The sequence below is a fragment of the Lampris incognitus genome, chromosome 10 (genome assembly GCF_029633865.1).
Source record: "Lampris incognitus isolate fLamInc1 chromosome 10, fLamInc1.hap2, whole genome shotgun sequence".
Lineage (NCBI taxonomy): Eukaryota > Metazoa > Chordata > Actinopteri > Lampriformes > Lampridae > Lampris > Lampris incognitus.
In genome coordinates this window covers 59,917,190-60,061,368 of record NC_079220.1, presented here as the reverse complement: position 1 = coordinate 60,061,368, position 144,179 = coordinate 59,917,190, and the positions used below count along the sequence as shown (strand labels likewise).

The window sequence follows — 144,179 nt, the reverse complement described above, 5'->3', positions numbered from 1 at the left end:
GCTTCTCGGAGTGAAAGTCTTGGATAGAATTAATGGACGGCTCTTTTTATATGTTTCGCTTAGTGTAAGGGTTTTATCAGCTCAGGCAGACAATCGCACAGAGAATACCACAGCAACAGAGACTAACTCTTCGCAGTAGCCAAGCTAACCACGGCAATTCTGATGGAAAGTACCAAGCTTCTCGGAGTGAAAGTCTTGGATAAAATTAATGGACGTTTCTTTCTATAGGTTTCGCTTAGTGTAACGGTTTTATCAGCTCAGGCAGACAATCGCACAGAGAATATCACAGCAACAGAGACGAACTCTTCGCAGTAGCTAAGCTAACCACAGCAATGGCATTTCTGATGGAAAGTACCAAGCTTCTCGGAGTGAAATTCTTGGATAAAATTAATGGACGGCTCTTTCGATATGTTTCGCTTAGTGTAAGGGTTTTATCAGCTCAGGCAGACAATCGCACACAGAATACCACAGCAATAGAGTCAAACTCTTCACAGCAGCCAAGCTAACCACGGCAATGGCTTTTCTGATGGATAATATTGAGCTTCTCGGAGTGAAAGTTAAGGGTTGAATGCCCGGGCCAGCGCGTGTCACCAGAGTGCCTCCGCTAGTGCTGGCTTAGAGATATCCCCAGAATTAGGGTTATGGATGTGGATAGAGTTTGATGGATTAAGGATACGGTAAATTTGGATGTTTCTTCTTTACAATTCACCTCCCATCTTGATTAGTTTACCCTGCTTTAAGCTTGGAAAGTTATTGGTGGGGTTTAGAGTAATATAGGCTTCTCTTTTTTTTTTGAAGAAGTCTGCTATTGCTATTTAATGTTTTTAGGGTAAGGACTAAGGTTTAGGTCTGGATAAAACTGGTGGATTTCTCAAATGTTCCCCCTTTTTAACCCCTCAGAATGCGCTCCTTCCTCGAAGCTCCCATAAAGGAGAAAAAAAAACAATGTAGAATGAGCTATCCGTTAATTTTATCCAGTCCTTTCACACCGAGAAGCTCTGTACTTTCCATCAGAAACGCCACTGCAGTGGTTAGCTTGGCAACCGCCAAGACAGTCTCTGTTACTATGGTATTCTTTGTGGGATTAATTCTTAGCAGGAGTCAAGCTAACCACAGCAATGGCATTTCTGATGGGAAATACTGAGCGTCTTCGAGCTTTAGGTTTGTATACAATTAACAGATGGCTCTTTCTACATTTTAAAGGGTTGGGATAGATTTAGTATAAGGGTTTTATCTGCACAGGCAGACAGTCTCTGTTGCTGACCATGACCCTACACCAACCCTGACTGAAAAATATAGAACAAGATGGCTCTTTCTACATGTTTTGCTTAGGGTATGGGTTTTATCAGCTGAGGCAGACAATCGCACAGAGAATACCACAGCAAAAGAGACCAACTCTTCGCAGTAGCCAAGCTAACCACGGCAATGGCATTTCTGATGGAAAGTACCAAGCTTCTCAGAGTGAAAGTCTTGGATAGAATTAATGGACGGCTCTTTCTATATGTTTCGCTTAGAGTAAGGGTTTTATCAGCTCAGGCAGACAATCGCACAAAGAATACCACAGCAACAGAGACTAACTCTTCGCAGTAGCCAAGCTAACCACAGCAATGGCATTTCTGATGGAAGGACCAAGCTTCTTGAAGCGAAAGTTTTAGATAAAATTACTGGACGGCTCTTTCTATGTTTCGCTTAGGGTAAGGGTTTTATCAGCTGAGGCAGACAATCGCACAGAGAATACCACAGCAACAGAGACGAACTCTTCGCAGTAGCCAAGCTAACCACGGCAATTCCGATGGAAAGTACCAAGCTTCTCGGAGTGAAAGTCTTGGATAAAATTAATGGACGGCTCTTTCTATATGTTTCGCTTAGTGTAAGGGTTTTATCAGCTCAGGCAGACAATCGCACAGCAACAGAGACTAACTCTTCGCAGTAGCCAAGCTAACCACGGCAATGGCATTTCTGATGGAAAGTAACAAGCTTCTCAGAATGAAAGTCTTGGATAAAATTAAGGGACGGCCCTTTCTATGTTTCGCTTAGTGTAAGGGTTTTATCAGCTCAGGCAGACAATCGCACAGAGAATACCACAGCAACAGAGACGAACTCTCCGCAGTAGCCAAGCTAACCACGGCAATGGCATTTCTGATGGAAAGTACCAAGCTTCTCGGAGTGAAAGTCTTGGATAGAATTAATGGACGGCTCTTTCTATATGTTTCGCTTAGTGTAAGGGTTTTATCAGCTCAGGCAGACAATCACACAGAGAATACCACAGCAACAGAGACGAACTCTTTGCAGTAGCCAAGCTAACCACGGCAATGGCAATTCTGATGGAACGATCCAAGCTTCTCGGAGTGAAAGTCTTGGATAAAATTAATGGACGGCTCTTTTTATATGTTTCGCTTAGTGTAAGGGTTTTATCAGCTCAGGCAGACAATCGCACAGCAACAGAGACTAACTCTTCGCAGTAGCCAAGCTAACCACGGCAATGTCATTTCTGATGGAAAGTACCAAGCTTCTCAGAGTGAAAGTCTTGGATAAAATTAAGGGACGGCTCTTTCTATGTTTCGCTTAGTGTGAGGGTTTTATCAGCTCAGGCAGACAATCGCACAGAGAATAACTCTTTGCAGTAGCCAAGCTAACGACGGCAATGGCATTTCTGATGGAAAGTACCAAGCTTCTCGGAGTGAAAGTCTTGGATAAAATTAAAGGCCGGCTCTTTCTATGTTTCGCTTAGTTTAAGGGTTTTATCAGCTCAGGCAGACAATCGCACAGAGAGTACCACAGCAACAGAGACTAACTCTTTGCAGTAGCCAAGCTCACCATGGCAATGGCATTTCTGATGGAAAGTACCAAGCTTCTCGGAGTGAAAGTCTTGGATAAAATTAATGGATGTTTCTTTCTATATGTTTCGCTTAGTTTAAGGGTTTTATCAGCTCAGGCAGACAATCGCACAGAGAATACCACAGCAACAGAGACGAACTCTTCGCAGTAGCCAAGCTAACCACGGCAATTCTGATGGAAAGTACCAAGCTTCTCGGAGTGAAAGTCTTGGATAAAATTAATGGACGTTTCTTTCTATAGGTTTCGCTTAGTGTAACGGTTTTATCAGCTCAGGCAGACAATCGCACAGAGAATACCACAGCAACAGAGACGAACTCTCCGCAGTAGCCAAGCTAACCACGGCAATGGCATTTCTGATGGAAAGTACCAAGCTTCTCGGAGTGAAAGTCTTGGATAGAATTAATGGACGGCTCTTTCTATATGTTTCGCTTAGTGTAAGGGTTTTATCAGCTCAGGCAGACAATCACACAGAGAATACCACAGCAACAGAGACGAACTCTTTGCAGTAGCCAAGCTAACCACGGCAATGGCAATTCTGATGGAACGTTCCAAGCTTCTCGGAGTGAAAGTCTTGGATAAAATTAATGGACGGCTCTTTTTATATGTTTCGCTTAGTGTAAGGGTTTTATCAGCTCAGGCAGACAATCGCACAGCAACAGAGACTAACTCTTCGCAGTAGCCAAGCTAACCACGGCAATGTCATTTCTGATGGAAAGTACCAAGCTTCTCAGAGTGAAAGTCTTGGATAAAATTAAGGGACGGCTCTTTCTATGTTTCGCTTAGTGTGAGGGTTTTATCAGCTCAGGCAGACAATCGCACAGAGAATAACTCTTTGCAGTAGCCAAGCTAACGACGGCAATGGCATTTCTGATGGAAAGTACCAAGCTTCTCGGAGTGAAAGTCTTGGATAAAATTAAAGGCCGGCTCTTTCTATGTTTCGCTTAGTTTAAGGGTTTTATCAGCTCAGGCAGACAATCGCACAGAGAGTACCACAGCAACAGAGACTAACTCTTTGCAGTAGCCAAGCTCACCATGGCAATGGCATTTCTGATGGAAAGTACCAAGCTTCTCGGAGTGAAAGTCTTGGATAAAATTAATGGATGTTTCTTTCTATATGTTTCGCTTAGTTTAAGGGTTTTATCAGCTCAGGCAGACAATCGCACAGAGAATACCACAGCAACAGAGACGAACTCTTCGCAGTAGCCAAGCTAACCACGGCAATTCTGATGGAAAGTACCAAGCTTCTCGGAGTGAAAGTCTTGGATAAAATTAATGGACGTTTCTTTCTATAGGTTTCGCTTAGTGTAACGGTTTTATCAGCTCAGGCAGACAATCGCACAGAGAATACCACAGCAACAGAGACGAACTCTCCGCAGTAGCCAAGCTAACCACGGCAATGGCATTTCTGATGGAAAGTACCAAGCTTCTCGGAGTGAAAGTCTTGGATAGAATTAATGGACGGCTCTTTCTATATGTTTCGCTTAGTGTAAGGGTTTTATCAGCTCAGGCAGACAATCACACAGAGAATACCACAGCAACAGAGACGAACTCTTTGCAGTAGCCAAGCTAACCACGGCAATGGCAATTCTGATGGAAAGTTCCAAGCTTCTCGGAGTGAAAGTCTTGGATAAAATTAATGGACGGCTCTTTTTATATGTTTCGCTTAGTGTAAGGGTTTTATCAGCTCAGGCAGACAATCGCACAGCAACAAAGACTAACTCTTCGCAGTAGCCAAGCTAACCACGGCAATGTCATTTCTGATGGAAAGTACCACGCTTCTCAGAGTGAAAGTCTTGGATAAAATTAAGGGACGGCTCTTTCTATGTTTCGCTTAGTGTGAGGGTTTTATCAGCTCAGGCAGACATTCGCACAGACAATAACTCTTTGCAGTAGCCAAGCTAACGACGGCAATGGCATTTCTGATGCAAAGTACCAAGCTTCTCGGAGTGAAAGTCTTGGATAAAATTAAAGGCCGGCTCTTTCTATGTTTCGCTTAGTTTAAGGGTTTTATCAGCTCAGGCAGACAATCACACAGAGAATACCACAGCAACAGAGACGAACTCTTTGCAGTAGCCAAGCTAACCACGGCAATGGCAATTCTGATGGAAAGTTCCAAGCTTCTCGGAGTGAAAGTCTTGGATAAAATTAATGGATGTTTCTTTCTATAGGTTTCGCTTAGTGCAACGGTTTTATCAGCTCAGGCAGACAATCGCACAGAGAATATCACAGCAACAGAGACGAACTCTTCGCAGTAGCTAAGCTAACCACAGCAATGGCATTTCTGATGGAAAGTACCAAGCTTCTCGGAGTGAAATTCTTGGATAAAATTAATGGACGGCTCTTTCGATATACTTCGCTTAGTGTAAGGGTTTTATCAGCTCAGGCAGACAATCGCACACAGAATACCACAGCAATAGAGTCAAACTCTTCACAGCAGCCAAGCTAACCACGGCAATGGCATTTCTGATGGATAATATTGAGCTTCTCGGAGTGAAAGTTAAGGGTTGAATGCCCGGGCCAGCGCGTGTCACCATTGTGCCTCTGCTAGTGCTGGCTTAGAGATATTCCCAGAATTAGGGTTATGGATGTGGATAGAGTTTGATGGATTAAGGATACGGTAAATTTGGATGTTTCTTCTTTACACTTCACCTCCCATCTTGATTAGTTTACCCTGCTTTAAGCTTGGAAAGTTATTGGTGGGGTTTAGAGTAATATAGGCTTCTCTTTTTTTTTTGAAGAAGTCTGCTATTGCTATTTAATGTTTTTAGGGTAAGGACTAAGGTTTAGGTCTGGATAAAACTGGTGGATTTCTCAAATGTTCCCCCTTTTTAACCCCTCAGAATGCGCTCCTTCCTCGAAGCTCCCATAAAGGAGAAAAAAAAACAATGTAGAATGAGCTATCCGTTAATTTTATCCAGTCCTTTCACACCGAGAAGCTCTGTACTTTCCATCAGAAACGCCACTGCAGTGGTTAGCTTGGCAACCGCCAAGACAGTCTCTGTTACTATGGTATTCTTTGTGGGATTAATTCTTAGCAGGAGTCAAGCTAACCACAGCAATGGCATTTCTGATGGGAAATACTGAGCGTCTTCGAGCTTTAGGTTTGTATACAATTAACAGATGGCTCTTTCTACATTTTAAAGGGTTGGGATAGATTTAGTATAAGGGTTTTATCTGCACAGGCAGACAGTCTCTGTTGCTGACCATGACCCTACACCAACCCTGACTGAAAAATATAGAACAAGATGGCTCTTTCTACATGTTTTGCTTAGGGTATGGGTTTTATCAGCTGAGGCAGACAATCGCACAGAGAATACCACAGCAAAAGAGACCAACTCTTCGCAGTAGCCAAGCTAACCACGGCAATGGCATTTCTGATGGAAAGTACCAAGCTTCTCGGAGTGAAAGTCTTGGATAAAATTAATGGACGGCTCTTTCTATATGTTTCGCTTAGTGTAAGGGTTTTATCAGCTCAGGCAGACAATCGCACAGCAACAGAGACTAACTCTTCGCAGTAGCCAAGCTAACCACGGCAATGGCATTTCTGATGGAAAGTAACAAGCTTCTCAGAGTGAAAGTATTGGATAAAATTAAGGGACGGCCCTTTCTATGTTTCGCTTAGTGTAAGGGTTTTATCAGCTCAGGCAGACAATCGCACAGAGAATACCACAGCAACAGAGACGAACTCTCCGCAGTAGCCAAGCTAACCACGGCAATGGCATTTCTGATGGAAAGTACCAAGCTTCTCGGAGTGAAAGTCTTGGATAGAATTAATGGACGGCTCTTTCTATATGTTTCGCTTAGTGTAAGGGTTTTATCAGCTCAGGCAGACAATCGCACAGCAACAAAGACTAACTCTTCGCAGTAGCCAAGCTAACCACGGCAATGTCATTTCTGATGGAAAGTACCACGCTTCTCAGAGTGAAAGTCTTGGATAAAATTAAGGGACGGCTCTTTCTATGTTTCGCTTAGTGTGAGGGTTTTATCAGCTCAGGCAGACAATCGCACAGAGAATAACTCTTTGCAGTAGCCAAGCTAACGACGGCAATGGCATTTCTGATGGAAAGTACCAAGCTTCTCGGAGTGAAAGTCTTGGATAAAATTAAAGGCCGGCTCTTTCTATGTTTCGCTTAGTTTAAGGGTTTTATCAGCTCAGGCAGGCAATCGCACAGAGAATACCACAGCAACAGAGACTAACTCTTTGCAGTAGCCAAGCTCACCACGGCAATGGCATTTCTGATGGAAAGTACCAAGCTTCTCGGAGTGAAAGTCTTGGATAAAATTAATGGATGTTTCTTTCTATATGTTTCGCTTAGTGTAAGGGTTTTATCAGCTCAGGCAGACAATCGCACAGAGAATACCACAGCAACAGAGACTAAGTCTTCGCAGTAGCCAAGCTAACCACAGCAATGGCATTTCTGATGGAAGGACCAAGCTTCTCGAAGCGAAAGTTTTAGATAAAATTACTGGACGGCTCTTTATGTTTCGCTTAGTGTAAGGGTTTTATCAGCTCAGGCAGACAATCGCACAGAGAATACCACAGCAACAGAGACGAACTCTTCGCAGTAGCCAATCTAACCACAGCAATGGCATTTCTGATGGAAAGTACCAAGCTTCTCGGAGTGAAAGTCTTGGATAAAATTAAGGGACGGCCCTTTCTATGTTTCGCTTAGTATAAGGGTTTTATCAGCTCAGGCAGACAATCGCACAGAGAATACCACAGCAACAGAGACGAACTCTTCGCAGTAGCCAAGTTAACCACGGCAATGGCATTTCTGATGGAAAGTACCAAGGTTCTCGGAGTGAAAGTCTTGGATAAAATTAATGGACGGCTCTTTCCATGTTTCGCTTAGTGTAAGGGTTTTATCAGCTCAGGCAGACAATCGCACAGAGAATACCACAGCAACAGAGACGAACTCTTCGCAGTAGCCAAGCTAACCACGGCAATGGCATTTCTGATGGATAATATTGAGCTTCTCGGAGTGAAGGTTGAATGCCCGGGCCAGCGCGTGTCACCAGAATGCCTCCGCCAGTGCTGGTTTAGAGATATCCCCAGAATTAGGGATGTGGATAGAGTTTGATGGATTAAGGATACGGTAAATTTGGATGTTTCTTCTTTACAATTCACCTCCCATCTTGATTAGTTTACCCTGCTTTAAGCTTGAAAAGTTATTGGTGGGGTTTAGAGTAATATAAACTTCTTCTCTTTTTTTTGAAGTAGTCTGCTATTGCAATTTAATGTTTTTAGGGTAAGGGTTAGGACTAAGGTTTAGGTCTGGTTAAAACTGGTGGATTTCTGAATGTTCCCCCTTTTTAACCCCCCAGAATGCGCTCCTTCCTCGAAGCTCCCATAAAGGATAAAAAAAACAAAAAAACTATGTAGAATGAGCTATCCGTTAATTTTATCCAGTCCTTTCACACCGAGAAGCTCTGTACTTTCCATCAGAAACGCCACTGCAGTGATTAGCTTGGCAACCGCCAAGACAGTCTCTGTTACTATGGTATTCTTTGTGGGATTAATTCTTAGCAGGAGTCAAGCTAACCACAGCAATGGCATTTCTGATGGGAAATACTGAGCATCTTCGAGCTTTAGGTTTGTATACAATTAACAGATGGCTCTTTCTACATTTTAAAGGGTTGGGATAGATTTAGTATAAGGGTTTTATCTGCACAGGCAGACAGTCTCTGTTGCTGACCATGACCCTACACCAACCCTGACTGAAAAATATAGAACAAGATGGCTCTTTCTACATGTTTCGCTTAGGGTAAGGGTTTTATCAGCTGAGGCAGACAATCGCACAGAGAATACCACAGCAAAAGAGACCAACTCTTCGCAGTAGCCAAGCTAACCACGGCAATGGCATTTCTGATGGGAAATACTGAGCGTCTCAGAGTGAAAGTCTTCGATAGAATTAATGGACGGCTCTTTCTATATGTTTCGCTTAGTGTAAGGGTTTTATCAGCTCAGGCAGACAATCGCACAGAGAATACCACAGCAACAGAGACTAACTCTTCGCAGTAGACAAGCTAACCACAGCAATGGCATTTCTGATGGAAGGACCAAGCTTCTCGAAGCGAAAGTTTTAGATAAAATTACTGGACGGCTCTTTCTATGTTTCGCTTAGGGTAAGGGTTTTATCAGCTGAGGCAGACAATCGCACAGAGAATACCACAGCAACAGAGACTAACTCTTCGCAGTAGCATTTCTGAACATGGAGTGATAGTTTCAGATGAAATTAACGGACTGGTCTTTCTAGACGTTTCGGTTGGGATACTGTTAGGGTTTTACCTGCTAAGGCAGAAAATCTTAGAGAATACCACTGCAACAGAGAATAACTTCGATAGACAAGCTAACCACAGTAATGGCATTTCAGATGGAATGTACCGAGCTGCTCGGAATAAAATTAAGGGTTGGGTCGTTCCACATCTTTTGGTTAGAGTAGAGTTACGGTAAGGGTTTTACCTGCTCAGGCAGACAATCCCACAGCGACAGAGACCAACTCTTCGTAGAAGCCAAGCTAACTACAGCAATGGCATTCCTGATGGGAAGTATCAAGATTCTCGGAGTGAAAGTTTTGGATAACATTAATGGACAGCTCTTTCTACATATTTCGCTTAGTGTAAGGGTTGTATAAGCTCAGACAGACAATCGCACAGAGAATACCACAGCAACAGAGACTAACTCTTCGTAGTAGCCAAGCTAACTATGGCAATGGCATTCCTGATGGAAAGTATCAAGTTTCTTGCAGTGAAATTAATGAACGGCTATTCTACATATTTTACTTATAGTAAGGGTTTTATCTGTTCAGTCGGACAATCCCACAGAAATACAACAGCAACAGAGACTAACTCTTCGTGGAACCGAAGCAAACCAAGGCAATGTCATTACTGAGGGAAAGTATAAAGATTCTCTGAGTGAAAGTTTTGGATAAAATTACTGGACAGCTCTTTCCACATATTTCGCCTAGTGTAAGGGTTTTATCAGCTTAGGCAGACAATCGCACAGAGAACACCACAGCAACAGAGACTAACTCTTCGTAGTAGCCAAGCTAAACACAGCAATGGCATTACTGATGCCAAGTACCAAGCTTCTCGGAGTGAAAGTTTTGGATGAAATTAATGGACGGCCCTTTCTACATGTTTCGCTTAGCGTTAGGGTTTTATCAGCTCAGGCAGTCAATCGCACAGAGGATACCACAGCAACAGAGACCAACTCTTCGCAGTAGCCAAGCTAACTGCAGCAATGGCATTCCTGATGGAAAGTACCAAGCTTCTCGGAGTGAAAGTTTTGTATAACAGTAATGGACGGCTCTTTCTGCATGTTTCGCTTAGTGTAAGGGTTTTATCAGCTCAGGCAGTCAATCGCACAGAGAACACCACAGCAACAGAGACTAACTCTTCGTAGTAACCAAGCTAACTACGGCAATGGCATTCCTGATGGAAAGTACCAAGCTTCTCGGTGTGAAAGTTTTGGATAACATTACTGGATGCCTCTTGCTACAAATTTCGCTTAAGATAAGGATTTTATCTGTTCAGTCAGACAATCCGCAGAAATACAACAACAGAGAATAATAACTCTTCGTGGTAGCCAAGCTAATCACATCAATGGCATTTCTGATGGAAAGTACAGAGCTTCTTGGAGGGAAAGATTTGGGTAAAATTAATGCACGGCTTTTCTACATATTTCGCTTTGTGTAAGGGTTTAATCCATTGACACGGACAATCCCTCAGAAACAGAGACCAACTCTTCATGGTAGCCAAGCTAACCACGGCAATGGAATTTCTGAAGCAAAGAACAGAGCTTCTTTGAGTGAATATTTTGGATAAAATTAACAGACGGCTCTTCCTACATGTTTTGGTTGGGTTAGGTTAAGTGTGTTACCTGTTTAAGCAGACAATCGCAGAAATACAACAGCAACAGAGACCAACTCTTCATCGTAGCCAAGCCAACTACGAAAATGGAATTTCTGATGGAAAGTACCAAGCTACTCATAATAAAAGTTTGATAAAATTACTGGACGGCTTTTTCTATATATTTCGCTTAGTTGTAAGGGCATTATCTGCTCAGGCAGACAATCAAACAGAGAATACCACAGCAACAGAGACTAACTCTTCACAGTAGCCAAGCTAACCACGGCAATGGCATTTCTGGTGGAAAGTACCAAGCTTCTCGGAGTGAAAGTTTTGGATAACATTACCGGAGTGCTTCTACATGTTTCACTTAGGGTAAGGGTTTTATCCGTTTAATTGAACAATCCCTCAGAAATCCCACAGCAACAGAGACCAACTCTTCATCGTAGCCAAGCTAATTATGGCAATGGCACTGCGGCTTGAACGTACTGAGCTTCTCGGCGCGATAGTTTTTGATAAAATAAACAGATGGCTCTTTCTACATGTTTCGGTTGGGTTAGGGCAAGTGTTTTACCTGCCCAGGCAGACAATGCCACAGAGAATACCACAGCAACAGAGACTAACTCTTTGTGGTAGCAAAGCTCACCATGACCATGGCATTTCTGATGTAAAGTACAGAGCTTGTCAGTAAGAGTTTTGGATCCAGTTAAAGGAAGGCTCCTTCTACATTTCGGTTGGGGTAAAGTTCTATCTGCTCGGGCAGATAATCCCACAGAAAGTGACTAACTCTTCGCGGTCGCCAAACTAACCACAGCAATGTCATTTCTGAAGGAGAGTACCAAGCTTCTCGTAGTCAAAGTTTTGGATCAAATGAACGGATGGTTCTTTCTACATGTTTCGGTTTAGATAAGGTTTGGGGAAAGTTTTATCTGCTCAGGTGGACAGTGCCTAAGCGCCAGCATGGAGAAACCCTCAGGATTAGAGTTAAGGAGAGAGTTTGATGGGTTAATGGTAGGTTCAATTTGGATGTTTTTTCTTCTTTACAATTGATCTCTTGATTGGTTTACCCCGTTTAAACTTGAAAAATTGATGGTGGGGGTTGGAGCATTATAAATGATTTTTTTGTGAAGTTCACTGCTACAGCAGTTTGTTTTTAGGGTCATGTTTAAATAAAATTAATTGATGGCTCTCTGCATTTTACCACTCAGAGCATGCTTCTTTCCACAAAAGCACAGAACCTGTGATTAAACCACTTCTCTGTACCTGCTTTATGCTCAGGAAGAAGCATCGCAGCTCATCGTGGGTATCAGGACTCACTTTAGAAACACATTTCTCAACAACAGCACAGCAACAGAGACTAACTCTTTGCAGTAGGCAAGCGAACCACGGCAATGGCATTTCTGATGGATAATACCAACCTTCTCGGAGTGTAAGTTTAGGGTTGAATGCCCGGGTCAGCGCGTGTCACCAGAGTGCCTCCGCCAGTGCTGACTTGGAGATACCCCCAGAATTGGGGTTAGGGATGTGGATAGAGTTTGACGGATTAAGGATACGGTAAAGTTGGATGTTTCTTTTTACAATTCACCTCCCATCTTGATTGGTTTACCCTGCTTTAAGCTTGAAAAGTTATTGGTGGGGTTTAGAATAATATAAGCTTCTTTTTTTTTAAGTAGTCTGCTATTGCAATTTAATGTTTTTAGGGTAAGGACTAAGGTTTAGGTCTGGATAAAACTGGTGGATTTCTGAAATTTTACCCCTTTTTAACCCCTCAGAATGCGCTCCTTCCTCGAAGCTCCCATAAAGGAGCCAAAAAAAAAAAACAACAAATGTAGAATGAGCTATCCGTTAATTTTATCCAAACCTTTCACACTGAGAAGCTCTGTACTTTCCTTCAGAAACGCCACTGCAGTGGTTAGCTTGGCAACTGCCAAGACAGTCTCTCTTACTATGGTATTCTTTGTGGGATTAATTCTTAGCAGGAATCAAGCTAACCACAGCAATGGCATTTCTGATGGGAAATACTGAGCGTATTGGAGCTTTAGGTGTGTATACAATTAACGGATGGCTCTTTCTACATTTTAAAGGGTTGGGATAGGTTTAGTGTAAGGGTTTTATCTGCACAGGCAGACGGTCTCTGTTGCTGACCATAACCCTACACCAACCCTGACTGAAAAATGTAGAACAAGATGGCTCTTTCTACATGTTTCGCTTAGGGTAAGGGTTTTATCAGCTCAGGCAGACAATCGCACAGAGAATACCACAGCAACAGAGACTACCTCTTCGCAGTAGCCAAGCTAACCACTGCAATGGCATTTCTGGTGGAAAGTACCAAGCTTCTCGGAGTGAAAGTTTTGGATAAAATTACCGGAGTCCTTTCTACATGTTTCACTTAGGGTAAGGGTTTTATCCGTTTAGTTGAACAATCCCTCAGAAATCCCACAGCAACAGAGACCAACTCTTCATCGTAGCCAAGCTAATTATGCCAATGGCACTGTGGCTGGAACGTACTGAGCTTCTCGGCGCGATAGCTTTGGATAAAATAAACAGATGGCTCTTTCTACATGTTTCGGTTCGGGCAAGTGTTTTACCTGCTCAGGCAGACAACCCCACAGCGACAGAGACTACCACTTCGCGGTAGCCAAGCTAAACACAGAAATGACAATTTTGAAATAAAGTACCGAATTTCTCGTAGACAATTTTGGATCAAATTAACTGATGACTTTAATGTTTTGGTTGAGGTAGGGTTTGCGTAAGGGTTTTATCTGCTCAGGCAAACAGAGACTAACTCTTCAGAATAGCAAAGCTCACGATGGCATTTCTGATGGAAAGTACTAGGCTTCTCGGAGTGACAGTTTTGGATCTTATTAAAATATGCTCTTACAACAACGTTTTGATTTGGTTAGCGTAAGGGTTTTACCTGCTCAGGCAGACAATCCCACAGCAACAGAGGCTAACTTTGCCGTAGCCAAGCTAAACACAGCAATGGCACTGCTCTTCTCAAGTACCGAGCTTCTGAGTGATAGTTTCGGGAAAAAATTCACGGAGGCGGTTTCTACACGTTTCAATTAGGGTAAGGGTTTTCTCAGCTCAGGCAGACAATCGCACAGAGAATACAACAGCAACAGAGACTAACTCTCCGTAGTAGCCAAGCTAACCACGGCAATGGCATTTCTGATGGAAAGTACCAAGCTTCTCGGGAGTGAAGGTTTTGGATAAAATTACTGGACAGCTCTTTCTACACATTTCGCTAAGCGTAAGGATTTATCTGCTCAGTCAAACAATCCCACAAAAAAATACCACACCAGAGTGTAACTCTTAGCAGTAGCCAAGCTATCCATGACAGTCATTTCTGACGGAAAGTACTGAGCTTTTCCAACTGAAAGGTTTGGATAAAATTAACAGATTGCTCTTTCTACATCTTTCGGTTAGGGATGAGTTTGGCTAAAAGTTTTATCTGCTCAGGCAAACATTACCACAGCAACAGCGACTACCCCTTCGCAGTAGCATTTCTGAACATAGATAGTTTCAGATAAAACTAACGGAGTGCTCTTTCTACATGTTTCGGTTGGGATAGGGTAAGGGTTTTACCTGCTCAGGCAGACAATCCCACACAGAATAGCACAACAACAGAGACTAACACTTCGCAGTAGGTAAGCTAAACAGCAATGACAATTCTGAAATAAAGTACCTAGTTTCTCGTAGTCACCATTTTGCATCAAATTAACTGATGACTTTCTTCATGTTTTGGTTGAGGTAGGGTTTGGGATTGGGTAAGGGTTTCATCTGCTCAGGCAAAAAATCACAGCAACAGAGACAATCTTCTCAGTAGCAAAGCTCACCATGGGAATGGGAGTGACAATTTTGGATCTTATTAACGTATGCGCTTTTTACAATGTTTCGGTTTGGTTAGCGTAAGGGTTTTATCAGCTCAGGCAGACAGTCTCTCTTGCTGACCATAACCCTACACCAACCCGGACTGAAAAATGTAGAACGAGATGGCTCTTTCTACATGTTTTGCTTAGGGTATGGGTTTTATCAGCTCAGGCAGACAATTGCACAGAGAATACCACAGCAACAGAATCTAACTCTTCGCAGTAGCCAAGCTAACCACGGCAATGGCATTTCTGATGGAAAGTACCAAGCTTCTCAGAGTGAAAGTTTTGGATAAAATTAATGGACGGCTCTTTCTACATATTTCGATTAGTGTAAGAGTTTTACCAGCTCGGGAAGTCAATTGCACAGAGAATACCACAGCAACAGAGGCTAACTCTTCGCGGTAGCCAAGCTAACCACGGCAATGGCATTTCTGATGGAAAGTACCAAACTTCTTGAAGTGAAAGTTTTGGGTAAAATTAATGGATGGCTCTTTCTACATGTTTCGCTTAGGGTAAGGGTTTTATCAGCTCAGGTAGACAATCGCAAAGAGAATACCACAGCAATAGAGTCAAACTCTTCACAGCAGCCAAGCTAACCACGGCAATGGCATTTCTGATGGATAATATTGAGCTTCTCGGAGTGAAAATTAAGGGTTGAATGTCCGGGCCAGCGTGTGTAACCAGAGTGCCTCCGCCAGTGCTGGCTTAGAGATATCCCCAGAATTAGGGTTAGGGATGTGGATAGAGTTTGATGGATTAAGGATACGGTAAATTTGGATGTTTCTTCTTTACAATTTAGCTCCCATCTTGAATTAGTTTACCCTGCTTTAAGCCTGAAAAGTTATTGGTGGGGTTTAGAGTAATATAAGCTTCTCTTTTTTTTGAAGTTGTCTGCTATTGCAATTTAATGTTTTTAGGGTAAGGTCTGGATAAAACTGGTGGATTTCTGAATTTTTCCCCTTTTAACCCCTCAGAATGCGCTCCTTCCTCGAAGCTCCCATAAAGGAGCACTAAACGGTCATAAAAGCAGAGTTTGTCATTAAACAACTTCTCTGTACCCGCTTTGCGCTCAGGAAGATTCACGACAGCCCATAATCGTGGCTGGCGGGAATCACTTTAGAAACATATTTCAAGTTAATAACGGCAGAAATGATCGCTGAAAATACAGTCTTTTGCTGCTTTTGGTTAGCGTTAGGTTTGGATAAACTTAACGGATGGATCTTACGGTTAGGGCTGGGGTTTCATCTGCTAGGGCAGACAATCCCACAGCAGAGACTGGCTGCCTGAGCAAACAAAAAAAAAGACATCTTACCCTAGTTCTACCCCAAAGTCTAACAAAAAAAAATGTAGAATGAGCTATCCGTTAATTAATTTGTCCACTACTTTCTGAATGTATAAGCACGTAATTCTTTCATCGAACCATATCCTTAAAAACTCAAAGGGTTCCGCTTTTCCAATTTTTGATTACATAATTTGTTTCATTTCATTATCAGTTCTTTTCCTTTTAAAGAACATTGTTTTTGTCTTAACTGAAAATTTAAAACCCCATATATGACAACTCTACTTTCATAATAGCCCCCTGCAGTTTCTGAAGGCAACAATCATCGTCAGTTTACTTGCCAGTGGGAGGGCTGCCCTGCTCATTACCGATTGGCTCTCTGGTGTGTCTCCAGGTAGATTTGGAGTTTGGATGTTTTTTTTAAAAAAAAAAAATTCTGTAACTAAACATTATCTCTCTCCTACAGACTATGCGATTTGGGCCGTCTCAGATGACTGAACGTGGCGATGTTTGGTCGGGGTCCTAAAAGTGGTCTTACGTTGCACTGTGAGACAGGTTCAAAGACGGCCATTATTCCAGTCTTACGACCGAAGATAACCTGGGACAAAAGTCTGACAGTGTCACAAAGTTAGGATGACCATCTCACAATGTGACTGTTAGTACGAGCTACGTCTACTAACCAACCAACAGAAATTATGCACTGATCAACGCGACGCAAAATCTGAAGAGGTGGCACATTGGCTCTCTGCATGATGAAGACTCCTCTCATTAAGCTAGCTGGCTAGCTAGTATAGGTAATGTTAAAAGCCATGTTACTTCACGTTATGAGCTGTAACATTTTCTGTTTTGAAATACATTTTCTCTTGATCAATCAATTATTAATGACATTGGACATATTCACAACCATCCTGTTCACATACCATATGTGCCCTAACTTTACAATGTTAAACCAGAGCCTGTCTGCCATTTGGAAATTCTTTGCTTAAACGTCGCATTGTTGTCATGGTGACATGTATGGCTGGAGATAGTGTTGCTGCCAAATACAAAAGTTTGGAGAACACCGGAGCATTTGATAACTTTAATTTGTGAAAGATTTCTACAACTTGTGTCTATGCGTGCATGCCCAATGTGGGTTGCATTCAAATTAATTGGAACAAGTTGTGGGTTTGTTGGATCTTGTAATGCTACCATGGATGGCTTTCTTCAAAGGAAGCAGACTTGTACACCCCAGCAAGCAACTGCCCTCACTGAACTAGTCCTAGTTAACCATTCATTAAAAAAAATACATTTTTGAATAAAGGTCTTATCTTTATCGTTACCGCATGCCTAAAACAACCTAAAGCTACATTTGAAAGCAGATAGATAAATAAGACCCATTGAGTAACTGTGCGAGTCATAATCTGAATAATCGATTATTTGTATCAATAATCGATAAGTCACTCGACTGTCAAAATAGTTAGTTGCAGCCCTAAATGAGACAACTGTTAAGTTTGTTAAGTTAACTTTTGTTGGTGCCTATAATACAGTAGCCTGTTTTGTTAGTCACTTCTACTGCAGTCTTTACGGTAACCCTCCTGTTAGGAGGAAGGCGCGCTGCTAGTGAAAGGCACTTGTTGAAGTGTTCGGTAGGCTGTGGCCACTTGATGTTGAGAGCGCAAATGAAGTTCAGTTAAAGAAGTACAGTTGTCTTATTTGAAACTAACGTGTGAGACAGTCACTAACGTTGGTGTCTGACAGGAAAAAGAAAACTTACCAGGGTCACACGGCGATGTAGCGTCCGATTCATACACCACTTCTAGCATTGCGGTCGCTGGTCCTAGCTCGCAGAGCACTACGAACCGGGCTGAGTCTGCGGAGTCCATATTGTGGCCAGTTCGCAGGCTCACAATGACGAAGGACGCACAAAGCAGACTGACACAGGCAGCAAAAGCTCCAAAAAGGTTTAAACGGGCAAAAAGGTCGGTGCGCGGCAACCAGTCAGCTCAGGCAGAGGCGTCAGACTCTTCACCGGGGGGTAAAGACGAACTGGCAGCATGAGGGAGAAACGCATGGCTTAAATACACACATGGGGGAGATGATGACACACAGGTGCAACACATTAGGGCGGGGCCGGTAATCACACAGGAGGGAAACTTGACAGGAACAGGCATCTGAAAACGAGACACACGTGAATACCACAATAAAACAGGAAACACTGGGGAATATGAAAAACTCATAAAACATGAGCTAGGATGTGGAGCGGAGCGGGTCATGACAGTCTTAAATGTTGCTTTGGATGTGTTGTGACAGTTGCAGACCAAAATCATCACGTACTGCTTGATAACTTTGGATTTGTAATGCGGTGCTTTAAAACGGGTAATGTACCAGTGGCGTGAGATCAAATGCGCTTGTTACGTCTCCACTTCCGCTAACTCCTGTGCCGCGTTATGTTGATGTGTTATCTTCCGCCAACTCCTGCGCCGCGTGCGTGATTTTTTTTCGTACCCGTTTTCCGGGAACTCTGCCTCTGATTGGCTAGTACTCGTTGCCGTCGTTGGTTAAGGTTAGGGTGGGGTTAGGGATAGGGTTAGCCAATCAGAGATAGAGTAGGGGCGGGTGTTCCCGGAATCCAGGTGACCAATCAGAGGCAGAGTTCCCGGAAAACGGGTACGAAAAAAAATCACGCACTCGGCGTTATGTTAATGCGTTAACTTCCGCTAACTCCTGTGCCGCGTTGTTAATGTGTTATGTTAACTTCCGCTGACCCCTGCGCGGCGTGCCAATTTCCGAAATGCAGGTTGGCAGGGGCAGGCTCATTAATATTCATAAAAGCGCTACCTGATTGGCCGGTGAAACGTCACCGCTCTGACGTTCGCGTTGCTCCTCTCAAAGCACGTGATTCCTTCCTTGCTCTGACAATGCTTGGCTACTTGGCTAGTGAGCTACGTTAGCTAGCATAAGTTATCTTCGCCATTACATCAATATATTGTAACGTACACGAGTAAGTAGACACGTTAGCCGACTGGTTAACACTGTCTCCCGCGGGTTCGCGTCCCGGCTGTGGCGGATTGTTCGCGGAGTTCCGCTATACTCCGCGAGATTGGTGTGGAAGTGGGATCCGTTTACAGCCGGAACGCGAACCCGTATCTCCCGCACCGCGGGCGACAACCTTAACCAGTCGACTAAAGGGTCCGACCCGTTAGCTAACGTGTCTTACTCCTGAATGTTACACTATTATACATATGTATCAAAACAACTACTTATCCTTTCTCTATATATTAATGTAATCCTATCACCACCACAGATATACTGAAAACATATTTTCATTATTTTCGCCATTATTTTCATAGGCGCAATAATGTACAGCAGACTAGTACTGGTTAGAAAGATGATACATCATCAGCTTCAGTAACGTTATTCTGAGGGGGGGGGGAGAATGGAAGTAGCAGCATTTTGAGGATCTCACCCTTAAGAGGGTTCTACCTACCACTACTACTACTACTACTACTATTACTACTTTCGGCTGCTCCCGTTAGGGGTCGCCACAGCGCATCATCCGTTTCCATTTCTTCCTGTCTTCTGCATCTTCCTCTGTCCTACAATAATTGTGAAATATGTGTAACACAAACATTATAATACATTCCCTTACAAAAAGTGCCTTCTGGCAAACACTTGTGTCAAACCTCTAGCAAAGTAGCAAAGTTATTGCAAGTTTAAAATAATTATATATGCTAACACATAATTTATGTAACTAATATTTATTTAACCGGGGGGACCTGTGTGTGTGTTTTGTTGTTTGAATCAATATTTACATGACCTGTCAATTCATTTTTTCAGAACTGAGATATATATAGTATAATAATGTACACGAATAAGTAGACACGTTAGCCCTTGGCTAATGGGTTGGACCCTTTAGTCGACTGGTTAACGTTGTCGCCTGCGGTGCGGGAGATACAGGTTAGACACGTTAGCCCTTGTACGTTAATATATATATATATATATATATATATATATATATATATATATATATATATATATATATATATATGTATATATATATGTGTATATATATATATATTTATTTATTTATTTATTATAGGCATAGTCTGATTTGTTTCAGAATACTTAGGCCTACACAAACATGCTGTTTTTTTTTTAATAAAATAGTTTATTTGCTGCTATGTTTGCCACCCAGGGACACACGATCAGTCACACACTGAGAAAGTGAGTGTGGTTCCGATCTTTTGGGCAGTTCGCTGTCCCCCTCTTTAACTATGCCACAGTTATGATCTCTCCGGGCTCTTTTACGTCATCCAATGATCAATGCCCATCTGCCTCCAAGTGGTACCTTCCGTCAAACCACAGCTGTAGGTTGCACACCATTTGCTGTGCTCATTTGCAGGCATTTCCTTACCCGTATTTTTAGTAGTTTGGCTGAAGTGGCCGCACTACTTGATTTTCCAAACGTGGACAACGGTGAAATCAATTCAATTCAATTCAGTTCAATTCAATTTATTGTCATTAAAAACAATGTGCAGGCACATGTTAAAAATGAAATGAGGGCTGTGGCTTCACCAAATAGTGCAAGACAGAAACAGACAAACACAGCAAACTCAATATAAGATATACACACATGAAGACCAAAGCTAAAAATAAGTTTAAAAAAATCAGCACACTCTAAGGCATAACCTTCTCATAAGAGGAGACAAGAGATTTTATGGGTGCCTGGAATGTTTCATCCTGTCTCAGTTTCGTCAACAGCCCCTCAAACATACTTTTGAGGCGATCCTCAAGATGCTCTTTTGACTGGCTGATCCCTCCCCAGGTGTTGAGCCACTTTGTTCTTGGGTGCCTATTTGGCAAGGGCACAGAGTCTTAATCTCAGATTGTATTTGTGTGTGTTACATGAAACACTGCATATTACTCATAAACACTGCACAGGTCTTGACATTAAGGCAAATTTGTCTCTGGCAATTTTTGTCTTTTACTGTTTTGGATTGGTATATTCCCTGCCTGCCTACTGGCCCTGCGGGCCACTGAACAGTTTAATCAGCTGGCCCGATGTAGCCCAGAGTGTTGAACATGGTAATGTCAAGCCCTGTTGCACAATACTCACTTGCAGTTGATGGCGTTTCCTCAAAGATTTCCTCCCTCTCAAACTCCAAACCCATAAACCAGTTGTCTGGTACGTTGAGCTTTCCTTTTTGGACAGACATGGCGAGAGCAGAGGTGGAAAACCCGGCTTCGGAAAGTAGAAATATGTAACAAACAGGTTTCTCATCCCTTTACTTAAGGTAAACCAGCCTACTTGTATGACAGGACCAACACTGACTGGGCACCAACACAAAATATGGGCCATAGCAAGCTGATGGTCTTCTCACCATCACAGATTTCCAGAGGGGTACGCTCAAAGAAATGCTCAATCAGACAGTTCCTCAGTACAAATGAACCAAGCACACTCAGGGGGGCTGAAACGCAGGGAAGAAATTGGCTGGACACGAATGAACCTTGGATATGGAAAATGTTTCATCTCACAAAGGTACTATGAAGCTCTTTCATTATTAAAATGTAATCTAAATTTTCCTATCCTAAAATTAAACAGTGTGTTACTGTATGATTTTCTCCCCGACTCTGACTAACATCCAGGTGAGTTATTTATTAATTATTTACACTGGATGTGTTTTGATTTCAGATGCTGAACCCATGCAACTGAAAAGTGTGGCTCCTCACAACGCTCTGTGCCAGGGCTCTAAACCGAGGGCCAGTGGTGTTGAAGCTGACCACAATACACCGAAGCTGGATGAAGTACAAAAGGAGAATATAGAAGAAGGTATCATGCTTTTCCTCCCTTAAAATTAAAGCAGAATGTGTTACTGTGTGATTGGCTCTCCAGCAATAATATGGAGGGAACTGTATATTCCTTAATGTTTTGTGTTTTCAGATGCTGAACATGTCATTGCCACTTAAGATGAGCCTGAACCGGCAGTTGGATGTCAGACTGACCTCTCAGGAGAGCATTTGCTTCACATGGAGGAATGCATAAAGTCAATGATGAATGAACTGGATAGTCTAATGGGTAGGGTCATGGAATGCGATTTTTCAGAGGATGGCTACTTGACAACAAAATGTATCATTTCATAATATGATGATGTACATTTGTAGCTTGTGTCTTGTTTTTTTTAGATTACAGGTGTGGTATGAAATTGCAATTTTCTTAATCATATTCAGACTGTCATCATAAGAAATCAAATGAATAAAGGCAAAATGTAAAAGACTGTGCTTTGCTGTCATTACTGACACAATAAGAATTACTTTTTTTACTTAAATATCGCCCCAATTGTAAACAAAATAACAGTGCAAAACCAGTGAGGTGGGACCTACAATCATGTGCACATGTTAAGTGGATCCTTTTCATCAAACTCAGTTTTCTTCAAAATGTAGGGGTCAAATCTAACAATTTCCACTTTTTGTTCATGATGTTTTTTAGCTTCTATTGGCAGTTTTGTATAATATTCAGAGTACATTAGGCTAGCTACTCGGCATCTCTACCCTATCCCACCAAAAGTAAACAAACCTCTACCAAGTACCAAGATAGCGGAAAACTCTAGTTTAAATATTTGTGATGTATATATATGCAACCCTCCTGTAATATTCATTCCCTTGCAACTCGGACTTTAACTTTAATGTTCTGTTTTATATTATTTTATCAACTCAAAGCTTACATGTAGTAATGTAGTTACAAATGTGCACGTTTTCCACTGATGCAAACACTTCATCAGGGCCAGGACTATCTCAGAATAAGAAAGTTGCTGACATTGCCGGACAAGCAACCTAAGTACTATATCTGTGGCAATCTCATAAAACAACTTCCTTGCAGTGGGTGAGGTGACTGGAAAGAAGGCGCTGCCTTGCAGCTTGAAGGCCTGCATCACTGCATGCTGGTGCTTGCAGGGAGCACCATTGTTGCCATCTGGACAGGTGCATGTGCCCACAGACACATTCACCAGGTACATGGCATCTGATGAGACACTGGGAATGGTATAGTTTGACTCATCTTCCTACAATATGAAAAAAGAGAAGAATGTTGACGGTGATATTATGAACATTGTTTATTGTGAACTCTACAATATGAGTCTATATGCACTGAGAATACACAATTTGGCAATTTCTTCTTTCTTTGTCACCTCTACTCCTTGCATCCTCACCATTCCGCTGTCCTCCCTCTCATTCACGCATAGGTATTCCATCTTGCTCCTACTGACTTTCATTCCTCTTCTCTCCAGTGCATACCTCCACCTCTCCAGGCTCTCCTCCACCTGCACCCTACTCTTGCTACAGATCACAATGTCATCCGCAAACATCATAGTCCACAGAGACTTCTGCCTGATCTTGTCCATCAACCTGTCCATCACCATTGCATACAAGAAAGGGCTAAGAGCCGATCCTTGAGGTAATCCCACCTCCACCTTGAACCCATCTGTCATTCCAACCGCACACCTCACCATTGTCACACTTCCCTCATACATATCCTGCACCACTCCTACATACTTCTCTGCAACTCCCGACTTCCTCATACAATACCACAACTCCTCTCTCGGCACCCTGTCGTATGCTTTCTCTAAATCTACAAAGACACAATGCAACTCCCTCTGGCCTTCTCTATACTTCTCCATCAACACTCTCAAAGCAAACATCACATCTGTGGTGCTCTTTCCTGGCATGAAACCATACTGCTGCTGGCTGATCATCACCTCTCCTCTTAACCTAGCTTCTATTACTCTTTCCCATATCTTCATGCTGTGGCTAATCAACTTTCTACCTCTGTAGTTGCTGCAGTTCTGCACATCGCCCTTATTCTTGAAAATCAGTACCAGTATGCCTCTTCCCCACTCCTCAGGCATCCTCTCACTTTCCAAGATTGTGTTAAACAATCTAGTTAAAAACTCCACTGCCATATCTCCTAAACATCTCCATGCCTCCACAGATATGTCATCTGGACCAACTGCCTTTCCACTCTTCATCCTCTTCATAGCTGCCTTCACTTCCTCCTTGCTAATCCACTGCACTTCCTGATTCACTATCCCCACATCATCCAACCTTCTCTCTCATTTTCTTCATTCATCCGCTCCTCAAAGTACTCTTTCCACCTTCTCATCACACTCTCCTTGCTTGTCAGCACATTTCCATCTCTATCCTTGATCACCCTAACCTGCTGCACATCCTTCCCAGCTCAGTCCCTCTGTTAAGCCAATCAGTACAAGTCCTGTTCTCCTTCCTTAGTGTCTAACCTGTCATACAACTCACCATACGCCTTTCCCTTTGCCTTTGCCATCTCTCTCTTCGCTTTACGCTGCATCTCCTTGTACTCCTGTCTAATTTCTTCATCTCTCAGACTACCCCACTTCTTCTTTGCCAACTTCTCCCTTTGTATACTTTGCTGAACTTCCTCATTCCACCACCAAGTCTCATTGTCTTCCTTCCTCTTTCCTGATGACACACCAAGTACTTTCCTAGCTGTCTCCCTCACTATTTCTGCAGTGCCTGCCCAGCCATCCGGCAACTCTTCACTACCACTCAGTGCCTGTGTTAACTCCTCCCTGAACTCCACACAACAGTCTTCCTTATTCAACTTCCATCATTTGATCTTCAGCTCTACCTTCACTCGCTTCCTCTTCTTGGTCTCCAAAGTCATCCTACAGACCACCATCCGATGCTGCCTAGCTACGTTCTCCCCTGTCACCACCTTAAAGTCTCCAATCCCTTTTAGATCGTGCCTTCTACATAAGATACAGTCCACCTGTGTGCACTTTCCTCCACTCTTGTATGTCACCCTGTGTTCCTCCCTCTTCTTGAGATATGTATTCACCACAGCCATTTCCATCCTTTTCGCAAATTCCACCACCATCTGTCCTTCCACATTTCTCTCCTTTACACCATACCTATCCATCACCTCCTCATCACCTCTGTTCCCCTCACCAACATGCCAATTGAAGTCCGCTCCAATCACCACTCTCTCCTCCTTGGGTACCCTCTCCACCACACCATCCAACTCACTCTAGAATTCTTCTTTCTCTTCCATCTCACACCCAACTTGCGGGGCATATGCGCTGATAACATTCAGCAACACACTGTCGATTTTCAGCTTCATACTCATCACTCTGCCTGACACTCTCTTCACCTCCAACCCACTCTGGACATACTCTTCCTTCAGAATTACCCCTACCCCATTTCTCCTCCCATTCTCATCACGGTAAAAGAGTTTGAATCCGCCTCCGATGTTCCTGGCCTTACTCCCATTCCACCTGGTCTCTTGCACACACAGCATGCCTACCTTTCTTCTTTCCATCATATCAGCCAGCTCTCTCCCTTTACTACACATAGTGCCAACATTCAAAGTTCTGACACTCACCTCCATACTCCTACCCTTCCTCCTCTTCTGCTGCCTCTGGACATACCTCCCCCCTCTCCTTCTCCTTCGCTCAACAGTAGCATAGTTTCCATCGGCACCCTGCTGGTTAACAGTACTGGTGATGGTCGTTGGTAACCCGGGCCTTGACTGATCCAGTATGGAAATATTATTTATGACCCACATATTTGATTTGGCAAGGATTTTACTCCGGATGTCCTTCCTGATGCAACCCTCCCCATTTTTTTCGGGCTTGGGACCGGCGCTAAGAACGCACTGGCTTGTGCATCCTCAGTGGCTGGGTGTACGGTACTGGTACACCATTAGTACACCGTAACTATGGAGTATGTGCGCTATACATTGCGGGCTGTAATCTAACGTGATACCTTTATTTTTGTAGATTACATTTTAAATAGATCTGCCATTCATTATGGATTAGCCTACACACATTTTTAATAGGTGGGGTGATTCTCTTCAACTTCTGTCAAGTGTTTTTACTCAGGTGGCCGATGGTTATCTCATATTCCCCATCACTGTTATTTGGCCTGCCAATGATCTGCTCTGTTCTGACATGCTTTTATTTGTTTGTTGTTTTTTGTTTTGTGCTGTGGTTGATGGCAGAGCTGCATCATTACAAAAAAAAGACACCTAAAAAAGCTTATTGTTAGTGAACATTTATGATTTAAAATGCTTTTTTCCCCACTGAAAACAGTCATTAAATGGTAGTTTAAAACCACATTTTGAAAAGTTTTCTCTAGGGTAGCATGTCCCCAGACCCCTTTATAAGATCTTGCCCCCCCCCCATTATAGAAATCTAGAAAATATTAGGAACAGCTCCTTCCTATCTCCAGGCCATGGTCAAACCCTACACCTCCGCCCAACCACTTCGCTCTGCTGCCTCGGGACACATGGTTGCCCCATCGCTCAGAGGCCCCTGCTGTCGATAGACCCGGTCACGGCTCTTTTCTGTCCTGGCCCCACAGCGGTGGAATGAACTCCCCGCTGATGTCAGGACAGTGGAGTCGCTGCCCATCTTTCGACGCAAGTTGAAAACTCACCTCTTCAAGAACTACTACCCTGTTACTTGCTCTTAGCACTTATTGTATTCACTCATTTTTAAAAAAAAATCTCTTTCTTGCGCTTTTACTTTAGCACTGGTTTTGCTCTTAGATGCTTGTTTAGATGCACTTATGACCTCTGATGACTAGTAGTTCTCCTGATTTCCTACGTTAAATGCACTTATTGTAAGTCGCTTTGGAAAAAAGCATCGGCTAAATGACCGTAATGTAATGTACTTATAGAGGGCGTCCAGGTAGTGTAGCGATCTACTTCATTGCCTACTAACACGGGATCGCCGGTTCGATTCCCCGTGTTACCTCCAGCTTGGTCGGGCGTCCCTACAGACACAATTGGCCGTGTCTGTGGGAGGGACGCCGGATATGGGTATGTGTCATGGTCGCTGCACTAGCGCCTCCTCTGGTTGGTCAGGGCACCTGTTCAGGGGGGAGGGGGAACTGGGGGGAATAGCGTGATCCTCCCACGTGCTACATCCCCCTGGTGAAACTCCTGACTGTCAGGTGAAAAGAAGCAGCTGGTGACTCCACTTGTATCATAGGAGGCATGTGGTAGTCTGCAGCCCTCCCCAGATCAGCAGAGGGGGTGGAGCAGAGACCGGGGCAGCTTGGAAGAGTGGGGTATTTGGCCAAATGCAATTGGGGGAAAAAGGGGGGGAAATTTAAGAAAAAGAAAGTACTTCTGCACCCATGGTGGTTGGTAATCTCACTGGCAGTAGGTGCAGTAGCCTAGGAGTGCAACACACAGCAATTCACAAAAACAGTGGAAAAGAGTCAAAAAGAAGCAAACCATTAAGAAAACTATTGATAAAAATTGTTACAAATCTTTTATTAAGATATTCATTTTTTAAATTCATGTCGACATTCTCTCTGTTTTTTATCTTTATTTTTTACAGTAGTTAATGTGCAAGTACATTTGATAATACCGGGTCACAGTTACAGGGCTTTCACAAAGTTATTGGCACTTGGCACACAGAAAGAACAGGAGTAGCAGTATAGGAGGAGCACTGGTGCAACTGGATTAAAGAGGTATCAGAGCAGGGGCAAAGGCATGGGCAGACCACTACTGCAGGGTTTTTAAAAAGTGCTGTTTTAGCATAAAAAGATTCCTCATGCTGCAAGCGCACAGCAAACATTCTCACCTTTGTGTGCCTTTTACAGTATCTATCTATCTATCTATCTATCTATCTATCTATCTATTTATCTATCCTGCTAGACAGACAGACAGACAGACAGACAGATAGATAAATAGATAGATAGATAGATAGATAGATAGATAGATAGACTTAGCACAAGTTAGGAAATGTGTGTTTGGCAGATAATTTCTTTGTTGTAACAATGCTTCAATAAATCTTATACCGTTGGAGAGCCTGTTTATTTCTCTTTTAAATGGGGCCACATGTGTAAGGAACATGCATTTGTAGGATGAGCAGCAGAGCTGAGTATGTGGGTTGCGCCCATGAAAAATTTGCCAAATCTTCTCTGCCAATGCCAAACAGCTTATTTTGCTGCTGCTATTGACTCTTGTTTTGAGCTTCTGGTACCCCAGGTGCTGACAATCAGGTGCCTGATATAAGATTTACTGCCAAGAAGCATTGTTACAACAAAGACATAATCTACCAAACATACACTTCCTTACTTTTTGTGCCAAGTTTAGACAGCCAGCCAGCCAGCCAGCCAGCCAGATAGATAGATAGATAGATAGATAGATAGATAGATAGATAGATAGATAGATAGACAGACAGATAGATAAAGTCCTGTTCATATGCACTGTATAGTGACAAAGGTATGCCATGCTATGCCACACCTTATCCATCCAAGTGTGTGTGTGTGTGTGTGTGTGTGTGTGTGTGTGTGTGTGTGTAAATGTAATGCACTAATGCAGACATTGATAGAAATAAGAATTATGGAAAAAAAACTGGAAAGAAAACTGCATAAAATATCTCTGTCGTCCTAGAAATATGCATGCAATCACCTTTTTTTTTTTTTTTGGAAGAGGGGATTTTGAGACAGGTAAATTGACATTTATCATTTGCAACAAGGTGAATCTGGCCTTGAATTCTCACTATGAATCAGCTTCCTGACCCCAATCCTAACCTTAGTAATACTGTTACACTGACTACAAATCTTTTAGACCAGTTTTTCTCAGCCAGGGGGCGATTCAGAGGACTATCATAGGGCTTCTAGGACCGGGTCGTGGACATGTTGCAACATGGCCCTTTCCACTTCTGCTTGGCTGTGCTAACATTTTGTCTTCATGGTTAATAAACCATTTAATAGATTTTTTTTACATGCCTGATTGAGTTTTAAAGGTGTTCATGTACAATAACGGTTCCTTTTCACATACCTCCCTCACAAAATTGGGATAGCTGTAGTAACCACCGATGGAGAGTTCCCGTTATCGTGCAAATATTTAACTACAGAAATATTTCTACCAGTTTTCCCTCTTGCTAAATCACATGAAAAAAACCCAAACAGTAGAACTGAAACATGACACCATCTGCATGAAGCCCAAGACAGCAAGCAAAGCCACAAATAGTCTTTCAATGTGTGTCTGTTAATCATTGTTCTACGTGAGGCTTCACCGATCAGGTGCAAGCTCACTGAGGTTTGTTGGCATTACTGTGGGTGAAAAAGCACAGGCAATGTTGTTCAGTCTGAAGTCCTCAAACTCTCTAGGCAGACCTTCCTCATCATTTCACGCAGTAGTGAGCTGGGGCTTGTCAACAGAACTCCATCAATGTGATATGTTAAAGACAACTTGCAAATTGACTCAAATGCTTACAGTCAGATGCAATATATATTTTTCCTGGTCTTGAATATTTATTTTTTTATTTTTCTTTCTTGACTTGTTAGCAAAAACAGCGAGAAAATCTAAAACAAAAACATCTTATGAAATCCTTTGAAATGAAATACACTTACAAACAGAAAAGCAGAGATGCTGAGTATGGCCTTCACAAATCTATCTGCAGACAACACTTAATGCGTCTCACTTACCCTAATTCAACAGGACAGTACTCAGATCAGACCTTAACTATTTTTAATCATCCTAAGGCTTAAGTATCTGGTCCTTTTCCTCAGAACTACAATCCACTGTACATGCAGAATGCTCACAGACACTCATAAAGACATTTAAAGTTGACATCACTAATGTTTCGGCATGAAAAAAAATTAGGTACAAAATGCAGGTAGGTTTCCCCCACACTTATAAAAACAAGAATAAAAAAAAGTCAAGAACACTTGGGATTTAGCTCAACAGTCTTGATAAATGTTTACATTTTAAACTTTTGTGCAATTACTTTTCACAAATAAACTTAAAAAAAACACACACACGTTGAGCAGATGTTAAAAACATTTTTATACCCAAAGGGGTTTATTCCCTTTACAACGCCTCGTGCCTTTTTATAAAAGGTGCATGAACCTCTGGTTCATCTCATTAAGGTGCAGAAACCTCCTATCCCCAAAGGTGCAAAATCACGTGGAGCTCCAAACCAAAACTGTCAGCCATTTTTGATTTCCTTCTATTGTGTGGCGGTATCACTTATAATGGGGAGATACATTAGATACAAGAACACCCATACACTCAAACAGACATCTAAATCATATGCTAAAGTCTCTTATTGAAAGTGGAAGTAGACAACTCTTTTGCTCCAACTTATCATTATGAAGTAAATGTTGCTTGCACGGTGTAACGACACCACTGGCGTTTAGATCGGTTTTCTAGAAGCCTCGCTCTCACTGTGCAATTCTGCCTGCCACTGGGCACGATTTTTCCCAGCAAATCGATTTACGGCCCAGGAAGTGCGTCAACCACCCAATAGTGGGCTAGGCAATGGCGGACGGTGACCGAAGTAAGTGTGAAAACTATACCCGGCAAAAGAAAAAGAACCCAGTTGATGGAGGAGGCAAAGAAGGTGAAGAGGGAGAGTGACTGAAGACAAGATAAAACAAGAGTGAACCTCAGACGGGCATTCACTCGATAGAGAGAGCTCCGGGACTTGACAGGTTTCCAAACCGACTTTAATTTGGCATTATTTCTACTTGACCGGTAAGTAACACAACCCACCCACCTACTTATTAATATTACCGGATATTTTACTCTGCCTTTATCATAGCACTGAGATCAGGGTTTCTAGTTCAAATCAGGATTCTTGTTGTTTCTTGCTGTGGACAGTAGCCAGGCAATGATCCGTTTGTCTTTGCGACAGCGGCGCAAGCAATAGGAGGGTTTCTGTGCAATGTCATCACAGAGATGCGTGCACAACTAGGGGGCAGAAAGCAACTACAGCGCAGAGATTTTAACCAAGATACAGCTCAGATACAGCAGAGATGACGCGCAGTTGTTGTGCAATAAACTGCACAAACCGCCAAAAAGGATGAGTGGAAAATGTTGAACATTTCATTGTTGAACCGCTTTGGTAGCTCTCAAAAGATTATGCATCTCATAATCTTTTGAGAGCTACCAAAGCGGTTTTGCCCCCTGGCTGCGCACGCACCCAGTAATGTTTGTAAACAGGAAACCCGTCTATAACAACACTGGGAAATGCAAGAGAGGGGGGGGGGTTGAAGAGTGGTTTAATTCCACTTTAAACTCAAATCCAAAGCCATAACATCCACACAGCCTCAGATGAAAGATGATAGGCTTTCATCTGAGACTATCGGCTCCAATCAGTCCTGCCTCCTCCCCGTCATTACCTTACCCACCAGGCAAGTGCAAGGCACATTCCAGTACTCAGCAACCTTTACCCATTACTTGCATTTGCACAAAATGTCAGTAGTTTTTTTTTTGTCATCAATTTACCACAAAGAGAAGGCCAGCCAAGTAGTCAAATGCAGGTCAGTAAAAGTTTTATTCCTTCTGAAGATGCAGTTTAGCTGGGGTAGCAAATGGAATTAGGCTGCACCGTTGCATGCTGCTGAGAAATAGTCCCCTCAGAAAACAGTCTAGTCATCTCACTCAGTGTTTATGTATTATTTTTGGGCAAACAAAGGGAAAAAATTAAATATTTTGCTTCAAATATAAAAGTTCTCCACTAGGGTTGGGCATCATTTTGATTTTAACGATTCTGCTTTTTAATTCCGGTTCTTAACGGTTCTCGATTCCGGTTCTTTGAGAGGCGGGGTCAAAACAGGTCACATGCTTATTTCACAGAGGAAACATTTATTTAAAAAAAAACTTTATACAAGCCATTCCGTTTTAAGAAAGGATCATTCATGTGAATGTGTCATTCTTATATTTACATTTACAACAACTGTCTTCATACATGAAGCTGAAGCTATAAAGACACAGTCACACCCTGGCCCGGACTACCAGGTATTAAACTCCTTAAATTAGAAGCAGTTCTTTATGTCTTCATCATCACACATGAAGATGAAGACATAAAGACACAGTCACACTCTGGCCCGGACGACCAGGCATTAAACTCCCTAAATTAGAAGCAGTTCTTTATGTCTTCATCATCACACATGACATGAAGATGAAGACATAAAGACACAGTCACACTCTGGCCCGGACAACCAGGTATTAAACTCCTTAAATTAGAAGCAGTTCTTTATGTCTTCATCATCACACATGAAGAAGAAGACATAAAGACACAGTCACGCTCTGGCCCGGACGACCAGGCATTAAACTCCCTAAATTAGAATCAGTTCTTTATGTCTTCATCATCACACATGAAGATGAAGACATAAAGACAAAGTCACACTCTGGCTCGGACGACCAGGTATTAAACTCCTTAAATTAGAAGCAGTTCTTTATGTCTTCATCATCACACATGAAGATGAAGACATAAAGACACTGTCACACTCTGGCCCGGACGACCAGGCATTAAACTCCCTAAATTAGAAAAAGGAGCATATCTGCCTTCTCAGGCTGTACGCGCGACCGTTCAGTGTTATGTCCTGTCATGGTTTACCTTGTACCGCCGCTAGGAGGCACTGCTGGATAATGAAACGTGTGTTCTACGTTAATACAGTAAGAAGCTAATATAAGATGGCGGCTGCGCACGTAACGTAGCGTCGCATGCTCACCGGTCTCAGTAACCCTTTTCTTAACGTTACCTGCGGTCGTTACTGAAATCTGCTACGACACCACAAACTGGCGTCGAGGCTCCCCAGCGTGTTACTGCCGACTGGCAGACAAAACGTCACATTTCGGTATTTGCATGCAGCTTGTAGCAGTTCGCTCACGTATAAGTTATTTGCTGTCTCCCTGTTCCGAAGAAGGCAAAGGTTATCAGTTTCCACCTACCCAGTTGCGACGAGGTGCTGCTTGCTGTGTGCTCAGGGTTGCTGAGAGGACGCCGAGGCAAGAGGTGGAGACCGCGCGGCGCCGCGTGTCACACGCGCTGCACTGGTTAACTACGCCGTGTAGGCGGAGGTGTTTGGCCTTATTTGCTGTGCATCCTCCCTTGCACAAAGTAATTTTACCACAGCGCCAACCCTTCCTTTTTCAAGGCAAAACCGCCGCTCGCTGTGGTCCATGATGGCGCACATTTAACTTGCGGAGGCGGAAACTACGGAAGCTGCACGCCGCCACCACGGAAACCGACACTAACTTTAGCGCGAGGGAAATGTATTTAGGGACAGATAGGCAGAATCGAAATGTGAATTCTTAACGATTCCTTTGGAATCGGAATTTTGGAACCGGTTCCAAATTCTCGATGCCCAACCCTGTTCTCCACTTTGTTTATCACACTGGGCACTGTCAAACTATAGATAAAAATAAACGACTAACAGTCTTATGTTAGGAGCACAATGACTACAATTGTATGACATTTATATGCAAAAATAGTACTTTTCCTCATTCAGCAAGACCTGTCTTTGCAACACTGCTATTTTAAATACAATACACGGATTGAGATTTTTTTAAACAATCTCTTGCTCTCTCAGCACATACACTGTGTAGGTATGTGTACTTGTATAAATATATCTCCTTCCAAAAAAATATGACCTTTTTTCTGGTCCCCCTTACATTTTCAGTTTATTCATCACAGTAAATACCCTTTCCCACTGCTTTCTGGGTGGTGGTCAGGTTATACTAAGCAGAGAGCTGTGCTGAAATGACAGAGAAGGGGCGAGTAAATCCTGGCACAATGGTAAACACCTGGGTGTGATCCATTTGTTTTGATGACGAGGGTGGTGGGTGGGATAGAGGTGAATGTTTTTACGGCAGTGGGTAGATCTGCAGGGAAGAGAAGGGGAAAGAATTGTGGTTGTCATTTCATATGCCATTGTTTGTCCTCACTTTTGCTTCCTTTTTCAAGGCTGGAATGCACTTTCTCAAACTGACGGAGAGATACCACCAAAACTTGCGTTCAATATCCTCAACCCCCTTTACTCTAAATGTGTCTGTCCATCCTTCCATTCAACAAACTGTCCATCCACCTATACATCCTTCCTATGTGGGGAATGACTGCTTCCTTCCCCACATGTATGTATTATGCTGGGTTGTATGCAAATACAGTCCTTAAAATACAAGGGGAAGCAAAGAGTGAATGGAAGACAACAAAGCACCCTCTCGCTCTCTTCTTTAAAAAAAAAAAAAAAACATTTCATCATGCAGTCATAAATTGAAGATTATCATTTCCACTTCTGGTTACAGTAGAGAACAACCACTGTTTACCATACAGTGTGGTAATAACAGTTAAGCATAAAAGAATAGTGTGGGGCAAATGAGAGGGAATGGGGCACTGGTATAAATGTTATCGCTGTTCTTCAACCTTCCCTGAACAGGACCCTCAAAATAATACTCCACCATCCCCGCGTGTGCCTTGTAGCGATTCAGCTGAGGAACCACCCGACTCTGCACCCGCGCTGCTGGTGGCCTCCAAGGCAGCAGGGTCAAATGCTCGATCTGTTCCCAGCGTTTCATCCTCCATTTTGACAGCATCCGGGAGGAAAGCAGAGTAGGCGTCACTTTCGGCCATCAGCAGCTTCAGCTTGGGGATCCAGCTTTTGCGGACTACACGTCGAGCATTTGTGCACATGTCGGCCGCAATGGCATTCATTTCACTCTCTTTGAAGCTGGTGGCAAAGTTCTGGCAGTAATCTGGCAACAAATGGAACAAACAGAATCAGGACAAAAGCACAATATCAATTTAAGGGAAATTTTGCCTATGGTTTTGTGTACATGCAATTGTTACTGATGAGTAATCTAGTGGATTGAAGCAATAAAGTCTTCACTGTGTACTATACTGATGGAGAATTTAATGTTGTCCTGCTCACAGTCTTTCCCACAGCGCCTACATGTACCAGAATGTACGCAAGCCTCCATATCGTGTGGGACCTCATTTACACCAAAAGAAACATTGCTTAGTCAAGAGAACGAGGATATGTTTTTTTTTTCCAACAGCGGGTTTAGACTAGATTAGAAACCCTGCTAGGTTGAAGCCTCTCCTCTCTCCTACAATGGCAGAAGGATCTCGATTTTCCCGGTTTTCACTCCAGCGGTGGCCAAGAAACAGGCCGCCTCTGCCAAAGTGAAGAAGGAGCTCCACTCTTGCCCAAACATCAAGTCTGGTCTTCTCTACCCGGCAACGCTTCGCATTACCTTACCCAGCGGACAAACTCAGGTTTGATGACCCTGCTTTGGCATCAGATTTTGTTGAGAAAAACATTAAAAAAGTTGTCGATCCTGATGCAGTTTAGCTGACATGCTAACTAGCTAGCTGGTTAGCCACTACTGCCAGGCAATAAGACTACATTTCCCATAGTGCCTTGCTTCAGGGACATTAGATTTCCTACCGTTAGAGACCAGTCTATGCTAGAGACTGATGTTACCACTGTTTTCTGTTCACTTTTCGCTGCTTTTTTTAAAATCTTAAGTTGTTTACAGTTAAAACTTGAATACATATTTGCTGTTTAATTATGCATGAATACTTCAACTTCGAAGTTTTAACAACAGGAGTCACTTTCATGTTAAGCTTGTTTGATGCTGCAAATTCATGCTGCTTGTCTACTTTTTCTAGGGTGGAATAGTTACATGTAGCTGCTTAGACCATACATATTTACATTATTAGGCTATAAGCCTGTTTATTATTGTATATTTTTATTGTTTCCTTAAAATGTCACATTTTCTTAGTGGACGCCAAGTAGTGATAGTTTATGTGTTTTTTGGGGTCAAGTTGCACGCATCCCGTTTGGGGGGATGCTTCTACCAGTGGGTGGAAGGGTGGAAGGGCTTTTGGTTTTGTTTTTCGTTTTTGTTCTTGGTCCTCTTTTTTCTTTTTTCCCCATCAGTCAGGCATTTGTTTTCAGTGTTATGCTCTACTGCTGTCACGCTGCCCTTGTATATAGCACTGTATATGCTTAGTCATGTCTCATACTAATTTAAAAGTGCCTTCATATGGGGGGGGGGTGCATTAAATTCGTTAGTTTTAACTGTAAAGGACTCAATAACCCCATAAAACGTAGCAAGGTGTTGCATCATCTTCACACTCTTGGTGCTCAGGTGATCTTTTTACAAGAAACCCATCTTAAAGCTTCTGATCATGCCAGATTGAAAAGGGTATGGGTGGGTCAGATATACCATTCTACATTCTAGGGTAAATCACAGGGGGTTGCCATTCTGCTGCACAAATCTGTTCCATTTATTTATTCATCTGTTATTTCTGATCCAAATGGTAGATTCGTTATTGTTACTGGCCAAATACATAACACTCACTTGATTTTGGCAAATGTATATGCTCCAAATTATGACGACGAGGCCTTTTTTAAACGTCTCTTCTCAACTCTCCCTGATATGTCTTCACACTGTTTGATTTTAGGAGGTGACTTTAATTGCTGGCTCAATCCTCAGTTGGACCGCTCCTTCTCTAAGGTTTGCTCACCTTCGAAATCTGCCAAAGTAATCCAGTCTTTCATGGAAGAGTTTGCAGTTTCTGATGCCTGGTGCTTTTTCAACCCTTCTAAAAGGGAATATTCTTTCTTCTCCCATGTGCATAACACTTTCACCCGTATTGAATTTTTCTTGGTTGATAATAGACTACTTTCATCAGTGTCAGACTGTAAATACAATGCTATTGTCATATCTGACCATGCTCCAATCTCAATGAACATTTTTTTAAAAACATAATCAACACGCACTTACTATCGTATGAGAATTTTGTTAACTTTGTTTCACAACAGATTGACTTTTTTGTGAGTGTAAACAACACACCTGATGTGTCTGCTTCTTTGCTGTGGGAGACATTAAAGGGATATATTAGGGGGGGAATAATTTCTTATTCAAGACATGACAGAACAGTTAGAGAGGAAAAATTATCTAGGCTGGCAAAGAGTATTTCTCAACTTGATAACGTCTATGCTTCCTCCCAGTCCCCAGATATTTACAAGGAACATCCCTCCTTACAAGCTGAGTACGATGCCCTCATGACTCATTGCACCACTGAGCTCTTGCTCCAGTCGAGATCCCGGTTCTATGAACATGGTGATAAGGCCAGCAAGCTACTATCACACCAGTTGCGCCAAATGGCTACATCGCGTCACATTTCTCAGATCCAAAGAGATTCAGGTAAAACTACTGACCCTTTAGAAATTAATAATATTTTTAAGGAATTTTATATATCTCTTTACTCTTCTGATCAAGGTCCATCTCCTCCTAATTATGATACCTTCTTTGAAAATTTAGATATTCCCTCTATTGGTCTATCAGACGTGAAAGTATTAGAGAATTCAATTACTATTTCAGAACTTCACGCAGCTGCTACATCTCTGAAAAATGGGAAGTGCCCAGGCCCAGGTGGTTTTCCGTCTGAATTTTATAAAAAGTTTTAGCACAAGCTGGCCCCTTTACTATTAGATATGTTTAACAAATCACTTGTCGCTGGACGTCTTCCTCAAACTCTTAATCAAGCCTCTATTTCTCTCCTCTTGAAAAAAGACAAAGATCCCTTAGCTTGCTGCTCTTATCGCCCAATAAGTTTACTGAATGCTGACTTTAAATTGTTATCCAAATTACTAGCACTACGCCTTGAATCTGTTCTCCCTTCTACAATTTCTCAAGATCAAACAGGATTTATTCGAAATAGGCTTTCATTCTCTAATCTTAGATGTTTGTTCAATGTAATTTAGAATAATCCGCCTTCTGACACTCAAGAGGCTTTGATATCTTTAGATGCCGAGAAGGCGTTCAATAGAGTGGAGTGGAATTATCTTTTCTTCACTTTAGAGAAATTTGGCTTTGGAAAAAACTTTATTTCATGGATTCAGTTACTCTATTCTTCTCCACATGGTTCAATCAGGACGAATAACAGTAACTCGGACTACTACTCTACAAGACAGGGCTGCCCCTTAATTCCTTTGTTATTTGCTATTGCCATTGAACCCCTTTCAGTAGCGCTCCAATCCAATCCCCATATTACAGTCGTAGTAAGAAATGGCATGGAACTGAAAGCCTCGCTTTACGTGGATGATCTCCTTTTATACGTTTCTGGCTTGCCCACCGCTGTCCCTGCTATACTCGCCACTCTTCAGTCGTTTAGCCTGATATCGGGATACAAACTGAATTTGAGCAAAAGTGAAATATTTCCTATTAATACTGCCGCTAAAGATTATCCCTTGCATACTCTACCCTTTAAGATTGCCCAACACAGTTTCACATATTTGGGAGTTAAAGTCACGCAAAAAATGGAGGATCTTTATAAAGCAAATTTTGCCCTTTTGCTGACCCGAATTAAAGGGGATTTGGATCACTGGTCCATTCTTAATCTTTCTTTGGTTGCACGAGTCAATATGGTCAAAATGAATATTCTCCCACACTTTTCCTATCTATTTCAATGTATACCTCTTTTCCTCCCTCAGACATTTTTCCACAAAGTAGACAGCATGATCCTGGAGTTTGTATGGAATAAGAAAGTTCCTAGAATGCGTAAGCAATATCTACAGAGGCCTAAACTGCTCGGTGGCATGGCACTGCCTAACTTTAGATTTTATTATTGGGCTTCCAATATAAGAATTTTTAAATCCTGGCTTCAACTTGAGGCCTCTCAACCCCCTCCAGCATGGCTTATCATAGAATCCAATTCGGCTAAACCTGCGTCGTTAAAAGCTTTGCTACACTCCCCTATCCATTCCTCCACATTTCCATATACTAAGAATGTAATTGTTAAAACATCTCTTAGAATCTGGGTTCAGTTTAAGCGCTTCTTTGGCCTACAGACTTTTTCTACCTATGCTCCACTAGCCGCCAATCATGTTTTCCCTCCTTCCCTGATGGATAGTGTCTTTTTAAGGTGGGAAAGGCTTGGCATCAACACCTTTAAAGACTTGTATATTGATAATGTTTTTGCCTCTTTTCAGCAATTGTCAGACAAATTTTCACATCCTAAGCAACATTTTTTCAGATATCTGCAGGTCCGGAGCTTTGCTCATAACATGTTTCCCATGTTTCCCCACCTACCTAATGATTCTGTTCTAGATAGTTTCCTGACACCAATCCCAACCTTAAAAGGCTCCATCTCATATATTTATAACCAAATTTATCTTTTACGTCCGGACTCCTTAAATTCCATTAAGATGTTATGGGAGAGGGATTTGGGGGAGGCAATATCAGAGGAAATTTGGGCGGAGATTTTAAAACGAGTTCATAAATCCTCTATTTGCGTGAGGCATAGCCTTATTCAGTGTAAATTGGTTCATCGCACCTATTATACTAATGCCCATTTGTCAGAGTTCTATGATGGGGTGTCCCCTGCATGAAACAGATGCCAGCATTCACCTGCGGATCTTATACATATGCTCTGGCTTTGCCCATCTTTGCATAAATATTGGACAGACGTTTTCAATATAATTTCTGTAATAAGTGGGGAAAAAGTTGAGCCTGCCGCTTTTGGTGCGTTGTTTGGAGTCTTTCCTATGTTACCAACTCTCTCTGCAGTTAAAAAAGACCTCCTGGCTTTTACCACTTTTTTGGCAAGGAGACTAATAGTGATTGAATGGAAGTCACAGGTGTCACCTTCTTATTTTCACTGGGCTCGAGACGTTCTCTATTTTCTCAAATTAGAAAAACTTCGACTTTCACTGAGTGGTTGTGCTGGTAAATTCCAGAAATTATGGGGTCAATTTAATAATCACATACACTTCCCATTTATCCCGGAATGATATACTTTTTTATGGTTTACAGTGCTACTGATGCTGGGCTGGGTGCAGTTTAACTGCTGTTATACCAATGTATTGTGGCGTGCGTGGGTGGGTGGATGCGTTGGTCCTTGGCTGGTGGGTCGGGCCCTTCAGTCGGGGCGCTGGCCCGTGTCTCCCGCTCCGCGGGCGGCAGCGTTGGCCGGTCGGCTGGGGGTTCCGGCCCGTTGGTCGGGGTTCGGCGTGTCTGCTTGTCCGTGCACGTTACAGTATTGTCTAGTAGGGACACCACTGTTTGCTGACTGATGTTTTGTTTTTTTTTGGGGGGGGGGGGTTTCCCTCCTCTCTCTTTTGGCTGCTTTTTTGTTTTTGTTTTTTGTTATTTTCAGTTTATTTTCTGAGGCAGTAATGCTGTTTTTGTGTATAACATTTTTGATTGTCCCTTTTTTACAGTATTTTGATAATAGAGAAATTTATCGCATATGTACATATACATATATATTTATACCTGTTTTGGATTAAAAAAAATTGTAATGCACTGGTGGCGCACTTGTATTTTCATGTAAAACTTAATAAACAAATTAAAAAAAGAAAAAAAGAATCCCTGCTAGGTTGAAGTTTTTCTGGCCGCCAAACGGCATCACTTGGCAGCCAGAAAAACTAAATTTCACTGCCGCTCCAAAGACGTGTAAACAATCAGGAACAACAGCAGGTGTTTTTCATGTGCTATACTTGTTGCAGACAGACAGAGATGAGGTTGAAAATATGTGAATTTTCCCTTTAAATAATTGTTTTGAAAATTTGAAATTTTGCTGGAAAAATAATTCTATTAAATTCACATGGGAAAACAAAGAATTTTCATCCTTATCTTCATTCAAAGGTAAAACTCAGCAAAACGAGGAATAATTGAATTTTGCTATAATTAAAAGTCACAAAAAATGTCCCAATTACAGAGCTGAGACAATTCTGATCATAGATTTAATCTCATTGCTAAATTGACAATTAATTTAAAAAAAATAATTCTCATCAGGGATCCCAGCCACCGAGGATGCACAAGCCAGTGCATTCTTAGTGCTGGTTCCAAACCCAGATAAATGGGGAGGGTTGTGTCAGGAAGGGCATCCGACGTAAAATCTTTCTCAAATCAAATATGAGGATTATAAATCGGATTTCCATACTGGATCGGTCGAGGCCCGGGTTACCAACAACCGCCACCGGTGCTGTTAACCAGCAGGGTGCCGGTGGAAACTATGCTACTGTTGGGCGAAGGAGAAGGAGAGGGGGAAGGCATGTCAAGAGGCAGCAGGCCTGGAGGAAGGGTAGGAGTGTGAAGGTGAGCATCGGTACTTTGAATGTTGGCACTATGACTGGTAAAGGGAGAAAGCTGGCTGATATGATGGAAAGAAGAAAGGTAGGTATACTGTGTGGACAAGAGACCAGGAGGAAGGGGAGTAAGGCCAGAAGCATCGGAGGTGCATTCAAACTCTTCTACCATGGTGCGAATGGGAGGAGAAATGGGGTAGGGGTAATTCTGAAGGAAGAGTATGTCCAGAGTGGGTTGGAGGTGAAGAGAGTGTCAGACAGATTGATGAATATGAAGCTGGAAATCGAAGGTGTGATGATGAATATCATCAGCACATATGCCCCGCAAGTTGGGTGTGAGATGGAAGAGAAAATAATTCTGGAGTGAGTTGGATGAAGTGGTGGAGAGTGTACCCAAGGAGGAGAGTGGTGATTGGAGCGGACTTCAATGGGAATGTTGGCGAAGGGAACAGAGGCGATGAGGAGGTATGGTGTCAAGGAGAGGATTGTGGAAGGACAGATGGTGGTAGATTTTGCGAAAAGGATGGAAATGGCTGTGGCGAATACATATTTCAAGAAGAAGGAGGAAGACAGGGTGAAGTATAAGAGTGGAGGAAAGTGCACACAGGTCTATATCTTGTGCAGGAGGCACGATCTGACAGAGATTGGAGACTGCAAGGTGGTGACAGGGGAGAACGTAGCTAGGCAGCATCGGATGGTGGTCTGTAGGATGACTTTGGAGACCAAGAAGAGGAAGTGAGTGAAGGCAGAGCTGAAGATCAAGTGGTGGAAGTTGAATAAGGAAGACTGTTGTGTGGAGATCAGGCAGGGGTTAAGACAGGCACTGGGTGGTAGTGAAGAGTTGCTGGAAGGCTGGGCAACCACTGCAGAAATAGTGAGGGAGACAGCTAGGAAGGTACTTGGTGTGTCATCTTGTCAGAGAAAGGAAGACAAGGAGACTTGGTGGTGGAATGAGAAAGTACAGCAATGTATACAGAGGAAGAGGTTGGCAAAGAAGAAGTGGGATAGTCAGAGAGAAGAAAGTAGACAGGAGTACAAGGAGACACAGCGTGACACAGTGAAGAGAGAGGTGGCAAAGGAAAAAGCGTGCGGTGAGTTGTATGAGAAGTTAGACATTACGGAAGAAGAAGAAGACTTGTACCGATTGGCTAGACAGAGATACCGAGCTGGGAAGGATGTGCAGCCGGTTAGGGCGTTCAAGGATAGAGATGGAAATGTGCTGACAAGTGAGGAGAATGTGCTAAGAAGGTGGAAGGAGTACTTTCAGGGGCGGATAAATGACAAAAATGAGAGAGAGAGAAGGTTGGATGATGTGGGGAGTGAATCAGGAAGTGAAGTGGATTAGCAAGGAGGAAGTGAGGGCAGCTATGAAGAGGATGAGGAGTGGAAAGGCAGTTGGTCCAGATGACATACCTGTGGAGGCATGGAGATGTTTAGGACAGATGGCAGTGGGGTTTTTAACTAGATTGTTTAACACAATCTTGGAAAGTGAGAGGATGCCTGAGGAGTGGAGAAGAAGCATACCGGTACAGATTTTCAAGAACAAGGGCGATGTGCCGAACTGTAGCAACTACAGAGGTAGAAAGTTGGTCAACCACAGCATGAAGATATGAGAAAGAGTAACAGAAGCTAGGTTAAGAGGAGAGGTGACGATCAGCGAGCAGCAGTATGGTTTCATGCCAGGAAAGAGCACCACAGATGTGATGTTTGCTTTGAGAATGTTGATTGAGAAGTGTAGAGAAGGCCAGAAGGAGTTATATTTTGTCTGTCTTTGTAGATTTAGAGAAAGCATATGACAGGGTGCCGAGAGAGGAGGTGTGGTATTGCATGAGAAAGTCAGGAGTTGCAGAGAAGTATGTAGGAGTGGTGCCGGATATGTATGAGGGAAGTGCGACAGTGGTGAGGTGTGTGGTTGGAATGACAGATGGGTTCAAGGCGGAGGTGGGATTACATCAAGAATCGTCTCTGAGCCCTTTCTTGTTTGCAATGGTGATACAGGTTGACGGACGAGATCAAGCAGGAGTCTCCGTGGACGATGATGTTTGCAGATAACATTGTGATCTGTAGCAAGAGTAGGGTGCAGGTTGAGGAGAGCCTGGAGAGGTGGAGGTATGCACTGGAGAGAAGAGGAATGAAAGTCAGTAGGAGCAAGACGGAATACATATGCGTGAATAAGAGGGAGGACAGTGGAATGGTCAGGATGCAAGGAATAGAGATGAAGAAGGCATATGAGTTAAAATACTTGGGATCAACTGTCCAAAGTAATGGGGAGTGCAGGAGAGAGGTGAAGAAGAGAGTCCAGGCAGGGTGGAGTGGGTGGAGAAGAGTGTCAAGAGTGATTTGCGACAGAAGGGTACCAGCAAGAGTTAAAGGGAAGGTTTACAAGATGCTTGTGAGACCAGCTATGTTGTATGATTTGGAGACAGTGGCACTGATAAAAAGACAGGAGGTGGAGCTGGAGGTGGCAGAGTTGAAGATGCTAAGATTTTCATTGGGAGTGACAGAGGAGGACAGGATTAGGAATGATCATATTAGAGGGACAGCTCAGGTTGGACGGTTTGGAGACTAAGCAAGAGAGGCAAGACTGAGATGGTTTGGACATGTGTGGAGGAGAGATGCTGGGTATATTGGGAGAAAGATGCTGAGTATGGAGCTGCCAGGGAAGAGGAAAAGAGGAAGGCCAAAGAGGAGGTTTATGGAGGTGGTGAGGGAGGACATGCAGGTGGCTGGTGTAGCAGAGGAAGATGCGGAGGACAGGAAGAAATGGAAACGGATGATCCGCTGTGGTGACCCCTAACGGGAGGAGCCAAAAGTAGTAGTAGTAGATTTTCATAAAGGAATACCTGCAAAAAAATTTTAATCACAGTGATAGGGAGCCTAACGTGTGCCTCTCAGGAGGTCTGGAAAATGACAATATTCAGAATTCCTGAATTTACAAGTTATGTACTTTGAAAAAGCCTCATTCACGCGTCTGTGCAACTAATTTTTACAAGCCCTAAAATTTCTTTTGACGCTCGTTCATTTCTTCTCATGGACCCTATCATCATTAGCTCTTTCCATATGAGAGATACAGTTTATTTGTTTTCACAATGGAATGGGCAGAATTTATGTCATGAATGTTTGGATTTTGACTGTCACTTCGGTCTGTCTGTAGTGGACAATTGCAGGAAATTTCGCCATGTGGTCACAATGACTCATTACCTTTATTTAATACTTTAGTGAGCTCATGTTTTACATTTATATTCTAGGAGATGCTTAAAACACTTGATATAGAGTGTTTCCTGCATCACCAGGCATACTTATGGGCACTGTAGGCTGCACTGGGGCTCAAACCATAAACCTCAGTGTTAGCCTGCAGCAACAACCGAGGTGCACCAGTATGCATCGTTAAACTATATAGATATATATATATATATAAACTTAGCACAAAAAAAGTAAGGAAATGTGTGTTTGGTAGATTATTTCTTTGTTGTAACAATGCTTCTTGGCAATAAATGTTATATCAGGCACCTGATTGTCAGCACCTGGGGTACCAGAAGCTCGAAACAAGAGTCAATAGCAATAGCAAAATAAGCTGTTTGGCATTGGCACAGAAGATTTGGCAAATTTTTTATGGGCGCAACCCACATACTCAGCTCTGCTGCTCATCCCACAAATGCATGTTCCTTACACATGTGGCTCCATTTAAAAGGCAAATAAACAGGCTTTCCAACAGGATACGATTTATTGCCGAGAAGCATTGTTACAACAAAGAAATAATCTACCAAACACACATTTCCTTACTTTTTGTGCTAAGTGTATATATAAAGTGATGAAATGGGCCTAAATATCTGCTGATCTCAGCCACCATCTCTGGATTTGTTCCCTATAACCAATCTGCCATCAGTGCACTTTCACCCTTATGTATTCATTCCCTGTTTATGTGCAAACTAGATTTTATATAAATATATACACTTAACTGAATGATTTTGCATTAACAAACACACAGACACACACTAACATTTCACTGCGTGCAGCACTCTGTTGTCCAGGGGCTTGCGGCTAGGGTCATTGGTGGAAGAGCGGATCCCTGTTCCACAACTGTTGGCCAAAGTGTTCCTGATTCAGCACAGAGAAAGGCAGAGTAAAGAATAAAATTGAACACAGAGGACATGAATTTCAGGGTAATTTTCAAATCAGAACTTGAGAATTTTCAAGTCCAATTAAATCTTCCACAACTCATAAAATCCATATGCCATGATCCACAACTGCTAACGGAAATTTGAGGGTTTTTTTTTTAATGAATATGTCACTATTTGCTGGATGTGCTGATGTCACGTTTTCACTGCCAATACTGATTCTTTAAGTCTTGTTTGATACCAAGTACTGACCTGATCCATTACTTTTGCTGAACAGTAAAGACTTAGGCCATTAGTTTGGGGCCAATGGGAAAAATAATCGAGATAGAATCAGTTCACCCCACCCCACCCCCACCATTAAAGAAATATGGGCTTCAATGTGGCAAAACCGCATTAAATCAAACCAATGTGCTTTTATTTATGATGTTACTAAGAGCTTTTGATGTCAGATTTTAATCTTGAGGAAAATCTCTGATAGCGAGACTCCACATTTGAGCCCGGTATGGCCCTAATATCTGATACCAGTATCGGTATCTATGCATCCCTACTATTTGCGTGGGTACTCCTCCGTTTTGTAATTGCCTGTCGACCATTTTAACCAGTACAACACTGTGTTTGCACCACATTTTACTTATGAGCATTTCTCTTTTGAATGGGTATTTTTATCTCATTTGACAAGCAACTCAATGTGTACAAAAATCCATACGTAAATGCCATGTGTGGGGAAACACCTGCAGGGGGAGATGTGTGAACAGGCAGTATCTTACTTGCTGCAGCTCAGCAGCCTTGCAATGCCAGCCCTGAAGTGTTGCGTCACTTCATGTGGACCATGTTTGGTTAACACATAAACTTTACACAGTTTTTTCCCCCCGTTTTCTGCAAAAGGTCCCCTGAGGTGGTTCTCCAAAATGAACTAGAACGGCCCAACATGCAAGTAAACACAGTTTAGTTTAGCTCCCTGTGCGGTCATTTGATTTCAAATGAGTTCAAGTTGATAAGGTTACTGTTCACTATTCTATAGAATTTTATGATTTGTTTTTTGAAGGTCAGATTAAAATGAATAATGATCCATAGTCAATTGAAATAGGTCACCACCTGAATCCTCAGTCCCTTCACAGTTACATCAGGCTGGTGGGTATCGCTTTTTTCCCATGGTAAAATACATACGCAGAGTTTTTGCTGTATTGTTGAACATCTATGGTCCAACGACTCAGCTGTGTGGTTCACTTCTACTGTGAGTTTATGGGAAGCCTGTTGTTTTCATAACAGAATGTCATAACAGCAATAATTAAAATAACAAAAATAACGAAATTTAGTCATTGTAGAACTAAAGGGAAAAAACTGTAATCACATCAATGATATGTCTTTATGCATACTCAATAATCCCAAAACACGCTGCACCAGAAATTGGTCCATCCCAAGGATCAGGTCCACCGACACAAACAGAGCAATATAGTGTAGCTGTTAAGTGCTGGGAGGATTGCCGTGACTTGTACATCGGGGAAACTAAACAGAAGCCACAACACAGGAGAGCTAACACATCAGACCAGGACTCCATAGTCTACACCATCTACAGACTATGACTCCACAGTCTACACCATCTACAGACCAGAACTCCACAGTCTACACCATCTACAGACCAGTGGCCACTCTTTCAATTATGAGGATGTAGAAATCCTTGATAGTAAGGAACGCTGGTTTGAACAGGGAGTCAAAGAGGCCACCTATGTGAAGGAACAACCATCCCTGAACTGAAGGGGGGGGGGCTAAGAGTACATGTCATCATCGTACAATACTGTGATTCCCCAATCCTCTGTGAATAGTACACATAGCCATTGTAATTCTAGTTAATGCTCACCGCAATTTGCATATGAAACCCATCATTGGTTTGGGTCGTTATGCCACTGCATTGTTTATAAGGGTGGGGGTACCTGCAGTCAGCTGAGACTGAAGGGTCACTTAGATGATGATGAAACATGTCTCCCAATAAACATGTCCAGATGAACTGAGTCAACTTTCTGTGACAGATCAATGATAGTTTTGAAAAACTATCGATTACTTTTTGGATTAGAGGAAAGGATTTACATGGGTAAAATGTATTCTGATGGTGAGATTAAGGACATAAGAATAACAAGACCCAGACACTGTCCATGCAACAATGACAGTTGTTCTTTATTTCACTTATGTCCCAATCATGCTGGACTTTGAGAATATAAGCCATTTTCTGACATAGCAAAAGATTTATACAAGTTAAGCTCCACACCATCCGCTGCACTAAATGGTGCAGCAGGGCGAACTGGAAACAAAAACTGCCCAGGAATTTGCTGCCAATCAGCCAACTGACACAACAGTCAATGAATCAATAAAAAAAAAAAAACACTGTAAATGTATGTTGTTTGTGTTAGGTTAATGTAAAACGATGAAACTACTACTATCAGCTGCTCCAGTTAGGGGTCGCTGCAGCGGATCATACATTTCCATTTCTTCCTGTCCTCTGCATCTTCCTCTGTCACACCAGCCACCTGCATGTCCTCCCTCACCACATCCATAAACCTCCTCTTTGGCCTTCCTCTTCTCCTCTTCCCTGGCAGCTCCATATTCAGCATCCTTCTCCCAATATACCCAGCATCTCTCCTCCACACATGTCCAAACCATCTCAATCTTGCCTCTCTTGCTTTGCCTCCAAACCGTCCAACCTGAGCTGTTCCTCTAATATACTCGTTCCTAATCCTGTCCTTCTTCATCACTCCCAGTGAAAATCTTATCTTCATCTCTGCCACCTCCAGCTCCACCTCCTGTCTTTTCATCAGTGCCACTGTCTCCAAACCATACAACATAGCTGGTCTCACAACCATCTTGTAAACCTTCCCTTTAACTCTTGCTGGTACCCTTCTGTCACAAAACACTCCAGACACTCTTCTCCACCAACTCCACCCTGCCTGCACTCTCTTCTTCACCTCTCTTCTTCACTCCTCGTTACTTTGGACAGTTGACCCCAAGTATATAAACTCATACGCCTTCATCACCTCCACTCCTTGCATCCTCACCATTCCAGTCCTCCCTCTTATTCACACATATGTATTCCGTCTTGCTCCTACTGACTTTCATTCCTCTTCTTTCAGCTTGTTCCCTGTTTCTCAGGGGTCGCCACAGCGGATTGTACAGTTTTCATCGGTACCCCATATGGAGCCTCGACTATCCGGTATGGTCTTGTCAATCCGCATAATGATTTTTCAAAATGTTACATCGTATGCCCTTCCTAACACAAACACTAACCATATGGATGGGGGCACAGATAAAGCACTGGATGCCATCCCAGCTAATCAGTACAAGTCCTAATCTCCTTCCTTAGTGTCTAAACTCTCATACAATTCACCATATGCCTTTCCCACCGCTCTTCACTTTACGCCGCATATCCTTGTACTCTGAGTCCTGTGTACTTTCTTCATCTCTCTATCCCCACTTCTTCTTTGCCAACCTCTTCCTCTTTGTTTTTTGCTGTTTTTTTTTTTTTGGGTATTTTAAATTGTACTTTGCTGTACTTCCTCATTCCACCACCAAGTCTCCTCGTCTTCCTTTCTCTGACAAGATGACCCACCAAGTACCTATCTAGCTGTCTCCCTCACTATTTCTGCAGTGCTTGCCCAGCCATCCGGCAACTCTTCACTACCACCCAGTGCCTGTCTTAACTTGTCCTTGAACTCCACACAACAGTCTTCCTTCTTCAACTTCCACCATTTGATCCTTGGCTCTGCCTTCACTCTCTTCCTCTTCTAGATCTTCAAAATCATCCTACAGACCACCATTCGATGCTGCTTAGCTATGTTCTCCCATTACCACCTTGCAGTCTCCAATCCTTCAGTAAAATTATGAAACTAATTTTCCAAAGTTTTCCTCCCCATGTTTGTGTGTACAGAAAGCAAAAATTCAAAGTTGAATTAATGTAATGATAACCTGACGCCTAATTAGACTTAATAGCCTGCTTTTTTATCAGAATTAGTTGTAGTTCTTGTAATGCAAGCATTAAACTCAAATAAAGTAGTCCAATCTCATTATATAAATGATTTATTGTGCTTTCATTTATTTCATTGTCACACAACAACATTCAATAGGACGGATGGATATGTGCTGGTTCTTGCTCCCTCCTCTTCCATCCTTTCCCTTTCTTGTTCCGAGCCATGTTCACCTGTTTGTTTAGATTGTAGAATAAGTATTTAACCAATAATATTTTATTACTGGACCGGGCCATCTGCTGACCCAGACGACATCCCTCCCCATGTCCTCAAGGCATGTTACACTCAGTTTCATGTGTTTTAAGAAATCACCATTTTGCCTGTACCCAAGAAACTACCTGTCTCTTGCCGTAATGACCTGCTGCTTTGACCTCTGTTATTATAAAGTGTCTGAAAAGATTAGTAACATCATATATTAAATGTAATGTTCCTGCTACCCATGACCCGTTACAGTTCCATTACATTCCAGTACTGTTCCAATAGATCTGTAGATGATGCTATCTCACTTGCTTTGCATACTGCTTTAGTACACCTTAAAAAGAAAAATGCCTGTGTCAGAATGTTGTTCATTGTACAATTGTATCATCCAAACCGGTATTGCAACTCTATCTGTAATTTGCCATTTGATTTGCTGACAGGCAGGACCCAGACCGTGAGAATAGGTAAAACATACTCATCTAAATTAATTCTTCAGAACGGCACACCTCAAGGCTGCTGTCTCCGTCCCCTACTGTACAGTCTGATTACATACGGCTGTGTTGCCAAATATAATTACAACAGCATCATTAAATTCGCAGATGACACCACAGTAATTACACCAGTGATTCTCGAACTTTTCCTGTCATGCCCCGCTTTAGAGGAAGATACATTTTCATGCCCCCCCGCCACAACAAAATGGTGACAAAATGGGCCAAGTTTAACTTTATTTAAATCACATCAAGATCATGAATATTTCTTTCACTTTTCTTTCAGTAATTTCTGATGTGCAAGCAGATGCAAGTTCCACTTCAACTTTATCAAACCTTTTTTGTGACATTTGTCACAAGATTGCGCCATCAGTCTGTGTGCTTTTTCAAAAACAGGGAAAAACGAAATAAAAATTTAAAGTCACTTTGCTAGAACAATAACAATAAAGTTCAGTCCGTGCACACACAAAAAAAAGACAAATGTAGATATTTGGGATAAAAACATGAGCAAGTCAGTTTGTGAGAGCTCAAGTCTTATCACTGCATTAGTGGCTGTAATGAGCCTGTTTTGCAGTGCACATCTTTTCCAAATGGGGTTGCAGGCTTGATACTGCCACTCTCAAGTCATGCTCAATGTTGAGCTTAGATCTGTACTTTGTTTTACGTGAGGCAACAGCAGAAAAGCCCATCTCACAGAGACAGGATGTGGTGAAGGGAATTAGAATGCCCACAGTCCTCTGTCCTATGTGTGGATCCTCCCTCTCCACACCAAGCCAGAATTCACTCAGTGTCTGAGCTGTAAAGCTCATCTTCAGGGTGGAGTCAAATGTCATCTCCATGAACTAGTCTTCTTCAGCAGAGCTGAAATCAGCAGGTGCTGCTGCATTGAATGGATCTGTCACCCAGTCGTACTGAGCACTGTTATTTGAGAAGTATATTTAAAAAATCATCTCAGGGAAGAGATGGGCTCCTTAAGACATGAAATCACTGTGGTGGCTCCAGAATCACTGGTTTCAATAAATTCACTCAGATTCTCAAAGAAATCAGTATTTCCTTGATCGGGTTTCCTGCCCAACATCTCAAGTTTTTGAGTGAATGCACTGATCTTGTCTGCCAGGTGAGGGTGAGGAAGGTGCTTGTCTCTGCCTTGAAGCTGAAGATTTAATTCTTTCAGCTTTCCAAATATATCGCTGATAGGCCAGTTTCATCAGAAATTGTTCGTCACTAAACTTGCTTGCAACTTCATGCATATGCTCCTCCTCCAGAAACACCCGAATTTCCTCTGAGCTCAAAGACTCAAGACAACACTTTACCTCGCAAGAGCCACCTAGCCTCGCTGTGAAACAACACAGCTGACAGTTCAGCTCCCATCTCCTCACAAAGTGCAGAGTACATTGACCACGCTAATAACATGGGTCAAAACCTGGTTTAGGTCAGGGCTAATCTGTCTTCATGCTAGCGCTCCTCTGTGTATGACACAGTGCGTCCATTGCGCATTTGACGAGACCCTCTTGATTAGTGCCTGCAGTCCCTTCGTTTTCCCTGCCATGGTCTGTGCACCATCCGCGCAAACGCCCACACAGTTCTCCCATTTCAGCCCATGTTGTGTCAGATAACAGTCCAGAAGCCTGAAGAGCTCATCAGTTGTCGCTCTACTTGGGATGTACTTGCAAAACAGCAAATCCTCACACAGTGACTCTGACGTGACAAAGCGAACATAAGCAATAAACAAGCAGTCTTTATTGCTGTCAGTAGTCTCGTCCACTTGTAAGGTGAAACATTTGTCTTTCAGTTTTTCAATGAGTTGTTCTTCACGGTCATTTGAAATGTTGCATATATGTCTTGCAGCTGTATCATTGGATAGAGAGACAGCCTTTAGTTTTGCAACGCTTGTCTCATCAAACATAGTTGACACCATATCTAAAGCCATGGGAAGTATGAGCTCCTCTGCTGTTGTGTGTGGTTTCTTGCACTAGCCAGTTCTGTGTGTGACTTTGTGTGATGCCATTAGTGCTTTGTTGTTCACTGATGCAGCTTCTACAAAGCAGTGTTCCTGCTGATGGTATGCACCAAGTTTTCAAGTGTCTTCTTCATTTGTTTGGTCTCATACCATCAGCTGCCAGAGTTTTCCGACACAACATACACACTGGTCTCTCCTCATCTCCCATCACATTCACTGTGAACCCAAGAGCAAGATAGGGTTCATCATATTTTCTTAATTTGGTTTTTGGTTGATTACCGTCAGCTAAACACTTTGTCTTGTTTGTCTCGGTAAAATTGCCTGTCTTTCTTTTTGTCCCTGTCAAATATCTCCATTCTGTCAACCTACACACTCTCTGTCTCATGAAAGCACGTTTTGTTGATCGTTCCGCTGTGAAAAAGATTCCGACGTCAAAGCAGTAGTTCCACAATACACCCCCCCCCCTCCATCATACTTTTGTGCCCCCCAGGGGAGGGCGCACCACACACTTTGAGAAATGCTGGGTTAGACTAATAAGCGACAGTGATGAGAGGACCTATCTACAGGAGGGAAGTGGGAGATTTAACTATATGGTGCCATGATAACAACCTCTCTCTAAATGTCAGTAAGACATAAGAAATCTTTGTTGAATTTACAACGATCAGAGAAAATCACATTCCTATTTCCATCAATGGCTCATCTGTTGAAATTGTGGATAGTTTTAGGTTTCTCGGTTTACACATAACGGACACCCTCACATGGTCTCTCAACACCTGTTGCATCTGCAAGAAGGCACAGCAGAGACTGTGTTTTCTGAGACGTCTCACGAGTTTGGGCATGAGTACCAAAATTCTTATGAACTTGTATCGCAGTACCACTGAGAGTGTGTTGACAGGCTGTATTAGTGTGGTTTGGCAGCCTGGCTGCTCAGGACTGCAAACTCCTTCAAAGACTGTAAAGACAGCAGCAAAAATCATTGTCATGGAACTACCACAACTTCCAAGTATTTACACCACTCGCTGCTCAAGGAAAGCCCCAAACATCATTAAGTACACCAGCCACCCCGCTCATGTTTTGTTCTCACTCCTTCCATCTAAAAAATGCTACAGGAGCATCAAATCACACACCGGCCATCTCAATTTCTTTCCACAGGCAGTCAGGTTGCTGAAAAGCTGATGCACCTTACATTGTTGTGTTACTGTGTACTGCATATCGCATATATAATGTATGAATTCACTGTGTACATAGTGCTTTTTTGGGAGGATGGCATGTCCTTGTGTTCTTTCTCCTTGTGTTAAGACAGAGAGAGCCAGAGCACAAGAATTTCATTGTATTCTTCTTTTTTTTTAGATCCCCCCCCCTTTTCCCTCCCCAACTGTACTTGGCCAATTGCCTCACTCTTCCGAGTCCTCCCGGTCTCTGCTCCATCCCCTCTGCCGACCCGGGGAGGGCTGCAGACTACCACATGCCTCCTCCCATACATGTGGAGTCGCCAGCCGCTTCTTTTCACCTGACAGTGCGGAGTTTCACCAGAGGGACGTATCACACTATTCCCCCCAGTTCCCCCTCCTCCCCTGAACGGGTGCCCCGACCAACCAGAGGAGGCGCTAGTGCAGCAACCAGAACACACTCACATCCGGCTTCCCACCCGCAGACACGGCCAATTGTGTCTGTAGGGATGCCCGACCAAGCCGGAGGTAACACGGGGATTTGAACCGCCGATCCCCATGTTGGTAGGCAACGGAATAGACCGCCACGCTACCCGGACGCAATTTCATTGTATTCGAAATACAAGACAATAAAGTTGAACTTGAACTATCAAATATTATGTCTTATAGACTATAATGCAAAAAATAATTGACAAGAAGAAAATTATCACATTTACATGTTTATTTTACCCATTTCCAGTTGAAGTTCATGAGCGTTTATTTAAACAATTTAGAGATATTTAGCGTAAGCTTCCCTAAACGTTTGTGCACTGAGTCTGACTGATTAAACCTCCGAAATGGTCAAACCTGCAGCGGGACTCGAGCATTGAAACCCCAAAGTTAACAAAAACATTTTGTTCTTGACTACTGGGATAGGCTCCAGCATCCCCGCGACCCTGAGGGCAGGATAAGTGGTTTGGATAATGGAACGGTTAGTTCATTTAGGTAGTTCACAGCCCATAGCATCTTGTCACCTACCCTCTTCTCCATATACACAAATAAAATCACCTGTAATAGCAACCAAATATCACTTTTTAATATGCTGATGACATGACCTCGGTGGCCCGCCTGACAGACGAGTGCTCCCTGTCCACATACAGGCAGTATGTGGATACTATGGTCCTCTGGTTCCAGGAGAGCTCCCTGGAACTGAACATCAGTAAGACCAAAGTCAATAAAAAGAAAGGCAGACTCTATCAGTAAGGACCCTTCACCACTCCCATCAGGCAGATGCTTCAAGCACCTCTGGCCAAAAAGAGAACTTACAAAGTCTCTTTAATTCCCACTGCAATATCCATTTTAAACAAGGCCAAATAGACTGTCACTAACATTTTTTTTTGGGGGGGGGGATTTCCCCCCTTTTTTTCTCCTGTTGTACTCGGCCAATTACCCCACTCTTCCTAGCCATCCCCAGTTGCTGCTCCACCCGCTCTGCCAAGCCGGGGAGGACTGCAGACTAGACTTAGATGTAGACTTAGACTGCGTTTATTTGTCATTTCCTCATATGCATGTCTCATACTCAGACTTCACAAGTCCTCCCTCAGAGTGTCAGACACTCGGAGTTAATGGTCACTGGACTGGCCCTTCGACATGTTTTACCCTGTTGGGTTTGTTTGTGCTGCTTATAGTGTGCTGCCGTAGTGCAGTATAGATAAGGTGTTATGTGCACCACACTAGTTGATATATGTATTCTTATTTCTATTTCTTGTTTTATATTTTATTTCTATTTGTTACTGTTTTTCTTGTTTATGTTTGTTTCTATTTTCTTGTTATCCTGTATCTTCTTAGTTTTTAATTTTTCTTATTAGAGCGTGAGTCTGTAAGAGAACCCAGTTTCCCCTCGGGGATGAATAAAGTATTTTGATTCTTATACATACAAGGGAATGAAATTATGTTTAACACGGACCAGAGTGCCACATAAAAACAAATAACATGCAATAAATATTAAAAACAAAAAGTGCATTAAAATTACTTCACAGACCTAAACACCGGACAAGGACACTGAGTAAGAAGGTCAGTCATTTTATGGAAGGTCTAAGCGTTCAGGCTTTGAGGAACCTCACAGACCGAGGAATGAAACTGTTGCATAGTCTGGTGGAGGCAGCACGGATGCACCGGTGCCTTCTGCCAGAGGGTAGGAGGGTGAAGTGGATGTGGGAAGGGTGGGTGGGGTCCTTCACGATGATGAGAGCCTTCTGGATGCACCATGCATCATAGATGGTCTGGATGGAAGGGAGAGCAGTTCCTATGAGCTTCCCAGCTGTCTCACTATCCACCGTAGGGATTTGTGGTCAGAGGCCTTGCAGTTCCCATGCCAGACAGTGATACAGCTGGTCAGAATGCTCTCTATGGTGCCTCTGTAGAATGTGATGAGGATGGGTTCGGGGAGACTCGCCTTCTTCAGATGCCGCAGGAAGCGAAGACGCTGCTGGGCCTTCTTGGAGAGCGCAGTGACATGTGAGGACCAGGAAGTACCTCTGTGATGTGAACTCCCAGGAACTTAGTACTGCTGACTGTTCACGTCCATACCATCGATGGTCAGAGGGGTATGGTGGGCGCTGGCCTTTCTAAAGTCAATAATAGCCTCCTTAGTTTTTACTGTATTTGGGGGGAGGTTATTGTTTTTGCACCTTGCCACCAGTTGATCCACCTCCATTCTGTATGATGATTCATCGTTGTTGCTGATGAGACCTACCACTGTAGTATCATCAGCAAACTTTAAAATGAGGTTGGAGGTGGCTGATGCTGTGCATTTGTGGGTCAGCAGAGTGAACAAGACTGGACTGAGCACACAGCCCTGTAGAGTGCCGGTACTCAGTGTGAAGGTCCTGGAGGTGATCTTGCCAATTTGCACTGACTGTGGCTTCCCTGTGAGGAAGTCCAGCACCCCGTTGCAGAGGGAGGTGTTAAGGCCTAGCTGGCTCAGCTTTCTGATCAGGTGTTGTGGTATGATTGTGTTAAAAGCTGAGCTGAAGTCAATGAACAACATCTTAACATAGCTGTTCTTTCTCTCCAGGTGGGACAAGGCTGGATGAAGAGCAGAGGTTATGGCATCTTCTATGGAGCAGATAGCATGGTATGCAAACTGGAGAGGGTCCAGAGTGGAGGGGAGGCTGGACTTGATATGCTTCATGACCAGCCTCTCAAAGCACTTCATGATTATGGGAGTCAGTGCAATGGGGCAGTAGTCATTGTGGCAGGTCACAGGGGACTTTGGCACTGGTATGATGGTGGTAGACTTAAAACGCATGGGAATAATAATAATAATAATAACTATTTAGTGTAGCAGTCTAAGCATCGGCTTTGTGTTGATGCAGTTGCCCACTGGGCACCGGGGTTCACGCCTCGGTCTCGTCAGATCCGACTACGGCCGGATTCAATGAAGCAGCAATAATTGGCAACGCTGTCTGCGGGAGGAGGGGGCGGAGTCGGCTTGGGTTCGTCACATGAATGCGTCTCTGTGTGTGTCGGAAAAAGCAATGATTTGGCCTGGATTCGCCTCGTCATGAAAGTGGCGAGGTATCTCCTTCGAGACAGCTGACCGGAGAGATGCAGTTGGCGAACGCATGCAGTACGAGGGTGGGGGTTTGAACTAGAATAGGGAGCAATTGGCCACTAAATTGAGAGAGAAAAGAAAAACATCAGAAATAAATTTAGAAAAAAAAACCCATTTATTTATTAGTTGAATGGTTAACGTAGTCGCCCGTGGTGCGGGAGACAGGGGTTCGCTTCCCAGCTGCGGTGGTTACCAGCTGCCCCCCGAATTCTCTACACTGTGGAGATGACTACCAGATGCCGATACATGTGGAGTCACCAGCTGCTTCTTTTCACCTGACAGTGAGGAGTTTCGCCAGGGGGACATAGCATGTGGGAGAATCATGCTATTCCCCCTCCCCCCCCGAACAGGTGCCCCGACCAACCAGAGGAGGCGCTAGTGCAGCAACCAGGACACATACCCATATCTGGCTTCCCACCCAAGGACATGGCCAATTGTGTCTGAAGAGACACTTGACCAAGCTGGAGGTAATACGGTGATTTGAACTGGCGATCCTTGTGTTGGTAGGCAATGGAATATACAGCCACGTCACCCAGATACCATGTCACTAACTTTAATGCTGCTTTGCACACCTGCTCTTATTTAGTTAAGGAATTGTTTATGTTTCGATCAAATTTTATTTGAGTCTTTCATGGACGTATGTTTCATGTTGTTTCTGAGCTCTTAACCAGACCATTTCTCTCAACCCAGACCATTTCTCTCAACCCAGATCATTCCTCTTAACCAGACCATTTCTCTTCAGCAGACCATTTCTCTTAACCAGACCATTTCTCTCAACCCAGACCATTTCTCTCAACCCAGACCATTTCTCTTAACCAGACCATTTCTCTCAACCCAGATCATTTCTCTCAACCCAGATCATTTCTCTCAACCCAGATCATTTCTCTTAACCAGACCATTTCTCTTAAGCAGACCATTTCTCTTAACCAGACCATTTCTCTCAACCCAGACCATTTCTCTTAACCAGACCATTTCTCTCAACCCAGACCATTTCTCTTAACCAGACCATTTCTCTCAACCCAGATCATTTCTCTTAACCAGATCATTTCTCTTAAGAAGACCATTTCTCTTAACCAGACCATTTCTCTCAACCCAGACCATTTCTCTAAACCCAGACCATTACTCTTAACCAGACCATTTCTCTCAACCCAGACCATTTCTCTTAACCAGACCATTACTCTTAACCAGACCATTTCTCTCAACCCAGACCATTTCTCTTAACCAGACCATTTCTCTCAGCCCAGACCATTTCTCTCAGCCCAGACCATTTCTCTTAACCAGACCATTTCTCTCAGCCCAGACCATTTCTCTCAACCCAGACCATTTCTCTTAACCAGACCATTTCTCTTAACCAGACCATTTCTCTTAAGCAGACCATTTCTCTTAACCAGACCATTTCTGTCAACCCAGACATTTTTCTCAGCCCAGACCATTTCTCTTAACCAGCCCATTTCTCTCAACCCAGACAATTTCTCTTAACCAGACCATTTCTCTTAACCAGATCATTTCTCTTAACCCAGATCATTTCTCTTAACCAGACCATTTCTCTCAACCCAGACCATTTCTCTCAATCCAGACCATTTCTCTCAACCCAGACCATTTTTCTCAACCCAGACCATTTCTTTTAACCAGACCATTTCTCTTAACCAGACCATTTCTCTCAACCCAGACCATTTCTCTTAACCAGACCATTTCTCTCAACCCAGACCATTTCTCTCAGCCCAGACCATTTCTCTTAACCAGACCATTTCTCTCAGCCCAGACCATTTCTCTCAACCCAGACCATTTCTCTCAGCCCAGACCATTTCTCTTAACCCAGACCATTTCTCTTAACCCAGACCATTTCTCTTAACCTAGACCATTTCTCGCAACCCAGACCATTTCTCTTAACCAAACCATTTCTCTCAATCCAACCATTTCTCTCAATCCAACCATTTCTCTCAATCCAACCATTTCTCTCAACCCACACCATTTCTCTCAGCCCAGACCATTTCTCTTAACCAGACCATTTCTCTCAACCCAGACTATTTCTCTTAGCCAGACCATTTCTCTTAATCTAGACCATTTCTCTAAACCCAGACCATTTCTCTCAACCCAGACCATTTCTCTAAACCTAGACCATTTCTCTTAACCAGACCAGTTCTCTCAACCCAGACAATTTCTCTTAACCAGACCATTTCTCTTAACCAGACCATTTCTCTCAACCCAGACCATTTCTCTCAACCCAGACCATTTCTCTTAACCCAGACCATTTCTCTTAACCAGACCATTTCTCTCAACCCAGACCATTTCTCTTAACCAGACCATTTCTCTCAACCCAGACCATTTCTCTTAACCAGACCATTTCTCTCAACCCAGACCATTTCTCTTAACCAGACCATTTCTCTCAACCCAGACTATTTATCTTAGCCAGACCATTTCTCTTAATCTAGACCATTTCTCTAAACCCAGACCATTTCTCTCAACCCAGACCATTTCTCTCAACCTAGACCACTTCTCTTAACCAGACCAGTTCTCTCAACCCAGACAATTTCTCTTAACCAGACCATTTCTCTTAACCAGACCATTTCTCTCAACCCAGACCATTTCTCTTAACCAGACAATTTCTCTCAACCCAGACCATTTCTCTCAACCAGACCATTTCTCTCAACCCAGACCATTCCTCTTAACCAGACCATTTCTCTCAACCCAGACCATTTCTCTTAACCAGACCATTTCTCTCAACCCAGACCATTTCTCTCAACCAGACCATTTCTCTCAACCCAGACCATTTCTCTCAACCTAGACCATTTCTTTTAAACAGACCATTTCTCTCAACCCAGACCATTTCTCTTAACCAGACCATTTCTTTTAACCAGAACATTTCTCTTAACCAGACCATTTCTCTTAATCAGACCATTTCTCATAACCCAGACCATTTCTCTCAACCCAGACCAATAAGGTTGGTTCATCTTCAATCCTGTAAGCATGACCAAGCACCTGCTCCCTGCTCTTTGATGTTTCTGCCTCTTCGCCACTGTCCTCATCATCACCTGCAGACTGTTTGAATAAATCCATTATCTTAACACACTTTGCAGCGTCAGCCAGCAAAGCCTTTTTCTTTTTTTAGCACACCTTCTCTGTAATGCAGCTTTCTCCACTGCCAGTCAGAGGAGGGCTGCAGACTACCTCATGCCTCCTCCCATACATGTGGAGTTGCCAACTGTTTCTTTCACCTGACAGAGGAGTTTTGCGAGGGGTAAGTAGTGTGTGGGAGGATCACGCTATTCCCCCCAGTTCCCCCCCTCCCCCGAGCAGGTGCCACGATTGACCAGAGGAGGCGCTAGGGCAGCAACCAGGACACACACCCACATCCAGCTTCCCAACCGCAGACACGGCCAATTGTGTCTGTAGGGATCCCCGACCAAGCCAGAGGTAACACGGGGATTCGAACCAGCGATCATTGTGTTGATAGGCAACGGAATAGACCGCTCTGCTACCCAGAGGTCCCCAGGGGTTTTCTCTTTCTATCCATGTTTCAAATTCAAAGTCCTTCTCCTTACTCACAAAGCCCTACATAACCAAGCCCCCTCCTACCTCACTGACCGGCTCCGCTGCCATACTCCTGCGATGCCAACCTCTTGTCTCCAGTGCACAGGACCAAGCACTGGACCTGGGGCAACAGAACCCTCTCCATAGCCACCCCCTCCCTCTGGAACTCTCTCCCCAGACACATCAGAGACTGCACCAATCTGTCCACGTTCACATTATTATCAAAACTCAACTTTTCAGAATTGTTTTTAATGTGTGATTAATGTTGTGTGTTTTATCATTTCGGTGTGTTGCTTTTATGTTAATTTTAACTTATGTAACATTTCTTTGAGTACTCTGAAAAGCAATCTATAAAAATCTAACATTATTATTACAGACCGGTCGCCTCCTCTTTACGTGTTTATGGACACGCTTCTGCAAGTCACTTATACGTGTTCATTGACACGTGATGCCGCTAGGGGCGCCCTGTAGCCTACTAGGTCTGTCATGACCATGGTCATGACGCAATAGAATGTCAAAAATATTGAACAAAGATGGCGGAGCGATGCGAAGCGAAGCGAATGTTCTTAATATGTGAGTCATAGCTAAATTTGCTATCTTCATAGCCTAGGTAAATTAGCCTAATGATGCGTGTGCATGTCATATTAACGTTATATGCGAGTGGATACTATATTTAAATTGAATAAATGTAAGCTAAATAAACGAAGTGTCAATGCAATCTCAATAAATTAGTCCCCACAATTTTGCATGCGATTTACCGAAAAACAATCGGAGTCTGGTAATGATGAGTTTGTAATCCGGTAAAATGGTGCGCAAATCTAGCTATGGGGCAACAGCCAATTCTATAAAAAGGATGTCTAAATTAACATTTTACTTAAATATGTATTAGATGTAACATTACCTTGTGTGGTGGAGAAATTGTGGTGAATCCCGACCGATACAGCTCTGCCTAGACCTAGAAGACAGGATTGCGCCCCCCAGTGGCCAGAAGACGGGATTGCGGCCCCAGTGGCAACTAATACGTGTCCATATACACGTATTTCGCTCTCGCAAAAACGTGTCCTCTGACACGTACGTATTGTGATGTAGTGTTGTCTTATTATTATCCATCCATCCATCCATTATCCAGACCGCTTGTCCTGCTCTCAGGGTCGCGGGGATGCTGGAGCCTATCCCAGCAGCCATTGGGCGGCAGACGAGGAGACACCCTGGACTGGCCGCCAGGCCATCACACAGGGCCGACACACACACACACACACACACACACGCACACACACACACACACACAGTCACACCTAGGGACAATGTAGTATGGCCGAGTCACCTGACCTACATGTGTTTGGACTGTGGGAGGAAACCGGAGCACCCGGAGGAACCCCACACAGACACGGTGAGAACTTGCAAACTCCACACAGAGGACGACCCCAAAGGTTGGACTACACTAGGGCTCGAACCCAAGACCTTCCTCCTGTGAGGCGACTGCGCTGACCACTGCGCCACTGTGCCACCATTATTATGATGATGATGATGATGAGGAGGAGGAGGAGGTTTCAGTAACGAGTCCCAGATACTTTTAACAAGTACTAGATACTTTCTGTTGTGATGGCATTGCTACCTGCTATTATGGATTGCACACACCGTGGCGCGGTGACTAAGATGACCTGTTGAATATATAATACCAGGGTTGGGAAACAAAGACTGGCCCTCACAAGACTGGCCCACCGGCAAAATTCCCAAACTTTCCAATGGCCAGTCCGCGCCTGCTGTGCGGGGATTTCCTGATGCTTTACAGGGTGAACAATCTGAACAGAGCCATTTTTTTGCACTTTACAATGTGCAGTCATAGTAGTGCTGACCAGTAAATCGTATTTTCATCATCATCGCGAAATCAACAGGTCTGACAAGCACCACACAAAAGACTGCCTGAAACACACTGAATAAGACAAGTCCCTTAATTTACATGCGCCATGCAGTTACACTCAACCTGCAAGCATCTGAGCTGTCAGACGGGGGGAGCATCTGAGCTGTCAGATGGAGGGAGCCCTGTAGCTGCTGCACCAGCAGAGCCTTAGTAAGTTTACCTAGTTCAAACATGAATCGTTTAGGAACAACTACAAGTTATACCATTGTACCAAGTCACATACATGCAATGTAGACTTAAGTCATATCTTAAAACACCTAACACCAAGTAGGTGTAATGTCTGCCATAAAAAAAAGGTTAACATGGCTTTTTGGTTTGAGCAAGTGGAAAACCTGCTGGAAAAGGAAGAAAATGAAGGAGGACACAGTTTGAGTAGGCAATGAGTTCTTCCCGACAGATTAAATCTGCAGGACCTGGACATCGGCACTGATTTATATTCGCGTTTCACAGACTTCAGTGCACAGAAATGAAGTTATTCACTTCACTTCATAGTGAGGACAATGAGCTACTACTTGGCAAATCTGCCATTATACTAGCAACCCGCCAAGGTGCAAGCACAGCTGGCTCTTCAAGGGAATGGGAGATGACACTCTGATTGGCTCATTTCATTTTATGCCCAAAACACAACTATGATTAATTAAGACACTAAGTACAACACCTTTGAACCATCTGTCTTACTTTGTGCTCAGAATATCCGCCATTAAACTAGCAAAAGTGAATTTGGACACGCCCCAAATTGACCTCCGCCATGCATGTTAGACCACGTGCTTAGATCGTTAAAGTACAGCATCCTAAGTGTTGTACGATCTACAATGAGTGAAGCAAAGTGTCTGGGCTGGCTTTGCAAGGATACCGAGCTGCAGCAACTGAGGAAAAAACTGGCAGTTCACACACCACCACCTGCTTGTGTTTCCCACTCATGGCATTTGATTTTTTTAACACCAAGCTGCACATCAAATGGGGCAAAAATCCAGATGCAAAATAAGAGTGACATATTTGTACATAGAATATGCTACACACACAAATAAGTTGATGTACTCATCAAATGGTGCACAAGCAATAATACAACACAAGTCTCAATTCTACCGTTGCAAATCATGTCACCAATGTGGACTGTTTTCTGTGTATTAAGGACTATTAAATATGCTCAACAAATGGGACAAAAATCCACATGCAGAAAGAGTGACAAAGACAGAATGACAAATAAAACCTGGTGAAAACAAATAGAGTGGCATACTCCTTTAACAAAGAAAATGTCCACAAGCAATTACAAAACACAGTTGTGGCTCATAGAACATGTGAACTGTCTTCTGTGAGTTGCACACTTTAAGGTCAAATAACATTTTCTATAAAAACCAAAAGCACTACTAACTTTGAGCTTGAACAGGCTGGTAAATACAAATACTGACTGACCTGTCAAAGAAGGCAGCCAGCAGCCTCCTCAGCAGCACCTTGTGTCTGGTCCCCGCGCTCACATGACAGTTCATCAGCTGGGCTCGAGATATGTACACAGAAGTACCTAATGGTAGAACACACATATCAGTAATCCACACATGCACTGATAAATCTGTATTCACAGAACAATGCAATTTATTCTTCTGTTTTCCTTCTTTCTTTATAGGTGGTCAGCTGTAAGTCCAAGAGCTGTGGGACCTGTAGAAGCCATAAACGAGATCTCTTCTCAGCTCATGTAGACAGACATAGTGATGACATTTCTTCTCAGATCATGTAGACAGACATAGTGATGACATTACTTCCCAGGTCATGTAAAAAAAGACACATGGTTGACATCTCTTCTCAGGTCATGTAGACAGACATGGTGATGACATCTCTTCTCAGCTCATTGAAGACATCTCTTCTCAGGTCATGTAGACAGACATAGTGAAGACATCTCTTCTCAGGTCATGTAGACAGACACAGTGATGACATCTCTTCTCAGGTCAGGTAGACAGACATGGTGATGACATCTCTTCTCAGCTCATGTAAACAAACATAGTGATGACATCTCTTCTCAGGTCAGGTAGACAGACAGTGATGACATCTCTTCTCAGGTCATGCAGAAAGACATGGTGATGACATCTATTCTCAGGTCATGTAGACAGACAGAGTGATGACATCTCTTCTCAGGTCATGTAGACAGACATAGTGATGACATCTCTTCTCAGGTCATGTAGACAGACATGGTAATGACATCTCTTCTCAGGTCATGTAGACAGACATGGTGATGGTATCTCTTCTCTGGTCACGTAGACAGACATAGTGATGATATTTCTTCTCAGGTCATGTAGAAAGACGTATTGATGACATCTCTTGCCAGGTCATGTAGACAGACATAGTGAAGACATCTCTTCTCAGGTCATGTAGACAGACACAGTGATGACATCTCTTCTCAGGTCAGGTAGACAGACATGGTGATGACATCTCTTCTCAGGTAATGTAAACAAACATAGTGATGACATCTCCTCTCAGGTCAGGTAGACAGACAGTGATGACATCTCTTCTCAGGTCATGCAGAAAGACATGGTGATGAAATCTCTTCTCAGGTCATGTAGACAGACATAGTGATGACATCTCTTCTCAGGTCATGTAGACAGACATGGTAATGACATCTCTTCTCAGGTCATATAGACAGACATAGTGATGACATCTCTTCTCAGGTCAGATAGACAGACAGTGATGACATCTCTTCTCAGGTCATGTAGACAGACATGGTAATGACATCTCTCCTCAGGTCACGTAGACAGACATAGTGATGATATTTCTTCTCAGGTCATGTAGACAGACGTATTGATGACATCTCTTGCCAGGTCATGTAGACAGACATAATGATGACATCTCTTCTCAGGTCATGTAGACAGACATAGTGATGAAATCACTTTTCAGGTCATGTAGACAAACATAGTGATGACATCTCTTCTCAGGTCAGGTAGACAGACATAGTAATGACATCTTTTCTCAGGTCATGTAGACAGACATAGTGATGACATCTCCTCTCATTGCATGTAGACAGACATAGTGATGGTATCTCTTCTCAGGTCATGTACACAGACATAGTGATGACATCTCTTCTCAGGTCATGTAGACAGACATAGTGATGACATCTCCTCTCATTGCATGTAGACAGATATAGTGATGACATCTCCTCTCAGGTCATGTACACAGACATAGTGATGACATCTCTTCTCATGTCAGGTAGACAAACAGTGATGACATCTCTTCTCAGGTCATGTAGACAGACATGGTGATGACATCTCTTCTCAGGTCATGTAGACAGAGATAGTGATGACATCTCTTCTCAGGTCATGTAGACAGACGTGGTAATGACATCTCTTCTCAGGTCATGTAGACAGACAGAGTGATGACATCTCTTCTCTGGTCATGTAGACAGACATCATGATGACATCTCTTCTTAGGTCATGTAGACAGACATAGTGATGACATCTCTTCTCAGGTCATGTAGACAGACATAGTGATGGTATCTCTTCTCAGGTCATGTAGACAGACATGGTAATGACAACTCTTCTCAGGTCACGTAGACAGATATAGTGATGACATCTCTTCTCTGGTCATGTAGAAAGACGTAGTAATTACATCTCCTCTCAGGTAGTGATTACATAGAAGAGATTACATCTATTCTCACGTCACGTAGACAGACATAGCGATTACATCTATTCTCACGTCATGTAGAAAGACGTGGTAATTACATGTCCTCTCAGGTCATGTAGACAGACATAGTGATTACATCTATTCTCACGTCATGTAGACAGACATAGTGATGACATCTCTTCTCAGGTCACGTAGACAGACATAGTGATGACATCTCTTCTCAGGTCATGTAGACAGACATGGTGATGACAACTCTTCTCAGGTCATGTAGACAGACATCGTGATGACATCTCTTCTCAGGTCATGTAGACAGACATCATGATGGTATCTCTTCTCAGGTCATGTACACAGACATCTTGATGGTATCTCTTCTCAGGTCATGTAGACAGACATCGTGATGGTATCTCTTCTCAGGTCATGTGGACAGACATAGTGATGACATCTCTTCTCAGGTCATGTAGACAGACATAGTGATGACATCTCTTCTCAGGTCATGTAGACAGACATGGTGATGACATCTCTTCTCAAGTCACGTAGAAAGACAGTGTTGACATCTCTTCTCAAGTCATGTAGACAGACATGGTGATGACATCTCTTCTCAGGTCATGTAGACAGACATAGTGATGACATCTCTTCTCAGGTCATGTAGACAGACATAGTGATGACATCTCTTCTCTGGTCATGTAGAAAGACATAGTGTTGACATCTCTTCTCAGATCATGTAGACAGACATAGTGATGGTATCTCTTCTCTGGTCATGTAGACAGACATAGTGATGACATCTCTTCTCAGGTCATGTAGACAGACATGGTAATTACATCTCCTCTCAGGTGATGTAGACAGACATAGTGATGACATCTCTTCTCAGGTCATGTAGACAGACATGGTAATGACATCTCTTCTCAGGTAATGAAGACAGACATGGTGATGACATCTCTTCTCAGGTGATGTAGACAGACATAGTGATGACATCTCTTCTCAGGTCATGTAGACAGACATAGTGAGGACATCTCTTCTCAGGTCATGTAGACAGACATAGTGTTGACATCTCTTCTCAGGTCATGTAGAAAGACATAGTGATGACATCTCTTCTCTGGTCATGTAGACAGATGTCATGATGACATCTCTTCTCAGGTCATGTAGACAGACATGGTAATGACATCTCTTCTCAGGTCATGTAGAGACATAGTGATGACATCTCTTCTCAGGTCATGTAGACAGACATGGTAATGCCATCTCTTCTCAGGTCATGTAGACAGACATGGTAATGCCATCTCTTCTCAGGTCATGTAGAGAGACATAGTGATGACATCTCTTCTCAGGTCATGTAGACAGACATGGTAATGCCATCTCTTCTCAGGTCATGTAGACAGACACAGTAAGTGACCTACGTATTCTACTACACATGTCAGAACTGTGGGCTACTCGGGAGGCAGTGCAGTATATGAATGAGTCATTGCATTTCATCAACATTCACACATATTAGAAAACTTTTTTTTACATTAATGTACACAAAAGGTACACAGTTTGTAAAAGTCATTTACTGACCCGAAGAATCAACTACTGTTTACAGCCATGTATAAAGATTGGGGTTACATGGTCCAAGTTTCTGAAAAACATCGGGCCGGAACCCTGAAAATGTCCATGACATTATCTGATCCTTCCAGACTTTGGTATCTGTCTTGTATGGACGGACGTTTTAATAATAACACAGTCACACACAAACCGATAAACACAACACACCTGAGACTAGCTCAAGCTTCTCAGCAGGATCTCCCTCCTCGTACAGTTTGGGATGGCAGCGGTTGCCTATCTGCGTAATGAGTTCTGTGGGGAGACATGTTAGGTCTCGGCCCCTCATCCGACCCCGTGTCTCTATGTGGTCCGGTAGGGCCTCCACACGCTCACCAGCTACTAGACAGACACACATACTATAAGATATGAGGAACAGTAATTACATTGCAACACTTAACAAAGCTATTTTGTTCATGAGCATTCAAAGCTCAGCTCAAATTCAGTTTCCCCCCCCCAAAAAGAACATTAAGCCATGTCTATTAATTAAATATATAATCACCCCCCCCCAAAAAAAAAAACACAAAACAAAACAGAAACTCATAGCATCCTCTTTACAGAGCAGAAAAATTGAAACAAAGTCAGTGACTTTACATCTACGAAGCTGAAAGTTTGTTCGTTTATCTGAAGGGTGGTAGAACTGGTTGCCCGGTTGGTGAATTCAACATAAGAGAGACTGCATTACACACAAAATCTATGCTTTCTCTTTCTTTCAGGGGAAAACACACATCATGATGAACCCTCTTGATCTAGGTAACACACGTGGGATCCAGTGCATAGAATAACCTAATATGAGCTAACAAGCTTAAAATGAACTGTGTCCTGTCATCCTGGGGCTCGCAAAAAGAGACTCTGGGATGATTTAATATGCTTTTTGAGACTATCCTGGGATGAAAGAATATTCCCGGATTAAGCAGTGTATAACTCATATTCTGTAAACAAGAAAATGAAATACGAAAAATTGACGTAGATTTGATTGATTGTGGGTCTTGCTTACCTACACTATATCACTTTTGCATCCCTCGTGCAGTCGCAGAAGCTGGTACACTATAATACCCCAGAAAATGTTTGGCAAATCACAACTAAGGTTGATATCGCAGCATCACGACAGGGCTGCATGACTCATCTCATCGCATTTGACTCATACCTGTCACTGATTCTGAAGCATCAGCATCTGGATGACCCCTGCATCAAGCCAAGTGCCCCCATTATTTGTTGTGCCCACAACATGCAGACACAACAAGCAGATGAGGAGTCTCCATAGCCATTCTCTCGGAAATCATGTGACCCACAAGGACCGCTGATTTATATACTCAGTGAGCAGTGTGCAACTAACCCAACTTGAAAATATGGAAGCATACACAAAAGTTGATTTCTGTGTAGTAGTAAAACAACTACAGTGACACTGTTTGAATTCAGGGCTAGCGTTAGCTAGTGGTTAAGTGTAGGGTTGAAGTTAGGTAATGGCTAGTGAGGCTGCAGCTTCGTCTAGTCATGTGGTTTCCAAGAGAATGTCTTGGAAGACTCTCCTGTCATTCCCAATTGTGTGGAAAATGTTCGATTATGATACTGACGACGGTCAAAAGCACATACATATGTATGTGAAAAATGTTTTGTGGTGGCAGCACCACTAGAAAACATCATACATTTATAGAATCACCCGAAGCCTCACCAAGACATTTTTAATAATTTTAATATATACAAATAAATAAATAAAACTTTTTTTTAGAAGAATGTGTGTCTAAGGATTATGCGCTTGAATTGTGATCTCAAACAATATTGGGATTTGCATTTAATCCAGAATTGTGCAGCCTTTTGTCATGGTGGCAGTGAGAATATGTTGGTACTTCCCTAAAATACCTCGAAATGATACCGAAATCCAGTAAAGTGAAGCAGCAGTTTAAGGTGATGGGGCAAGAAATATCAAGTTCTTCATCCCCAATGCTGCAGGGGACATGAAGAAGGAACCGAGGAAGACCGACCGCAGGTTCCTGCCTGGTGCAGCCCAAGACATCTCAGGGCATTACAGACGAGCTATTATATTATTTAATCTCATGTTGCAGAATGCCACTCGTCCCAGAAGTCATGCACCACCACCCAAGATTCGAGAAATAGTTATTAATCCGTCACTCATTTATGTAGCTATATGTATGAGCTACAGCTCCAGGCCAGTCAAAACGGACTTTGGGACGACTGATTTCAGAAATTGGAATGGTTGGGATACAAATGAATTTGGAAGCTTGGTTGAGTAGAAAGGTGACACGCTGGAGTTCAATTAAACTTGGTAAAGCTGGGGCATGGTGCTCTACTACAACACTGCCACCTTCAGCCCCCCCCCCCCAACACACACCACCATCACGACTGTCCTCTTTATCTGAACCAATTTTTTGTAAGCTTTTTCAAAATGTGGGTGGGCTAAACAGACAGGCAAAAGATAACTGAATTTAAATAAAAGTAAATTTGAATGTGAGTAAATCCAATTAAAGTCTTGTTCCACATGGAAAGGATTTCGTATTCAGCTGCCACTCTGCTCCCTTCACATGCACATCTCTTTCTCACTTTCCGTACCTGCAGTGCCCACGTTGAGCATGCTGTACATAGTGTACATGTTGCATATCTGCCTGTACTGCTCCTCAGCACTTTCGTCTGTCCCTTCCTCCTCCTCTTCCTCATCGTGGTAGCTGATGGGCGAGTCACTGGCGTAGGCACTCATGGTGCCGGGACTGGCACCCTCTGACATCCCAACACCTCCTGCTGCAGAGCTTCCATTGGGGCCACCACTGTTGCTTAGGCCCCCACCAGCCACCATGCCTACCAAGCTGGATCCACTGGTGCCCATGGCCATGGCCAGTCCCAGGGCTCCAGAGTTCTGGATGGCGCTACCCCGCAAAGCTTCATGGGAAAAGCGGGCAGCCTTCCTTGATCCCCCTCCCCCTAAACCTGCCCCACAACCATCCTTGCTACTGCCCCCCTCCCACAGCCGCTTTGCCACTGGGGTACAGACCACTGAGTAAGGAGATGCTGCCTCCGGTTGGCTGGCTGGCTGTTCTGTCTTCACTCGTGACACCAGGGGCAGAGGCGTGAGACAAGAAGTAGGCCGCGCTGTGCTCCCACCTGTCTGTGTGACAGGGCTCTGCGGCTCGGAGGGTGGGGCCTCTTCAGGGTGTAGCCCCTGGGAGTCACAGCTAGGGGAGGAGACCTGAAAATAAATGCGATAATCAACATTGGTAAACAACCTTCAAGGGTGTAAACAAACAAACAAACAAACAAACAAACAAACAAACAAACACATAGAGAAATCCTCAATGCTATTAAGCTTCTTTGAACTGTATTCAGTTTGTCTGGAATCGCTCAGTCCTTTGCCTTGGATAAAGACGTTACAGAGGAACTCAGAAGCAGGTGGAATGAGGTCCCCCTGTGGCTCACCAGGCAGAGTGTGTAAGGCTGAGTCCTTACAGCAGTGGCCTGGGTTCGAATCTGGGCCTGTGCCCTTTGCTACATGTCATCCCCTCTCTCTCCCCTGCCTTTCCTGTCTCTCTCTGCTATCACTATCAAATAAAGGTGGAAAATGCCACAAAAAAGCAATCTCAAAAAAATTGGGTGGAGTTATATGAGGGGGCCTTGGTGCCCAGAAGGAAAACCTCTATCATGTCCCCATAGACATGTCCCCCTAAACATGTGTAGCAGCTGGCTGTTTGAGAACTTCTGACAGCTGGATGGCTGTGACTCTCCTAGTTGAATCACAAGTATAAACCATTAGTCAACTATGAGACCTAATGTATGCATGTAATGTAATATATATTTGTATATATACTGGCTGCAAACTAATTTCCCTTTAAGGGACAACTAAGATACTTTGACTTTGACTTTTTGACTTAATGTGCATTGCACTTAAGAAACATACGATCATGTAGGTTAAAATTCTGTTGCCTGCAATGGTGAAGCTTTGTAGCTACCTAACGTCTTCTTCGGATGAGACAATTCAGCAGTAATTTGAATCAGTTCAACAAGGACTATGCTGTGACCAGTCTGAAATGCATCAATATACATTCTAATGCTTTCTTCAACCTATTCTGCAAAGGTGTGGTGATTCTCTGTGGTAGCGGCTGTTGACACCCACGGCTACTTTACTTGTTGACATATCAAACACACTAAAAAGGTGATTTCTCATAAACTTAATTGAAACCTTTGTAATGAGTGGCCATAAAATAATCCTATAGTACAGCTTAATCATCCGGGACACGCATGTTTCTCTGTTTAGTATTATTGCAGCAACTGTTAAAAGAAAATAATTCCAATATGTGAAATGAATGGTGGCCTGGCGACCTGTCCAGGGTGTCTCCCCGTCTGCCGCCCAATGACTGCTGGAAAAGGCTCTAGCATCCCTGCGACCCTGAGAGCAGGATAAGCAGTTAAGATAATGGATGGATGGATGGATAAATGGAAAAACGTCCGGGAGCCAGTGGCTCCACCCAATTCACTGTTCTGCCGGAGAGAAACGGTGTGCAGCATTGCATTGTGTTTAAGGCGAGGGGTATTTATTTTTGAAGCAATACTGCACAAGTTGAAGTAAAATTCAACTTTAACCTAACCTCAGTGTATAACTAGAAGAGTGCACTCAGCGGAGTGCAGATCTCCGCCAGGTGAATCTCCACTTCTTCAGTGTTCGGACTTGGCAACAAACCAGCTGAGGAGTTAGCATTCAACTGTGGTATTAAATAGGTTTTTCAAAGGTTTTGAATCATTGCAACTATGAGAGGTCCTTGATTATGCAGTCATAACTGTGTACACACATTATCAGGCTGCACACACACACACACACACACACACACACACACACACACACACACACACACACACACACACACACACACACACACACACACACACACACACAGAAAACCCAGTGTTTCCCGGCCGAAGGCTGGGCAATATGTCGACATGATACTGATATCATGAAACAGAAGACTGTATATCGTCATTGGCTACATGATGATATCGTGATATAGAAGACTGTATATCGTCATGTCGACAAGATATTGATATCGTGATACAGAAGACTGTAATATCGTCATGTCGACAAGATATTGATATCATGATACAGAAGACTGTATAACGTCATGTCGACATGATACTGGTATCGTGATACAGAAGACTATATATTGCCGTGTCGACATGATATTGATATCGTGATATAGAAGACTGTATGTCGTCATGTCGACAAGATATTGATATCGTGATACAGAAGATATTGATATCGTGATACAGAAGACTGTATATCGTCATGTCGACATATTGATATCGTGGTATAGAAGACTGTATATTGTCATGTCGACATATTGATATCGTGATATAGAAGACTGTATATAACGTCATGTTGACATATTGATATCGTGGAATAGAAGACTGTATATCATCATGTCGACATGATATTGATATCGTGATACAGAAGACTATATCATCATGTCGACATATTGATATCGTGATATAGAAGACTGCATATCGTCATGTCGACAAGATATTGATATCGTGATATAGAAGACTGTATATCGTCATGTCGACATGATATTGATATCGTGATATAGAAGACTGTATGTCGTCATGTCGACAAGATATTGATATCGTGATACAGAAGACATTGATATCGTGATACAGAAGACTGTATATCGTCATGTCGACATATTGATATCATGGTATAGAAGACTGTATATTGTCATGTCGACATATTGATATCGTGATATAGAAGACTGTATATAACGTCATGTCGACATATTGATATCGTGGAATAGAAGACTGTATATCATCTTGTCGACATGATATTGATATCGTGATACAGAAGACTATATCGTCATGTCGACATATTGATATCGTGATATAGAAGACTGTATATCGTCACGTCGACAAGATATTGATATCGTGATATAGAAGACCGTATAACGTCATGTCGACATATTGATATCGTGATATAGAAGATTGTATATCGTCATGTCGACATGACATAAGTGTTGTCTTTTCCTGGTTTTAAAGGCTGCATTACAATAACGACACACAACTTTCTGAACTTGTTAAGACTGTTGGAGCTATTGTAATATTCGTCTCTACCTGTTTGGACGTCATATCCACATAACTAATGGGTGTTTATCAAACATGTCATTGTGTAAATATTTTGTGAGAGCACCAATAGTAATTTTTACAATATTGTCAAACTAACAATATTGATGTATTCGGTCAAAAATATTTTGATATTTTATTTGGTCTATATTGCCCTGCCCTATTCTTGCCTTTATAAGACTTCTGCGCAGCGCCCAAGTGGAGTGAATGAGAAATGTGGGGAAAACAAGTTTAATATGCAGTGCTCAAGCTAAAAAGTGTACCTATTAAAAATGTTTTAACTGTCAGTCTGTGGACCATTCACAGCTACTGACACTCTTGTTGCCGAGCAACTTGGTGTTTTTTCAAGATTTATTTATATTTATTTGTTGTGTGTCATTATAAAGAGGGTTGCGGCTCCTCAACACTGCAGCAAAAACAGTAACAAAACAACAAGAAAACATAACAAAAAGTGGTAATAATAATAAATAGTGTGCGGTGCATGTAAGGTGTTGTGTGTGTGTGTGTGTGTGTGTGTGTGTGTGTATATAAAGTGTGTGCGTGCCAGCGGCACAGGGCGTGTGTGATGCGTCAGTGCAGTAATACTGGGGTAGTAGTGCTTGTAGTTAGTGCATGCTGCAGGCTGTTTCTGCTTGCTACTCTCTGCTTTCAGCTCCTGCCGCCGGCTAGCCCTCTTTGCAGGGGTGAAAAGAGGAGCCGAGTGCGCAAGTCTCCCCTGCCAGTACATAGCCTCTCTAACGCCAAGACTCCTGCAGTGCCTCCTCGTGGCCACACACGGTAACTGGGTACCTTGCGGTCCCTGGCTAAACTGTAGGGGATCTCAGAGTTACAGTGGCCCCCAGAGATCTAATGCGCAGGCCCATGTGAAGTGGATACGCCCTGGCATTGACCAACCACTGTTCCACTGCCTTGTGGGTGAGTCTAGGACGACAAAGGCTAGGGGAGCACACCCTGAGAGAAAAGCAACGTGCATGGCGGAGCACGATAGGTGGTCCTCTGACAGACTGGAGCTCCGGCAGCCTCCTGCAGCTGTGGAGGAGTGCTGGTCGTCTTGGGCCCCCCTTGCCACCGGATCCAACCCTCTCACAGTGAGGAAGTGCTGCTGGGACATGCGCAACCCCAACAGCACTCTAAATAATCTCTTTGCGCAGGTATCCACCTCTGCCTCGGTGAGACCAGCAACCGGAATATGGACCAAAGTCTGGTGGCAATAGGGTGTCTGGTGACGGGAGCAGGTATGAATGCACTGGAAGCTCCTAATCAGACCCCTGCACGCCAGCAGCACAGGGCTATTCATGGTCACCAGCAGCTGGGTTTGAGTGGCAGCTGCTCTCGGCCGACCCCTGTGTGACTGAGCAGCCCTATTTAAGAGCCACACTGCTCACCCCAACTGGGGAGGGGCCTAGAAAAGGTGGCCTAAACATTGCCCACTCAAAACATCCTGGATAGGCCACTGCACCTGTCGGGACATTCCACTCTGCGGTCGAAATAAAAAAAAGAAAATAATTCCCTTTAAACTGGCAACATGGAACATAAGAACTCTGCTGGACGTTAATGCCGAAAGACCTCAGCGAAGGACTGCACTCATTGCAGCAGAACTCAACCGCTACAATATTGGCATCGCTGCACTCAGCGAAACCAGGTTCCTGGATGAAGGCTCCCTGAAGTAGGACACATACACCTTCTTCTGGAAGGGATACCCTGCAGGAGGACAACATCAGCATGGTGTGGGATTTGCAATAAAAAACAGCCTCCTACCAAGACTCACTGAAACACCGATTGGCATAAGTGAAAGGCTCATGTCGCTCAGGATCCCTCTGGCCAAGAAACGCTATGCCACCCTCCTAGGTGCCTATGCACCAACACTGCCATCAGAGGATGACGTAAAGGACCGCTTCTACCAGTCACTAGATGAGGCTCTCCGCCATATACCCAAGGAGGACAAGATCTTTTTGCTGGGCGATTTCAATGCCAGAGTGGAGAAAGACAACAAGGTGTGGAGTGGTGTCATTGGTGGGCATGGCATTGGGAAAGTCAATGCAAATGGACTGCGCCTCCTAAGCCTCTGTGCTGAGCATGGCTTGACCATCACAAACACCCTCTTCCAATTAAAAAATAAGCACAAAACATCCTGGATGCACCCACGCTCCAAACATTGGCACCTATCGGACTACATCATTGTGAGACGTGCTGATATAAAAGACGTCTTACTCACTTGTGCAATGAGAGGTGCTGAGTGCTGGACAGATCACCGGCTCATCATGACCAGGCTCCAGGTGGAGGTACACCCTGCTGTTCATCTCCAAAGGTCAGGAAAGAAGAGGCTTGACTGTACCCGGCTATAAAAGGCTGAAGTCCAGAACAATCTCCGCCTCTCTCTGGCTGAAAACCTGGAAGACATTGAGCTTCTCTTGAGCACAGATGATTCCATTGACAGGAAATGGTCTTCCGTGAGCTCCAGACTCTACAAGGCAGCATCCCAATCCATCGGTTACAAGAGCAGAAAGCACCAGGACTGGTTCAATGACGACACAGGCACAATAACTTCCATACTCAAAGGCATGCATAAAGCACACAGTGCTGTCCTCAACAATCCCACATCAGCTACGCTCCGGCAACAATGGCAAGCATCCAGGAGAGAGGTGCAGTCAAAATTGCGTGCCCTGCAGAATGAGTGGTGGATATCGAAGGCAAATGCAATACAAACCCATGCTGATAGAAATGGTATGCACAACTTTTATGAGACAGTGAAAACCATCTACGGCCCAAGAAACTGCTCTGTCTCCCCCCTGAAGTCTGATGATGGTACCACCCTCATAAAGGATCAAAAACTCATCACAAAAAGATGGGCCGAACATTTTGAGACTCTTTTGAACCAGCCCTCCCCAACAGATCCCTCAGTCTTGGATGAACTACCTGTCCGCCCCACCATCCAAGACCTTGACCTTCCACCAACTTTTGAAGAGGTTCATTGTGCAGTTAGGTCGCTGAAAAATAAGAAGACCCCTGGCCCTGACAGTATCCCTGCAGAGATTTTTAAACAGGGAGGCTACCTCTGCACCCGTGCACTTCTCCTGTTCATCTCACACATATGGAAGAACGAAACCGTCCCTCAGCAGTGGAGGGATGCTAACATCATCTCCATATATAAAGGCAAAGGAGACAAGTCCCTCTGTGGCAACAGCCGTGGCATTTCACTACTGGCTGTTGCTGGAAAAGTCCTGGCCAAAGTCATGTTACACAGGCTGAGGAGCTGTTGTCTGAGTCACAGTGTGGGTTTAGGAGGAATAGGAGTACTGTGGACATGGTGTTCACAGCATGGCAACTCCAGAAAAAGTGTAGGGAGCAACATCAGAACCTCTTCATAGCCTTCATCGACCTGTCAAAGGCTTTTGACACAGTCAACAGGGACATCCTATGGAACATCCTCCTGAAGTTTGGCCGTCCACGAAAGTTTGTCAACATCCTTCAAAGATTTCATGTGGGGATGATGGCACGTGTGACCATTGGAGGCCAGGAATCCGAACCCTTCAGGGTGTGCACCGGGGTACGTCAGGGGTGCATCCTTGCTCCAGTTCTCTTTAACATATTCCAACTGTGTGTGACATTGCTGCTCCACAAGGAAATCAGGAAAGACAGTGGGGTTACTGTGGACTTCAGACTAGATGGAAACCTATTTAACATCCGTAGGCTCCAAGCGGTCATAAAAATGACATCTGAGCACATCGAGTTACAGTACGCAGATGACTGTGCAGTTGTGGCCCACACATCCGAGGCACTACAAGCTACCCTTGCAGCTGCTGCAAGGGCGCATGGTAGGCTGGGGCTCTATAAATGTGGCAAAGACTGAAGTAGTATGCCAGTGGGCATCTACTCCTCCATCTCATTCACCAACCTTCACCATCTCCGATAAACCACTTGCAACAGTGGAATCCTTCAAATACCTGGGCAGCTTCCTCTCTGATGACTGCAGCATCGACAGGGAGATACAAAACCGGATTAAACAAGCGTCATCCTCTTTTGGCAGACTTAGGAGAAGGGTCTTTCAAAACAAAGACCTCAACCTCCACACCAAAATATCTGTCTACTTGGCAGCTGTCATCACGACTCTCCTCTACAGCTGTGAGGTGTGGACCCTGTGCAGCCACCACCTCAGGATGCTTGAGGCCTTCCACATCAGATGCCTACAATGCATCCTGAGGATAACCTGGCGTGACCGAGTGCCCCATACTGAAATACTCCGCAAGACCAACTGCATCAGCATGGAGGCTACCGTCACCCAGCACCAACTTCGATGGCTCGGTCACGTCATCAGGATGCCAAAGGAGCGCTTACCGCGCAAAGTGCTGTATGGCCAGTTACATCTTGGCCGCCGCTTGGCAGGGGCCCAGAAAAAATGGTACAAAGACCAACTGAAGACCATCATAAAAAAGTGCGGCCTGAACCCGAGCCAGCTGGAAGACTCTGCCGCCCAACGCTCCATCTTGCGGCAGCTCTGTCAACAAGGGGTGCGAAAGCTCGAGAAGGACCGCGGTGATCGACGGACCAGGAGACGTCTGAAGAGACATGAAGCCAGTACCACACCTACACCCCCAGTCAGTGATTTCACCTGTTCTGTCTGTGGCAGACAGTGTGGATCGCGGATTGGGCTTTACAGCCATAAGAAGACTCACAAGTGACAGAGGCAGGATTGTCATCATCGGACATGACAGACAACCTAAAGTGTGTGTATAAAGTGATGATCCAGGTCTTCAGGTTTTTGCGAATCTGGTTGGATTGTCTGCATTTTTTACACGTTCTCCCAGATGGACTAAGTGACTTGATGAGTTTGGCGACAGAGGGCTGCCATGAGTCTCAAGTAAAGTGGAACGTCAACTCCAGCTCGGTGTGCATGTTCTTCTTACTGAATTGACGGCGGTGCACAGATAATACTGTGGCTATATGTCATTGAATTTTTTGAAGTTGCACAACCGACTGGTGCACACTATAACATAGGAAATGTGTATATCTCCGCCAAGCGCTAACCTGGGGGGGGGGGGTTATGCATTTGGTCACATGTGTCTGTCTGCAGCTAATATCGCAAACTACTGGACTGATCAGCCAACATTTTTTTTTCTGCATAGTTATGAGTGTATGATCAAGAAGCTGTTGTGGATGAAATGATTAAAAACCTTCGGATAAGGTTTGTTCTCGCTATCGCCGCTCCCTCTCTTCATTCACTTCTAGTTCACTTGACCAACACTGCTCTCTGTCGCTGCACGCATGTGCACAGTTGATCTGGCAGGGACAGTGTGTATTCTGATACGACTGTCGAACACAAACGAGATGTCGATCGTATTTCACAAATCAGCAAATCCTTCACTGCTGATGTTGCAACGTGCATGGATCAATAGACTTGCTAGCCTTTAGCTAACGGGTCAGACCCTTTAATCGACTGGTTAACATAGTCACCCGTGGTGTGGGAGACACGGGTTCAAGTCTCGGCTGCGGCAGTTCCTGGGCTGCCTCCCGAATTTGCTACATTGGTGTCAGAAGTGGGATGGTGAGACTGTGAGGCCATAGGAAGTGCGTGCGCCCAGAAGTGTGAGGGAGCTGATATGCTGAAGCATGGGGACATGCTTCCCGAAGGGGGGGGGTAGAGTAACGTGCATGGATAAATACACTTGCTAGCCCTTGGCTAACGGGTTGGACCCTTTAGTCCACCGGTTAATCTTGTCGCCCGTGGTGCGGGAGATCTGGGTTCACGTCCCGGCTGCAGTGGTTCCCAGGCTGCCATCCGAATTCGCTACAATGTCAGTGCGGGAGAACTGGAGGAACCCTGATGAACCAGATATGATCCGCTTTATTCACCTCGCTGCCACGTTTGCTTAACTGACAACACGAGGGAGAATAGATGCAGAGTTGCCATAGACGCCAATGTTAAAACTGCCGTTATAAAATACAACTTCAAGAGTAGGATTAACTTCAGTCACAGCTGGAAATCACCTCAGTAGCTACAATCGGTCTGACAGTTACGTATGTTTATTGATTGTGACGTCTCCCAGCCGCCATTTTCCTGTTATTACCAATGGTATAGAAATAGCTAACACAGAGACAGGTAGCAGCAAATAAAATCACTTTTAAAGTAGCCATGGAGAAGCATAAAAAAGCAGAGAGGACACCATACCAGGACCAACCTAGCAAGCATGCCAGGGACCTTTATTTGGAGAAATTGTCGTCAATTAACAACGTTGATCCATACGACCTGCCCGCAACATGGTGGAGCGCTAACCCCGCACTGCTGCCTCCAACCTCGTACCTTGATATCGCCAACTATTTTGCTTACGGTATACGCGCTTATACCTGTGAACAGTTCAGAAATTACAAATCCCTTGAGGCCCACGGACATTTCACCAATGCAGGAATTGTTTATATTTCGACTGGATCACTGCAACAACACAGTCCTAACAGCAAAGGTAAGCTAACCTTAGCTCTAAATCAAGGAAACGTGCTTAGCATCGTAGCCTTAACTTCCATTTTCTTCCCATTAAAAGTAAGATAATACAAATGTACTACACATTTACAGTGTTATCAAGGGGGAAACCTTAGGGAGGGAGGGAGAGTCATTATCTTAATTTTTGGAGAAAATTTTTGGGTTCGTTCGGGGTTGCCGAGGACCACATTCACTAGCTAGCTAACGTTACCGGCTAGCTAACTTATCTTTAAAATAAGGTCTGCTACCATTAGCTTGCATTAACTTCGTCTACCGGATGGCTAACATTTTCGATGACTGAGGTAATGTTAGCTAGCTAGCTATTAGGGCAAAATAGCTAGCACGACGACTGACCAAGTTAGGATTTTCAGACTGTAAAAAGTGGGGGGAGAAGGGGGATGCACAGGAAATTATGCCCATAGCTGTAATAATGATGATATAGTCATGTTATACTATCTTCGGGGCCCGATTATGTTTTGTTTGTTTTGTATTTTGAACATGGACAAATGTCAAACAGGAGGTAAAAATTAGCTAATCCTGTTGTCCTCTGTCTACCTGTCTTGTACTCGCAACGCCTCAGTGACACACCACTTAAGCCATGGGCCATCAACAACTCATCCGGGGCTATGACATCAGGTCACTGCACATGTATTTGTGTAGATGAACTTCAGATACTTGTAAATACATAATTACATGAACTTCAACACATGCACTTTGGATAACATTTGGTTTCCTTATGTCATTTGGCTGTGAAAATGTTGATAACAAGGAAAGAGTCAAGAACGCATTTATGAAAAGTCAACTTATTCAACTTTATTGTTGGTGACAATGGTGCAAGTATGTACATGTTTGATTGATATTACAGCTGCATTCATTTGAATGGTGCAGTTAAAGGCTGAGCTTAACATCAGCACACATCACATTTTTAAACTATAGCTGGACATTGGTTTGTCAGTGCACAACAGATGGTGACAATCTTATCTAAAAATGTAACTGCCTCACCTTCACATGGAAGTATCATGTTGATGGGTATGGTTCCTGTTAAGATTTTATACTTCTGACAGACATTTCCGATGACTCTTTCAACGTGGATTCTGAGATGTGCTATTTTTCTAGTCTCCTCAACATCTCTTGCAGCTAGCTGACAGCAGCCTTTTGTAAAGGCTGGGAGTTTGACCTCTGCACACAACATGCCAACACTTTCCTGGATGTCAAAACCTCTATCGGCTAAGACAACATCCCTTGGCAACAAGTTGGCAAGAAAACCACTGTTCTGCTTTCTATGTTTGTCACTTGTATGGCCCCCCCACCCTTTTGATATGAAGCGAATGGATCCCTTGGGTGTAATACCCATCATATACTTCATTGTGTGATTGTGCTTGTAACTGAAAAACATTTGGGCACATGCTTTCAGATTGGATGGTCTTTCTGTGAAAATCTCAAAACAGTCAATAATCACAGCTACTCTATGTCCAAAGGCCTCCACAAACTGGTGAGGCATACCTTTGTGCAGTGTATCTCTATCTGGACATACAATTGAACGCCTCAGGTTTGCATATAAAAATGACACCATTTCATTGAATGTTCTGTACATTGTGTTTGGGGAAACACGAAAGAGATGGGCTAGGTGTTGTGCAGGCAGATCTAATCTGAGGCGCATGAAGGTTAAGAGCAGCATTTGGAATGGAGTGAGAATTTTCATCTGGAATGACATGAGAGGAAACAGAAAATGGAATACTAAGGCCATAAAAGTTCCTAGGTTTGGTTATCATCATTGTTTCCAGAGAAACCATCATCAGACATCCTGTACTCATTGAGTTCACGCCACAGCTCTCTGTTTTCTGTTAACAGCCAGTTTACTTCTGCCAACCTGACCACACACAAGTTAGATTCAGTCTGTGCCACCTCCTGACTGATGTTGTGTGTCCCCTCATCTGTGTCTTCCTGGCCACTTTCTTCAGCCTTGCGTGTCCCCTCCTCAGTGTCTTCCCGGCCACTTTCTTCAGCCTCGTGTGTTGCCCTCTCAAGGTGATCACCTACAACACAATACTACTTTAGTAATCCCCTTGAATGCCTTCTCCAGCCTCATGTGTCCCCTCACCTTCAAGGTGATCACTTTTCTCCAGCCCGGTGGGCCCTCTCACCTGGTTGCAGTGTACTTTTCTTCAGCTGCTCACGCTGAGTTCATCTTGCAGAGCGTGCAGTGTCGATGTGGATGTCTGTGTGGTCCAGATGGAGAGAAGGCGCCCAGTTTGGGTCAGTCTCCATCATCTCATATGCAGGTTGACCTGCAATGACATGAAACATTTTTTTAATTAGGTACATAACATAGGATGACTACATGATTGCATGACAATTTACAGTCTTAACAAGACCAGATTAACCCGTTTCTGCTGAACTACCTGAGTGTCTGTTGTTTAGCTAGCTAGCTAAACTTAGTAGTAGTGCTACTTAGTAGTAGCAGCAGTAGTAGTAGCAGTAACGTTAGCTAGCTAATGTTAGTAACTAGCTAGCTAGTTAGGAACTACTACTAGTAACGTTACTAGCTAGCTTGGCTAATCCAAAACAACGTATGGATATAACGTAGCTACTTTAAGACAGAAAACCAGCACATTTAGTAACGTTACTTAAACAACAAAAGCATCTCACTTACCTTTATGAAAATGATGAGAGCAAACTACCATGTACGGAGAGATCTTGTTGAAGGTTATATCCTTGTGTCTCACTGCTGCTACCTAGGCCATCCGGCGCCTCTTCGATAGCTCATCTACCTGCTGTCCATGACCTTGTTTCCAGGTCGGAAAACTAAAAAATCCGATCGAGTGGTCAAGTTTTTTACCTTTCCCATCGTGGGACTTCTTATTACAACCTTTGACACAGCATGAGAGCACCATTTTAGCGATAAAAAAGAAAACAAATGAAAGGAAAATGCTCCGAGTAGAGTACAGCGTTTACCACAGAAATACTAGAAACATGGCGGCTGACTCAGAACATGCTTGTGTGTGATGTCATCTGTCAAAGACCTATAAAAAATTTCCCATGGCTAAGCTGTGTTTTATTAACGTTATTAATGTTTATTATTACTATGCTTTATTACTGTTGTTTTATTGCTTTAGAATGAATGAAAGTCATTTGCCTACATTCGTTTAATATCATGAATACCATTACGTTTAAACACATAAAGGCCCCTTCTTCCGGTAGATGAAAAAAACAGGTGGTTTGTCGCCAAGTGCGAGGACCGGAGAAGGGAAGATACACCTGGTGGAGATCTGCACTCTCCTGCCTGCACGTTTCTTGTCGTTTGATGTTGTTGTGCCATGTGGTGTGTGTGTGTGCAGTCTGGTTGCTGAGTGACATCAAGGAAGATGTGATGCTGATGCTGCAGCAGCTGCTGTAGTGCACATGTTGTGCGCTGTGGCTGTTGAAGATCAGCTGTCTTGTTTGTGCTGACCCAGTAGTGCATAAAGTGTGTGATGTCTTGCTGGTGCTGATCCAGTAGTGCATAAAGTGTGTGATGTCTTGTTGGTGCTGATCCAGTAGTGCATAAAGTGTGCGATAGTCTATTTTGTATGTGGCTGTATCAAGGCACCCATGTGAGAAGTGTGTCTGTGTGTGTGTGTGTATGTGTGTGTGTGCCCGCGTGTAGGCGGATGTGCAGTTCGTTACTGAAGGCCCTGACTGAAACCCCACTGTACATTACTGAATATGAACTTGCACTTTCCACAAAAAAAAAGGTTTGCTATGTGACCATTTTGGTCTAACCGTGACCCTGCCTTTCTTTTCATAATATAGTAAAGCTGGTGAACTGTTTATGCTCGCACATGTGCAACTCACATCGGGCAGCGACAAGAATATTCAACGCTTCCTGTTTGACTGCAACATAGATGAAGTTATTCCTTTATAACTTTCCCGTTTTTAGGATTATCAAAATTATTTTAATAACTTTGATCATGTCGCTGCCTGATCTTAGTCAACCATAAATATGAGTCGTGCATGAGCAAGTGTAAACTGTTTACACAGCTTTATTACATTATGAAAATAAAGACAGAGGTTATTACACTGGACAGTGAAGATTTTGCTTCCTCAACACTTTTGGGTGGATTTTGGGCTGCTGATCATGAAACTCGCCTTAAAATGTTCCCATCACATACCGTTTTGTAGATTTAACTTAGTTTTTGTGATTTCCCATCATACCTTAAGTGTACTAGTATATTGGCCACAGAGCAAGCTGTTTTGGTCAGTCCAACATGCCTGGGCATGCTGAGTCAGGTTAGATGTTGTCTTAGACAACCTGAACATGCTTAGTCAGGTTAGATGTTGTCTTGGGCAACCTGGGCATGCTGAGTCAGGCCAGATGTTGTCTTGGGCAACCTGGGCATGCTGAGTCAGGCCAGATGTTGTCTTGGGCAACCTGGGCATGCTGAGTCAGGCCAGATGTTGTCTTGGGCAGCCTAGGCATGCTTAGTCAGGTTAGATGTTGTCTTAGACAACCTGAACATGCTTAGTCAGGTTAGATGTTGTCTTGGGCAACCTGGGCATGCTGAGTCAGGCCAGATGTTGTCTTGGGCAACCTGGGCATGCTGAGTCAGGCCAGATGTTGTCTTGGGCAACCTGGGCATGCTGAGTCAGGCCAGATGTTGTCTTGGGCAGCCTAGGCATGCTTAGTCAGGTTAGATGTTGTGTTAGGCAGCCTGGGCATGCTTAGTCAGGTTAGATGTTGTCTTTCAGGTTAGATGTTGTCTTAGGCAGCCTGGGCATGGTTAGTCAGGTTAGATGTTATGTTAGGCAGCCTGGGCATGCTGAGTCAGGTTAGATGTTTTCTTGGGCAACCTGGGCATGCTGAGTCAGGCCAGATGTTGTCTTGGGCAACCTGGGCATGCTGAGTCAGGCCAGATGTTGTCTTGGGAAGCCTAGGCATGCTTAGTCAGGTTAGATGTTGTGTTAGCCAGCCTGGGCATGCTTAGTCAGGTTAGATGTTGTCTTTCAGGTTAGATGTTGTCTTTCAGGTTAGATGTTGTCTTAGGCAGCCTGGGCATGGTTAGTCAGGTTAGATGTTTTCTTGGGCAACCTGGGCATGCTTAGTCAGGTTAGATGTTGTCTTTCAGGTTAGATGTTGTGTTAGGCAGCCTGGGCATGGTTAGTCAGGTTAGATGTTGTGTTAGGCAGCCTGGGCATGCTTAGTCAGGTTGGATGTTGCGTTAGGCAGCCTGGGCATGCTTAGTCAGGTTAGATGTTGTGTTAGGTAGCCTGGGCATGGTTAGTCAGGTTAGATGTTGTGTTAGGCAGCCTGGGCATGGTTAGTCAGGTTAGATGTTGTGTTAGGCAGCCTGGGCATGCTTAGTCAGGTTGGATGTTGCGTTAGGCAGCCTGGGTATGCTTAGTCAGGTTAGATGTTGTGTTAGGTAGCCTGGGCATGCTTAGTCAGGTTAGATGTTGTGTTAGGTAGCCTGGGCATGCTTAGTCAGGTTAGATGTTGTCTTTCAGGTTAGATGTTGTCTTAGGCAGCCTGGGCATGGTTAGTCAGGTTAGATGTTGTGTTAGGCAGCCCGGGCATGGTTAGTCAGGTTAGATGTTGTGTTAGGCAGCCTGGGCATGCTGAGTCAGGTTAGATGTTGTGTTAGGCAGCCTGGGCATGCTTAGTCAGGTTAGATGTTATGTTAGGCAACCTTGGCATGCTTAGTCAGGTTAGATGTTGTGTTAGGCAGCCTGGGCATGCTGAGTCAGGTTAGATGTTATCTTGGGCAGCCTGGGCATGCTTAGTCAGGTTAGATGTTGTGTTAGGCAGCCTGGGCATGCTTAGTCGGGTTAAGTGTTGTGTTAGGCAGCCTGGGCATGCTTAGTCAGGTTAGATGCTGTCTTAGACATGCCTGGGCATGCTTAGTCGGGTTAGATGCTGGCAGACAGGCTATAAAAGCTGCTCCCATTTACACATGCTGTTTGGACACATGTTGATGCACATGTTCTTCAGGCAGTAGCATAGTGAGTATACTTAACAATAGGATCTATTGTCTTCAGGAAGGTTTAATACAGCAGAATTGTCTCATCAGTGTTGCAGCAGCTGTAATACATCCTGTTACATCTGGTGAGGATACGCTTAAGAATCAAAGATGCACCATGTCTGCACTTATTAAGAAAGCCTATGAGCTCTACTTTGGATGAAACATTGGTGACCAAGAGAAACCCTGGGCTCCTCACATCTGTTGTGCAACATGTGCAGTCAACCTTGAGAGCTTGGCTCAAAGGTACTCAGAAGTCAATGCCATTTGCAGTCGCAATGATATGGCGAGAACAGAAGGATCATGTGACGGACTGTTACTTCTGTCTGACCAATGTGTCTTGCTTCTCTACTAATAAGAAATCTATTGAATACCCCAACCTGCCTTCAGCCATGAGACCAGTGCCACATGATGATAGTTTGCCAGTACCAAAGCCACCAGAGACATGGAGCCTAGATGAGGCAGATGAAAACGCCACAATGCATGAACCAGATGTGGAAAACGACACTGATCCAAATGTTGAACCTTTATGCCTGGTTATCCTCATCTGATAACACAGCCAGAATTAAATGACCTGGTCAGGGACTCAGATTTGTCCAAAGCTAGAGCAGAACTACTTGGTTCAAGGTTGCAAGGATGGGGTTTGCTGTCACCAGGTACAAACATTTCTATCTTTCAGAACCATCAAGAACATTTGACAAACTTCTCTATGCAGGTTGACAACTTGTTTCTCTACTGACATTGCTGGATTGTTCATGGCTTTGGGTTGTGTGCATGACCCACAACAATTGTGTCTTTTTATAGATTCGTCCAAGTTAAGCCTGAGAGCTGTCCTGTTACACAATGGCAGTGTCCACCATTCAGTACCCACTGGCGATGCAGTACACATGAAAGAAACCTACAGTAACATGGAAATGTTGTTGAAACACATACAGCACAACAGTTACGACTGGAACATGTGTGGTGATGTAAAAGTATTGGCACTGCTACTAGGAATGCAGCTTGGATATACAAAGCACTGCTGTTTACTTTGTGAATGGGATAGCCGTGCTACAGAGTCACATCACATTAAAAAGAACTGGCTGCTCCGTAAGCATTTCATTCCAGGGCAGAAAAGTGTGCCACATAAACCACTTGTCGACCCAACAAAGATATTTCTGCCTCCTCTTCATATAAAACTCGGATTGCTGAATAATTTTGTGAAAGCAATGAACAAAGAAGCTGATGGATTTTGCTGTTTGAGACAGATGTTTCCAAGAATTACTGATGCCAAGATTGAGGGAGGCATTTTTGTTGGTCCACAAATCAGACAGGTCATCAGTGACAGGGAGGTAGAAGATCTGCTATTGCGGCAGAGAAAATAGCATGGAACGCATTTAAGGATGTTGATGAGAATTTTCTTGGCAACTACAGAGCACCAAGCTACACTGAGCTGCTTGGCAACATGCTTAAGGCATACAAAACCATGACGTGCAACACATCGTTGAAAATTCATGTTCTACATCACACTTGGACTTCTTCCCTGCTGGTCTTGGTGCAGTCAGTGACGAACATGGTGAAAGGTTTCACCAGGACATTGCCACCATGGAAAAGAGGTATCAGGGCAATTGCAATCCATCAATGCTGGCCGACTGTTGTTGGACACTGACACGAGAGGCACCAGATGCTGAGTATAAATGAAAATAAGCTGCAAAACATTTTAAGCTCAGTTGAACTAACACAATGTGTCAGCATCATTAAGCGATTAAACATGTTAAATTCAATAAAAGTTATTTTAATATTTCTCCAAATTCCTATGCGATACAGCACATCTGAAATTATTTTTGTGTTCAGCTTGACATTGTCTATCATACTCTGTCCTTTTTTTTCAGGGAGCAAAACATTTGAAAAAAAAAAACCTGTTGTCCAGTGTTATTTTTGGTTCCAAAAATAATATCCAGTTCTACTGTGCTGAGTTCAGCAGTGAATGATTTGCTGACTTAGGAAATACGATCGACTTCTCATTTACTTTCTAGACTCATACACTGTCGCCGGGCAGCGACGGAGAGCAGCCTAGTCAAGCCAGCTAGAGAATAAATGAAGTGAGGGAGCGGCTGTAGCAAGAACAAATGTTTTTCAAAGGTTTTGAATCCCCGCAACCACGAGAGATTCTTAATCATACAGTCATAACTGTGCACCAACAATATTAGCCGGATAGGTCCAGTAGTATGCTTGATTAACCTATGCCTCACAGACAGTTCTCGCTCTCTCCCTCTTCTCTCAACAGAAATTACCAGAGATAAGGAGCCTTTCAGCTATTAAGTGGGTTTGAACAATGACCTTTCCACTGACCTCAAATAAAAGTAACAAATTGATATTAACCAGATAGTAAACTCTCTTGGGAGCGTTTATGCTTGACTTGGTTATCAGATGTAAAAATGGATATGGGACCAATTAACGACCTTTCCGGGTTATCTTCACTGTTGATCACAGGAGGAACAGCTAATCCCATCTCCGCACAAGACGAGGACCCTTTCCTTTTTTAGTACAACTTTCTCACACCACCATATAATGAAGACATTAATAATGTGTTTGAGGTCATATAAATTCTCGTTTTATTAGGAAAGTGACTTGAATTGAACAACTCAAACCTCATTCATTCATTCTCTCTCTCTCTCTCTATCCCTGTGTCTTTCTCACACACACATACAAACACACAATCAAATAAACACTCTCAAACCCCCTCTTTGGACTTTGCAAAGTGCCAGCATTCCTTAGAGGCCTTCAATGTACCTCTCTTTTTTTCTGTACATGTCTGAATTGATATGAATTAATTGTTTAATCCTCTAGTAACCTAACTAATTATTGCTATTCAAAAACATTAATGAGGAATGATCTAACTCCCATGCAGTGGCAGCGCCAGACAACTTTGATTGCCGGTGCTACGGGGGTGCTTGATCATTGACTGAGGGAGCTCTGAGATATAGGCTAGCCTAATGCATAGGTACAAAACACAAAAACGGGCGTGGGCACGTTAATTTAAGAGTTTGCAAGTATCACAGAACTGTAATTGCTATAATGCCAATGGCTGACATTCACTCAATACAAAAGCCAAATTTGGCGTTCCACACAGATGTAGATAAACAGCTACATTTATAGCATAATCACAACACAACACGCACGCTGTGAAGCACAGACCTAATGCCAGAAGCCTCTATGTCAAAACACAAAACTGCAGGGAACTCAAACCCAGTATCCACATAATTATTAAGCAATTGGTTATAACCATCAATGCCATATGATACCAAAACAACTACTAAATGTCTATCCATATGAAAATAGTTAACACACAGTTACAATCATTCACAATATACAACACAATATTCAACCCATCGCCATGGGGGGAAAAACACCAGTCAATTACCAGTCGACGTTTCACAGAAGGACAATGCGTCAGTTGTTGTGCCTGAGGTCAAATGTATCAATGATCTGGTGGACATCCAAGGCTCTTGCTCTCCTAATAGTCACAGCCAAAAGTCCAAGGTTACTCGTACAAGCATCCCCGCTGGTGCTCCTCAAGTATGTCTTCAAGCGTCGGAGACAGGAGAAAGTTTGCTCACAGGATGCAGATGGAACAGGAAGTGTCAAGGATATACATGTGAGTTTGTACAGGTCCATAAACACGTCCTTGTGTGATGCCATCAGTGACAAAAATCCAGAGTGGTATTAACGGTGTGTGTCCTTGCTGTGATTTCCTTTCGAGTAGATGTTGGACTTGGTGTAACTCAGCATTTAAACTATCTTCAGTCATGCCATAGTTCTGTGCCATTGGCAATATGCACTGCTTATCTAAGAAAGATTTGTGTTTTGGGTTGCGGGCTGAGACCCCAGTCAGCACGACCCGCATCTGTGGAGAAGTGTCTCCTCAATTCATTAACCGGCCTGTCAATTACCGGATAAAAAAGCTGTGTGCGCAGGTCATCTGATAAATGTGTGCGGTGTATCAGATTCGGGGCCTCAACCACATAGTCCCATAAATGGCTGGATTGCTGCCGATCCTCTCTCCTCGGTGGTGGTGGTCTCTGCTGTGCTAAGCCAGCCTTAACACACAGCTCTTTAGCATGCTCTTGTATGTTGTTCCATGACTCTTCTGACCGTTTTTCCAAAAGTGTTGCGGTGACTGACTGAACCAGATCATTTGCAGATGAGATATCCAGGTTGGGTGACTGTAACTGGTCCGAGGCAAACTTGCTCACCCTGAATACATCCTCAAGTAAAGTGAGGTTTAAAATTAACTGTTCATCAACAAGCCCTTGCACAGCCTTAGCCTCTGTCTATTTTCGCATTTGTCTGGCCTATGATGTCTTGGAGAGTAGCCTGGATGGCTGGGAGCGATTTTTTAATTGCGCACAATGCAGTGTATCGACAGGCCCAGCGTGTATCAGATAGTGTTTTCAACTCAACGTGCAGTTCTGATGGCTGCAGTTCTTTCTGCTTTTTCAAGAACATGTCATGGACCACCGAGCCAGAAAATAAATTCTACAATAGTTGCACTGTCTCAAAAAACTCGGCTGCAGGTTGCACGTTACTCACACAATCAACCAGAACCAAATTTAACCGGTGCGCGTGGCAATGGACATATAGAGCTTGTGGCACCTCTTTCCTGAACGTCTCTTGTACCCCATTATTACATCCCGACATCACTGTGGCTCCATCGTAGAATTGGCCGATGCGGTTACTTGCGTCAATGTTGCATTGGCGAAGTATCATTTTAATACTTTTCAGCAGAGTCTGCATCCAATCCATCAGATGGCATAAAGAGTAAAAACTCCTCAAGCACAGTTTCATTGTGCAGATAGCGGACTACCACTGAGATTTGCTCTTTCTTACTAATGTCCTTGCTCTCATTGACCATTATGGCAAAATGCCCAGCTTCCTTTATCTCATCACTTATTTGTTTCCTCACCATGTCAACCATAATGCTAAAAATTTCGTTTTGTATCTCATGGTGGGTGTATTTTGCATTTGATGGGTTGTCTGAGATCTTTTGAGCAATTGTTTTGGAGCTGGAGAAAGTTTCCTCTGTTAGCCGCCTGACCGCCCTCTGTGGCCCCGTTGAGCTATCTACTGGCACGCTGTATATCACGGGCTCTCCACTACCGCCTTCATATACTCCCGGTTTTCTTGAACCAGCTTTGAATGTCCCTTATCGAGCATTTTCTCAATTTTCGATCCATCCTGCTTTCTGTGCTTAAACTCACACCATGCTTCCATTGAAAACTTATGTGCAGCACTTACACTGTGGGCTTTGAAAGATGCTTGTGTTTTACGCAAATTCTGGAACCCAAACACAGTAAAAGCTTCCTCTGAATGAAATCCATAGCTGCCCGCAGGGGCATAATGTCTGCATGAGAAACAGAAGGCTGCGCCCTTAATCACTGAATATTCCAGCCAGCTATATTGCTCATACCATACGCGATTAAAGCTCCTTTTCTAAGTACCAAAGGTCGTTGCTGGGTACTTGCGCACAGGGCATAGCGGTCCTTCCACTGGATTTTCATTAAGATCCTCCGGTCCACAAACTTTGCTTGAGGCTGAGCTGCCGCCAAGATTAACAGTAGAAAAGTTAGCATTAGCATTAGCAACACTGTCAACGGCAACAGCTAGCTCCCCCATGGGACCAGCACTTGCTGCTGAACACTCTTCATCTGACTCCGAGGTGTTGTCTGTTGCCATATCCAGTATATTTGCGGTGGAATGTCGGTATCCTCCACACTGCTTACTGGTACCGGTTCTTCCGAACTATGAGCACGCTTAATTGGGATCACGAAACGTTCCATTTTGCTGGCAAGGGCAAAAAAACTACTAGCAAACAGCACTGAGCATGAGTGGGAAGTTGACAATTTTGAGGGGAAAAACACAGGTGACGTCAGACCTAAGTGCATTTCCTACATTTTGTAATGTCATTAAATAAATGTTGGTCATTTTCGGACAAAAATTAGACAAAAAGTGAAAAAGATAAAAAGCCTTACAAATATATTTAGATTGATAACTTTTTATTTGATTTCATGGGGGTGCTATGCCACCACTAGGGGGAGCTGAAGCATCGGCAAGCCCCTCCTTAGCACCGTGCCTGCTCCCATGAGCATATCACTTAAATTGACTGACATATTGATTTAGGATTTTAATCTTATTTCTACCATCTAACCATACTGCCATCTAGTGACCATAAGTTGTTAGGTCTCGGATCAAACGATATGTGGTTAACCTCTTCTTCTTTTGCCTGTTTCGCTTTGCTCGACTGCGGTCGAAGGATGATGGATGATGGTCTTCTTCTTTCGGCTTGTTCCCTGTTTCCCAGGGATTGCCACAGTGGATTTGTTAGTTTCCATCCACTGTTAACCATGTTTTATTATTTAATTTCATTATTTTCTATAATTTTATTTTATTGATGTTATTTTCATATGATAGTCAATGAGTTTGTAGTTAACTTCTGTTCATCTACTGATGGTATAGAAACTCGTCTTGCTAGATAGTTTAGTAGTAATATTTTGGGTAAATATTTATGTGATAGAACAATTACTGTTTAATCATATGTTCTCTCGGTGTTAGGCAATACACTGTAATATACTTCCCGTACTTAGAATCACTACCGATTGACAATGATATTCAGCTGGGTGTGTAATATTTGCACGTATAGTCTAAAGTAAATCCTCCTCTCCTAAAATCACAGAATAAATATCAAAGAGGAGGTGGATCTTGACTCTGGTGCCAAAGTCAGTCATCCCTCCGGTGACACTCCCAGAAGAGGACATAAAAAGCCGATGTGGCTTTTGTCCTAGCAAGTTTTTAAAAAGTTTTACTACTATTTTTTTCATATTTTCTTTCTTTCTGAAGAATTTTCTCAAGTCTTCTTTTATCTTCCAAGTTTTTTCCAATTTTTCCGCTTCCCTTTTTTTATACTTAGTATTTTTGCATTTTTTCTTTATCTCACCAAGTTGTATGTACCAATCAGCCAAAACATTAAAACCACCTGCCTAATATTATGTAGGTCGCCCTATTGCCACCAGAAAAGCTCTCACTCATCAAGGCATGGACTCCACAAGACCTCTGAAGGTGTCCTCTGGTATCTGGCACCAAGATGTTAGCAGCAAATTCTCGAAATCCTGTAAGTTGCAAGATGGCGCCTCCATGGATTGGACTTGGTTTTGTAGCACATCCCACAGATGCTCGATCAGTTTGAGATCTGGGAAATTTGGAAGCCAGGGCAGCCAACACCATGAACTCTTTGTCATGTTCCTCAAACCATTCCTGAATGAGTTTTGCAGTGTGGCAGGGCACATTATCTTGCTGAAAGAAGCCACTACTATCAGGGAATATCGTTGCCATGAAGGGGTGTACTTGGCCTGTAACACTGTTTAGGTAGGTGGCACGTGTCAAAGTAAAATCCACATGAATACCAGGACCCAAGGTTTCCCAGCAGAACATTGCCCAGAGCATCACACTGCCTCTGCCAATTTGCTTTTTTTCCCCCGTAGTGCATCCTGATGCCATGGTGCCATCTCTTCCCCAGGTAAATGATATATACAAACCCGGCCATCCACATAAAGTAAAAGTAAACGTGATTCATCAGACCAAGCCACCTTCTTCCATTGCTCCATGGTCCTGTTGTGATGCTCACATGCCCATTGTAGGTGCTTTCGGCAGTGGACAGGGTCATCATGGACACTCTGATAGGTCTGCGGCTATGCAGCCCCATACACAGTACGTTGCAATGCACTGTGTTGTGACACCTGTCTATCATAGCCAGCATGAACTTTTTCAGCAATTTGAGCTCCAGTAGCTCTTCTGTGAGATCAGACAAGATGGGCTAGCCTTCGTTCCCCACGTGCATCAATGAGCCACGGGCGCCCAAGATCTCGTCGCCGGTTCACTGGTTGTCCTTTCCTGCACCACTTTTTGTAGGCACTGACCATTGCATACTGGGGAAACCCCACAAAACCTGGCGTTTTGGAGATGCTCTGACCCGGTCATCTTGTCATCACAATTTGTCACTTGTCAAAGTCTCTCAGATCCTTACACTTGCCCATTTTCCCTGTTTCCAACACATCAACTTCAGGAACTGACTGTCCACTTGCTGCCTAATATATCCCACCCCTTGACAGATGCCATTGCAATGAGATAATCAATGTTATTCACTTACCTGTCAGTGGTTTTAATGTTTGGCTGATCGGTGTATATCAACTATTATTATTATTTTCTCTCTTTGAACAAGCCTCAGTTGTGTATCTCCTTTCAGCTAAGTAAGCCAAGCTTTGATAAATTTTTGTACTACAAAAAAAGCACCACATGTGATAATTACTTAATATTGTTTTAAGTTTTATCTTTCGGCAAAAAAACTACTTTCAGATTATTTTTACTGAGTCAGATCAGTTAGTCAATGTAGCAGATTACTATTCAACGTTCGCCCAGACAAACCAATGCACCAAAGATTACCTCACCGACCAACGTTTCACTGTGCTTAGAACAGAATAGAACAGAACAGAACAGAATACACTTTATTTGTCATTTGTACATACATACAATGAAATTCCTCTCTGCATTCAACTCATCCTAGCTGTGTAGCTAGGAGCAGTGGGCAGCCGCCATGCAGCATCCGGGGACCAACTCGTTATTTCTTCCTATGGCCTTAGTCAGGGGCACACACAGGAGTATCAACTAGGGCTGTGAAAATTGGCTAAAAACGACGTTTGATTATTCCAAGTGTAACAACCACAGATGACTAGACTCGCTAGCCCTTGGCTAATGGGTCAGCTCCTTTAACTGAATGGTTAGCGCAGTCGCCCATGGTGCGGGCTACCCAGGTTCGGTTCTCAGCTGTGGCAGATTCCTGGCTGCCCCCTGAATTCACTATGTTGGTGTCAGAAGTGTGTGTGCACAGAGGCGTGAGGGAGCTGATATGCTGAAGCGCAGGGGACCGCTTCCCGAAGGATGGGGGCTGTGTAACAACCACAGATGACAAGACTCGCTAGCCCTTGGCTAATGGGTTACCCTTTAGTTGACTGATCAGCATAGCTGCCCGTGGTCCGGGCTACCCGGGTTCGATTCCCAGCTGCGATGGATTCCCGGCTGCTCCTGAATTCTCTACACGTGTCTCTACAAGTAGAGACACGCATTGCTGCGTGCTTGACTGACATCTCGGAGTGGATGGCGACACACCACCTGAAGTTCAGTCTGGACAAGACAGAGCTGATGTTTCTCCCGGGGAAAGGTTGCCCGCACCGAGACCTGGCCACCACCATTGACAACACCGTGGTGATGCCAACTCGGACTGTGAGGAATCTGGGTGTGATCCTGGATGACCAACTGTCGTTTGCTGCAAATGTTGCATCGCTTGCTCGATCCTGCAGATTTCTCCTCTATAACATCAGGAAGATTCGCCCATTCCTCACCGACGAAACGGCACAGGTGCTCATCCAGGCTCTGGTCATCTCCTGGCTGGACTACGGCAACTCCCTTCTTGCTGGAGCCCCGGTGTCGGCCAGCAGACCTCTGGAGCTTGTTCAGAAAGGTGCAACTCATCTGGTGTTCAACCGCCCTATGTTCTCCCACACAACTCCCCTTTTCATGTCCCTACACTGGTTCCCAGTAGCTGCTTGCACCCAGTTTAAGACTCTGGTGCTAGCCTACAGGGCAGTGAAAGGAACAGCACCTTCCTATCTCCAGGCCATGGTCAAGCCCTACACCCCCGCCCGACCACTTTGCTGTGCTGCCTCGGGACGCCCGGTTGCCCCGTCGCTCAGAGGCCCCTGCTGCTGATCGACCCGGTCACGGCTCTTTTCTGTCCTGGCCCCACAGTGGCGGAATGAACTCCCCGCTGATGTCAGGACAGCGGAGTCGCTGCCCATCTTTCGGCGTAGGTGGAAAACTCACTACCCTGTTACTTGTTCTTAGCACTTATTGTATTCACTCATTTCCAAAAAAAAAAAAAAACTCTTTCTTGCACTTTTACTTTAGCACTGGTTTTGCTCTTAGATGCTTGTTTAGATGCACTTATGACCTCTGATGACTAGTAGTTCTCCTGATTTCTTACGTTTAATGCACTTATTGTAAGTCGCTTTCGATAAAAGCGTCGGCTAGACTGTAATGTAATGTACTCTTCTAAAAAATAACAGATTCGATCCCATTCGAACATATTTTGTGCATGTCCATAAAAGGGCAAACCAATATAATGAGAGACATAACTACTTGTATAGGTATATTTATTTCAATGTAAACATGTCTTTTACAGCAACACAACATCCTGTCCTTAGATAGGATATTGTGTTGCTGTAAAGCCCCTTGAGGCAAATCTGTAATTTGTGATATTGGGCTATACAAATAAAATTGATTTGACTTTTAAAAGATAGACCTACACATTATAAAATAAACAAAATAATGTCTGATACCATAAAACTTCATGTGCCTTCAGGTTACTAGATGTGGAATGGTAAGCTAACTGTAGCTTACATAGCTTGTATGTGACTTTATCTCGAGGTTCCACAAATTTTCTGTTTTCTGACCAAAATCCTAAGTATTTACAAACGGGCTTTTTAGATTGCTTGGAGTGAAAATCACTCTCTCTGCAGCTGAGTTGGGTTGTGAACTCTCCGCCATCTTTACCACACAGTTGTTGTTGAATTATTTGCTTGTTTCAGCTTGAGCTACATTTCATTTTCAACCAATGAAAGTGACGTGTGACTCCTGTCCGTCATGCAGCGTATTCAGTGCAGCGGCCAAGGCCCTCACGAGAATTTGCGAGGCAGACAGCCACGGTAATGCAATTTTTCATTTTACACAAACGAATATTAATTTTCACCCTCAAATGTCTGGTTTTTTGTTTTTGTTTTTTGTACAATTCAGTTATATATTCTAATTTGGAATATTCATTGACAGTCCTAGTATCAACCCTAACATACATGTCTTTTTGATGGTGGTTGGAAACTGGAGTGCCTGGAGGAAACCCACGCCGACAAGGGGAAAACATGCAAACTCCACACAGAAAGGACCTGGGACGGCATGAGGTTCGAACCCAGGACCTTCTTGCTATGAGGCAACAGTGCTAACCACTGGGCCACCGTTCGGCCAAAGGTTAGAACTCCAAGCCACCTTGCCATGGAGCCAGTAAAGATTTTGTCGTCTTCCAGCATCTGACTTTTGCCAGGAATAACCCAAGCAATTTTGCCCAGGGTACGCTACATACAGCCCATACAGGGACATCAGCGATGACCCAGCGACCGCTAGACATTTTTGCCGGGCAACCTCAACTCCCTTGTGGATTCATTCTCACACAAATGTCAGGAATAAGCCTGCATTGTCTACAAGCAGCCTCCAGCCAGACCAAATCATCTCTACAGCGACGCTTCATCTAAAGTAGGCTCGAGTCATAACTGCTGACTTTGATAAGAGTTGATGTCGAATAACAATCTAAAATCTTCATTTGAAGCCTTAGAGAGATTTTAATCATTTCACAATGTCCCGCCTTCTCCGGTAGTTCTGACAGTCACATATAATAATGTATTCTATTTAAAGCCACCTTTCATGACACTCAAGGTCACCTTACATCAAATACAATAAAACAAAACAGTAAAAAAAAACCAGCGCAATCTACAATAAAACAAACAATAAGCAATAGAGGACACATCAGCAGAAGTAAAAAAAAAAAAGAAGATGAATTTGATGCTGTTAATGCTGTTAAAGTGAGTATGTTAGCTTAAAAAGGCGGGTTTTAAGAAGTTTTGAATTATGTCATGGAATTCAGTAAGCCAATGTGATGGAGTTCCAGAGTTTGGGTGCAACATAGGAGAAAGCCCTGGAACCCATTGTGCTGAGGTTGATGGCTGGTAGTGTCAATAGACCTGCTGGTGAAGACCACAGGGAACAAGATGGGAGTGTAAGTGCGAAGGAGGTCTGTGAGATAAGCAGGAGATAGATTATGAAGAGCTTTGAATGTTAATAAAATTTTTAAGTTAATCCACTGTGACAGTTACTACTGCCTAATTTTAGCTAATTGTTAGTCATCCATATCTATATATCATGGAGACAAGTCATGAGGGTACTGGAGGGGAGATTGGAAGTGGGCTTAGTGGAGACATAAAGTTGTGTATCATCAGCATAGCAGTGGAAATGGATACCATATTGCTGGAAGATATCGCCATGAGGGAGGAGGTAAATAATAAACAGTTGGCTTAGTGGTCACATAAAGCTGTGTATCATCAGCATAGCAGTGGAAATGGATACCATAGTGCTGGAAGATATCGCCATGAGGGAGGAGGTAAATAATAAACAAGAGTGACTCAACACTGAGCCCTGTGGAACTCCACAAGGAACTATCAAACTTTCTTACCAGTAATTCTGAATTTGTACAAAATGTGTCCTGTCTGTAAGGTAGGAAGCAAACCACTGATACACAGTACCCCCAACTCCAATGCTAGCCAGACGAGCCACAAGGAGCTGATGGGATATAGTATCAAAGGCTGCGGTGAGGTCAAGGAGGATGAGGATAGAGAGTAGACCGCAGTCAGCTGCATGAAGGAGGTCATTAGTGATCTTAACCAGGGCTGTTTCTGTGCTATGTTTGGGGTGAAATCCACATTGGAATTGTTCAAAGAGATTATTTTTATCAAGGTAGATCTGGAGTTGAGATGCAACTACCCTCTCAAGGATTTTGGATATGAATGGTAAATTGGAAATAGGCCAGTAGTCATTTTGGTCATTCGAATCTAAACTAGGTTTTTTCAGAGTTGGTCTGATTATGGCAACCTTCAGTGAAAAGGGAACTGTACTAGTGGATAGAGAGGAGTTGATGATGGAGGATATCAGGGAGATCATGGAGGGCAAACATGTTTTAACTAGGGTTGTGGGAATTGGATCCAGGTGACATGTGGAGGTGCTAGACTCGGTAATAAGTTCAAAAATGTGATTTTCAGTTGGAAGACTTAAGTCACATAGGACAATGGATGGGGACAATTTCACGGTGCTTGCTGATGGTAAGTCAGTCTGCATGATGTTAGCATAGGCTAGCTGCTCATGAATGGTACTAATTTTGGAGTTGGAAAAACTTCAAAAAAGCAGAGTATTGTTCATTAGAAGGGTTACTGTTCATATTGGTTTCAGGTGGATTTAGTAACCTTTTATCTGTGGAGAAGAGAATTCAAGTATTCCCTTTAACTGTACTGATGATATTTGCATAATAGGATGTTTTAGCTGTTGAAATAGCATTTTTGTAATGGAGTATATGATCCAAATACATTTGTTTATGAACAGCAATTCCAGTCTTGGTGAAAAGCCTCTCAAGGCCCCGACCTCTGATACATCGCCAAACGAAGTGATTATTAGCTGTTTGTCATGTGAAAGGGTTATTTCAGTCACCTATTTGATTTTGATTTTCATATATTCATCCATTTACTGATTTATTCTATTGTTGGTAGACATTTAGCCATTTATTTATTTTTTTATTGAAAGTCATTGTATGTGTTTCTCTGAAGCAAAGACAGAAATCCCTGTAATGGAAAATTTACAACTTCAGATCTGAAACTGATTAATTTGGGTTTTATCTTAATCTCCTACGTCTTGTAGGTGGCGCCCCCAAAATTCATAATGAGAGCATCATCATATTGTAGCTATTCATCGTTACAAGACACACACACACACACACACACACACACACACACACACACACGCATGCACGCGCGACCAAACACATAGTAATTCCCTCCAGCCTACTGCCTAGAAGAGAACATTATAATTGTCATTATTACTGGAAAAATCAGATAGAACCTAATCCATGCTTTTGCACCTTCGAACTAGCCTTTCTAGCACAGATTTACCTTTAGGAAGAATTCGGTGCCCTTTTCCATGATTTGCTGAATCTGCAGGAAGCCTGCTGTATACATGAGGAGGAACTGGTCCCCCACAGTCATGCTGAGACGGCCCGTGTAACAGAAGGCCAGGATCTGCTGGAAACTCTGGGGTTGTACAGCTGGAGGTAGCTCCACAACTGTGGGACTCTTTTCACTGCCATTACTTCCACCACTACTGCTGCTGCTGCTGCTGAAAAGGTCTCTGAAATAAGAACTGCTGGCAGCCAACACAGCTCGATGAGCCTTAAATGGAAGAGGAAGGGTTACAGTTACAATCCTGAATATCCTTTTTTTGTTTAACTTATGCCCGGATCAGACTACACGATATTTTTTGTCTTTCACGATGGCACTATGTCAGACTACTGCTATAAATTCGTGTCCTGTCTTGGCCGCCAGACTGGCCACACTACAAGTATGATCCCGACCCATTATCATATGCTGCCATCATCACATCATCTGCTGTCATCACGACCGTACGCGAGTTCATAGGTCGTTGGGGAGGCGGATCAACAAGTGTCAGTCATGGAAGAAGCGCTATGTGTGATGCTAGCAGTCTTGAGCTCAGAAAAGAAAAAAAAAACAAAGAAAAAGTGATTGTGGACCCGTCCCTAGGTGTCACAAAGAGGACAATATGGGCTGTCTATCCTTCAAAGAGAACGTGAGATAACATTTCTCTTTTGAGTTTGTCATGGTACTCCATTGAAAAAAGGTAATAAAGGCAGGGGTTTTGTCTCCACAGCTCAACGAACTTTTCCTCAGTTTTGCTGTTCCATTTCTCTGATCTCACAGCCACAGCCTTTCTCTTCGCCATCTTTGTTCACCTATGCGTGCCAGAAAGCATTCTGTTATCCTACTGGTCAGCATCAGGAACACGTATTTGAGCGTCGGTCAGGGGTGTCAAACTAGACGGAAAATGCAAAAAAAATTCTGACTTGCTAGACCTGTCGAGTCGGGGTCGTGGGGCATCTATGCTGATCTTGGATTATGTCACACTACAAGAGCATTTGTCGTTCCCGACGTTCATATTTGGGCGATGGTCAGCAGCAACGCAATCGGGTCAAAATCGGCCTGAATTCGTGTAGTTTGAGCCAGGCACTACTGACATCTAAGGTGATATGTGGTAATTGAAGGGACGTTTGACCACTACAAATCCAAAAGATGAATCTAAATTGCAACAGAAACAAGTGTCAAAGAAGGTTGAATCAGTTCTGGGCACAATGTTTATTGAGAGAAATGTTTCATCACTCACCGAAGTGACCTGCTAAACTGACTGCAGGTGTCCCCACCCTTATAAACAATACAGTGACTGCAGGTACCCCACCCTTATAAACAATAGTGGCATAGCGACCCAAACCAACGACCAGTTTCATATGCAGATACTATGGGTGTGACCATTAACTACAGTTTCAATGGCCACGTGTACTATTCACAGAGGATTTCTCTGATCTGTGATTGCAAACATTCCCAAACCATCTGTGAATAGTACCTTCTGGATTATTGAGCATGCATCAAGACATAAGCAACCATGCTTTTACATCATCACCTTCCCAGTCGCCAAACAGAAAAACAAGGCCGAGTTTGTGTTTCAGCTATTGATGTTGTAGTATCTGCTGGTAAATATCTTTTATGAGATTGTTCTGCAATGTGTGCATCCTAGAAATGCCAGTTTTGCTACCTCATCAATCATTCATTTCAAGCTATCCGTTCTCTTTCTGCATTTGGTTCCTATGCTAAAGATATAAAAAACATTACCATGGGCCCTACTGTTTTTCCAGAAAAGTACAACTATTAAAATGAGCAACTGCAAAACCATTCATGATTTTGATATCCATAGATTATCTATTATCTTAAATATACCAGGATATGAAAAAGGAAATCTGTTTGCATGTAAATCTATCATGTAAGTACATCAAATATTGAGTGTCACCTTGAAATTCTCAAGAGAACGATTAAACGTTTTGCAGTTTTGACTTTGCGCACTGTATGGACATAATTACATTTACATTTTACACATTTAGCTGAGACCGAGTAAGCAGCAAGTGTTTAGTGTCTTCTCAAGAAAACTGGCTTACTGCCACCGTGTGCACATCTGTGCAAAGGAAGTGGTATGTCATTTAAAACTTTATTGACAGCCTTATGTACCATTTAACCCACAGTGACTGAAGGTTAAATATAGCTTGTGTAAAGACTCTTGTAGCAAAGTACAATTAACAGAAGCTTTCTTTTTCAGTCTGGCAACATGAATGTATAAAAAGGAAATGTATCTAATAAAAACACATATTGTAAGAGAGTAGCAGAACTTGTAAACATTTACATCTAGAGCTATGAGGGTAAAAGTTAATACCAGATCAACCTTCATCTATTTTAACTTCTGTTCATAACAGTCCAAAATGAAAGCACATATTGCCGCTAGATATGGGGGCTAGGTTTGACATTAGGGGGCTGGTTTGACCTTAGGGGGCTAGGTTTGACATCGGGAGGCTAGGTTTGACATTATGGGCTAGGTTTGACCTTAGGGGGCTAGGTTTGACATTGGGGGCTAGGTTTGACCTTAGGGGACTAGGTTTTATATTGGGGGCAAGGTTGGACCATAGGGGCTAGGTTTGACATTATGGGCTAGGTTTGACATTATGGGCTAGGTTTGACCTTAGGGGGCTAGGTTAGACATTGGGGGGCTAGGTTTGACCTTAGGGGGCTAGGTTGGACCTTAGGGGCTAGGTTTGACCTTAGAGGGCTACGTTTGACATTAGGGGGCTAGGTGCGATATTGGGGGCTAGTTTTGACATTAGGGGGTTAGGTGTGACATTGGGGGCTAGGTTTGACCTTAGGGGGCTAGGTTTCAGCTTGGGGGCCTGGTATTAGGGAGCTAGGTTTGACATTGGAGGGTTTAGGTTTGACCTTAGGGGGCTAGGTTTGACATTGCGGGGCTAGGTTTGAGACTGGGGGGCTAGGTTTGACATTGAGGGGCTAGGTTTGACATTACAGGCTAGGTTTGACCTTAGGGAGCTAGGTTTGACATTAGGGGGCTAGGTTTGACATCGGGGGGCTAGGTTTGACATTAGGGGGCTAGGTTTGTCCTTAGGGGGCTATGTTTGGCCTTAGGGACCTAGGTTTGACATTGGGGGGCTACGTTTAACATTGGGGGCTACGTTTCACATTGGAGACTAGGTTTGACCTTAGGGGGCTAGGTTTGACATCGGGGGGCTAGGTTTGACATTAGGGGGCTAGGTTTGTCCTTAGGGGGCTATGTTTGGCCTTAGGGACCTAGGTTTGACATTGGGGGGCTACGTTTGACATTGGGGGCTACGTTTCCCATTGGAGACTAGGTTTGACCTTAGGGGGCTAAGTTTGACCTTAGAGGGCTAGGTTTGACATTAGGGGGCTAGGTTTGACCTTAGGGGGCTTGGTTTGATATTAGGGGGGTAGGTTTGACCTTAGGTCGCTAGGTTTGGCCTTAAGGGGCTAGGTTTGACATTAGGAAGCTAGGTTTGACATCGGGGGGGCTAGGTTTGACATTTGGGGGCTAGGTTTGACCTTAGGGGGCTATGTTTGGCCTTAGGGACCTAGGTTTGACATTGGGGGGCTAGGTTTGACATTGGGGGCTACGTTTGACATTGGAGGCTAGGTTTGACCTTAGGGGGCTAGGTTTTATATATATATATATATATATATGTTTTATATTGGGGGCTAGGTTGGACCTTAGGGGGCTAGGTTTGACATTAGGGGGCTAGGTTTGTCATCGGGGGCTAGGTTTGACATTGTGGGCTAGGTATGACCTTAGGGGGCTAGGTGTGACATTGGGGGGCTAGGTTTGACCTTAGGGGGTTAGGTTTGGCCTTAGGGAGCTAGGTTTGACATTGGGGGGCTAGGTTTAACATTGGGGGCTACGTTTGACATTGGGGGCTAGCTTGGACCTTACGGGGGTAGGTTTGACATTGGGGGGGTAGGTTTGACATTGGGGCGCTAGGTTTGACACTAGTGGGCTAGGTTTGGCCTTAGGGAGCTAGGTTTGACATTGGGGGGCTATGTTTGATATTGGGGCGCTAGGTATGACATTAGTGGGCTAGGTTTCACCTTAGGGGGCTAGGTGTGACATTGGGGGGCTAGGTTTGACATAAAGGGGCTAGTTTTGAAATTAGGGGGCTAGATTTGACAAAATTGGGGGGCTAGGTTTGACCTTAGGGGGCCAAGTTTGACCTTAGAGGGCTAGGTTTGACCTTAGGGGGCTTGGTTTGATATTAGGGGGGTAGGTTTGACCTTAGGTCGCTAGGTTTGGCCTTAAGGGGCTAGGTTTGCCATTAGGGAGCTAGGTTTGACATTGGGGGGGCTAGGTTTGACATTAGTGGGCTAGGTGACATGGCATGCATGCAACAATGCCTCTCTATCCAAAGACTGTGTAAAAAAAAAAAATTGGTTTCACTGTTCAGCCAAATGATGCTGATGGGGGTACCAGCTGGGATGAAGACCTCGTGCTCAACTGTAGTATCTCTCATACGAGCATGTTCTGTCAAAATACCGCACTGCCCTCTGAAATTCCTACTGGGATTTTACACAATATAGAGACAATCAGAAAAGGGGAAACTGCATTCTTTGTCAGTTATCAGATGTAGGTAGGTAAGTTAGGAAGGCAGAACAGAAAGTTAATCAGATGCACTATAAGAAAAGCCAGCAACCCTCCCTAAGGGGAAAAATTGTAATTCCAATTAACAATGGTATTAAATGGTGGGATACCAGCGTGACAGGGCTGATTCATTAATTTGGTTTAATCGTCATTATCAAAACAAGTTCCTCACTAGAGTGCCAGCAGCTTACCTTGAAGGTATGACCCTTCACCACCACAGACACATCGCAGTAGAGGCCCTGCAGCCGCTGCTCATTCAGACACTCCAGAACACTGTTGCCAAAGTTCGGGATCGCCATCTGGAGAGTTTGGGCCATTGTGTGACTACACACAACACTACAGGGTCTAATGAGAGAGAGAGAGAGAGAGAGAGAGAGAGAGAGAGAGAGAGAGAGAGAGAGAGAGAGAGAGAGAGAGAGAGAGAGAGAGAGAGAGAGAGAGAGTTAGCCAGGCAGGGACATGGGGACACGAGGACTTCAGCAGGGTGTCTAGCTGCTCACAGCCATGTCAAAGACACCGTGGGTTAAACGGCTTCCAAGTCAAATCGGGAATGACTGGTCAAATATATACTGTCCCAAAATAAAAAATAATTAAACAAACAAATGAACAAAGACAACTACTTAATAAATGACGGCACCCTTACACTAATGAGAAGTACAAACGGACAGATGCTGATGAACGGCTGCGTTGTCCACAACAACCCGATTATTGTTTGTTAACATGCTTCCATATTCAGACCCACTCAAACAATCAAACATCACACCCCTTTACATGTCCAATACATCTGACCCCATAAAAAAAACCGTCTCCACTGTCAAAACCCCTTTACATGTCCAATACATCTGACCCACAAAACACCGTCTCCAATGTCAAAACCTCTTTACATGTCCAATACATCTGACCCACAAAACACCGTCTCCAATGTCAAAAGCCCTTTACATGTCCAATACATCTGACCCCACAAAACACCGTCTCCACTGTCAAAACCCCTTTACATGTCCAATACATCTGAGCCACAAAACACCGTCTCCAATGTCAAAACCTCTTTACATGTCCAATACATCTGACCCCACAAAACACCTTCTCCACTGTCAAAACCCTTTACATGTCCAATACACCTGACCCCACAAAACACCGTCTCCACTGTCAAAACCCCTTTACATGTCCAATACATCTGACCCACAAAACACCGTCTCCACCTTCAAAACCCCTTTACATGTACAATACATCTGACCCCACAAAACACCGTCTAAACTGTCAAAACCCCTTTACATGTCCAATACATCTGACCCACAAAACACTGTCTCCACTGTCAAAACCCCTTTACATGTCCAATACATCTGACCCCACAAAACACCGTCTAAACTGTCAAAACGCCTTTACATGTCCAATACATCTGACCCACAAAACACTGTCTCCACTGTCAAAACCCCTTTACATGTCCAATACATCTGACCCCAAAAAATACCATCTCCAATGTCAAAACCCCTTTCCATGTCCAATACATCTGACCCACAAAACACCATCTCCAATGTCAAAACCACTTTACATGTCCAATACATCTGACCCCACGAAACAGTCTCCACTGTCAAAACCCCTTTACATGTACAATACATCTGACCCCAAAAAAAACCGTCTAAACTGTCAAAACCCCTTTACATGTCCAATACATCTGACCCACAAAACACCGTCTCCACTGTCAAAACCTCTTTACATGTACAATACATCTGACCCCACAAAACACCGTCTCCACTGTCAAAACCCCTTTACATGTCCAATACATCTGACCCCAAAAAATACCGTCGCCAATGTCAAAACCCCTTTCCATGTCCAATACATCTGACCCACAAAACACCATCTCCAAGGTCAAAACCCCTTAACATGTCCAATACATCTGACCCCACGAAACAATGTCTCCACTGTCAAAACCCCTTTACATGTACAATACATCTGACCCCACAAAACACCATCTAAACTGTCAAAACCCCTTTACATGTCCAATACATCTGACCCACAAAACACCATGTCCAATGTCAAAACCCCTTTACATGTCCAATACATCTGACCCCACGAAACAATGTCTCCAATGTCAAAACTCCTTTACATGTCCAATACATCTGACCCACAAAACATTGTCTCCACTGTCAAAACCCCTTTACATGTACAATACATCTGACCCCACAAAACACCATCTAAACTGTCAAAACCCCATTACATGTCCAATACATCTGACCCCACAAAACACCGTCTCCACTGTCAAAACCTCTTTACATGTACAATACATCTGACCCCACAAAAAACCGTCTAAACTGTCAAAACCCCTTTACATGTCCAATACATCTGACCCACAAAACACCGTATCCACTGTCAAAACACTTTAAATGTCCAATACATCTGACCCACTGAACACCGTCTCCAATGTCAAAACCTCTTTACATGCCCAATACATCTGAGCCACAAAACACCGTCTCCAATGTCAAAACCTCTTTACATGTCCAATACATCTGACCCCACAAAACACCGTCTCCACTGTCAAAACCCCTTTACATGTCCAATACATCTGACCCACAAAACACCGTCTCCACTGTCAAAACCCACTTTACATGTCCAATACATCTGACCTACAAAACACCGTCTCCACTGTCAAAACCCCCTTACATGTCCAATACATCTGAACCCACAAAACACCGTCTCCACTGTCAAAACCCCCTTACATGTCCAATACATCTGACCCACAAAACACCGTCTCCACTGTCAAAACCCTTTACATGTCCAATACACCTGACCCCACAAAACACCGTCTCCACTGTCAAAACCCCTTTACATGTCCAATACATCTGACCCACAAAACACCGTCTCCACCTTCAAAACCCCTTTACATGTACAATACATCTGACCCCACAAAACACCGTCTAAACTGTGAAAACCCCTTTACATGTCCAATACATCTGACCCACAAAACACTGTCTCCACTGTCAAAACCCCTTTACATGTCCAATACATCTGACCCACAAAACACCATGTCCAATGTCAAAACCCCTTTACATGTCCAATACATCTGACCCCACGAAACAATGTCTCCAATGTCAAAACCCCTTTACATGTCCAATACATCTGACCCACAAAACATTGTCTCCACTGTCAAAACCCCTTTACATGTACAATACATCTGACCCCACAAAACACCATCTAAACTGTCAAAACCCCATTACATGTCCAATACATCTGACCCCACAAAACACCGTCTCCACTGTCAAAACCTCTTTACATGTACAATACATCTGACCCCACAAAAAACCGTCTAAACTGTCAAAACCCCTTTACATGTCCAATACATCTGACCCACAAAACACCATGTCCAATGTCAAAACCCCTTTACATGTCCAATACATCTGACCCCACGAAACAATGTCTCCAATGTCAAAACCCCTTTACATGTCCAATACATCTGACCCACAAAACACCGTCTCCACTGTCAAAACCCCTTTACATGTCCAATACATCTGACCCAACAAAACACGGTCTCCACTGTCAAAACCTCTTTACATGTCCAATACATCTGACCCACAAAACACCGTCTCCACTGTCAAAACCCCTTTACATGTCTAATACAACTGACCCACAAAACACCGTATCCACTGTCAAAACACTTTAAATGTCCAATACATCTGACCCACTGAACACCGTCTCCAATGTCAAAACCTCTTTACATGCCCAATACATCTGAGCCACAAAACACCGTCTCCAATGTCAAAACCTCTTTACATGTCCAATACATCTGACCCCACAAAACACCGTCTCCACTGTCAAAACCCCTTTACATGTCCAATACATCTGACCCACAAAACACCGTCTCCACTGTCAAAACCCACTTTACATGTCCAATACATCTGACCCACAAAACACCGTCTCCACTGTCAAAACCCCCTTACATGTCCAATACATCTGAACCCACAAAACACCGTCTCCACTGTCAAAACCCCCTTACATGTCCAATACATCTGACCCACAAAACACCGTCTCCACTGTCAAAACCCTTTACATGTCCAATACACCTGACCCCACAAAACACCGTCTCCACTGTCAAAACCCCTTTACATGTCCAATACATCTGACCCACAAAACACCGTCTCCACCTTCAAAACCCCTTTACATGTACAATACATCTGACCCCACAAAACACCGTCTAAACTGTGAAAACCCCTTTACATGTCCAATACATCTGACCCACAAAACACTGTCTCCACTGTCAAAACCCCTTTACATGTCCAATACATCTGACCCCACAAAACACCGTCTAAACTGTCAAAACCCTTTACATGTCCAATACATCTGACCCACAAAACACTGTCTCCACTGTCAATACCCCTTTACATGTCCAATACATCTGACCCACAAAACACCGTCTCCACTGTCAAAACCCCTTTCCATGTCCAATACATCTGACCCACAAAACACCGTCTCCACTGTCAAAACCTCTTTACACGTCCAATACATCTGACCCACAAAACACCGTCTCCACTGTCAAAACCCCTTTACATGTCCAATACATCTGACCCCACAAAACACCGTCTAAACTGTCAAAACCCCTTTACATGTCCAATACATCTGACCCACAAAACACTGTCTCCACTGTCAAAACCCCTTTACATGTCCAATACATCTGACCCACAAAACACCGTCTCCACTGTCAAAACCCCTTTCCATGTCCAATACATCTGACCCACAAAACACTGTCTCCACTGTCAAAACCTCTTTACACGTCCAATACATCTGTCCCCAAAAAACACCATCTCCACTGTTAAACCCACTTAACATGTCCAATACATCTGACCCCACAAAACACCATCTCCACTGTCAAAACCCCTTTCCATGTCCAATACATCTGACCCACAAAACACCATCTCCAAGGTCAAAACCCCTTTACATGTCCAATACATCTGACCCCACGAAACAATGTCTCCACTGTCAAAACCCCTTTATATGTCCAATACATCTGACCCCACGAAACAATGTCTCCAATGTCAAAACCCCTTTACATGTCCAATACATCTGACCCACAAAACATTGTCTCCACTGTCAAAACCCCTTTACATGTACAATACATCTGACCCCACAAAACACCGTCTAAACTGTCAAAACCCCTTTACATGTCCAATACATCTGACCCACAAAACACCGTCTCCACTGTCAAAACCTCTTTACATGTACAATACATCTGACCCCACAAAACACCGTCTCCACTGTCAAAACCCCTTTACATGTCCAATACATCTGACCCCAAAAAATACCGTCTCCAATGTCAAAACCCCTTTCCATGTCCAATATATCTGACCCAGAAAACCCCATCTCCAAGGTCAAAACCCCTTTACATGTCCAATACATCTGACCCCACCAAACAATGTCTCCAATGTCAAAACCCCTTTACATGTCCAATACATCTGACCCACAAAACATTGTCTCCACTGTCAAAACCCCTTTACATGTACAATACATCTGACCCCACAAAACACCGTCTAAACTGTCAAAACCCCTTTACATGTCCAATACATCTGACCCACAAAACACCATCTCCAATGTCAAACCCCTTTACATGTCCAATACATCTGACCCCACAAAACAATGTCTCCAATGTCAAAACCCCTTTACATGTCCAATACATCTGACCCACAAAACATTGTCTCCACTGTCAAAACCCCTTTACATGTACAATACATCTGACCCCACAAAACACCATCTAAACTGTCAAAACCCCTTTACATGTCCAATACATCTGACCCACAAAACACCGTCTCCACTGTCAAAACCTCTTTACATGTACAATACATCTGACCCCACAAAACACCGTCTAAACTGTCAAAACCCCTTTACATGTCCAATACATCTGACCCACAAAACACCGTCTCCACTGTCAAAACCCCTTTACATGTACAATACATCAGACTCCACAAAACACCGTCTAAACAGTCAAAACCCCTTTACATGTCCAATACATCTGACCCACAAAACACCGTCTCCACTGTCAACACCTCTTCACATGTCCAATACATCTGACCCACAAAACACCGTCTCCACTGTCAAAACCCCTTTACACGTCCAATACATCTGACCCACAAAACACCGTCTCCACTGTTAAACCCACTTTACATGTCCAATACATCTGACCCAACAAAACACCGTCTCCACTGTCAAAACCTCTTTACATGTACAATACATCTGACCCCACAAAACACCGTCTAAACTGTCAAAACCCTTTACATGTCCAATACATCTGACCCCACAAAACACTGTCTCCACTGTCAAAACCCCTTTACATGTCCAATACATCTGACCCACAAAACACCGTCTCCACTGTCAAAACCCCTTTCCATGTCCAATACATCTGACCCACAAAACACTGTCTCCACTGTCAAAACCTCTTTACACGTCCAATACATCTGACCCACAAAACACCGTCTCCACTGTCAAAACCCCTTTACACGTCCAATACATCTGACCCACAAAACACCGTCTCCACTGTTAAACCCACTTTACATGTCCAATACATCTGACCCAACAAAACACCATCTCCACTGTCAAAACCTCTTTACATGTACAATACATCTGAACCCCCAAAACACCGTCTAAACTGTCAAAACCCTTTACATGTCCAATTCATCTGACCCACAAAACACTGTCTCCACTGTCAAAACCCCTTTACATGTCCAATACATCTGACCCACAAAACACCGTCTCCACTGTCAAAACCCCTTTCCATGTCCAATACATCTGACCCACAAAACACTGTCTCCACTGTCAAAACCTCTTTACACGTCCAATACATCTGACCCACAAAACACCGTCTCCACTGTCAAAACCCCTTTACATGTCCAATACATCTGACCCCACAAAACACCGTCTAAACTGTCAAAACCCCTTTACATGTCCAATACATCTGACCCACAAAACACCGTCTCCACTGTCAAAACCTCTTTACATGTCCAATACATCTGACCCACAAAACAATGTCTCCACTGTCAAAACCCCTTTACACGTCCAATACATCTGACCCACAAAACACCGTCTCCACTGTTAAACCCACTTTACATGTCCAATACATCTGACCCAACAAAACACCGTCTCCACTGTCAAAATCTCTTTACATGTACAATACATCTGACCCACAAAACAATGTCTCCACTGTCAAAACCCCTTTACATGTCCAATACATCTGACCCACAAAACACCGTCTCCACTGTCAAAACCCCTTCACATGTCCAATACAACTGACCCACAAAACACCGTCTCCACTGTCAAAACACTTTAGATGTCCAATACATCTGACCCACTGAACACCGTCTCCACTGTCAAAACCCCTTTACATGTCCAATACATCAGACCCCAGAAAACACCGTCTCCACTGCAAAAACCTCTTTACATGTCCAATACATTTGACCCCACAAAACAGTTTCCACTGTAAAAACCCATTTACATATCCAATACATTTGACCTTGCAAAAAACCATCACCACTGTAAAAAACGTCTTTACATTTCCAATACATCTGACGCCACAAACCATCTGGCCCCACAAAACAATGTCTCTACAGTAAACACCTCTTTACATGTCCAATACATCTGACCCAACAAAACATCGTCTCAACTTTAAAAACCTCTTTACATGTCCAATACATCTGACCTCACAAAACACCGTCTCCACTGTCAAAACCCCTTTACATGTCCAATACATTGACCCCACAAAACACAGTCTCAATTGTCAAAACCTCTATACATGTCCAATATATCTGACCCCATAAAACACCGTTTCCACTGTAATAACATCTTTACATGTCCTATACATATGACCCAACAAAACAACCGTCTCCACTGTGAAAACCCTTTTACATGTCCAATACATCTGACCCCACAAAACGTCTCCACTGTAAAAACTTCTTTACATGTCCAATACATCTGACCCAACAAAACATCGTCTCCACTTTAAAAACCTCTTTACATGTCCAATATATCTGACCCCACAAAACAAATGTCCACACAAAACAACCTCTCTAGTGTAAAAACCTCTTTATATGTCCAATATATCTGACCTAAAAAAAAAACGTCATCACCGTCAAACCCCCTTTACATGTCCAATACATTTGACCCCATAAAACAATGTCTGCACTGTAAAAACATCTTTACATGTCCAATACATCTGACCCCACAAAACACCGTCTCCACTGTCAAAACCCTTTTACATGTCCAATATGTCTGGCCCCACAAAACAAAGGTCGACACAAAACGTTTCCACTGTCAAAACCCCTTTACATGTCCAATACATCTGACCCACAAAACACCATCTCCACTGTCAAAACCTCTTTACATGTCCAATACATCTGACCCACGAAACAGTTTCCACTGTCAAAACCCATTTACATGTCCAATACATCTGACCCCACAAAACACCGTCTCCACTGTCAAAACCTCTTGACATGTCCAATACATCTGACCCACGAAACAGTTTCCACTGTCAAAACCCATTTACATGTCCAATACATCTGACCCCACAAAACACCGTCTCCACTGTCAAAACCTCTTGACATGTCCAATACATCTGACCCACGAAACACCATCTCCACTTTCAAAACCCCTTTACATGTCCAATACATCAGACCCCAGAAAACACCGTCTCCACTGCAAAAAACTCTTTACATGTCCAATACATTTGACCCCACAAAACAGTTTCCACTGTAAAAACCCATTTACATATCCAATACATTTGACCTTGCAAAAAACCATCACCACTGTAAAAAACGTCTTTACATTTCCAAAACATCTGACGCCACAAACCATCTGGCCCCACAAAACAGTCTCTACAGTAAACACCTCTTTACATGTCCAATACATCTGACCCAACAATACATCGTCTCAACTTTAAAAACCTCTTTACATGTCCAATACATCTGACCTCACAAAACACCGTCTCCACTGTCAAAACCCCTTTACATGTCCAATACATTGACCCCACAAAACACAGTCTCAATTGTCAAAACCTCTATACATGTCCAATATATCTGACCCCATAAAACACCGTTTCCACTGTAATAACATCTTTACATGTCCTATACATATGACCCAACAAAACAACCGTCTCCACTGTGAAAACCCTTTTACATGTCCAATACATCTGACCCCACAAAACGTCTCCACTGTAAAAACTTCTTTACATGTCCAATACATCTGACCCAACAAAACATCGTCTCCACTTTAAAAACCTCTTTACATGTCCAATATATCTGACCCCACAAAACAAATGTCCACACAAAACAACCTCTCTAGTGTAAAAACCTCTTTATATGTCCAATATATCTGACCTAAAAAAAAAACGTCATCACCGTCAAACCCCCTTTACATGTCCAATACATTTGACCCCATAAAACACTGTCTGCACTGTAAAAACATCTTTACATGTCCGATACGTCTGACCCCACAAAACACCGTCTCCACTGTCAAAACCCTTTTACATGTCCAATATGTCTGGCCCCACAAAACAAAGGTCGACACAAAACGTTTCCACTGTCAAAACCCCTTTACATGTCCAATACATCTGACCCACAAAACACCGTCTCCACTGTCAAAACCTCTTTACATGTCCAATACATCTGACCCACGAAACAGTTTCCACTGTCAAAACCCATTTACATGTCCAATACATCTGACCCCACAAAACACCGTCTCCACTGTCAAAACCTCTTGACATGTCCAATACATCTGACCCACGAAACACCATCTCCACTGTCAAAACCCCTTTACATGTCCAATACATCTGACCCCACAAAACACCGTCTCCACTGTCAAAACCCCTTTACATGTCCAATACATCTGACCCACAAAACACCGTCTCCACTGTCAAAACCCCTTTACATGTCCAATACATCTGACCCACAAAACACCGTCTCCACTGTCAAAACCCCTTTACATGTCCAATACATCTGACCCACAAAACACCGTCTCCACTGTCAAAACCCCTTTACATGTCCAATACATCTGACCCACAAAACACCGTCTCCACTGTCAAAAGCCCTTTACATGTCCAATACATCTGACCCACAAAACACCGTCTCCACTGTCAAAACCTCTTTACATGTCCAATACATCGGACCCACAAAACACCGTCTCCACTGTCAAAACCCCTTTACATGTCCAATACATCTGACCCCACAAAACAATGTCTCTACTGTAAAAAACCCTTTACATGTACAATACATCTGACGCCACAAAACGTCTCCACTGTGAAAACCTCTTTACATGTCCAATACATGTGACCCTACAAAACGTCTTCACTGTGAAAACCTCTTTACATGTCCAATACATCTGACCCCACAAAACACCGTCTCCACTGTCAAAACCCCTTTACATGTCCAATACATCTGACCCCAAAAAATGCCGTCGCCAATGTCAAAACCCCTTTCCATGTCCAATACATCTGACCCACAAAACACCATCTCCAAGGTCAAAACCCCTTAACATGTCCAATACATCTGACCCCACGAAACAATGTCTCCACTGTCAAAACCCCTTTACATGTACAATACATCTGACCCCACAAAACACCGTCTAAACTGTCAAAACCCCTTTACATGTCCAATACATCTGACCCCACGAAACAATGTCTCCAATGTCAAAACCCCTTTACATGTCCAATACATCTGACCCACAAAACATTGTCTCCACTGTCAAAACCCCTTTACATGTACAATACATCTGACCCCACAAAACACCATCTAAACTGTCAAAACCCCTTTACATGTCCAATACATCTGACCCCACAAAACACCGTCTCCACTGTCAAAACCTCTTTACATGTACAATACATCTGACCCCACAAAAAACCGTCTAAACTGTCAAAACCCCTTTACATGTCCAATACATCTGACCCACAAAACACCGTCTCCACTGTCAAAACCCCTTTACATGTACAATACATCTGACCCACAAAACACCATCTCCACTGTCAAAACCCCTTTACATGTCCAATACATCTGACCCACAAAACACCGTCTCCACTGTCAAAACCCCTTTACATGTCCAATACATCTGACCCACAAAACACCGTCTCCACTGTCAAAAGCCCTTTACATGCCCAATACATCTGACCCACAAAACACCGTCTCCACTGTCAAAACCTCTTTACATGTCCAATAAATCGGACCCACAAAACACCGTCTCCACTGTCAAAACCCCTTTACATGTCCAATACATCTGACCCCACAAAACAATGTCTCTACTGTAAAAAACCCTTTACATGTCCAATACATCCACTGTGAAAACCTCTTTACATGTCCAATACATGTGACCCTACAAAACGTCTTCACTGTGAAAACCTCTTTACATGTCCAATACATCTGACCCCACAAAACACCGTCGCCAATGTCAAAACCCCTTTCCATGTCCAATACATCTGACCCACAAAACACCATCTCCAAGGTCAAAACCCCTTAACATGTCCAATACATCTGACCCCACGAAACAATGTCTCCACTGTCAAAACCCCTTTACATGTACAATACATCTGACCCCACAAAACACCGTCTAAACTGTCAAAACCCCTTTACATGTCCAATACATCTGACCCCACGAAACAATGTCTCCAATGTCAAAACCCCTTTACATGTCCAATACATCTGACCCACAAAACATTGTCTCCACTGTCAAAACCCCTTTACATGTACAATACATCTGACCCCACAAAACACCATCTAAACTGTCAAAACCCCTTTACATGTCCAATACATCTGACCCCACAAAACACCGTCTCCACTGTCAAAACCTCTTTACATGTACAATACATCTGACCCCACAAAAAACCGTCTAAACTGTCAAAACCCCTTTACATGTCCAATACATCTGACCCACAAAACACCGTCTCCACTGTCAAAACCCCTTTACATGTACAATACATCTGACCCACAAAACACCATCTCCACTGTCAAAACCCCTTTACATGTCCAATACATCTGACCCACAAAACACCGTCTCCACTGTCAAAACCCCTTTACATGTCCAATACATCTGACCCACAAAACACCGTCTCCACTGTCAAAAGCCCTTTACATGCCCAATACATCTGACCCACAAAACACCGTCTCCACTGTCAAAACCTCTTTACATGTCCAATAAATCGGACCCACAAAACACCGTCTCCACTGTCAAAACCCCTTTACATGTCCAATACATCTGACCCCACAAAACAATGTCTCTACTGTAAAAAACCCTTTACATGTCCAATACATCTGACCCCACAAAACGTCTCCACTGTGAAAACCTCTTTACATGTCCAATACATGTGACCCTACAAAACGTCTTCACTGTGAAAACCTCTTTACATGTCCAATACATCTGACCCCACAAAACACCGTCTCCACTGTAAAAAACCCTTTACATGTCCAATACATCTGACCTCACAAAACACAGTCTCAATTGTCAAAACCCCTTTACATGTCCAATACATCTGACCCACAAAACACCGTCTCCACTGTCAAAACCTCTTTACATGTACAATACATCTGACCCCACAAAACACCGTCTCCACTGTCAAAACCCCTTTACATGTCCAATACATCTGACCCACAAAACATTGTCTCCACTGTCAAAACCCCTTTACATGTACAATACATCTGACCCCACGAAACACCATCTAAACTGTCAAAACCCCTTTACATGTCCAATACATCTGACCCACAAAACACTGTCTCCACTGTCAAAACCTCTTTACATGTCCAATACATCTGACCTCACAAAACACAGTCTCAACTGTCAAAACCCCTTTACATGTCCAATACATCTGACCCACAAAACACCGTCTCCACTGTCAAAACCTCTTTACATGTACAATACATCTGACCCCACAAAACACCGTCTCCACTGTCAAAACCCCTTTACATGTCCAATACATCTGACCCACAAAACATTGTCTCCACTGTCAAAACCCCTTTACATGTACAATACATCTGACCCCACGAAACACCATCTAAACTGTCAAAACCCCTTTACATGTCCAATACATCTGACCCACAAAACACTGTCTCCACTGTCAAAACCTCTTTACACGTCCAATACATCTGACCCCAAAAAACACCATCTCCACTGTTAAACCCACTTTACATGTCCAATACATCTGACCCCACAAAACACCGTCTCCACTGTCAAAACCCCTTTCCATGTCCAATACATCTGACCCACAAAACACCATTTCCAAGGTCAAAACCCCTTTACATGTCCAATGCATCTGACCCCACGAAACAATGTCTCCACTGTCAAAACCCCTTTATATGTCCAATACATCTGACCCCACGAAACAATGTCTCCAATGTCAAAACCCCTTTACATGTCCAATACATCTGACCCACAAAACATTGTCTCCACTGTCAAAACCCCTTTACATGTACAATACATCTGACCCCACAAAACACCGTCTAAACTGTCAAAACCCCTTTACATGTCCAATACATCTGACCCACAAAACACCGTCTCCACTGTCAAAACCCCTTTACATGTCCAATACATCTGACCCACAAAACATTGTCTCCACTGTCAAAACCCCTTTACATGTACAATACATCTGACCCCACGAAACACCATCTAAACTGTCAAAACCCCTTTACATGTCCAATACATCTGACCCACAAAACACCGTCTCCACTGTCAAAACCTCTTTACATGTACAATACATCTGACCCCACAAAACACCGTCTAAACTGTCAAAACCCCTTTACATGTCCAATACATCTGACCCACAAAACACCGTCTCCACTGTCAAAACCCCTTTACAAGTACAATACATTTGACCCACAAAACACCATCTCCACTGTCAAAACCCCTTTACATGTCCAATACATCTGACCCACAAAACACCGTCTCCACTGTCAAAACCCCTTTACATGTCCAATACATCAGACCCACAAAACACCGTCTCCTCTGTCAGAACCTCTTTACATGTACAATACATCTGACTCCACAAAACACCGTCTAAACAGTCAAAACCCCTTTACATGTCCAATACATCTGACCCACAAAACACCGTCTCCACTGTCAAAACCTCTTTACATGTCCAATACATCTGACCCACAAAACAATGTCTCCACTGTCAAAACCCCTTTACACGTCCAATACATCTGACCCACAAAACACCGTCTCCACTGTTAAACCCACTTTACATGTCCAATACATCTGACCCAACAAAACACCATCTCCACTGTCAAAATCTCTTTACATGTACAATACATCTGACCCACAAAACAATGTCTCCACTGTCAAAACCCCTTTACATGTCCAATACATCTGACCCACAAAACACCGTCTCCACTGTCAAAACCCCTTCACATGTCCAATACAACTGACCCACAAAACACCGTCTCCACTGTCAAAACACTTTAGATGTCCAATACATCTGACCCACTGAACACCGTCTCCACTGTCAAAACCCCTTCACATGTCCAATACATCAGACCCCAGAAAACACCGTCTCCACTGCAAAAACCTCTTTACATGTCCAATACATTTGACCCCACAAAACAGTTTCCACTGTAAAAACCCATTTACATATCCAATACATTTGACCTTGCAAAAAACCATCACCACTGTAAAAAACGTCTTTACATTTCCAATACATCTGACGCCACAAACCATCTGGCCCCACAAAACAATGTCTCTACAGTAAACACCTCTTTACATGTCCAATACATCTGACCCAACAAAACATCGTCTCAACTTTAAAAACCTCTTTACATGTCCAATACATCTGACCTCACAAAACACCGTCTCCACTGTCAAAACCCCTTTACATGTCCAATACATTGACCCCACAAAACACAGTCTCAATTGTCAAAACCTCTATACATGTCCAATATATCTGACCCCATAAAACACCGTTTCCACTGTAATAACATCTTTACATGTCCTATACATATGACCCAACAAAACAACCGTCTCCACTGTGAAAACCCTTTTACATGTCCAATACATCTGACCCCACAAAACGTCTCCACTGTAAAAACTTCTTTACATGTCCAATACATCTGACCCAACAAAACATCGTCTCCACTTTAAAAACCTCTTTACATGTCCAATATATCTGACCCCACAAAACAAATGTCCACACAAAACAACCTCTCTAGTGTAAAAACCTCTTTATATGTCCAATATATCTGACCTAAAAAAAAAACGTCTCCACCGTCAAACCCCCTTTACATGTCCAATACATTTGACCCCATAAAACACTGTCTGCACTGTAAAAACATCTTTACATGTCCGATACGTCTGACCCCACAAAACACCGTCTCCACTGTCAAAACCCTTTTACATGTCCAATATGTCTGACCCCACAAAACAAAGGTCCACACAAAACGTTTCCACTGTCAAAACCCCTTTACATGTCCAATACATCTGACCCACAAAACACCATCTCCACTGTCAAAACCTCTTTACATGTGCAATACATCTGACCCACGAAACAGTTTCCACTGTCAAAACCCATTTACATGTCCAATACATCTGACCCCACAAAACACCGTCTCCACTGTCAAAACCTCTTGACATGTCCAATACATCTGACCCACGAAACACCATCTCCACTGTCAAAACCCCTTTACATGTCCAATACATCTGACCCCACAAAACACCGTCTCCACTGTCAAAACCCCTTTACATGTCCAATACATCTGACCCACAAAACACCGTCTCCACTGTCAAAACCCCTTTACATGTCCAATACATCTGACCCACAAAACACCGTCTCCACTGTCAAAACCCCTTTACATGTCCAATACATCTGACCCACAAAACACCGTCTCCACTGTCAAAACCCCTTTACATGTCCAATACATCTGACCCACAAAACACCGTCTCCACTGTCAAAAGCCCTTTACATGTCCAATACATCTGACCCACAAAACACCATGTCCAATGTCAAAACCCCTTTACATGTCCAATACATCGGACCCACAAAACACCGTCTCCACTGTCAAAACCCCTTTACATGTCCAATACATCTGACCCCACAAAACAATGTCTCTACTGTAAAAAACCCTTTACATGTACAATACATCTGACCCCACAAAACGTCTCCACTGTGAAAACCTCTTTACATGTCCAATACATGTGACCCTACAAAACGTCTTCACTGTGAAAACCTCTTTACATGTCCAATACATCTGACCCCACAAAACACCGTCTCCACTGTCAAAACCCCTTTACATATCCAATACATCTGACCCACAAAACACCGTCTCCACTGTCAAAACCCCTTTACATGTCCAATACATCTGACCCACAAAACACCGTCTCCACTGTCAAAAGCCCTTTACATGTCCAATACATCTGACCCACAAAACACCGTCTCCACTGTCAAAACCTCTTTACATGTCCAATACATCGGACCCACAAAACACCGTCTCCACTGTCAAAACCCCTTTACATGTCCAATACATCTGACCCCACAAAACAATGTCTCTACTGTAAAAAACCCTTTACATGTCCAATACATCTGACCCCATAAAACGTCTCCACTGTGAAAACCTCTTTACATGTCCAATACATGTGACCCTACAAAACGTCTTCACTGTGAAAACCTCTTTACATGTCCAATACATCTGACCCCACAAAACACCGTCTCCACTGTAAAAACCCCTTTACATGTCCAATACATCTGACCCCACAAAACACAGTCTCAATTGTCAAAACCCCTTTACATGTCCAATATATCTGACCCCATAAAACACCGTTTCCACTGTAATAACATCTTTACATGTCCTATACATATGACCCAACAAAACAACCGTCTCCACTGTGAAAACCCTTTTACATGTCCAATACATCTGACCCCACAAAACAACGTCTCCACAGTAAAAACTTCTTTACATGTCCAATACATCTGACCCAACAAAACAACCGTCTCCACTGTGAAAACCCTTTTACATGTCCAATACATCTGACCCCACAAAACAACGTCTCCACAGTAAAAACCTCTTTACATGTCCAATATATCTGACCCCACAAAACAAATGTCCACACAAAACAACCTCTCTAGTGTAAAAACCTCTTTATATGTCCAATATATCTGACCTAAAAAAAAAAAACGTCTCCACCGTCAAACCCCCTTTACATGTCCAATACATTTGACCCCACAAAACAATGTCTCCACCGTCAAACCCCCTTTACATGTCCAATACATTTGACCCCACAAAACAATGTCTCCACTGTCAAAACCCCTTTACATGTCCAATACATCTGACCCCACAAAACACCGTCTAAACTGTAAAAACCTCTTTACACGTCCAATACATCTGACCCACAAAACACCGTCTCCACTGTAAAAAACCCCTTTACATGTCCAATACATCAGACCCACAAAACACCATCTCCACTGTAAAAAACCCTTTACATGTCCAATATATCTGACCCCACAAAACACCATCTCCACTGTCAAAACCCCTTTCCGTGTCCAATACATCTGACCCACAAAACACCGTCTCCACTGTCAAAACCCCTTTACATGTCCAATACAACTGACCCACACAAAACACCGTCTCCACTGTCAAAACCTCTTTACATATCCAATACATCTGACCCACAAAACACCGTCTCCACTATCAAAACCCCTTTACATGTCCAATACATCTGACCACACGAAACACCGTCTCCACTGTCAAAACCTCTTTACATGTCCAATACATCTGACCCACAAAACACCGTCTTCACTGTCAAAACCTCTTGACATGTCCAATACATCTGACCCACGAAACACCATCTCCACTGTCAAAACCCCTTTACATGTCCAATACATCTGACCCACAAAACACCGTCTCCACTGTCAAAACCCCTTTACATGTCCAATACATCTGACCCACAAAACACCGTCTCCACTGTCAAAACCCCTTTACATGTCCAATACATCTGACCCACAAAACACCGTCTCCACTGTCAAAAGCCCTTTACATGTCCAATACATCTGACCCACAAAACACCATGTCCAATGTCAAAACCCCTTTACATGTCCAATACATCGGACCCACAAAACACCGTCTCCACTGTCAAAACCCCTTTACATGTCCAATACATCTGACCCCACAAAACAATGTCTCTACTGTAAAAAACCCTTTACATGTACAATACATCTGACCCCACAAAACGTCTCCACTGTGAAAACCTCTTTACATGTCCAATACATGTGACCCTACAAAACGTCTTCACTGTGAAAACCTCTTTACATGTCCAATACATCTGACCCCACAAAACACCGTCTCCACTGTCAAAACCCCTTTACATATCCAATACATCTGACCCACAAAACACCGTCTCCACTGTCAAAACCCCTTTACATGTCCAATACATCTGACCCACAAAACACCGTCTCCACTGTCAAAAGCCCTTTACATGTCCAATACATCTGACCCACAAAACACCGTCTCCACTGTCAAAACCTCTTTACATGTCCAATACATCGGACCCACAAAACACCGTCTCCACTGTCAAAACCCCTTTACATGTCCAATACATCTGACCCCACAAAACAATGTCTCTACTGTAAAAAACCCTTTACATGTCCAATACATCTGACCCCATAAAACGTCTCCACTGTGAAAACCTCTTTACATGTCCAATACATGTGACCCTACAAAACGTCTTCACTGTGAAAACCTCTTTACATGTCCAATACATCTGACCCCACAAAACACCGTCTCCACTGTAAAAACCCCTTTACATGTCCAATACATCTGACCCCACAAAACACAGTCTCAATTGTCAAAACCCCTTTACATGTCCAATATATCTGACCCCATAAAACACCGTTTCCACTGTAATAACATCTTTACATGTCCTATACATATGACCCAACAAAACAACCGTCTCCACTGTGAAAACCCTTTTACATGTCCAATACATCTGACCCCACAAAACAACGTCTCCACAGTAAAAACTTCTTTACATGTCCAATACATCTGACCCAACAAAACAACCGTCTCCACTGTGAAAACCCTTTTACATGTCCAATACATCTGACCCCACAAAACAACGTCTCCACAGTAAAAACCTCTTTACATGTCCAATATATCTGACCCCACAAAACAAATGTCCACACAAAACAACCTCTCTAGTGTAAAAACCTCTTTATATGTCCAATATATCTGACCTAAAAAAAAAAACGTCTCCACCGTCAAACCCCCTTTACATGTCCAATACATTTGACCCCACAAAACAATGTCTCCACTGTCAAAACCCCTTTACATGTCCAATACATCTGACCCCACAAAACACCGTCTAAACTGTAAAAACCTCTTTACACGTCCAATACATCTGACCCACAAAACACCGTCTCCACTGTAAAAAACCCCTTTACATGTCCAATACATCAGACCCACAAAACACCATCTCCACTGTAAAAAACCCTTTACATGTCCAATATATCTGACCCCACAAAACACCATCTCCACTGTCAAAACCCCTTTCCGTGTCCAATACATCTGACCCACAAAACACCGTCTCCACTGTCAAAACCCCTTTACATGTCCAATACAACTGACCCACACAAAACACCGTCTCCACTGTCAAAACCTCTTTACATATCCAATACATCTGACCCACAAAACACCGTCTCCACTATCAAAACCCCTTTACATGTCCAATACATCTGACCACACGAAACACCGTCTCCACTGTCAAAACCTCTTTACATGTCCAATACATCTGACCCCACAAAACACCGTCTCCACTGTCAAAACCCCTTTACATGTCCAATACATCTGACCCACAAAACACCGTCTTCACTGTCAAAACCCCTTTACATGTCCAATACATCTGACCCACAAAACACCGTCTCCACTATCAAAACCCCTTTACATGTCCAATACATCTGACCCCACGAAACACCGTCTCCACTGTCAAAACCCCTTTACATGTCCAATACATCTGACCCCACAAAACACCGTCTCCACTGTCAAAACCCCTTTACATGTCCAATACATCTGACCGACAAAACACGGTCTCCACTGTCAAAACCACTTTATATTTGCAATACATCTGACCGACAAAACACGGTCTCCACTGTCAAAACCTCTTTACATGTCCAATACATCTGACCCCACAAAACAATGTCTCTACTGTAAAAAACCCTTTATATGCCCAATACATCTGACACCACAAAACAATGTCTGCACTGTCAAAACCCCTTTACATGTCCAATACATCTGACCCCAGAAAACACCGTCTCCACTGAAAAAAACCCTTTACATGTCCAATACATTTGACCCCACAAAACACCGTTTTCACTGTCAAAACCCCTTTACACATCTAATAAATCTGGCCCCACAAAACAACGTCTCCACTGTAAAAACATTACATTACGGTCATTTAGCCGACGCTTTTATCCAAAGCAACTTACAATAAATGCATTTATCGTAGGAAATCAGGAGAACTGCTAGTCATCAGAGGTCATAAGTGCATCTAAACAAGCACCTAAGAGCAAAACCAGCGCTAAAGTAAAAGTGCAAGAAAGATTTTGTTTTTTTTTGGAAATGAGTGAATACAATAAGTGCTAAGAACAGGTAACAGGGTAGTAGTTCTTAAAGAGGTGAGTTTTCAACCTGCGCTGAAAGATGGTCAGCGACTCCGCTGTCCTGACATCAGTGGGGAGTTCATTCCACCACTGTGGGGCCAGGATAGAAAAGAGCCGTGACCGGGTCGATCAGCAGCAGGGACCTCTGAGCGACAGGGCAACCATGCGTCCCGAGGCAGCAGAGCGAAGTGGTCGGGCGGGGGTCAGGGCTTGACCATGGCCTGGAGATAGGAAGGAGCTGATCCTTTCACTGCCCTGTAGGCTAGCACCAGAGTCTTAAACTGGATGCGAGCAGCTATTGGGAGCCAGTGTAGGGACATGAGAAGGGGAGTTGTGTGGGAGAACTTTGGTCGGTTGAACACCAGAAGAGCTTCAGCTTTCTGAACAAGCTCCAGAGGTCTGATGGCCGACGCCGGGGTGCCAGCAAGGAGGGAGTTGCCGTAGTCCAGCCGGGAGATGACCAGAGCCTGGATGAGCACCTGTGCCATCTTGTTGGTGAGGAATGGGCGAATCCTCCTGATGTTATAGAGGAGAAATATGCAGGAGCGAGCAACTGATGCAACGTTTTCAGCAAATGACAGTTGGTCATCCAGGATCACACCCAGATTCCTCACAGTCTGAGTTGGCATCACCACAGTGTTGTCAATGGTGATGGCCAGGTCTCGGTGCGGGCAACCTTTCCCCGAGAGGAACATCAGCTCTGTCCTGTCCACATTGAGCTTCAGGTGGTGTGTCGCCATCCACTCCGAGATGTCAGTCAAGCACGCCGCAATGCGTGTCTCTACTTGTGTGTCAGAGGGAGGAAAGGACAAGATCAGCTGGGTGTCATCGGCATAACAATGGTAACAGAAGCCATGCGAGCGAATAACAGAACCCAGGGATGTCGTGTACTGGGAGAAAAGGAGAGGACCCAGAACCGAACCCTGTGGAACGCCTGTAGTCAGTCTGTGAGGCTCTGACACAGATCCCCTCCACGTCACCCGGTAGGAGCGACCCATCAGGTAGGTTGCAAACATTGAGAGTGCAGAGCCTGTGACACCCAGCCCCTCGAGGGTAGAGAGGACGATCTCCACTGTCAAAACGTTCCACTGGTTAAAGACTTTGCATTGCATTTGTAACAATGTTTTGTACTGTAGAAGAAAATGGGTTGTTTGTGAGTTGTGGTAACTGTAGAACAAGCAAACACAAGATATAGATTTTAGTCAAGCTTTAGTGAAAATATTCAATTACTAAGTTAGTTTCTCAAAATAATACAAAACCAAACTTAAAAAGCTGACAGAGTTTGGGGTGCGCACCAGGGGTTGATCAGAAGACATTCCCAGAGCAGTTTCTGAGGCCAACTATATTGAAATACATTTCCAACAATCCTCGTTCACATTCTTTCACCTTCTCTGACCATTTCCGAGAGAACACGTCTTGAAATCTATTCTGTGTAATGCAAGGTTTCCATTTAACCCTCAGAAACAAAGTCCTTCATTATGGTATGTCGTTGTGCATGTATGTCAGTGAGGATGGCTCTTGTGTGTATGGACGACATAGTGTGTATTGTCCTCTTGTACATGCATGCATGTGAATGTGTGGATGTGTGTACAGCACTTGTATCTATGTGTGAATGTATTTGAGACAGATATACACAGATCTTGTGTGTGTGTGTGCGTGTGTGTGTATGTGTGTGTGTGTGTGTGTAAAATGTGTGTGTTAGTGTATGTGATGTGTGCATCAGTGTGCATGTAATGACGGAATGCAACTTGTTCAGTATGTGAGGAAATTACCATAAAAGGAAAGAAAGAGAGTGCGTGTGTGTTTGGGTGTGTGCGTGTGAGTGGGTGTGGGTGTGTGCTTAATTTACAAGGATGTTTATGTGTAGTGTGTGTCTGCGAGACAGAGAAAACGATGTGTATCACAGTATATTCAACTAACTCAATAACAAATTGAGTCTGTATCTCATATGCATAGACCTTGTACCATACACCCATCTTCTTCAGCACAAATCATACACTCATCTTCTTCAGCATAAAACATACACCTATCTTCTTCAGTAAAACCATACACCCATCTTCTTCAGCATAAAACATACACCTATCTTCTTCAGCATAACCCATACACCCATCTTCTTCAGTATAAACCATACACCCATCTTCTTCAGCAAAACCATACACCCATCTTCTTCAGCATAAGCCATACACCCATCTTCTTCAGCATAAGCCATACACCCACCTTCTTCAGTATAAAGCATAAAACCATCTTCTTCAGAAAAACGATACACCCATCTTCTTCAGTATAAATGATACACCTATCTTCTTCAGCATAACCCATACACCCATCTTCTTCAGTATAAACCATACACCCATCTTCTTCAGCATAAGCCATACACCCACCTTCTTCAGTATAAAGCATAAAACCATCTTCTTCAGATAAACGATACACCCATATTCTTCAGTATAAACGATACACCTATCTTCTTCAGCATAACCCATACACCCATCTTCTTCAGCATAAGCCATACACCCATCTTCTTCAGCATAAGCCATACACCCACCTTCTTCAGTATAAAGCATAAAACCATCTTCTTCAGAAAAACGATACACCCATCTTCTTCAGTATAAACGATACACCTATCTTCTTCAGCATAACCCATACACCCATCTTCTTCAGTATAACCCATACACCCATCTTCTTCAACAAAACCATACACATATCTTCTTCAGTATAAACCATTTCCCATCTTCTCCAGCTTAACCCATACACCCATCTTCTTCAGTATAAACGATACACGTATCTTCTTCAGCATAACCCATACACCCATCTTCTTCAGTAAAACCATACACCCATCTTCTTCAACAAAACCATACACCCATCTTCTTCAGCATAAACCATACACCCATCTTCTTAAGCATAACCCATACACCCATCTTCTTAAGCATAACCCATACACCCATCTTCTTCAGTATAAACCATACACCCATCTTCTTCAGTATAAAGCATAAAACCATCTTCTTCAGTATAAACCATACACCCATCTTCTTCAGCATAAGCCATACACCCATCTTCTTCAGCATAAGCCATACACCCACCTTCTTCAGTATAAAGCATAAAACCATCTTCTTCAGAAAAACGATACACCCATCTTCTTCAGTATAAACGATACACCTATCTTCTTCAGCATAACCCATACACCCATCTTCTTCAGTATAAACCATACACCCATCTTCTTCAGTATAAAGCATAAAACCATCTTCTTCAGAAAAACGATACACCCATCTTCTTCAGTATAAACGATACACCTATCTTCTTCAACATAACCCATACACCCATCTTCTTCAGTATAAACCATACACCCATCTTCTTCAGTATAAAGCATAAAACCATCTTCTTCAGTATAAACCATACACCCATCTTCTTCAGCATAAACCATACACATATCTTCTTCAGTATAAACCATTTACCCATCTTCTCCAGCATAACCCATACACCCATCTTCTTCAGTATAACCCATACACCCATCTTCTTCAACAAAACCATACACCCATCTTCAACAAAACCATACACCCATCTTCTTCAGCATAAACCATACACCCATCTTCTTAAGCATTACCCATACACCCATCTTCTTCAGTATAAACCATACACCCATCTTCTTCAGCATAAACCATCCACCCATCTTCTTTAGCATAAACCATCCACCCATCTTCTTCAGCATAACCCATACACGCATCTTCTTCAGCATAACCCATACACCCATCTTCTTCAGCATAACCCATACACCCATCTTCTTCAGCAAAACCATCCACCCATCTTCTTCAGCAAAATCATCCACCCATCTTCTTCAGCATAACCCATCCACCCATCTTCTTCAGCATAAACGATACACCCATCTTCTTCAGTATAAACCATACACCCATCTTCTTCAGTATAAACCATACACCCATCTTCTTCAGCATAACCCATACACCCATCTTCTTCAGTATAAACCATACACCCATCTTCTTCAGCATAAACCATACACCCATCTTCTTCAGTAAAACCATACACCCATCTTCTTCAGTAAAACCATACACCCATCTTCTTCAGTATAAACAATACACCCATCGTCTTCAGTAAAACCATACACCCATCTTCTTTAGCATAAACCATACACCCATCTTCTTCAGCATAACCCATACACTCATCTTCTTCAGTAAAAACCATACACCCATCTTCTTCAGCATAAACCATACACCCATCTTCGTCAGTATAAACCATTTACCCATCTTCTCCAGCATAACCCATACACCCATCTTCTCCAGCATAACCCATACACCCATCTTCTTCTGTATAAACCACACACCCACCTTCTTCAGTATAAACCATACACCCATCTTCTTCAGTATAAACCATACACCCATCTTCTTCAGTATAAACCATAGACCCATCTTCTTCAGTATAAACCATACACCCATCTTCTTCAGTATAAACCATACACCCATCTTCTTCAGTATAAACCACAGACCCATCTTCTTCAGCATAAACCATACACCCATCTTCAGTATAAATCATACACCTATCTTCTTCAGCATAAACCATACACGCATCTTCTTCAGTACAGAGCTTCCAAGACATCATCTACACTCTCTTCATCCTACTCTCCTGAAGCCATAAAAGCAGGTTCAGTAAAAGCCTGTTGATTTTCTCTGGGCTGTAAAATCCAGTGGCCTTAGATAACTGGGGTCAAATTCTGTTATTCAACATGCAAAAATGAGTGCCCTAAACAAGCAATGACTAGCATGTATCTTTCAAGTCACGCAAACAGTTAAAGGCAAACATACCCTCTTTCCACATGCCCTCTGCAAGACTACACTGGATGCAACCTACAGGAAGATTGTAGATGCCCCCGTCCCAGGCTCTACAAGATACTGTAGCAACTAGTAAATGATGAGAGAAGACCGTGATGGGGACACTGCTCAGTACCGAAAGGCAATAGCACTATACACCAAGTAAAGCCATGTCTGGCTTTTAGTGTTTGTACATACAATACATAAACACAACACTGGGGAAGATATACGTACATCTCCACCCCAATTAGGCAAGAGGATTCGTAACACTATGTGATGCAAACATGCACACAAATAAACACACACAGACACACACATGATATTTGTTGATACTGTGAGAATGTTGTGTATTAGAATGATTAAAACCCACCCTGTGCGAGGCATACAACCAACTTTAGTCTGAGTAACTGGTGAAGGCTGCAGTGAGTCGCCTCAGTCGCCCCATCATATCCAAAGCCTTTCATTTGGGACTCAGCCAAGCTCTGGGGTAAAGAGAAATGCTCTCTTTGTCTCTGCCTCTCTCAAGCTCCCTCTCCCTCATACTAAAACACAGATGCGCACACACAAACTCAAACAAACCCACAAAAGGCACACTGATTCTCTCACACACACACACACATCAGACAATACTGCTTGTTTACAGTTTGGCAAGCATCCTGCGTGTGCACACATGTGTGCATGCAGAGACACACAGGGCTGAGCAGAGTGTGTTTGCACAGTTTGCTGTGAGGGGAAGAGAATGTGACTCTGTGTGTGTGTGTGTGTGTGTGTGTGTGTGTGTGTGTGTGTGTGTGTGTGTGTGTGTGTGTGTGTGTGTGTGCGCGCAAGGCAGTGCAGTGGGGCCTGCAGAGGGGTTGTTCCTGAAGCGGAGAGGGATCATCTCAGGTCTTTATTTCCATAAATATATAGGTTAGAGCACGTCAGCGTGATAGGAGTTCACCCTAGCTCACCCCACGACTCAGATCTCAAACCACCCAGCAAAGTCAGCCTAGCCTGCTTTGTTTGACTTTATGCTGTCTGATACAGTGCTGCTTGTTTTTAACTATGTTCTCTAAGGCGTCCACAAATAAAATGCATTACTATTATGATAGATTTTTAATCATGTAGGTCAAACAAGCTTAAAATGCACTTCAAGTCCTAATGTTTAAATATGAAATCTGGATGTTTTGCCAGCATTTACAAGATTATCATTTCTTCTGACAATACATTCAAAATTTACATGAGATCCAATTACATTTTTCAGTTTGTCCAGCCCACTTTGCACAACAGCATTGGCTATAGAGTGGTTCACACAGCGAAGTGGTTTATTGTTTGAGAGACAATGGTCAAGTTGACACAGAATCATTCTATAGGCATTTCCTGGTTCACATTTGCCCATGCCTGCTATGTGGTTAGCTCTGTATTTCTGTTAAACCAGGCATACAAAGGATGAGCTCATGCGTGGATATTCATTGTAGAAGAAGACCCTAAATATCAGCTGAACATTACAGAAGAAGACCCTAAACATCAGCTGAACATTATAGAAGACCATAAACATCAGCTGCATATTATAGAAGACCATAAACATCAGCTGAATATTATAGAACACCCTAAACATCAGCTGAATATTATAGAACACCCTAAACATCAGCTGAACATTACAGAAGACCCTAAACATCAGCTGAACATTTTAGAAGACCATAAACATCAGCTGCATATTATAGAAGACATTAACATCAACTGAACCTTATAGAAGACCCTAAACATCAGCTGAACATTATAGAAGACATTAACATCAGCTGAACATTATAGAAGACCCTAAACATCATATGAACATTATAGAAGACCATAAACATCAGCTGCATATTATAGACGACCATAAAAATCAGCTGAACATTATAGAAGACCCTAAACATCAGCTGAATATTATAGAAGACCCTAAACATCAGGTGAACATTATAGAAGACGACCCTAAACATCAGCTGAACATTACAGAAAATCCTAAAAATCAGCTGAATATTATAGAAGACCCTAAACATCAGCTGAACATTATAGAAGACCCTAAACATCGGCTGAACATTATAGAAGACCCTAAACATCAGCTGAACATTATAGAAAACCCTTAACATCAGCTGAACATTATAGAAGACCCTAAACATCAGCTGACCATTAAAGACCCTAAACATCAGCTGAATATTATAGAAGACCCTAAACATCAGCTGAATATTATAGAAGACCCTAAACATCAGCTGAACATTATAGAAGACGACCCTAAACATCAGCTGAACATTACAGAAGACCATAAAAATCAGCTGAATATTATAGAAGACCCTAAACATCGGCTGAACATTATAGAAGACCCTAAACATCAGCTGACCATTAAAGAAGACCCTAAACATCAGCTGAACATTATAGAAAACCCTAAACATCAGCTGAACATTATAGAAGACCATAAACATCAGCTGACCATTATAGAAGACCCTAAACATCAGCTAAATATTATAGAAGACCCTAAACATCAGCTGACCATTAAAGACCCCAAACATCAGCTGACCATTAAAGAAGACCCTAAACATCAGCTACCATTAAAGAAGACCCTAAACATCGGCTGAACATTATAGAAGACCCTAAACATCAGCTGGATATTATAGAAGACCCTAAACAACAGCTGACCATTATAGAAGACCCTAAACATCAGCTGACCATTATAGAAGACCCTAAACATCAGCTGAATATTATAGAAGACCCTAAACATCAGCTGACCATTAAAGAAGACCCTAAACATCAGCTGACCATTAAAGAAGACCCTACAAATCAGCTGAATATTATAGAAGACCCTAAACATCAGCTGACCATTATAGAAGACCCTAAACATCAGCTGAATATTATAGAAGACCCTAAACATCAGCTGACCATTATAGAAGACCCTAAAAATCAGCTGAATATTATAGAAGACCCTAAACATCAGCTGAACATCATAGAAGACCCTAAACATCAGCTGACCATTAAAGAAGACCCTAAACATCGGCTGAACATTATAGAAGACTCTAAACATCAGCTGAACATTATAGAAAACCCTAAACATCAGCTGAACATTATAGAAGACCCTCAACATCAGCTGACCATTATAGAAGACCCTAAACATCAGCTGAATATTATAGAAGACCCTAAACATCAGCTGACCATTAAAGACCCTAAACATCAGCTGACCATTAAAGAAGACCCTAAACATCAGCTGAACATTATAGAAGACCCTAAACATCAGCTGAATATTATAGAAGACCCTAAACATCAGCTGACCATTATAGAAGACCCTAAACATCAGCTGAATATATAGAAGACCCTAAAAATCAGCTGAATATTATAGAAGACCCTAAACATCAGCTGAATATTATAGAAGACACTAAACATCAGCTGACCATTAAACAAGACCCTAAACATCGGCTGAACATTAGAGAAGACGACCCTAAACATCAGCTGAATATTATAGAAGACGACCCTAAACATCAGCATAACATTACAGAAGACCATAAAAATCAGCTGAATATTATAGAAGACACTAAATATCAGCTGACCATTAAACAAGACCCTAAACATCGGCTGAACATTACAGAAGACGACCCTAAAAATCAGCTGAACATTATAGAAGACACTAAACATCAGCTGGCCGTTAAAGACCCTAAACATCGGCTGAACATTATAGAAGACGACCCTAAACATCAGCTGAATATTATAGAAGACGACCCTAAACATCAGCTGAAAATTACAGAAGACCATAAAAATCAGCTGAATATTATAGAAGACACTAAACATCAGCTGACCATTAAACAAGACCCTAAACATCGGCTGAACATTACAGAAGACGACCCTAAACATCAGCAGAACATTATAGAAGACGACCCTAAACATCAGAGAAGACCATAAAAATCAGCTGAATATTATAGAAGACCCTAAACATCGGCTGAACATTATAGAAGACCCTAAACATCAGCTGACCATTGAAGAAGACTCTAAACATCGGCTGAACATTATAGAAAACCCTAAACATCAGCTGAACATTATAGAAGACCCTAAACATCAGCTGAACATTATAGAAGACCCTAAACATCAGCTGACCATTATAGAAAACCCTAAACATCAGCTGAACATTATAGAAGACCCTAAACATCAGCTGACCATTAAACAAGACCCTAAACATCAGCTGACCATTAAACAAGACCCTTAACATCAGCTGAATATTATAGAAGACCCTAAACATCAGCTAACCATTAAAGAAGACCCTAAACATCGGCTGAATATTATAGAAGACCCTAAACATCGGCTTAACATTATAGAAGACCCTAAACATCAGCTCACCATTAAAGAAGACCCTAAACATCAGCTGAACATATAGAAGACACTAAACATCAGCTGAATATTATAGAAGACACTAAACATCAGCTGACCATTAAACAAGACCCTAAACATCCGCTGACCATTAAAGAAGACCCTAAACATCAGCTGAATATTATAGAAGACCCTAAACATCAGCTGACCATTAAAGAAGACCCTAAACATCAGCTGACCATTAAAGAAGACCCTAAACATCGGCTGAACATTATAGAAGACCCTAAACATCAGCTGACCATTAAAGACCCTAAACATCAGCTGAACATTATAGAAGACCCTAAACATCAGCTGAATATTATAGAAGACCCTAAACATCAGCTGACCATTATAGAAGACCCTAAACATCAGCTGACCATTATAGAAGACCCTAAACATCAGCTGATCATTATAGGAGACCCTAAACATCAGCTGACCATTAAAAAAGACCCTAAAGATTAGCTGAATATTATAGAAGACCCTAAACATCGGCTGAATATTATAGAAGACCCTAAACATCAGCTGACCATTAAAGAAGACCCTAAACATCGGCTTAATATTATAGATGACCCTAAACATCGGCTGAACATTATAGAAGACCCTAAACATCGGCTGACCGTTAAAGAAGACCCTAAACATCGGTTGAACGTTATAGAAGACCCTAAACATCAGCTGAACATCATAGAAAACCCTAAACATCAGCTGACCATTATAGAAGACCCTAAACATCAGCTGATCATTATAGAAGACCCTAAACATCAGCTGACCATTAAAGAAGACCCTAAACATTAGCTGAATATTATAGAAGACCCTAAACATCGGCTGAATATTATAGAAGACCCTAAACATCAGCTGACCATTAAAGAAGACCCTAAACATCAGCTGACCATTAAAGAAGACCCTAAACATCGGCTGAACATTAAAGAAGACCCTAAACATCAGCTGAATATTATAGAAGACCCTAAACATCAGCTGACCATTAAAGACCCTAAACATCAGCTGAACATTATAGAAGACTCTAAACATCAGCTGAACATTATAGAAGACCCTAAACATCAGCTGAACATTATAGAAGACCCTAAACATCAGCTGACCATTAAAGAAGACCCTAAACATCAGCTGAATATTATAGAAGACCCTAAACATCAGCTGACCATTAAAGACCCTAAACATCAGCTGAACATTATAGAAGACCCTAAAAATCAGCTGAACATTAAAGACCCTAAACATCAGCTGACCATTAAAGAAGACCCTAAACATCGGCCGAATATTATATAAGACCCTAAACATCGGCTGAACATTATAGAAGACCCCAAACATCAGCTGAACTTCATAGAAGACCCCAAACATCATTTGTACATTGCATGTAAAACCCGAAGAAGGAATGAAGTGCGAGGAGAGTTCAGGACTGTGTACCTATGCATACCTTGTGTGAGCACCACCACGCTCTCCCGAGGCAGCGTACGACCGGAATGGATGCAAAAGATCCAACCAAATTGATAACGAGGTCTCACCGCACCGGTGGTGGGTGTGCGGCTGGGGGGGGGGGGGTGACCGCACCGCGCCTTGTGCCCGTCCGGCCGCTCGGGGTGCTCCACTGCCGGCACGGGCCGGGGGAGGCGGCAGAGGACGGCAGCAAACGCTGGTTGTAGCCGGTGGAGGGCGGGTGTGTTTACGGGCTATCTGTCCACCAGTGCCCCACTTACAACTCTGCAAGTTATAACTCCGCGAGTCCGCCCATGTGAGCCGAGCCGGTGCGCATGTCAGTCTTCCCCCCCCTGGCAGCGCTGCAGCGTTGAACCACCTCCTCCTGCCATCCACGGAGCAGGACAGAGCTAGCTAGCGGCTAAGCTAACACACTTCACACATCTTAAATCCGCTTCTCGTACAAACGCGCTTGTACAATGTCGAGCGTTTCTGCAGCGGCGCACAAAAGCAGGAGACTTGACATAGCACAGGACGACGAGGCGAGGCGAGGGGACCCTGCTGCTGCTGCCCGCCAGGCCCCGACGTTACTTGTTGACATATTTGGGGGATGGGGAAATCGCTCCCCCGCTATTCTCCATTTTCCCGACATCAACAGGTCATCCCAGGACACGCAGCAGCTGAGGGCGAGCCAGACGGAACCAGTGCGGTACGGGGGAGGGGGGAAGGGAGGGAGGCATATTTATGTTAAACTCTCTCTCTCTCGCAGGTTGGGCTGCTCCGAGAAAACTCGACAGTCATCACATTGTTTCACGACTGTACCAAGTATTTCATGACAGTCACAACACCCTAAACCCAAGTGGTGCGCTCGCTGTGAAACAAAGCCGCATGGAGGACGGGCAGGAAGGAGGGAGGGAAGGAAGGAGGGAAGGAAGCCCAGCGAGGCGCGTGTGCAAAGTTGGTCTGTGCTCACCTGGACCGCACGCCGCATCACACGCACACCGTCCGCAGCTAAAAGTTGGTGCTGTGTGTCAGCAAATGTTCAGTATTCACCACAAAAGCCACGGTGCCACAACGCTGCAGCCCGGATGGATGATAAGACGTCCCGTGTTGGGCCGGCGAAGCCCCGGACGAGCCCGGCAGGGTCCCCTCATAACGCGGCGCAAAGACACACGCACTTACCGCCCTCGCTGGGAAGTTGGTGTGGAGCAATGGAGGGTGTCTCTCTGTCTCTCCGTCTCTCTGCCCCCTCGCTTTCTCCGGGCTATAGGCAGCCGTTCATGGTGAGCCGAGCGGGCGGTACAGGCGCCCCAGGGACTGCGGAGCACAGAGTCACCGATCGCACGGAGCACAGGAGAGGAGAGAGAGACGGCGCGCATGACGCGCTCGTCTCTCAATCGCATGATCGTTTCGAGCACAGCCTCGGTTTGGGGAGACCTATCCCAGCCTCGGTTTGGGGAGACCTATCCCAGCCTCGGTTTCGGGAGACCTATCCCGCAGCGTGGACTGTTTGCGCATTGGCACAGCGGCAGCCTGCAGGAAGAAACCGCCTCTCCCTGCTCGTATACGTGTGATAGAAATGGGAAAACTAGGCCGTGTGTGTGTGTGTGTGTGTGTGTGTGTGTGTGTGTGTGTGTGTGTGTGTGTGTGTGTGTGTGGACTCCGAGTCAACTTAGGTGAACTCGCTGCTCGCAGCAAATACCAAGCAGGGATAAAGCCGCGCCCCAACAGCGAAGGCAGAAAGTGAAAGCTGTTGACGAGCATGACGTTATAACGCACATGTATTCGCTTACACGTGTCGGCGCTTTGTGCCGCTGGAGAGCGAATACCTCAAGTCATGTCGGGAAAGGACAGAGTTGCTGTGTGGCTCTAAGATGTGGGCACAAGCCTACACTTCAGCACATGGCCAGTTCACATTTCACTATCCATGCACTACTACACACAGTACGCCACATATTAAACTTGTGTCATACGTTTCTTCAGACTGCACGTGCAACGCGAATCTAGTAGCACCCTGGTCAACCATCGTTCCACATACGCTACGGCACGTGCTGTACGAATAAAATGCATGGCTGAATTTGTGAATGAATGAGTTGGAAACACCATGCATGGAAGCAACAAGAGGGTGGACAGGATGTAACGTGGGGCTATTTGACTTGTACGCAAGAGAGAACAGAACCCCTTGCTTAAGCTGTTATATTTGGTACCAAGTTACATTTCGGAGCAGCAGAACTTGAGTAGACTACCAATTCATTCCTTTAAGATTTGTTTTGTTAATGTTTTGGACCCAGGCTGAGGTATTTGGACATACTCAAAAGCAGGGTTGGGAGGGTCCTTTTTCAAAAGCAATACATTGCATATCATCAAATCACTGTTTAATACCATGATCTTCAAAAATATTGTAATCCACAAGAATATTCAAATTCATTGATGGCATCCAAACGTATTTTATAACTTTTGCATCGTTTTACCTGTAGGATGTGTTCAGAACAGATGAACAAACGCTACTGCAATTTAAAGAGTCCAATATGAGTGGTTATCTTACTGTGCACATTTGTTACTAGTCACCCATTAGATGTGTAGAATCATATTGTTCTTTGTTGCTCTGTTTTAAATGATAAAAAGGAAGAAGTAATTTATTGGAATTACTTAACAGAGCTGAGAGGGAAAAAAGTGTAAGCACCCATGGGGCACAGTGCCGTGAAAAAGTATTTGCCCTCTTCTTAATTTCCTCTATTTTTTCATATTTGTCACACTTAGTCGGCAGCACGGTGGCACCGTGGTTAGCGCGGTCACCTCACAGCAAGAAGGCCCTAGGTTCGAGCCCCGGGGTAGTCCAACCTTGGGGGTCGTCCTCTGTGTGGAGTTTGCATGTTCTCCCCGTGTCTGTGTGGGTTTCCTCCGGGGGCTCCGGTTTCCTCCCACAGTCCAAAGACATGTAGGTCAGGTGAATCAGCAGAGCTGCGGTCACCGTAGACCTGTCCTCAGGATTTTATGTCACCGTGATCCAAAATGGCCATAACCTCTATGGCAATTAACTTTTTGTTGTGACTGAATGGTGTTAAAGCAGTTTGGGGGTGGGGTGGGGTGGTATTCAATGCTCCCGTTGGTGAGCAACACATTTAAAGAAATGATATGGATTGAGGGCAGCATGGTGGCATCGTGGTTAGCACAGTTGCCTCACAGCAAGAAGGTCCTGGGTTCGAGCCCCGGGGTAGTCCAACCTTGGGGGTGGTCCCGGGTCGTCCTCTGTGTGGAGTTTGCATGTTCTCCCCGTGTCTGTGTGGGTTTCCTTCCACAGTCCAAAGACATGTACGTCAGGTGACTCGGCCGTACTAAATTGTCCTGAGTTTGTGTGTGTGTGTGTGTGTGTGTGTGTGTGTGTGGGCCCTGTGATGGCCTGGCGGCCTGTCCAGGGTGTCTCCCGACTGCCGCCCCATGACTGCTGGAATAGGCTCCAGCATCCCGTGACCCCAACTGGATAAGCAGTTTGGATAATGGATGGATCACCCCCCTCCACAAACACACACACTTTTTTGGAAGACATGGGTTCCTGTTATGACTGGTGTTGTGCAAACGCAGCATTTCACAATAAGAACATCATACCAACAGTCAAACACGGTGGTGGTAGTGTGATGGTGTGGGTATGCTTTGTTGCCTCAGGGCCTGGTAGACTTGCCATCATTGAAGGAACCATGAATTCTGAAGGAGAAGGTCCGGTCATCAGTCTGTAATCTGAAGCATAATTGGATTATGCTGCAGGACAATAATCCAAAACTCAGGACTAAGTCCACCTAAGAAATGGCTGAAAGGAAACAAAATAAGGTTTTGGAGTGGCCTAGTCAAAGTCCTGACTTGAACCCCATCAAGATGCTGTGGCAGGACATTAAACGAGCAGTTCATGCTTAAAAACCTCCAATGTTGCTGAATTACAGCAATTCTGCAAAGTAGACTAGGCCAAAACTCTTCCACAGCAATGTGAAAGACTGATCTCCAATTGTAGGAGGAGGCATTTGTTTGCAGTTGTTGCCGCTGAAGGTGGCACAACCAGTTATTACCTTCAGGGGACCAATTACTTTTTCATATGGGTGTTGGATAACTTTTTTTCCCCTTCAATAGTGGATATGATCCTTTTAAAAACTGTATTTTGTGTTTACTCAAGTTCTCCTTGTCTTATATTACATTTTGTATGAAGCTCTGAAAACATCCAGTGTGACAAATATGTAAAAATAAAGGAAATCAGGGAAGGGCCAGATACTTTTTCACAGTACTGTAGTTGAAAGTAACTTTGAACTTAGGAAACAACAGAATTTGTTTTTCTAGGAATTTTAATTAATCAATTGATGATTAATGATTCAACCAAGTAATGGAGTATATTTCCAGATTCTTTTCCTGTTTCATTTGTAAAAATGAAAGGATATGTTAGAAAAAAAACACACAAACAAATTATGGACTGCTCACTGATGACTATCATTGCTTTGTATTGTCTCACCACTTGAATAAGTGCTTCTGGCCGTACCACATGCTGATTAACATAGCAGCATGTGGAGCCCTCCCTTGACTTCCAAACCAAGAATGACCTGAGAATGACTATGCTGATCATGTAGTAGTGTTTGAACCACTAACCATAACACAGAATGACAGCAGTTTTCATTATCCGCTAACTAATGGCTCTGAGTTCAGCATCCAAGCATTTCCCCTGTAGCACACCCGAGGATTATGGAGACCACCGTTTTCTTTATCCCTTTTAAAAGGATCATGATTTCTTTTTTTGTTTTGTTTTTTACGTTTTTGAGCTGAAAATTTTATTAGTATGGGTTTAGGATGGTAGAGCTGTTTGCCTTCACGAAAAATTCAAGAAAAAATTAGGTGCATTGCATGGCCACTTTGAGGGAGAAAATCTATGCTTTTTCATGTGTCCGGGGTAAAATGCACATCATGAGCTACCCTCTCCGAACTGCTTAAATCATATGGGTGCACCAAAAGCACTGAGAGCCAAGCGAGATGGCCAACATGCGTGCAATCCAGCATGTTAAACCAATAAAATATGAGGCCACACGCAGACATTAGCCAGCTAAATTCTCTGGGTGCGCCTGTAAGAAGCTGGGGCAGTGTTCTACTACAACACTGCCACCTTCAGTCTAACACATACCACCATTACTGCCCTCTTAATCTACACCCCTTCGTTTACCTTTTTTTTTTTTTTTTTTAAATGTGAGTAGGCAGAAATGGAGCTAAAAACAAGTGCTCACTTACTTTTAAAGTTCTCCTCTCAAATGTAAAATTGTACATTTTTGAACTACATTTTGGACTGTTTGCCACCACCTAGAGTTGAAAAGGCACTAAAAATCAACATCTTGTCACTGTCTTAGAGAATACTAAAATAAAATGTATTTCTCTGTACTATCTGTTAAAGCAAATCTGCTATCTAATGTCAAGATGGCGCCGAACAGTACGGCTGCCGCTCTCCTGGCTCCTCACCAATTTCTTATTTCTACGGAGTAGGCTGTATTCCTGAAACAGTTTTGGGTCAGATTACTTGAAATTTAGTCTGTTACCATTCCATTCCACCCAAGCCGCTTATCCCAATCGGGGTCGTGGGATTCAGGAACCTATTCTAGCAGTCATTGGGTGGCAGGCAGGCAGAAACCCTGGACAGGCTGCCAGGCTATCACAGGGCTACTCCGTTACTGAATACAGATTACATTGTAATTTTTGTAATTAGTAACTAATCCATTGGATTACAAAAAAGTAATCAAATCTGTAAACGTTCATTTATCGGGCCTCCAAAGAGCTCAGCCTTGGCACAGGCCTAGTTTCAGAGAACGCTTCGGAGGCCCACTACATGAAAGTTATTTCATTTGTTTTTAAAATAAGTCAACTTTGGGCGTCCGGGTAGCATAGCGGTCCAGTCCGTTGCCTACCAACACAGGGATCACCGATTCAAATCCTCATGTTACCTCCGGCCTGGATGGGCATCCCTATAGAAACAATTGGCTGTGTCTGCCAGTGGGAAGCCAGATGTGGGTATGTGTCCTGGTAGATAGATAGATAGATAGATAGATAGATAGATAGATAATTTTATTAGCCACACGACCAAGGCCGGTGGAATCTGTTTTTGGTACACTTTACACTCTGCAGCACAATACATACATGTACAACAACAGACACTCCACATATGATCACTAACAATACAGCTATACAATAACAAACATATCAGGCATAACAGGTGAATGGTGGTGTTTATGGCAGTGGTGTGTGAGGAGGGACTATAGGGAGGAATTCAGAGTCCTGATGACTAGGGGAAAAACTGTTTGTGAAGTGTTTAGTCTTAGTTGACCGTGATCTGTAGCGCCTCCCTGAGGGAAGGAGCTGGAAGAGGTGATGAGCAGGATGTGAGGGGTCGGAGGTGATCTTCTTTGCTCGCTTTACAGTCTGGTGAGTATGTACTAGAGATTCAACTGAAGGGAGTGGGTTGCCTATGATTTTGGATGCCTTGTTGACAATCCGCAGCAGTTTTTTCCGTGTTTGACTGGCCGTACCATACTGTAATACAGTAATACTATATTACTGTAATAGGAGATGTTATGATGGACTGGATAATGGCTGAGTAAAACAGAATGAGCAGTTGATGTTTGAGCCGGTATTTTTTAAGCTGCCTAAGAAAGTAAAGTCATCGTTGAGCTTTTCCAGTGATGTGTTCAGTGTTAATGTTCCACTTCAGGTTGGTGCTGATGTATGTTCCAAGGAATTTAAAAGAGTCGTGGTGGTGATGGGGTCTCCGTTCATTTGTATGGGTGTTTTAGGATTCGGCATGCATTGGAAGTCAATAATGAGTTCTTGGGTTTTGGCTGTATTAAGCAGAAGACTGTTGTCTGAGCACCAAGTGACAGCTTGGTCTACTTCAGTGCGGTACTGGGTTTCATCATTGTTGGAGATGAGGCCGACAATGGTTGTGTCATCTGCCCATTTCATTATTTTCACAGAGCCATCCGTGGATGTGAGGTGGGTGGTGTAAAGTGAGAAGAGCCAAGGGGAGAGAACACAGCCCTGAGGAGCACCTGTACTGAGGGTAAGAGGGTGCGAGGTTAGGTTATTAACCTTCACCCTCTGTGGCCTGTTCCACAGGAAGCTCCAATTCCAGTGGCATATGGCTGGACCAATGTTCATATCCAAGAGTATGGTAAAGAGTTTGATTGGGTTGATGGAGTTGAAGGGAGAACTAAAGTCTATGAACAGGATGTGTGCGTAGGTGTTTGGTGATTCCAGGTGGTGCAGGGCTATGCTAACCGCATCCTCAACAGACCGGTTGGCTTGATAGGCAAACTGATATGGGTCCATCACTGGGGAGGTACAAGATTTCAAGTGTGACAAAATGATGCACTCAAATGCTTTCATGGCCACAGATGTTAGGGCAACTGGTCTGAAGTCGCTGCACTAGCTCCTCCTCTGGTCAGTTGGGTGGCTGTTCGGGGGGGAGGGGGAACTGGGGGGGAATAGCGTGATCCTCCCACGCGCTACGTCCCCCTGGCGAAACTCACCTTTACATATTGCAATCCTGCTGACCATCCATGGCATTACTACAGGTATGGGGTCTGAATTGCTTGGGTTAGGGTGAGGTCTGAAAAGAAAGATCTTTCATTTCATCAGGGAAGTTGACTCCAAAGTAGGCCAAAATTACTAGATTGGTTGTAAATTAATCAAACTTTATTATGTTAAATGATATTTGTCACTAATTCCACAAAATCAGACAAAAAAACTGAAGACCTGCCGCTCTGATGGCTGAGCGGAATAACCCGCCGTTCTTGCAACCCGCTCGTCACGTGGCTGGGAGGTTCGTGTCCCAGACTCGCCGTAACCGGTCACGGCCAGAGCGTCCACAGGGTAAGGCCTTCATTAGGCCACCCTTACCCGAGGGATAGTGGGTGTAGGTCGGTGTAGTGTTCGGGGACCCGTCCTTCTCCAGCGACCCCTCTGGCCCACCCGGGCACCTGCAGCCAAGCAACTGAAAGCGTTCTCCCTACGCCTCCTTCGCGGCCTGAAGGTGATGCAATCCATGCGAGGAGGCTTCAGCGTGTAAATAGCGAGAGCAGCCGACACGAGTTTGAAGGAAGCTGGTGTTACGACTATCTCCTTCCTGTGGACACGTGAGCCAGGGGAGTTACTGGACAAGAGTTCCGGCCATATGCCATTGGGTTAATCGGGTGGGATAAGGAGAAAAACTAGAAATAAATTTATAAAAAAAAAAAAACTAAAGACCTTTCATTTCATGTGTTGGGTCTCTCAAAGGGCTAGCTAAAAGTATGCCTGGGCCAAAGCTGTGTCCATGAAATGTTAATAATAATAATAATAACAATATTAAATTAATCTTATATAGCGCTTTTCTAACACTCAAAGTGGCTTTACAATAAGCAGGGTGAAACAAGACAACAGACAAACACAACACAGATGTACAGGGATGGATGGGAAGGGGGGGCTACGAGAGGGTGAAGCGGCAGCCACACACGATGCCAGCAGTACTCTCCGACATAGACAGATACAAAAGGGAAAGAAAAACAAAAAACAACAGCACTGTAGATGTTGTATAGGGGTTCACTCCCGTAACACTGTGGACGTTGATGTTGTATAGAGCTTTACTCCCGTAGCCTATGCCTCTTCCGAAGTATCCACTAGGTGGCACTATTTACCCCATAGCTGGGGCTGGTTCGTAGGCATCAGGGAACATCAACACATCGGTGGTCTAGGGGCCAGACCTCCTCCAAGTCCCTTGTAGTTCAGCCAGGGTCCAAGGTGTACCCAGTTACCGTGTGTCGCCATTAGGCGGCGCTACATAGGGCTTGCTGTTGGAGAGGCTATGTACTGGCAGGGAGAGACTTACGTGCTCGGCTCTCCTGTTCGCATTTCTGCTAGCCAGCGATGAAGGTTGAGAGTGACACGTGACAGGCACACAACACTACACCAATACACTAGACGCTTCAAAACAACCCCACTTCTTACACAAGAATGTCACACACACAATGTTAAAATTAAAACTTGGATGTCGGATTAAACCAAATACATCGT

The 144,179-nt window shown here is 43.4% G+C and overlaps 1 protein-coding gene, 1 non-coding gene and 1 pseudogene across 2 annotated transcripts; all 3 read right to left on the bottom strand.

Annotated features, from left to right (window-relative positions):
• Window positions 1–11,888: 11,888 nt before the first annotated feature.
• On the bottom strand, window positions 11,889–12,049 carry LOC130120225 (small nucleolar RNA U3; annotated as a pseudogene).
• A 3,480-nt stretch (window positions 12,050–15,529) lies between these two features.
• LOC130120186 (small nucleolar RNA U3) lies at window positions 15,530–15,736 on the bottom strand. Its single transcript, XR_008810909.1, has one exon. It is a non-coding gene; the product is annotated as a small nucleolar RNA U3 (small nucleolar RNA).
• An 18,304-nt stretch (window positions 15,737–34,040) lies between these two features.
• On the bottom strand, window positions 34,041–136,355 carry LOC130119949 (nucleus accumbens-associated protein 1). Its single transcript, XM_056288553.1, has 8 exons — window positions 136,299–136,355; window positions 104,144–104,297; window positions 99,299–99,574; window positions 69,441–70,071; window positions 67,044–67,211; window positions 63,108–63,213; window positions 44,702–44,799; window positions 34,041–34,351 (listed from the first exon to the last, which is right to left on the bottom strand). Exons 2-8 carry the CDS (start codon window positions 104,267–104,269, stop codon window positions 34,041–34,043), a joined length of 1,716 nt encoding a protein of 571 aa, XP_056144528.1. The 5' UTR covers window positions 104,270–104,297; window positions 136,299–136,355.
• Window positions 136,356–144,179: the final 7,824 nt, after the last annotated feature.

Bases quoted from the DNA above. Each gene is read 5' to 3' on its own strand.
- LOC130119949 (XM_056288553.1), bottom strand. From the start codon at position 104,269: ATGGCCCAAACTCTCCAGATGGCGATCCCGAACTTTGGCAACAGTGTT. The intron at 70,072-99,298 runs GTAAATCTGTGC...ATTTATTTTCAG, and splicing joins GCACCGAATTCTTCCTAAAG to GTCTCCTCCCCTAGCTGTGA. The intron at 34,352-44,701 runs GTTAGTGTGTGT...ATTTGTTGCCAG, and splicing joins AGTGCTGCACGCAGTGAAAT to ATTACTGCCAGAACTTTGCC.